Source organism: Oncorhynchus gorbuscha, linkage group LG11, assembly GCF_021184085.1.
Source record: "Oncorhynchus gorbuscha isolate QuinsamMale2020 ecotype Even-year linkage group LG11, OgorEven_v1.0, whole genome shotgun sequence".
Lineage (NCBI taxonomy): Eukaryota > Metazoa > Chordata > Actinopteri > Salmoniformes > Salmonidae > Oncorhynchus > Oncorhynchus gorbuscha.
Genome location: NC_060183.1, coordinates 32,878,410 through 33,000,305, shown reverse-complemented (window position 1 = coordinate 33,000,305; position 121,896 = coordinate 32,878,410). Strand labels below are relative to the sequence as shown.

The window sequence follows — 121,896 nt, the reverse complement described above, 5'->3', positions numbered from 1 at the left end:
ACTGAAAAAGCGTGTGCGAGCAAGGAGGCCTTTACAACCCTGACTCAGTTACACCAGCTCTGTCAGGAGGAATGAGCCAAAATTCACCCAACTTATTGTGGGAAGGTTGTGGAACACTACCCGAAACTTTTGACCCAAGTTAAACAATTTAAAGGCAATGCTACCAAATACTAATTCAGTGTATGTAAACTTCTGACCCACTGGGAATGTGATGAAATAAATAAAAGCTGAAATAAATCAATAATTCTCTCTACTATTATTCTGACATTTCACATTCTTAAAATAAAGTGGTGATCCTAACTGACCTAGACAGGGATTTTTACTAGGATTAAATGTAAAGAATTGTGAAAAACTGAGTTTAAATGTATTTGGCTAGGTGTATGTAAACTTCGACTTCACCTGTATGTCCTAAAATATGTCAGATACCTCTAACACAAAATGTACATTATGAACCTAGAACTGGTCTAGATGCAGTGACAAATACCCAATATAAAACATGTAAACTTCAAAAAGTAAAAGAAATTGTGCAAAAAAGTATTTGACAAATACATAGTATATCACATTACCCCTTAAAAAACATAGCCCTCATAAAAAAAGTTATTCAACAGCCCTTTCCCCTGGTTCCAACTGTTGTCTTTCAGGATCCTTTTAAAAATGAAATACACAACCTTAACGAATAAAGACAATTTAAAATGCCAACAAAAACAATTGGCAGCAGTGGTCCCTTGTTGATAAAGAAGCAGCCGAAGTGGAAAGAAACAGCGTTTCAACTTTTTCTTTCAGTGACCCTGAATGGCTTGGCATGTAAACAAAGATAGGATCAGATGGAAGAGGAGGGGGTAGGGAATGGCTCTGGAGAACGAGAGAAAAACAGAGAAGGGACAAGACATTTGACTTTTGGCTCAAATTTCTACAGACACTGACATTGTGCAAACCGTTCAATCACAATCAGATAAAATACAAAACAATTATCAAAATCAAAAAGCACAAAACTGAATAAGATTGTGTATATACATATATTGAACAAAAATATAAACGCATCATGCAACAATTTCATTGATTGGACTGAGTTACAGTTTAAATGAGGAAATCATTCAATTTAAATTCATTACCTGTGTAATGATCATGCTGTTTAATCAGTTTCTTGATATGCCACATCTGTCAGGTGGATGGATTATCTTGGCAAAGGAGAAATGCTCAATAACAGGGTTGTAAACAAATGTGCACAACATTGCAGAGAAGTATGTTTTTGTGCATATGGAACATTTCTGGGTACTGAAAAATAGGACCATCATTTTACATGTTGCGTTTATATTTTTGTTCAGTGTACATATTAATCTTAATATGCATTATAACAGTATCATGCTTAAACCTGTCAGTTTTAAGTGTACCCTGTTGTTTTGTATAGTATCATTTGGCTGTATCTACCAACGATTTACATATATACACTAGACTTACAGGGGGTGCTGTTTTGAAACCACCTCACATCCATCTTGGCACTCCTCAATCGATGTAAAAAAAAATGTGGGAAGCTCTCGAAATGCATTTGTTTTTGACACATTAATGTATACTTTTAAATTATATTATGTGAGCTAAACATAAAATATATACACTACCGTTCAAAAATGTGGGGTCATTTAGATATGTCCTTGTTTTTGAAAGACCATTTTTTTGTCCATTAAAATAACATCAAATTGATCAGAAATACATTGTAGACATTGTTATGTTGTAAATAACTATTGTAGCTGGAAACGGTAGATTTTTTATTGAATATCTACATAGGCGCACAGAGGCCCATTTACAACAACCATCACTCCTTAGTTCCAATGGCACGTTGTGTTAGCTAATCCAAGTTTATCATTTTAAAAGTTTATCATTTTAAAAGGATAATCTATCATTAGAAAAACCCTTCTGCAATTATGTTAGCACAGCTGAAAACTGTTGTTCTGATTAAAGAAGACTTCTTTAGACTAGTTGAGTATCTGGAGCATCAGTATTTGTGGGTTCGATTACAGGCTCAAAATGGCCAGAAACAAATAACTTTCTTCTGAAACTCGCCAGTCTATTCTTGTTCTGAGAAATGAAGGCTATTCCATGTGAGAAATTGCCAAGAAACTGAAGATCTCGTACAGCGCTGTGTACTACTCCCTTCACAGAGCAGAGTAACCCATCTCTAACCAGAATAGAAAGAGGAGTGGGAGGCCCTGGTGCACAACTGAGCAAGAGGACACATTAGAGTGTCCTCAATTGGCAGCTTCATTAATTAGTAGCCGCAAAACACCAGTCTCAACGCCAGAGGCAACTCCGGGATGCTGGCCTTCTAGGCAGTCATAGTCATTTACAACATTAACAATGTCTACACTGTATTTCTGATCAATTTGATGTTATTTTAATGGTAAAAAATGTGGTTCTCTTTCGAAAACAAGGACATTTCTAAGTGACCCAAAACTTCTGAATGGTAGTGTATATTTTTAGAAAGTACTAATGTTACTGTCGACACTACAACAAAAAATAAATGCATGTAATTTTGTCCTCAACATTTAAATTAAATACTGTAGAATTCCATTCATTCCTATGGAGGACTTCTTTTCTGAGGAGTGCCAATATGGCCGACTGGTGGCTTCAAAGTATCTCATTGGCCAATACAAAGCATCAGCAATCCAGGGTTTATATACAGTGGTTCTTCCTTTAAAAGTTGTCATACTGCAGCACACCTTGCGGGCTGCCACAGAATTCTATGGCATGTTATTTAAGAGTCAGCCATTGTTGCCATTAACGCTAGTTAGTGCTAGTTTGACCACCAGATGGCATTTGACAGTATTTAATATTGATTGTACTAGATAATTTTTTGTTTTTGTTTGTAAGAACACAGTATGTGGGATTGATTTTAAGAAACTTTGCTTAATTTGATAAATATTATGGTGTTTTTATTCCAAGAAAAACAAAACCCTCAGGGTTTCCGTTAGGAAAATATAGTGCTGTACAAAGTGACGGTCGGAAGTAGGCTACTAAGAGCAAAATACTCCTAACATTTCCACACCTTAATTGGAGACTAACCAATACCCAAACGTAGATTCAGTGAAAATAAAAATCTCAATGATTTATCAAGACCAGTCCCCATGCTTGTCTCACAGCAGTGCGAAATGGTGCTGAAATAGTTGACCACACACGGGTAAGCTATTGCTTCAAATCCTATTATAACAATTGGATCACTTTGGGTGTTCCAGTAAGCAACAATTTGTTGCCTTCATTAGCCTACTTTACTCCAAAATTTCTGTATTTCAGTGAAATCTATTCCCATAATAATTTGTTATGGATGAATGATGAGCGATCGGCAAAGGCAATCAACAGCGCTCTAATTACAGCCAGAAGACAGTTGAAGAAACTTGAGAGGACTTATGGAAAGGCTCTGTAAGACATTGTAATTATTATTATATATATCGTTTTTTCTCCAAAACATTAACCATGTGATGTGTGTTCTCTTGTTTTGTACTGTTCTGTAGATTCGACCCAATGATTTGTCTGACAAACAAAAAACTTTGCATACTGCAGGCCCAGGCATGGATCCAAGCTGACGAGACATTCAATGACATCTTCAAGAGATATGCTGGACCCTATGTCAGAGAGGAATTTTTGGGACCACATTGTGTCTATTGTCCTGCTAATAGCCCCTTGTGAAAACAGGGCCGACAGAAAGGTTCCTTACCACCCCCCCCCCTTCCACTTGCCTCTTCCATTTATTCCCATAGCAATTCGTTATGGTTTGCATTGCAAATGAGGGCATAAACAGGGTCAAGACGCCAGCAGACTAAGTTGACCTTTATATAGTAAAATAAAGGTTAAATAACTTTTTTTTAAAGAACTACAACACTTAAAAGCACATTACTCAACACTAGTGAGACTCATGTCGCCTAAAGTATTTACGTAGGTCACCTGATTTAAACCTGATCGAACGTGTTGCAACTAAAATGTAGTTAAAATAAAGATCTGCATGTTTGCCTGGCATGGATTGTGACTCCATCTCGTTCCTCGCCATCTTCAATTCCACCAATGCCGCCTGACACCCCGCCAATGACGTGACTCTCCGCCAATAATACAATTGAGAGGTTTGGATAATTCCAAATTAATATCTAAGGGGCATTTTTCGTTAGGGCAAATCTGGTCTGTGAAAATAACTAAGGGGATTTTATATAATTATAATGCAGGGTTGACAATAATAATCGCTTTGTAAATAAGGATGCATTATGAAAGGAAAATTAAATGCGCAAGAGACGGTAGTATATATTTTTATTCATCACAATTTTCTTTAACCAATTTTGATCTTGAATGCAGGGCCGACAGACAAGTTCCTTACTTTAAAAAATAAATAAACTGAAATTGCAACCAACATTCTATGGCTTGTTTAAAAAATAACTATATTTTGGAGATGATTTTGTTTCAAATAACTGAAAGCGATTGTAATTTGAATAAAGAGAAAAAGGCCATTCTTGAACATGGGGTGAGACATTCTTACTCATTTATAAATAAAGCCAGTTTGTTACTTAGAATGATGTATTTCGGTTTTTAGAGGGAGAGATACCAAAAGCACAAGGTGCCTTTTTTGGGGGAAATTGTCAGTCCACATGTCAAGTGAAATTCCCCCATTGTATTTACCCAAGTTCCATCTTAACTCCAGGACCACAGACAGTTGTTGTTGTTTGATGCAGAACTCTATTGCCAGAGGAGAGACTCAAAGACTGAAAACGCCTCCATTAATTGCCACAGTTTAGACTACCGATAGATCAGCGTTCTAACTCCCCCGTGTGATAGTGTGGTGCAATGACAGAATGCCACCATTATACCACAAACGGTCGCGACATAAGCTTGTAACTTTTAAAGGAAGAACCACTATACATTATTGTTATGTTGGTTAAAAACTCTGGAGAAGAGATTTGGGAGATGAATGAATGAATGAATAAACACTGAAAAGTGTTTATTAACCGTGTTCTCAGCATTAAGGTTGTGGGGACATACAGTGCATTCATAAAGTATTCAGACCCCTTGACTTTTCCCACATTTTGTTATGTTACAGCCTTATTCTGAAATGGATCAACTAAAAAAATGTTCCTCATCAATCCCATAATGACAAAGCAAAAACAGGTTTTTAGACATTTTTGCAAATGTATTAAAAATAAAAAACAAATGCCTTATTTACATAAGTACTCAGACCCTTTGCTATGAGACTCGAAATTGAGCTCAGGTGCATCCTAATTCCATTGATCATTCTTGAGATGTTTCTACAACTTGATTGGACTCCACCTGTGGTACTTTCAATTGATTGAGCATGATTTGGAAAGGCACAAACCTGTCTATGTAAGGTCCCACAGTTGACAGTGCATGTCAGAGCAAAAACCTAGCTATGAGGTCAAAGGAATTGTCCGTAGAGCGCCGAGACCAAAACAAAATCATTCTTAAATGGAAGAAATTTGGAACCACCAAGATTCTTCCTAGAGCTGGCCGTTCGGCCAAACTGAGCAATCGGGGGAAAAGCGCCTTGGTCAGGGAAGTGACCAAGAACCCCATGGTCACTCTGAAAGTGAACTCCAGAGTTATTATGTGGAGATGGGAGAACCTTCCAGATGGATAACCATCTCTGCAGCACTCCACCAATCAGGCCTTTATGGCCAGACGGAAGCCACTGCTCAGTAAAAGGCACATGGCAGCTCGCTTGGAGTTTGCCAAAAGGCACCTAAAGAACTCTCAACCATGAGAAACAAGATGATCTGGTCTGATCAAACCAAGATTGAACTCTTTGGCCTGAATGCCAAGCGTCACGTCTGGAGGAAACCTGGCACCATCCTTATGGTGAATAATGGTGGTGGCAGCATCATGCTGTGGGGATGTTTTTCAGTGGCAGGGACTGGGAGACTAGTCAGGATCAAGGAAAAGATTAACAAGGCTGTAATAGCTGCAAAAGGTGCAACAACAAAGAACTGTGTAAAGGGTCTGAATACTTATGTAAATTTAATATTTCACGTCAGTAGGCATTAAGTGCTTTGAACGGCTGGTCATGGTTCACATCAACAGCATCATCCCGGTACCCTAGACCCACTCCAATTCGCATACTGCCCCAACAGATCCACAGATGACCCAATCTCTATTGCACTCCACACTGCCCTTTCACACCTGGACAAAATAAACACTTATATGAGAATGCTATTCATTGACTACAGCTCAGCGTTCAACACCACAGTGCCCACAAAGCTCATCACGAAGCTAAGGACCCTGGGACTAAACACCTCCCTCTGCAACTGGATCCTGGACTTCCTGATGGGCCGCCCCCCAGGTGGTAAGGGTAGGCAAAAACACGTCTGCCACACTAATCATCAACAACGAGGCCCCTCAGAGGTGCGTTCTTAGTCCCCTCCTGTACTCCCTGTTCACCCACGACTGCGTGGCCAAACACGACTCCAACACCATTCAGTTTGCAGATGACACAAAAGTGGTAAGCCTGATTACTGATAACGATGAGACAGCCTATAGGGAGGAGGTCAGAGACCTGGCAGTGTGGTGCCAGGACAACAACCTCAATCTGAACAAGACAAAGGAGGTGATCGTGGACTAAAGGAAAAGGTGGGCAGAACAGGTGCCCATTAACATTGATGGGGCTGTAGTGAAGCAGTTTAGAGTTTCAAGTTACTTGGTGTCCACATCACCAACAAACTATCATGGTCCAAACACACCAAGACAGTCGTGAAGAGGGCACAACAACACCTTTCCCTCTTAGGAGACTGAAAAGATTTGGCATGGGTCCCCCAGATCCTCAAAATTCTACAGCTGCACCATAAAGAGCATCCTAACTGGTTGCATCACCGTTGGGGCCAAGCTTCCTGCCATCTAGGACCTAAATACTAGGCGGAGTCAGAGGAAAGACCAAAGAATTGTCAAAGACTCCAGTCACCCAGGTCATAGACTGTTTTCTCTGCTACCGCATGGCAAGTGGTACCGAAGCACCAAGTCTAGAACCAAATGGCTCCTGAACAGCTTCAACCCCCAAGCCATAACATGACTATTTACATTGACAACCCCCCCATTTGTTTTTACACTGCTGCTACTCGCTGTTTATTATCTATGCATACTCACTTTACCCCTACCTACATGTACAAATGACATTGACACATTGACTCGGTACCCCCTGTATATAGCCTCGTTATTGTTATTTTATTGTGTTACTTTTTACAATTTTTTACTTTAGTTTATTTGGTTGAATAAAATAGTTTATTAACTCTTTCTTGAACTGCATTGTTGGTTAAGGGCCTGTAAGTAAGCATTTCACACCAAGGTTGTATTTGGCGCATGTGACAAATAAAGTTAGATTTCAGTTTTATTTGATACATTTGCTAACATTTCTAAAAACCTGTTTTTGCTTTGTTATTATGGGGTATTGTGTGTAGATTGAGGGGGTAAAAAAAAAACAATTTAATACATTTTAAAATAAGGCTGTAATGTAACAAAATGTGGAAAAAGTCAAGAGGTCTGAATACTTTCCGTATGCACTGTATATTGGGAGGTACCTCTAGGTGTTGGCGGTGGTCGAGTGGGTTTGACCATGTTGCTCTGTGAGAGTGCTTCCATTATCCAGCTGAGTGCACTGGAGCAATACTCCAACTGGGAAAGAATGGTTAAAAAAAAATGTAGTTTGAGAGTCAAGTTCAATTAAATATATTCCAGTGCAAGCTTGTTCTCTCACAGCTAAATGTAGCTACCATTAAATTATGAACACCCTTCCAAGACATTCTCGATACATTTTCAAGAATCTAACATGGTGCATGGTTGGGCATGGGGCTAGCAACATCATACCGTAAAACCTTTGTGCTACATGAACAAATGACAATCCTTCAACTGGATGCTAAGATCTCCCAGAGTCCCAGACTTGTCTGACCGCCATCAGTGAAAGCCTATGGGAAACTGGTTATGTGAAGATGGGAGCACTGAACACCAAAAACAAACTGCACATTGGCTTATGGAATGTTAAAACAATGTTTGAGTCCGGAAAGCTGGCACAGGTTACCAACGAAATAAGAAGATACAAGCTACAGATCCTGGGAGCGAGTAAAGCCAGGTGGACTTGCTCTGGTTCCACAATAACCAGCACTGGAGAAACAGCACTACACTCTGTCTGGGAGGACGGACAACATTGTGAAGGTGTCTCCATCATCCTACAGAAAGGGGTAGAGTAAACATCCCACAAACTATGTCAAAGATGAAGAAAAATGTCTGTTCTATAACACCCTCCAATCTGAAGTTTAGAAGGCACCTGTTCCAACACCTGCTCTTCGTCATCGGATACCTGAATGCAAAGGTTGGCACCGACAACGCAAACTACGAGAGAACAATGGGGAAGTACAGCTGTGGAGAGATGAATGACAACGGTGAGAGACTGGCAACATTCTGTGTCACAAATAACCTGGTGATTGGTGGCAGCTTGTTTCCCCACAAGAATATCCAAGCTGATAATGTACTCTCCTAATGGAAGAGAGAAGAACCAGATTGACCACCTGATGATCAATAGCAAGTGGATTATCTCGCTGAGGGACGTCAAGGTGCGGGAGGGACGTCTTGTGACTGCCGACATCAACTAAAGCTGAACTGTTCAAGACCACCGACAAAAGGAACAACAAAATTTGAAGTTGGCATGCTGAGGGATTAAACCGTCAAGAAAACCTTCATAATGCAAGTTCGCAACAAGTATCAAGCCCTTTCAAAGAACACAGGTGAAGAAGATGAGATGACTGAAGGAAATATAGTCAGATAGTGGGAGAAAGTGGTTAAAGCTTACAGTGAAAGCAGCAAGAAAACCATAGAACACAGAAGAAGGCAACGCAATGAATTGATCACCCCAGAAACATGGGAAATGATTGCGGAAAGAAGGGACCTGAAAAAGAAAACAACAGATGCTAAATCACAAAGGTCAAAACAGAAATTGGAGGAGCAGTAACTAGAGGAGCTGGCAAGTGCAGCTGAAAAAGCAGCAGCAAGCAGCTGGCAAGGAAAAGTATACAAAATCACTAACCTAATCTGTGGCAGAAAATTCAAGTCAAATATTCAAATCAAAGACATGCAAGGCAATCTCCTGAGTACAGAAAAATGAACATGAAGCAAGATTGACAGAACATTTCGGAGAGGTTCAATTAACACACCTGAAGCTGCTCCAGAAGACCTAGACATAAACACTGCCCCACCAACCAAAAAATAAAAAATCCCTACCATCAAGTCACTAAAGAATGGGAAAGTTCCAGGTCCCTATAACCTCAATGCAGAGCTATTCAAAATCGATCCAGTATTGGATGCAATCATCCGTCTTCCACTCTTCACTGACATCTGGATGAAAGCAAATATACCTTCAGATTGGACCAAGGGGGTCATCATACAGGTGCCTAAGAAGGGCAGGGTATCCGATTGCAACAACTGGAGGGGTGACACATCCGTTCCCAGCTAGATCTTTTGCAAGATTATCATACAATGGATGTCTTGAGCTATAGAGAAAGTGTTTAGGAATGAACAAGCAGGTTTCAGGGGAGGAAGGAGATATACAGATGGAAACTCTACTCAACTTTATTGACTTCTAGAAGGCTGTTGACAGCATTCACTGCGAATGCCTATGAAAGATCTTAAGAATTTATTGAATCCCTACCCATGTTGTTAACATCATAAAACAGTTCTACAAGCAACTTTCATCCATTACATTACATTTACATTTAAGTCATTTAGCAGACGCTCTTATCCAGAGCGACTTACAAATTGGTGCATTCACCTTATGACATCCAGTGGAACAGCCACTTTACAATAGTGCATCTACATATTTTAAGGGGGGTGAGAAGGATTACTTTATCCTATCCTAGGTATTCCTTAAAGAGGTGGGGTTTCAGGTGTCTCCGGAAGGTGGTGATTGATTCCGCTGTCCTGGCGTCGTGAGGGAGTTTGTTCCACCATTGGGGAGCCAGAGTTAACAGTTTTGACTGGGCTGAGCGGGAACTGTACTTCCTCAGTGGTAGGGAGGCGAGCAGGCCAGAGGTGGATGAACGCAGTGCCCTTATTTGGGTGTAGGGCCTGATCAGAGCCTGGAGGTACTGAGGTGCCGTTCCCCTCACAGCTCCGTAGGCAAGCACCATGGTCTTGTAGCGGATGCGAGCTTCAACTGGAAGCCAGTGGAGAGAGTGGAGGAGCGGGGTGACGTGAGAGAACTTGGGAAGGTTGAACACCAGACGGGCTGCGGCGTTCTGGATGAGTTGTAGGGGTTTAATGGCACAGGCAGGGAGCCCAGCCAACAGCGAGTTGCAGTAATCCAGACGGGAGATGACAAGTGCCTGGATTAGGACCTGTGCCGCTTCCTGTGTGAGGCAGGGTCTGCGGATGTTGTAGAGCATGAACCTACAGGAACGGGCCACCGCCTTGATGTTAGTTGAGAACGACAGGGTGTTGTCCAGGATCACGCCAAGGTTCTTAGCGCTCTGGGAGGAGGACACAATGGAGTTGTCAACCGTGATGGCGAGATCATGGAACGGGCAGTCCTTCCCCGGGAGGAAGAGCAGCTCCGTCTTGCCGAAGTTCAGCTTGAGGTGGTGATCCGTCATCCACACTGATATGTCTGCCAGACATGCAGAGATGCGATTCGCCACCTGGTCATCAGAAGGGGGAAATGAGAAACATGAGCTTTGCTGTGAAGTCTGGAGTTTGTCAAGGTTGTGTGATGTCAGACTTACTCTTCAATCGGGCAATAGACAGGTTCATGTGGCGAACAACAGAAGATCAGGCAAGAGGAATATGATGGACCTTGTACTCTTCTCTAGAAGACCTTGACTTCACCGATGACCTTACTCTTTTTATCACACACACACACACACACACACACACACACACACACACACACACACACACACACACACACACACACACACACACACACACACACACACACACACACACACACACACACACACACACACACACACACACACACACACACACACACACACACACCAACATCTACAAGATACAACTGACAGAGTCCAGTCCTTTGGCCAGCAAGTCAGCCAGCCTGGTTATCAACTACAGCAAGACAAAGGTCATGCCCATCAACATCAACACAGCAAAAGCAGCCAAAATCAAGGAACAGGAGCATTAACCCACAGTTTTACTTACCTTGGGAGGATCATATAAACTTCAGTAAGTGATAAATACAGCTGCTAGAATCTTGACTAGAACCAAAAAATGTGATCATACTACTCCAGTGCTTGCCTCTCTACACTGGCTTCCTTTTAAGGCTAGGGTTGATTTCAAGGTTTTACTGATAACCTACAAAGCATTACATGGGTTTGCTCTGATTTGGTGCTGCCATACATACCTACACGTACAATACGGTCAGAAGATGCAGGCCTCCTTATTGTCCCCATTTTTAAGCAAACAGCTAGAGGCAGGGATTTCTTCTATAGTGCTAATTTTTTTTGGAATGGTCTACCTGTCCATGTGAGAGACACAGACTCGGTATCAACCTTTAAGTCTTTACTGAAGTCGCTTCAGTGGGTACTGTGATTGATTGTAGTCTGGGCAATGGGTGCAAAGGTGAACGGCAAAGTACTGGAGCGACGAACCGCCCTTGCTGTCTCTGCCTGGCCGGCTCCCCTCTCTCCACTGGGATTCTCTGCCTTTGACCCTATTATGGGGGCTGTGTCTGGCTTACTAGTGCTCTTCCATGCCGTCCCTAGGAGGGGTGCGTCACTTGAGTGGGTTGAGTCACAGATCTTCCTGTCCGGTTTTGCGCCCCCACCAGGCTTGTGTGATGGAGGACATCTTTGTGGGCTATACTCAGCCTTGTCTCAAGGTAGTAAGTTGGTGGTCTGTTGATATCCCTCTAGTGTTGTGTAGGATGTGCTTTGGCAAAGTGGGTGGGGATATATCGTGCCCGGTTGGCCCTGTCCGGGGGTATCATCGGACAGGGCAACAGTTTCCCCTGACCTGGGTTTTATGCTGGGTTTCTGTATAGCACTTTGACATCTGCTGATGTAAAAAGGGCTTTATAAATACCATTGATTGATTAACCATATGCCATGATGGAAGCACCAGCAAAGACATCTGCACCAGAATCAATAAAGCAAGAGCAATCTTTATGAAGTTCCACGAATTCTGGAAATTGGGACAATATAGCACAAATACAAACTATACCAGAGCTGTGTACTGCCAACTCTCCTTTATGGTTCAGAATGCTGGAAAATGACAGAAGACCCGAAAAAACGATCTACCTTCCACACCACTTGTCTCTGGAGAATCATGGACATCTTCTGGCCAAACACAATATCAAAGACCGACCTCCTTAGACAAACTAAGCAGGAAGCCATCGATGCCATGTTCAAGAGACGCTGCTGGAGCTGGATTGGACACGTCCTGAGAAAGAGTACAGACTCTATCCCAAGAATAGCTGTCTATTGGCTTTCAGAGGGCAGATGTAAGAGGGGGAGGCCCAAGACAACGTGGCGTAGAACAATGGAGACCAAGCTCCAACAAAATCAGCACAGCTGGGGCACGGTGGAGAAGATGGCCAGAGACAGACAGAAATGGAGTTCCTTTGTTGATGCCCTGAGCCATTTAATTGCATTGTCAGGAAAGGACCTGCAAGTAAGCATTTTGTTGGACGGTGTATCATCTGTATCCTGTACATTCGATTAATAAAACTTGAAAACACACACCTCAATTTGATATAACGAATGACTCAATTGGCATCACAAGCAACAATCACATGCCAAGGGAGCTGGAGCAACCCTGCCCCTTCTCAATCTTCGTCTGCTGGTGGAAACACTCAAGCACACACACAAACATGTTGGGACTGTGAGACATACAGTATGTACAAAATCTAAATCACACACACAAACACATAAATAGAATGTCGGAACAAAATGTAAGCCTGACCTCCGATTCCAGAGCCCTCAGTCTGCGATCATGATCCCTTGTCTCAGCCATCTGTTTCAGCACACTGTCCACCCTGTCACACAGTAAACACATAGTTAGGTCCAAAATTATTGGCACCCTTGATAAAGATAAGCAAAAAAGACTAAGATAAAGAACACAAATACAGAGATATATTGCCTGCAAAACATTTACACTAATACAATTACTCAGAGAAAGAGATTTTGTTTAACAAAAAAATATTTGTTTTGCTCTAAAATATAGGGGTCAAAATGATTGGAACCCCTGTTATCAATACAGATCTTAATTTGATCACTTTGGTTGCTGTGAATTTTCCTGCACAGCGGGAAATGTAAACTTGTAATGTATTTGAGATTTAAAAAGGCTTCTAAAGTTGAATGTCTGTAGAAATTGGATTTGATTTGTCCTAATGAAAAACATATCCACCACTACAAAAATGTTCATTAATTATAATCCACATTTGCTGTTTCTGAAGGATTATTTTCCTTCTGTAGCAAACTGTCTTAAATTAGGATTCTACATCTGTACCTCACCTTGCAAGGCCCACATCAAGGCCAGCATGCCAGGCACACTGGACCCACTCCAAATTGCCTACCACTCCAACAGATCCACGGAAGATGCCATTTCCATAACACATCAGGACAAGAGGAATACCTATGTGAGAACGCTGTTCATTGACTACAGTTCAGCATTCAACACAATTTTCCCCTCCAAGCTCGACACCAAGCTCAGAGCCCTGGGTCTGGACTCCACCCTCTGCAACTGGACTTCCTGACAGGCAGACCACAGGCTGTGAGGATTGGCAACAACACCTCCACACTGACTGTTAACACAGGGGCCCTCAAGGGGTGTGTCCTCAACCCTCTGCTGTACTCCCTATTCACCCACAACTGCGTGGCTTTGTATGGCACCAAATCCATCATCAAGTTTGCTGATGACACCATGGTTAACCTGCAATGATGAGTCAGCCTATAAGGAGGAGGTCAAATAATTGGCATTGTGGTGCCAGGACAACAAACTCTCCGTCACCATCAACAAAACAAAGGAGTTGATTGTTGACTTCAGCAAGCAGACAAGGCAACATGCTCCGATTCACATCGCTGAACTGCTGAACACTTGAACTGGACTGAACACCTGCTCTGATTCTCCACACCTTAGCACACATGCACTCGCACACACACACATTCATGCTACACACACATCACAACTGCTGCTACCAGACTTTTATTACGATTGCTAAATAGTGCACAATTTAAACCCCTACTTCCCCAAAACAAGTGTAAATATTGGACTACAAATCAAATATTATACCACCCTAAAAATGTTTATTCTACTGAGTCATGAACTTTGTTTTTATTCTTATATTTTATTATTTATTATTGTTGTGGCATTGTCGAGAAGGAACCTGCAAATAAGCATTTAGTTGGATGATGTATACCATGTATATCCCGCACATGCGAGTAATAAAACTTGAAACTTGGATAATGTCACTGAGCCTTTTTCTAAAATGTTTTATGAGATTGGAGAACACATTGGAAGGGATCTTAGACCATTCCTCCATACAGAAACTTTACAGATCTTTGATATCCTTCATCTGCACTTATCGACTGCCCTCTTCAATTCAAAACAATGATTTTTAATGGGGTTCAAGACCGGAGCATGAGAGGGTCATTTGCAAAATGTTGATTTTGTGGTAAGTTAACAATTTCTTTGTGGATTTTGATGTGTGCATTGGGGTTATTGTCTTACTGGAAGATCTACTTGCGGCCAAGTTTCAGCCTCAGTATTTGTATTATCTATTTTATACAGTCTTTTTTGCTCATCTTTATCAAGGGTGCCAATAATTTTGGACCTGATCGTACAACATCACATAATAAAAATATTACAGTAGAGTACATATTGTATATTAAAGTATATAAAATATATTATTTGGACAAAAATATAAAAATATTTAAATGTATACAATACATGTATATGTAGGCTACTGTAACATGTAAGTATAAATATATTCATAATATCAATAAATATAAACATTATCTAGAAAAGGCTGTAGTTAAATTGGTAGAGATAAATGCTGAAAGAGAGATGGATCCTAACTGGAGGGCGGGTGTAAAGGTTTACTCACTTGACTGACATCCGTTTGAGCCTCTCTGAGTCACTCCCTCTCTGGATCTTGCTCTGGTCTGTCAGGAAGTTTTCCTTCTGAATAGCCTCCCATGTCATTAACCTGTTAGCTGCTTTCCCCGTCAGCTCCAATACTAACAGAGGTGGAAAATGTATTAGTCGTGCTGATGCTTAGCGTGAGGTAGGAAGCACAGGAAGCTGCTGAGAAGAGAATGGCTCATAATAATGGCTGGAACAGAGCGAATGAAAGGGCATCAAACACATGGTTTGATGTATTTGATACCATTCCATTGATTCTTCTTCAGCCATTTCCACGAGTCCGTCCTCCCCATTTAAGGTGCCACCAACCTCCTGTAGTAGGAAACCAGTAGTTAGCATGTTAACCTCACTGTCAGACAGAGGTTGTGTCCCAATAATCTCTCCTTTCATATCTAAGGTTTATTTTGGGACTGGAATGGGTAGATATGCCACTGACATGGCCTCTCATCTGAAGACATGGCCTCCCGAAGTGTGCACTTGTTCACTTACCTTCACGGATTTTAAAGGAAATTACTGGCATATGGAAACTCCTTCTAGTCTTTGCCTAAATACTGTTGAAGTAATATGGCTACAGGTTCATCTGCCTCACCTAAATCATATTATTGTGGAAAGCTGCTATAGACCACCAAGCGCTAACAGTCATTATCTGGATAATGTGTGAAATACTTGATAATGTATGTGATATCAACAGAGAGGTATATTTTCTGGGTGATTTAAATATTGTCTGGCTTTCATCAAGCTGCCCACTCAAGAAGAAGCTTCAAACTGTAACCAGTGCCTGAAACCTTGTTCAGGTTATCAGTCAACCTACCAGGGCAGTTACAAACAGCACATCAACATGTATTGATCACAACTTTACTAATGTTGCAGAAATAAGCTTGCAAGCAGTATTCAGATCCATCAGATGTAGTGGTCACAGTATAGTAACCATATCTAGGAAAACTAAAGTTCCAAAGGCTGGGCCTAATATAGTGTATAAGAGGTCATTACAATACATGTTCTAGTGATTCCTATGTGTTTTTTACCTTTATTTAACTAGGCAAGTCAGTTAAGAACACATTCCTATTTTCAATGACGGCCTAGGCACAGTGGGTTAACTGCCTACTCAGGGCAGAACGACCGATTTGTACCTTGTCAGCTCGGAGATTTGAACTTGCAACTTTTCGGTTAGTAGTCCAACACTCTAACCACTAGGCTACCCTGCCGCATGTTGTTGATGTAAAGAATATTTGCTGGTCCGTGGTGTGTAATGAGGAGCAAACAGATGCTGCACTTGACACATTTATGAAATTGCTTATTCCAGTTACTATTAAGCATGCACCCATTAAGAAAAGTACTGTAAAAACTGTTAAATCCCTGTGGATTGATGAGGAATTGAAAAATGTTATGTTTGAAGAAAAAAAAGGTCTGGCTGCCCAACTTATTGGTGAATGTACTGCAAATTAAGAAATCATATGACCAAACTGAATAAAATGAAGAAGAAACTATACTATGAAACAAAGGTTCAATGAATGATTGTAAAAATCTTTGGAGCACCTTAAATTCAATTTTGGAAAAAAAAGGCAAACTCAGCTCCACCATTCATTGAATCAGAATTCATCACAAAACAGACTGATATTGCCAACTACTTTCAATAATTTTTTTCTTCAGAAAGATTAGCAAACTTAGGCATGACATGCCAGCAACAAACGCTGATACTACACATCCAAGTATATCTGACCAAATTATGAAAGACAAGCAGAGGTGAAAAAATATTGTTGTATATGAACAATGACAAGCCACCGGGATCTGACAAGTTGGATGGAAAATTACTGAGGATAATAGCGGACAATATTGCCACTCCTCTTTGCCATATTTTCAATTTAAGCCTACGAGAAGTTGTGTGCCTCCAGGCCTAGAGGAAAGCAAAAGTCATACCGACCAATCAGCCTGTTACCAACCCGTTGTAAACTTTTGGGAAAAATGGTATTTGACCAGATACAATGCTATTTTACAGTAAACAGACTTTGATGATAAAAAGATTGTGGGGGTCTGTTTTGTTAGATTTCAGTGCGGCTTTTGACATAATGCTGCCGGAAAAACGTATGTGTTATGGCTTTACACCCCCTGCTATACTGTGGATAAAGAGTTACTTGTCTAACAGAACACAGAGGGTGTTCTTTAATGGAAGCCTCTCAAACATAATCCAGGTAGAAGCAAGAATTCCCTAGGGTAGTTTTTTAGGCCCCTTACTTTTTAAAAATCTGGATTTGAGTAGTAAAGCCAGTGTGGCTATGTATGCGGATGATTCAACACTATACACGTCAGCTACTACAGCAACTGAAATGACTGCAACACTTAACAAAGAGCTGCAGTAGCAAGGAATAAGTTCATCCTAAATATTTCCAAAACTTAAAGCTTTGTATTTGGGACAAATCGTTCACTAAACCCTAACTACATCTCATAATGAATAATGTGTAAATTGAGCAAGTTGACTAAACTGCTTGGAATAACCCTGGATTGGAAACTGTTATGGTCAAAACATATTGATACAACAGTAGGTAAGATGGGGAGAAGTCTGTCCATAATAAAGCGCTACTCTACCTTCTTAACAGCACTAAAAACAAGACAGGTCCTACAGGCCCTAGTTTTGTCACACCTGAATTACTGTTCAGTCGTGTGGTCAAGTGCCACAAAAAAGGACTTAGGAAAATTGCAATTGGCTCAGAATGGGGCAGCACGGCTGGCCCTTGGATGTCTACAGAGAACTAACATTAATAATATGCATGCCAATCTCTCCTGGCTCAAAGTGGAGGAGAGAGTGACTTCATCACTGCTTGTATTTATGAGAGGTGTTGACATGTTGAATGCACCAAACTGTCTATTTGAACTACTGGCGCACAGCTCAGATACCCATGCATACCCCTCAAGACATGCCACAAGAGGTCTCTTCACAGTCCAAGTCCACAACAGACTATGGGACTACATGGAACTCTATTCCACATCAAGCAACTGATTCAAGCAAAAAAAAAAGATTTAAAAAACAGATGAAAATTACACCTTATGGAACAGAGGGGACTGTGAAGCAACACAAACATAGGCACACACACACACACACACACACACACACACACACACACACACACACACACACACACACACACACACACACACACACACACACACACACACACACACACACACACACACACACACACACACACACACACACACACACACACACACACACACACACACACACACACTTTAAGGATTCAAGGACTGACCGTCCATGATATCAAAATTATAATTTTAACCATGTTTTAAAGCTATACAGTGTTTGTTTACATTTACGTTGTTCATAAACATTGGCGTTAAAACAAACATATTTTTTGTTCTGATGGGTTACGACTGTTAAACTAAGCTCATGGGGCATTTATAAGTTATCTTCTTCAAGAATCAATGTATCATATCGTAAATGTTTAAGTCCAAAAATGGATATAGCAATTGCTAATTGCCCCTTTAAGCAATAGAGTTCTTATAATGATTGTAAGGATATAAAAATTCCTTTACAATGAATACCTGGGTTAAATTCTCACCAAAATGGAGGATCTTGACCGAGGGTACCTTGCGGATGTATCTCTTGATAAATAGGTGAACGTGGGAGAGGATAATGAAGGGGGGAGCAAGGGAGGGCCGGGAGTGGTACTCCACAATCAGGTTGTAGCGCTGGAACTTCCAGTAGGTGTCGCTTTGGCCTTGCACCTTGGAGAATGTGTAACTGTGTGAAGAGGGGATGAAGAGAAAGGATTCATAATTAACATAATGTGGTACACAATTAACAAAAGACGAGGCATTCTATTTAGCTGAAAATTATAGTAAAAATGTCAGTAAAAATTATATTGACAGAATAGATTTATAGGAGACTGAAGATTCAGGGAGGTGAGGGAGGGAGAGAGAAGTAAAGGAGATAAGAAAGATAGAGAAAGGAGGAAAAGAGAGTGTCCATCCTTTACCTGAACATGGCGATGAGTAGGTTGATGAGCAGGATGTTGGTGACCAGTAGGTAGATGACTAGTAAGACAATCACTAGCCAGTTAGCATAATGGCTCCTGCAGGGCTCCGCGCCTCCCTCGATCAGCGTCACATTGTCAGTGCACTCCGTGTCCCACTCCTTCCTCACTACAGACAGACAGACACAATATGGAGAACATGAGTAACAGAGGTTTGTAGATTTTTCCACACTGATCTTGTCAAAAAGTTTGGCAGCTTTGAGTTGGAAAGCATCACATAATTTGTGCGGGTCTTACAAACACACACACACACACACACACACACACACACACACACACACACACACACACACACACACACACACACACACACACACACACACACACACACACACACACACACACACACACACACACACACACACACACACAATACCATCTATTTCCTCCACTGGGACCTGTCCAAATATGTGCAGGTACGGCCTGTAGAACACGCGCCGGAAGATCCAGGCGGGGCGAGGGTCATAGGAGTACAGCAGTGCTTGATTGGCCACCCCATATGCCATAAGCCACACACCAAGGAAGAAGAGGAAGAAGAAGATATCCTTCATCTATAGGAGAGCACAACATTTAACATGGATTACAGTGGAGGCTCCTCAGAGGAGGAAGGGGAGGACCATCCTCCTCAGTGAAATGTTAAGATAAAACTATACTAAATATAATAACGTCACCAAATAATTGATTAAAACAACTTCAATAGCACTCTCTGGGGTAGCACCATGGTATAGCAGCAGGACAGCTAGCTTCTGTCCTCCTCTGGGTACACTGACTTCAATACAAAATTTAGGAGGCTCGTAGGCCTCACCCCCTTCCATAGACCTACATGGTAATTATGAACACTTCCGGAGGACGACCTCCAACCAATCAAAGCTTTTGCAGTATGAACTGACATGTTGCCCATCCAATCATAGGATTAGTCTCAGAGAATGAACCTAGTGTGTTGTATTGGGGTTGTGCTGAAGAGCATTATGGGGGCGTAATATGTGTTGAGAAGCTTGGTGAGTTGGTGACAGGATAGAGATTGAAAAGTGATAGCATTTTGGGGGTATTATTCAATTCAAATTAGTTTCTTCAAATTACTGGAGAAGGAGGACGTAGATTATAAATAGTTTCCTTGTTTTAGAACTTTATTTTTGTGTCCAGTTAGTGCAATTTAAGTGAAAAAAAATGCCTTGCTAACTTCAGTAGCAGTAGCTACCAGCTTGAGTGTGCAGTTTTCGCTGCCAACACTACCGCAAATTTTGTTGACATTTTGTTGAAGAACCCCTTTCATTCTCTGGGGTGCACGGAAAAGGTGCGAATTAAAACCGAGGGTCGACCTCTGCCTGAGATCAGTTTCATGAAGAAGGGTGAAAAGGTGAGGGAGTTCATTACCAATTTGTATCAAAAGTATAGTTGGTTAACAGGGAGCCTTTAACCAAGCTGCCTGCATTGCTGGCCTTGCCTGCTTTTTAGAAAGTCTTGGGCGAAAGGGGGGTCAGTGACCCGAAGAACATCAATCATTCAGCTAAACAGAAAAACAAAAGGAGGGAGCATATAAATGCTGACATCAGATTCATGCTTCTGGGAAAAAGCTGCATCGAACATGACAATGGTCTCCGTATTCAAACTGCGTAATAAAACAAGAAAGTAAGAAGAAACAGGGATGTTCTCAAGAGGCTTATCAACACCACTGCATTTCTGGGCATGCAAGATTGGCTTTTAGAGGACACGACGAGGACAGTTCCAATAACAAGGACAACTACAAGGAGCTTGCAGAGGTAATAGCAGGTTATGATGTGTTACTTGCTGAACATATGGAACTTTCGACCGTCTTTTCCGGGATCTCGAAATCAATTAAAAACTACTTGATAGCTTCCATCCCATCATCCATTAAACGTTTGATTAAAGAGAAAGGTTGACTCAGCGCATTTCTTCGCACAGGCTCAAGTAGGCTTTCCACTTTCCTCCGGTATTTATTTAGCAAAGATGATAACACATAATCACCCTGGACTGACAACAGCAAAAACTCATTACATACAGTTGAAGTCGGAAGTTTACATACACCTTAGTCAAATTCATTTAAACTCAGTATTTCACAAATCCTGACATTTAATCAGAGTAATAATTCCCTGTCAGTTAGGATTACCACTTTATTTTAAGAATGTGAAATGTCAGAATAATAGTAGAGAGAATGATTTATTTCAGCTTTTATTTATTTCATCACATTCCCAGTGGGTCAGAAGTTTACATACACTCAGTTAGTATTTGGTAGCATTGCTTTAAATAGTTTAGCTTGGGTCAAACGTTTTGGGTAGCCTTCCACAAGCTTCCCATAATAAGTTGGGTGAATTATGGCCCATTCCTCCTGACAGAGCTAATGTGTAACGGAGTCAGGTTTGTAGGCCTCCTTGCTCGCACACGCTTTTTCAGTTTTGCCCACAAATTTTCTATAGGATTGAGATCCGGGCTTTGTCATGGTCACTCCAATACCTTTACTTTGGGGTCCTTAAGCCATTTTGCCACAACTTTGGAAGTATGCTTCTGGTCATTGTCCATTTGGAAGACCCATTTGCAACCAAGCGTTAACTGATGTCTGGAGATGATTCTTTAATATATCCACATAATTTTCCTACCCCATGATGCCATTTATTTTGTGAAGCGCATCAGTCCCTCCTGCAGCAAAGCACCCCCACAACACGAGGCTGCCAACGCCCTGTGCTTCATGTTTGGGATGGTGTTCTTCGCCTTGCAAGCTCCCCACTTTTTCCTCCAAACATAACGATAGTCATTATGACCAAACAGTTATATTATTGTTTCATCAGACCAGAGGACATTGCTTCAAAAAGTACGATCTTTGTTCCCATGTGCAGTTGCAAACCGTAGTCTGGCTTTTTTATGGCGGTTTTGGAGCAGTGACTACTTCCTTGCTGAGCGGCCTTTCAGGGCTCGTTTTACTGTGGATATAGATACTTTTGTACCTGTTTCCTCCAGCATCTTCACAAGGTTTTTTACTTTTGTTCTGGGATTGCTTTGCACTTTCCCACAAAGGATGTTCATCTCTAGGAGTGTGTCTCCTCACCTGTGAGTATTGTTTTTGGTTATGGTGTTTGTGTTTGTTTGCTGGTGGGAAAAGGGGGAACCAAGACAAGTCGCCCATGGGCATACACGACCCGTAGGTAAACTTTGTTAAAAACACTAGTTAGAACTGGGCAGATCACCCACTGTATTTTTGGTTAGTTAGTTAGCTGTTGTTGAAAGGCTAGTCTAGCTTAGGGGTGTTTTGGATGCTTATTGTTTCTTTCCTTGGGTCCAGCTCAGCTCCTTTTCCTGCCCCCCCCCCCCCCCCCATTACCGTGCGTTTTCTAATAAACCATGTGTTTGACGGTAATTTAGTTGTCTGTGGTTATTTCGTTCTCACTTGTACTTTGTCACTATTATAAATTGCATGAGTTATGTTACGGGTCTCGTTACCATCCCCCCTAGACTGTCGGGCCAAAAGGGATTCGTAACAAATGAGTGGCTCAAGAAGAAGCACATTAAGGTCCTGGAGTCGCCTAGCCAGTCTCCAGACCTTATTTCCATAGAAAACTGTGGAGGGAGCTGAAGGTTCAAGTTGCCAAACGTCTGCCTCGAAACCTTAATGACTTGGAGAAGATCTGCAAAGACGAGTGGGACAAAATCCCTCCTGAGATGTGTGCAAACCTGGTGGCCGACTTCAAGAAACGTCTGACCTCTGTGATTGCCAATAAGTGTTTTGCTCCCAAGTACTAAGTCATGTTTTGCCGAGGGGTCAAATACTTATTTCCCTCATTAAAATGCAAATCAATTTGTAACATTTTTCACGTGCATTTTGTTTGACATTTTTGTTGTTGTTATTCTGTCTCTCACTGTTCAAATAAACCTACCATTAAAATTATAGACTGATCATTTCTTTGTCAGTGGGCAAATGTACAACATCAGCAGGGGATCAAATACTTTTCCCCCCCTCACTGTAACTGTATGTAAACTCCGACTTCAACTGTAAATGTTACAGCAGCCTTGGCTACACCTAAACATTAGAGATCTGACATGCTGTATGGGATGAAAACAAGACCATTTTTCAGTCTGATCAACTGTAGCCTCCTAATAAGAACAGCTGCATATGGTCTATGTGCACTGTCCATTTGGTCAGGGTAACTAATTGGTAATGTTATAGTCCATTTTTTTCAGCAGAAAATGTGAATTTTATCAAATTTGGTGCATATTAGGCTGCCTATGTTTTCAATCCAAAATGATTAACTGTAATTACTCTATCAACATAATAGTGATACATTTTTTATAAGGTCTACAGTTGCAAACATGCATAAAGAAAGCACAGCCCTGTGAGTTCTATTGTCTATCAGTTGTCTGGGTAGAGGAAATCCCCCTCCTAATCTAGTCTAAATATAATTAATATAAACAAGTATAAGGTTGCTGCAGTTTGACAAGCTTTTTTCCACCCACAGGGCCAGAAGTTTTTTTCAGTTTTTTTTAAAACAATGTGACCTGATTAGGTAAAACTTTTTACAACTGATTAATCATTGTCATACATTATAGGGTCCAGAGATTTCCGGATTAGGTTAATAGATGTTCAGAAGGGCACGCAGTAGGTAAACGTTTTGCGACAGAGAATCTAAATCTGTGTTCCTATTGGACACGTTGGTATGATGGTCCCACAGTGTTAAATGAGAAAAGGGCTACGTTTCTACCCAACAAGGGTCTTTGCTAAGACCAGTAAACACTTAGGGAGCATCATACCAGTGTGCAGATTTATATTTTTTTTATTATTATCCTCTCAGATCAAACAGCTGAGATAGGATTTTATGGATGTGCTTATCTTCACACCTCAAACCACTAATTGGACACGTTACCTTTCCATTCCAAAGCATTTTTTTTTCAAATAACTAAACACAACCCAGCCATAGTCATGTCTCATTTTGTTGCTTCAGTAAGTCTCACCATCTTGCCGACGATGATGATCTTTGGCCCCAGTTGTTTGTGAATGGCGAAGATGTGGATGAGATGAAGTGTGAAGACCATGTAGTCCACACACAGGACTGCTCGGCCAAACTCATAGGACCACTGGAACATTCTGACCCACAAATGCACACACATACACACAAATACACACATAAAGACAGACAGTGACACACACAAACAAACATATACGTTAAGTATGCACATGCACACAAACGCACACACAGTAGAGCAAATGTAAGTATATTAGGGTCTTTCTATAAATAATGGGGCCAATGTGTGACATTGGGATCAACATTTCTGAATAATTTGAAAAATAAAAAGGATTTTCATGCAGTTCCACATGTGTACTTAGAGGAATAAAAGTGAATATATGCAAATTGACCCATAACTCCACCTATACAACAGCATAGGCCTAGGACTATACATCAGTTAAAGCTGGGTTCATAAGTCAAGTCAAAAGTCAAAATCAAAGACTTTCAGGAACTTTTTCAAGCACTTAATTGTAATTTTCAAGGATCTCAATGTTATACATTTGTATAATTTATATACTTGTACATATAGGGCCTAAAATAGAACCCCTCCCCCCAAAAATCAGGCAAAAAGTGTTTTTTTTAAAGTTGGCCATTACCACTTTAAGAATCTTTGTTTTTTCAGTGGAGGGGCTTGCCAATGTATTGATTTATTATTACATTCTAAAATATGTAAGAATAATGTGGACATTGCCTGACTAAATAGCTGCATGCATGACGATTTTTCTGTAGCCTATGTGGCAGGCGCAGGCATACATAATAAAGCCATGAATATCGGTAGCATTAAATCGCACCATTTGAATCTCACCTTCACTGTTTATATAATGATAAAGTGAAGAAAGACCAGGTTACTTTTTCAGCGGAAGGATTTATATTGGAAAGCAAAGTTGAAGCCAACATTAGATGTTGTCGACCTCATAAGAACAGCATGTGGTTTTAAGCAACAGAGTAGCATGACACCCTTCAATTGAAGCGGCGGGAATCAAATTAAAGTGGCCAAATCACAGATAATTATAAGGGAGCAGCAGAATTTATAAACCGCCTACAATAATTACACAGTCTTTTCACACAGGTAGGCCTATTCCAGCACTTGCATTTCTAAGCTCCAAATTCAAGTTGGCAACTTCAAGCACCTTGTATTGTTTAAAATTGCATGCCCCTTGTATTGTTTAAATGTGTCATGTTATTTCATTACCAGATGATACTGTGAATAAGGCCACTAGGCATTCAAATGTGTTGTAATTACATCCAAAATCATTTGTAGGAATAGCATTGGGTGTTGCGCAATATTCTATCTACACAATTGTGTACACTAGACTTGGTGTCCAAGCCGAGGCACAAAAACATATGAAAACATGACCACAATACCTTGATGCTTTCTTTCTCTGTTAAATCTAATGAGACCTTGCTGTAAATCAAGTAGACAACAACAGATGACCAACATCAATTCACTAGGGATATTAGATCCAACAAATGAGACACCAAAATATTCCCTTTTCCAGCACTCGGGCTGTTGCATTGCATGCTCTATCACAACATCTGTTCTTCACTTGACTGTCATTTAGAAAATTATTTGCTGGATCAGATGATGTGTGAAAATGAGAGCATTCCGTATTATTCTGTACATAAACCGGACACTCCATTTACAATAGTATATGCTATGTTTAGTATGGTATGTATTAATTTGTGGAGGTTCATCACCCATTTCGTATATCTTACGAATTACAATTCATATTATATGTAACAAATTTGCTAAAAGTTCAATATGTTACGAATTTGCCTAGTGTATTATGTGTTACGAAATCTAGCTAGTTAGCTAAGGTTAGCTACGCTAGGGGTTAGGATTAAGGTCAGGGTTAAGTTTAAGAGGTTAAAGGGTTACGGTTAGGGTTTCGGGAAGGGTTAGCTAACATGCTAAGTAGTTGCATGGTAGCCAAAAGGTAGTAAGTATTTGCAAAGTTGTCCGTGAGGAGATTTGAATTTTCAACCTTTGGTTTGCTAGACGTTCACGTTATACGCCTACCCATCCACCTTACTTCCCTTTTTGCCTTAACTTCTTATGGCTGCAGGGGCAGTATTGAGTAGCTTGGATGAAATTTGCCCAGAGGTGCCCAGAGTAAATGGCCTGCTCCTCAGTCTCAGTTGCTAATATATGCATATGCATATTATTATTAGTATTGGATTGAAAACACTCTGAAGTTTCTAAAACTGTTTGAATTATGTCTGTGAGTATAACCGAACTCCTATGGCAGGCAAAAACCTGAGTAGAAAGGCCCTATTGAATTCACAGTGGGATATGGATGAAGTTGTACTTCCTAGGGCTTCCACTAGATGTCAACCGTCTTTAGAAACTTGAATGAGGCTTCTACTGTGTTGTGGGCCTGAGTAAGAGCTGAACGAGTCAGATTACTGGCAGAGAGCCATTTCCTGGTCACGAGCATTCCAAATGATATCGACCTGCATTCCATTGCTTCTCTAGACAAAGGAATTCTTGAAGATGTATAATAACAACACCCTAAAGATTGATTCTATACTTAGTTTGAAACGTTTCTTCGACCTGTAATATAACTTTTTAAAGTTTTTGTCCGAAGTTATGCGGGACCTGCACGAGCGTTTGGATATCTGTACCTAACGCGCTAACAAAAAATAGCTACTTGGACATAAATAATGGACATTATCTAACAAATCAAGCATTTATTGTGGAACTAGGATTCCTAGGAGTGCATTCTGATGAAGATCATCAAAAGGTAAGGGAATATTTATAATGTGATTTCTGGTTTCTGTTGACTCCAACATGGCGGAAAATTTTATTTATTTTCTGAGCGCCGTCTCAGATTATTGCATGGTTTGCTTTTTCCGTAAAGTTTTTTTGAAATCTGACACAGTGGTTGCATTAAGGAGAGGTATATATATAATTCCATGTGTATAACTTGTATTATCATCTACATTTATGATGAGTATTTCTGTTGAATCGATGTGTCTATGATGTTTTGGAACTAGTGAGCGCCAATGTAAACTCAGATCTTTTTATATAAATATGAACTTTATCAAACAAAACATACATGTATTGTGTAAAATAAAGTCCTATGAGTGTCATCTGATGAAGGTCAAAGGTTAGTGATTTATTTTATCTCTATTTGTGCTTTTTGTGACTCCTCTCTTTGGCTGGAAAAATGGCTGAGTTTTTCTTTGGCTTGGTGGTGACCTAACATAATCGTTTGTGGTGCTTTCGCTGTGAAGCCTATTTGAAATCGGACATTGTGGTGGGATTAACAACAAGATTACATTTAAAACGTTATAAGATACATGTATGTTTGAGGAATGTTAATTATGAGTTTTCTGTTGTTTTGAATTTGGCACCCTGCACTTTCACTGGCTGTTGTCCTATCATCCCGTTAACGGGATTGCAGCCCTAAGAAGTTGTTTCAGTAACTGTCTTATGTAACCATAACAAACTTAATTAACATATCCTACTAATTTGAGTGTCTCGTTTACTATGTTATGTCTAGTCTATGGCACCAGGCTGGACAGATGGTTACTTGTAGGGTGGTTGGTTGGGGTAGATGGGTGGGTGTGTAACACAAACCCAAAAGGATGCAAGTTTGAATCTCAACGCAGATAACTTTAGCATTTTAGCTAATTATGTCATTTTAACTAATTACTACTTTTTAGCTACTCTGCAACTACTTAGCATGTTAGCTAACCCTAACTTTAACTGTATTAACTAACCCTTCCCCCTAACCTTAATTCTTTAATCTAAATTCTAACCTTAGCCAGCTAGCTAGAATTCGTAACATATCATATGCTCTGCAAAATCATATCATATTTTATGTTTGGCAAATTCGTAACATATTGTACGTTTTGCTAATTCATAACGAATTGGAATTCTTAATATAACATACGAAAAGGGTGGAGATCCACAAATGAATACATACGATATGAAATGTAACATATATCATACTAAACGGAGTGTCTCGGATTTACATACAGAATCATATGAAATGCTCTGAGACCAGGTTGACCAGGCTGTCTTATGTAATCATACCAAATGTAATATATCAGCTGGATCCAACATGGATTATTCATAATTATTGAAGAACCATGATAATGACAGTATCTATTTAGGTTTTCAGTATCAAGGTTTGTTGACTCTTTCTGTTAGAAGCATTCGATTTTGCAATCACATTTTTTATTATGGACTTGCCCATTAAAACTGTTTTTACCCAGTAACATAAGGAGACACAAAATGTTACGTAGTTGCACTGCATTTCTGAGATCTCTTATACAAAAAAACTGTCTGACAGATAGATCCAGGATTCTTACAGGGTTAAGTACAATGTGTTTTTAATTAATGCTTAATAAATATATGATATAACGACAACTTACACTGCCATAAAAAAATCTGATTATTATCTTCACTGGTACCATAGTTTATAAAAAGACCCATTACTGTCACACCCTGATCTGTTTCACCTGTCTTTGGGCTTGTCTCCACTCCCCTCAAGGTGTCACCCATCTTCCCCATTATCTCCAGTGTAATTATAACTGTGTTCTCCGTTTTACTGTTGCCAGTTCGTTTTGTTCTTCAAGCCTACCAGCGTTTTTCCCTTGCACCCGTCTGTTTCTAGTTTTCCCGGTTTTGACCATTCTGCCTGCCCTGACCCTGCCTGCCGTTCTATACCTTTTGGACTCTGATCTGGATTACCGACATCTGCCTTCCCTGAACCTGTAGTTTTGCCTGCCCCTGTTAAAGTAATACACTTTTGTTACTTTGACACTTTCTGCATCTGGGTCTTCCCTAAAACTTGATAGTACAAACTGGCCATGACTGACCCAGCAGACTTGGACCAGCTTTGCATCACAATCTCCTCCCAAGGAGCCACGAGCAGTTGCTTCGTGGTCTGATGGAAGGGTTCCAGACCTTAGCCGAACGCTATGACCGAGCGTTGAACACATTTCTGGAGCAATTCTGCGGGTTGTTTGTTAGTCAGCCTACCACAACGGCAACCTCCCAGTCCCTCAGTAACCTGGGAGATGGCAGTACCGCTCCCCGGCCACCCCGGTTTCCCAGGAACCACGCTTACTAACCCTGGACCGATTCGTCGGGCACCTGTCGGCATTTCTCGCTCATTATTCCCTCATTATCGAGCTGCAGCCCAACTCATTCCTCTCTGACTGCTCTAAGATAGCGTACCTCATCATGCTAATGTCCGGGAGGGCTCTCACCTGGGCAATGGCAGTATGGAAACAACAGTCGGCCGAATGCTTCAGTCTGGAGGAGTTTATGGAGGAGGTAAGGAAAGTTTTCGATGCTCCATTGCCCGGGAGATAGGCTGCAGGGAAGTTAATCCAGCTTCGGCAAGATTCCCGCAGTGTGACAGACTTTGCGGTGGATTTCTGCACGTTGCCAGCTGAGAGTGCCTGGAACCTGGAAGCGCTGCTTGACATGTTCCTGCACAGAGTTTTGGAAGAAGTAAAGGACGAGCTTGCAGCCCAGAAACTACCGACGGATCTCGACTCCCTCATCGCCTTGACCATTCAGCTCGATGGGCGACTATGGGAACAAAGGAAGGAGAGGAGATTTGATTTCACTCACCCGCCCAAGGATTATACCTCGCCTCCGAGGCATCCTAGAAGTCCCCGACGGCTCCGTTGCCGAGAGAACCTGAGGCCATCCGAGCTCCACCGAGAGTCTCCGAAGTCTGCTGATTCAACTTGGCAGAGCTAGGCTGTCTCCAGACGAATGGCTATACAGGCTTCACACTAAGAGTTGCCTGTATTGCGGGACTACTGGTCCTTTCGTCTCTACCTGTCCACTAAAAGACTAGGCTCACCAGTATGAGCGAGTACTCTGGTGGGCCATACGGAGAACATTTCCTCTCCCCTTACTCACACCCCTTTTCATGCCATTTTGCTGTGTGGTAATCAATCAAAATATCTCTTGGTACTCAGACTCTGGGGCCGATGAGAGCTTTATGGACGCTACCCTGGCATCCATAAACCACTCAGCCCCTCTCCATTCCCATGGACGTTAGAGCGCTGGAAGGGCATCCTCTATAGACCTCCAGTGTTCAGTAAGGCACAGGCCATTTCGCTTCCACCACACTGACCCTATGACTGTGGGATTGACCTTCTCGCAGACACCACTCCGCCCCGGGGACAACTGTACTCTCTGTCGGGTCCAGAGACCAAAGCTATGGAGACCTACATTGAGGACTCCCTAGCTGCAGGGTTCATCCATCCTTCTGCCTCCCTCGCCTGCGCAGGGTTTGCATGTGTGGAGAAGGTGGACAAAACCCTGAGCCCATGCAACGACTACCAGGGCCTCAATGATATCACTATGAAGAACCGCTACATTCTTCCACTCATCTTCTCCGCCTTCGAGCCGCTCCAGGGGGCCACTGTGTTCTCCAAGCTGGACCTTTTGGAAAGCTTTAGCACCTGATGCGGATACGGGATGGGCACGAGTGGAAGACTTCCTTCAACATGGTCAGCGGTCACAACGAGTATCTGTTCATGCCATTTGGCGTTACCATCGCCCCAACTGTGTTCCAGGCTCTGGTTAATGATGTTCTCCGCGACATGTTGAACCGGTTCGTCTTCGTCTACCTCGACGACATCCTCGTCTTCTCCCGCTCAGCCCAAGAACACGTGCTCTACATGTTATTTTTGTGAAAGCAGAGAAGTGCGAATTCCATCGCTCCACCATCCACTTCCTGCATCGCTGCAGGGAGTGGACAGATGGATCCCGGGAAGGTGAGAGCGGTGGTGGATTGACCCCAGCCCACGTCCAGGGTGCAGCTGCAACGTTTCCTGGGATTTGCCAACTTTTATCGCCGCATTATCCAGCTCTCCCTTCTCTGCACTCACCTCTCCCAAGGTTCCTTTCAAGTGGTCCCCAGCTGCTGCCCGGGCATTCCGGGATCTCAAACACCGTTTCATCACAGCTCCCATCTTGGTTCAACCTGACCGCCTTCTCCCATCACCTCAACGCCACGGAGAGGAGCTACGATGTGGGAAATCGTGAGCTTCTCGCAGTGAAGACGGCATTGAAGGAGTGGAGGCACTGGCTGGAGGGGGCAGAACACCCGTTCGTTGTGTGGACCGTCCACAAGAACCTGGAATATCTCCACACCGCCAAGCATATTAATTCCAGGAAAGCTACGTGGGCCCTGATTTTCACCCGGTTCAACATCTCCCTCTCCTATCTCCCGGGATCCAAGAATGTCAAACCGGAAGCGCTTGTCAAGTCGGATGCGCTTGACATCCGAACCCCGGTGGGGCCCAGATAAACGGATGTTTGTTCATGACGCGGTCCACTACTTTGTCCTGGAGTGGGCCCCCTCCTACATGCTTGCCTGCCACATGGGTGCCCATTGGACCCTGGCCTTTGTGCGACAACGCTTTTGGTGGCCTACCATGGTTCCTGATATGCACGATCTGTGCGCAGAGCAAGACTCCTCAAAAAGCTCCGGCTGGTCTCCTTCAACCTATGCCTGTCCCTCAGCATCCCTGGTCTCACATTAAAAATATATATATATATATATATATTTCTTCATTTAACCAGGTAGGCTAGTTGAGAACAAGTTCTCATTTACAACTGCGACCTGGCCAAGATAAAGCATAGCAGTGTGAACAGACAACAACACAGAGTTACACATGGAGTAAACAATAAACAAGTCAATAACACAGTAGAAAAAAAGAGTCTATATACATTGTGTGCAAAAGGCATGAGGAGGTAGGCAATAAATAGGCGTGGAGTGAATAATTAGGAGTGAATCATTACAGTTTAGCAGATTAACACTGGAGTGAAAAATGATCTGATGGTCATGTGCAGGTAGAGATACTGGTGTGCAAAAGAGCAGAAAAGCAAATAAATAAAAACAGTATGGGGATGGGGTAGGTAAATTGGGTGGGCTATTTACTGATGGACTATGTACAGCTGCAGCGATCGGTTGGCTGCTCAGATAGCAGATGTTTAAAGTTGGTGAGGTAGATAAAAGTCTCCAACTTCAGTGATTTTTGCAATTCGTTCCAGTCACAGGCAGCAGAGAACTGGAAGGAAAGGCGGCCAAATGAGGTGTTGGCTTTAGGGATGATCAGTGAGATACACCTGCTGGAGCGCGTGCTATGGGTGGGTGTTGCCATCGTGACCAGTGAACTGAGATAAGGCAGAGCTTTATCTAGCATGGACTTGTAGATGACCTGGAGCCAGTGGGTCTGGTGACGAATATGTAGCGAGGGCCAGCCGGACTAGAGCATACAGGTCGCAGTGGTGGGTGGTATAAGGTGCTTTACTAACAAAATGAATGGCACTGTGATAAACTGCATCCAGTTTGCTGAGTAGAGTATTGGAAGCTATTTTGTAGATAACATCGCCAAAGTCGAGGATCGGTAGGATAGTCAGTTTTACTATGGGTAAGTTTGGCGGCGTGAGTGGAGGCTTTGTTGCGAAATAGAAAGCTGACTCTAGATTTGATTTTAGATTGGAGATGTTTGATATGAGTCTGGAAGGAGAGTTTACAGTCTAGCCAGACACCCATGTACTTATAGATGTCCACATATTCTTGGTCGGAACCATCCAGGGTGGTGATGCTAGTCGGGCGTGCGGGTGCAGGCAGCGAAAGGTTGAAAAGCATGCATTTGGTTTTACACGCGTTTAAGAACAGTGTCTATGTCTGCAAAGTAGTTGGTGAACCAGGCAAGGCAGTCATTAGAAAAAACGAGGTTCCTGAGTCTGCCGATAAGAATATAGTGATTGACAGAGTCGAAAGCCTTGGCCAGGTCGATGAAGACGGCTGCACAGTACTGTCTTTTATCAATGGCGATTATGATATCGTTTAGTACCTTGAGCGTGGCTGAGGTGCACCCGTGACCAGCTCAGAAACCGGATTGCACAGCGGAGAAGGTACGGTGGTATTCAAGATGGTCGGTGATCTGTTTGTTAACTTGGCTTTCGAAGACCTTAGATAGGCAGGGCAGGATGGATATAGGTCTGTAACAGTTTGGGTCCAGGGTGTCTCCCCCTTTGAAGAGGGGGATGGCCGCGGCAGCTTTCCAATCCTTGGGGATCTCAGATGATACGAAAGAGGTTGAACAGGCTGGTAATAGTGATTGCGACAATGGCGGCGGATAGTTTCAGAAATAGAGGGTCCAGATTGTCAAGCCCAGCTGACTTGTATGGGTCCAGGTTTTGCAGCTCTTTCAGAACATCTGCTATCTGGATTTGGGTAAAGGTGGTGACCGTGTTACCTAGCCTCAGTGCAGTGGGCAGCTGGGAGGAGGAGCTCTTGTTCTCCATGGACTTGACAGTGTCCCAGAACTGTTTGGAGTTAGAGCTACAGGTTGCAAATTTCTGCTTGAAAAAGCTGGCCTTTGCTTTCCTGGCTGACTGCGTGTATTGGTTCCTGACTTCCCTGAACAGTTGAATATCGCGAGGGATATTTGATGCTATTGCAGTCCACCACAGGATGTTTTTGTGCTGGTTGAGGGCAGTCAGGTCTGGAGTGAACAAAGGGCTATATCTGTTCTTAGTTCTGCATTTTTTGAACGGAGCATGCTTATCTAAGATTGTGAGGTAGTTACTTTTAAAGAATGACCAGGCATCCTCAACTGACGGGATGAGGTCAATATCCTTCCAGGATCCCCGGGCCCGGTCAATTAGAAAGGCCTGCTCGCAGAAGTGTTTTAGGGAGCGTTTGACAGTAATGAGGGGTGGTCGTTTGACCGCGGGCCGTAGCGCATACAGGCAATGATCGCTGAGATCCTGATTGAAGACAGCGGATGTGTATTTGGAGGGCAAGTTGGTCAGGATGATGTCTATTAGGGTGCCCATGTTTACAGATTTAGGGTTGTACCTGGTGGGTTCCTTGATGATTTGTGTGAGATTGAGGGCATCTCGCTTAGATTGTAAGACTGCCGGGTGTTAAGCATATCCCAGTTTTAAGTCTCCTAAAAGAACAAAGCTGGATGGGGGGCGATCAATTCACAGATGGTGTCCGGGGCACAGCTTAGAGCTGAGGGATGTCGGTAGCAGGTGGCAACAGTGACAGACTTATTTCTGGGGAGATTCATTTTTTAAATGAGAAGTTTGAACTGTTTGGGTATGGACCTGGAAAGTATGACATTACTTTGCAGGCTATCTCTGCAGTAGATTGCAACTCCTCCCCCTTTGGCAGTTCTTTCTTGACGGAAAATGTTATAGTTCGGTATGGAAATCTCAGAATTTTTGGTGGCCTTCCTATGCCAGGATTCAGACACGGCAAGGACATCAGGGTTGGCAGAGTGTGCTAAAGCAGTGAGTAAAACAAACTTAGGGAGGAGGATTCTGATGTTGACATGCATGAAACCAAGGCTTTTTCAATCACAGAAGTCAACAGTTGAGGGTGCCTGGGGACTTGCAGGGCCTGCGTTTACCTTCACATCACCCGAGGAACAGAGGAGGAGTAGGATGAGGGTGCGGCTAAAGGATATCAAAACTGGTCGCCTAGAGCGCCGGCGGACAAGGAATAAAAGTAGCAGATTTCTGGGCATGGTAGAATATATTCAGGGCATAATGTGCAGACAGGGGTATGGTGGGGTGCGGGTACAGTGGAGGTAAGCCCAGGCACTGGTTGATGATAAGAGAGGTTGTATCTCTGGACATGCTGGTTATAATGGGTGAGGTCACCGCATGTGTGGGAGGTGGGACAAAGGAGGTATCAGAGGTATGAGGAGTGGAACTAGGAGCTCCATTGTAAACTAAAACAATGATAACTAACCTGAACAACAGTATACAAGGCATATTGATATTTGAGAGACATGCAGCGAGGCATAAAGTAATCGCAGGTGTTGATCGGGAGAGCTAGCTAAAACAACAGGTGAGACAACAACAGCTAATCAGCTAACACAACAGCAGCAGGTAAAATGGTGATGACTAGGCAGGGGGGGTCAGATTAACTACACACAGAGCCTGAGTTCGCGGCTGGGACTGACAGATAAAAAATAAAAACAGAATGGAGTACCGTGATTAATGGACAGTCCAGCGGGCATCAGCTATGTAGCCAAGTGATCATAGAATCCAGGGGGCAGCAATAGATGGAACAGGGAAGCCTAGCACGCGGGCGACACAGCGTTTAAAGTTAGTAGCCCGGGGCTAGTAGGAACGTCTGCTCCGACGGAGGCCGGTTGAAGACACAACGGATGGGGTATTCGTCGGGAGACCAGTCGTGGTGGTGCGGAGGGGCGCCGTTTCGATAGAGAATCCATGCCAGATGGCAAAAGAGGTATTGTAGAATTTAGTTAGCCGGGAGATGTGCCTGGTTCATGGCTAACTGGTGCTAGCTTCGTGGCAGTGGCGTTAGCCACTATAGCCAATCGGTAGCAGTGGTGATCCGGTGCCAAGGTCCAGAGTTTACAGCAAGGATCCGGTGGAGTATTGGGCTCCAGCCATGTATGAGTGGGGTTCGGGTGAGCAGCTGAGTAGGCCAGGAGGTGGGCCTCAATGACTAAATAGCTTGTAGCTAACTAGCTGGTTAGCTTCTGGAGGTTCTTGAATGTGTTCTAAAATTTTAAATAATAGCGATTCCGTATCACATTGTGTGAGGCAGGTTACCGGAAGGTATAATCAAATAAAAAATTGAAAAGAGATTGAAAATAAAATTTAAATATATATACAAAAAATACAAAAGTACACGAGAGGACGAACAAAACACGTCTTTACTGCTACGCCATCACAGGTCTCCCCCATCTGATGCAACACCACCATTCTGACAGTAGTGGTCCGGTTTTCCGAAGCCGCCCACTTCATTCCTCTCCCTAAGCTACCCTTTGCCAAAGAGATGTCCCAGCTCATGGTGCAGCACATCTTCCGGATCCATGGCCTCCCAGTGGACGTGGTCTCCGACCGGGGTCCTTCGCTCTCCTCCTGGTTCTGGAAGGCGTTCTACACAATCATTGGGTCGTCAGCCAGCCTGTCCTCCGGGTTCCACCCCCAGTCCAACGAACAGTCGGAGCGAGCCAACCAAGACCTGGAGACGACTCTTCGCGGCCTGGTCTCCTCCATCCCCACCACCTGGAGCCAGCAACTAGTGTTGGTCGAATGCGCTCGCAACACCCTTCTTTGCTCTGCCATGGGTCTCTCGCCCTTTGAGTGTTCCCTGGGTTATCAGGCCCCACTCTTCCCTGAGCATACCTTCGGCCCAGATGATGTTTGTTGTCGTACCTGGTAGAGAAACCAGTCGGCCCTTCTCAATACCGGGTATCGACAAGCGGAATGCCACTGGACGCTAGCTCCTCGGTATCGTCTCGGGCAAAAGGTATGGCTGTCCCCCTGGTATCTGCCACTTATGGTGGCAAAATTGCAAGATTATGTTATAATGCTTTTATTGCATCAAATGGTTGTTTTATTCAACAGAATAGAGTATTCTGTTAACTGTTGTGTGTGTGTGTTCTACTGAGGATGGGCCTCTGGGAGATAACACTGACAGGAGATTTATGATGTTTTTTTGGGTGATAAAACCTAAAGTGCATTCCAGAGCATGAGTTAATGTTTCTGTTCTATACCGTGCCAGGGAGAGATGGTTCCAGTTTGGAGTCGGAGGGCCAGACACTGGTCTATACAATGTCTGCTATGTATTATAGGCATCTTTCATACACATCTTAACCTTGTGATGCATTCTATACATCTGTTGTTCGTCATGTAGGTTGAAAGGGGTGTATCTTGGCTATAAAAGACGTTTGTACTTTTGTCTTGGCGCTCTCAACGGATCATCGGAAACTGTGATTCGTCGACAAGCCATTGCAAAGCTCTCACTATTAAAGATTTAGTTTAAGTATAACTCTGACTTGTGTGATAAGTTTGTCTCTCCTCATTTGATAGTAGAGAAATTAACCACCACACCCTCCAGGTGGAGTCCCACAAATCTGCCTTTTCCCCATCATTTCATTTGCCCCTCTGCTGTTCATCTTCTGTTGCCCCGTACCCTCCGTAAATATCCCACTTTTCATGTGCCTAGAATCAAACCCATGTCTCACAGCCCTTTGTCTCCTGTTTCCAGGCTCACCCCTCTCCCCCATCACATTGATGGACAACCGGTGTACACTGAGGTGTCTCCTGAAGGTTCGACCTCTGGGCAGGGGACTCCAGTACTTGGTTGACCGGGCGGGTTATGGCCCGGAGGAGAGGTGCTGGTTAGCCGCGAGGGACACCCAGGCCTCATCGCTGATGACCAGGTATGCACCCAGGTGTGTCGCCCATCTTCCCAATTATCCCCAGTGTATTTATACAGGTGTTCTGTTTGTCTGTTGCGAGTTCGTTTTGTTCGTTAAGCCTACCATTGTTTTCCCCCTTGATCCTATCTGTTTCTAGTTCCTGTCTTCTAGTTTTCCCGGTTTTGAACATTCTGCCTGCCCTGACCCTGAGCCTGCCTGCCGTTCTGTACCTTGTCACATTACACTGGATTATTGACTTCTGCCTGCCCTGACCCTGAGACTGCCTGTCGTTCTGTACCTTTTGGACTCTGATCTGGATACTGACCTTTGCCTGCACTTGACCTGTCGTTTTGCCTGTCCCCTGTTCTAGTAATACACTTCTGTTACTTCGACACTGTCTGCATCTTTGATACGTTGCTATAATATTAATTATACATCATATGCTTACATGTAAATCACACATGATAGTGCTGATAAAGAAATTAAGTCAAAGGCTAAAACGGGTCTTGCCACCTCATTATTAACATAAGAAAACAGTTTGACCCCTGGGTCGTATTCATTAGGCACCAAATGGAAGAAACCGACCTGAACAATCTGAACTTGTCAAATAAGTTAAGTGTTCCTATGGTGTGAACAAATTAATATGACCCTGTTCAGACAAAAAGAGTGGGGCTTAATTCCAAATACATCGAGGCACTCCTGTAGAGCAGAAAATAATGGATAGGTGTAAGCAATATGGTGGAAATTCCACTTAGCCTATCAAAGGAGAAGGTGAAGCAATTATTATATTGCTTTAACCTAACCATTTCTCTAATATCTGCAGGAGTGTCTAGGGAGTGTTAGCTTGATTTGGAATTCAGCATTCATAGCATACTGAACCATGTGGGAGTATAATTTGGTCCCAAGGACAAAATAACCCTCTATTGTCCATCAATGTCCATATGAAGAAACGTTCCTGTTTTAGGGTAAGGAGTGCTGATTAAGGATCAGGTCCACTCTGTCCATATAATCTTAATCATTATGGTCTGAAAGGCAAAATTGATACTATAATCAGCAATACTTGTGAATACAGGCCTGTTTATGTGCAATATATATATAATATTTTGAAAAGAAGGTCGACGACATCCGATCCTCGTTTGCTAAGTCAAACGACACCGCTGGTTCTGCTCACAGTGCCCTACCCTGTGCTCTGACCTCTTTCTCCCCTCTCTCTCCAGATGAAATCTCGCGTCTTGTGACGGCCGGCCGCCCAACAACCTGCCCGCTTGACCCTATCCCCTCCTCTCTTCTCCAGACCATTTCCGGAGACCTTCTCCCTTACCTCACCTCGCTCATCAACTTATCCCTGACCGCTGGCTACGTCCCTTCCGTCTTCAAGAGAGCGAGAGTTGCACCCCTTCTGAAAAAACCTACACTCGATCCCTCCGATGTCAACAACTACAGACCAGTATCCCTTCTTTCTTTTCTCTCCAAAACTCTTGAACGTGCAGTCCTTGGTCAGCTCTCCCGCTATCTCTCTCAGAATGACCTTCTTGATCCAAATCAGTCAGGTTTCAAGACTAGTCATTCAACTGAGACTGCTCTTCTCTGTATCACGGAGGCGCTCCGCACCGCTAAAGCTAACTCTCTCTCCTCTGCTCTCATCCTTCTAGACCTATCGGCTGCCTTCGATACTGTGAACCATCAGATACTCCTCTCCACCCTCTCCGAGTTGGGCATCTCCGGCGTGGCCCACGCTTGGATTGCGTCCTACCTGACAGGTCGCTCCTACCAGGTGGCGTGGCGAGAATCTGTCTCCTCACCATGCGCTCTCACCACTGGTGTCCCCCAGGGCTCTGTTCTAGGCCCTCTCCTATTCTCGCTATACACCGAGTCACTTGGCTCTGTCATAACCTCACATGGTCTCTCCTATCATTGCTATGCAGACGACACACAATTAAACTTCTCCTTTCCCCCTTCTGATGACCAGGTGGCGAATCGCATCTCTGCATGTCTGGCAGGCATATCAGTGTGGATGACGGATCACCACCTCAAGCTGAACTTCGGCAAGACGGAGCTGCTCTTCCTCCCGGGAAGGACTGCCCGTTCCATGATCTCGCCATCACGGTTGACAACTCCATTGTGTCCTCCTCCCAGAGCGCTAAGAACCTTGGCGTGATCCTGGACAACACCCTGTCGTTCTCAACTAACATCAAGGCGGTGGCCCGTTCCTGTAGGTTCATGCTCTACAACATCCGCAGAGTACGACCCTGCCTCACACAGGAAGCGGCACAGGTCCTAATCCAGGCACTTGTCATCTCCCGTCTGGATTACTGCAACTCGCTGTTGGCTGGGCTCCCTGCCTGTGCCATTAAACCCCTACAACTCATCCAGAACGCCGCAGCCCGTCTGGTGTTCAACCTTCCCAAGTTCTCTCACGTCACCCCGCTCCTCCGCTCTCTCCACTGGCTTCCAGTTGAAGCTCGCATCCGCTACAAGACCATGGTGCTTGCCTACGGAGCTGTGAGGGGAACGGCACCTCAGTACCTCCAGGCTCTGATCAGGCCCTACACCTAAACAAGGGCACTGCGTTCATCCACCTCTGGCCTGCTCGCCTCCCTACCACTGAGGAAGTACAGTTCCCGCTCAGCCCAGTCAAAACTGTTCGCTGCTCTGGCCCCCCAATGGTGGAACAAACTCCCTCACGACGCCAGGACAGCGGAGTCAATCACCACCTTCCGGAGACACCTGAAACCCCACCTCTTTAAGGAATACCTAGGATAGGATAAAGTAATCCTTCTCACCCCCCTTAAAATATGTAGATGCACTATTGTAAAGTGGCTGTTCCACTGGATGTCATAAGGTGAATGCACCAATTTGTAAGTCGCTCTGGATAAGAGCGTCTGCTAAATGACTTAAATGTAAATGTAATTATGAATAAGAGAGGAATAATTGTGTGGCTCCCTTTGTATTTTTCCCCCGATGATCATAGAATGATACCATGACAGATAACAACAAACTGACAACTCCCAGTTGATGTTGTTAGACATGGGCCCTGTTTGTATACCTTAAACATGAATGTTCCTTTGTCTTTTCCTTTAGGGAACCTGACCTATAAGATGATAAGTTCAAATATGGTGTCCATCCCATTGCTTCTACCAAACTTACTGCATGAGATCAGCGATTTGCTCAAGGAAAGATGGGTGTAGTTTTTAAGTATTCAAACAGGGCCTATACAGTTGAAGTCGGAAGTTTCCATACACCTTAGCCAAATACATTTGAACTCAGTTTTTCACAATTCCTGACATTTAATCCTAGTAAATATTTCCTGTTTTAGGTAATTTAGGATTACCACTTTATTTTACGAATGTGAAATAATAGTCGAGAGAATGATTTATTTCAGCTTTTATTTATTTCATCACATTCCCAGTGGGTCAAAAGTTTACATACACTCAATTAGGATTTGGTAGCATTGCCTTTAAATTGGGTCAAATGTTTTGGGTAGCCTTCCACAAGCTTCCCACAATAAGTTGGGGGAATTGTGTCCCATTCCTCCTGACAGAGCTGGTGTAACTGAGTCAGGTTTGTAGGCCTCTTTGCACACGCTTTTTCAGTTCTGCCCACACATTTTCTATAGGATTGAGGTCAGGGCTTTGTGATGGCCACTCCAATACCTTGATTTTGCTGTCCTGAAGCCATTTTGCCACAACTTTGGAAGTATGCTTGGGGTCATTGTCCATTTGGAAGACCCATTTGCGACCAAGCTTTAACTGATGTCTTGAGATGTTTCTTCAATATATCCACGTAATTTTCAAATCCTCATGAAGCCATCTATTTTGTGAAGCGCATCAGTCCCTCCTGCAGTAAAGCACCACCACAACATGATGCTGCTACCCCCATGCTTCACGGTTGGGATGGTGTTCTTTGGCTTGCAAGCCTCCCTCTTTTTCCTCCAAACATAGCGATGGTCATTATGGCCAAACAGTTCTATTTTTGTTTCATCAAAACAGTGGAAATTTCTCCAAAAAGTACGATCTCTGTCCCCATGTGCAGTTGCAAACCGTAGTCTGAATTTTGTATGGCGGTTCTGGAGCAGTGGCATTTTCCTTGCTGAGCGGTCTTTCAGGTTATGTCTATAAAGGACTCGTTTTACTGTGGATATAGATACTTTTGTACCGGTTTCCTCCAGCATCTTCATAAGGTTTTTGCTGTTGTTCTGGGATTGCTTTGCACTTTTACCACCAAAGTACGTTCATCTCTAGGAGACAGAACCCATCTCCTTCCTGAGCGGTATGATGGCTGCGTTGTCCCATGATGTTTATTCTAGCGTACTATTGTTTGTACAGAGGAGTGGGGTACCTTCAGGCGTTTGGAAATTGCTCCCAAGGATGAACCAGACTTGTGGAGGTCTACAATTTTTTTCTGAGGTCCTGGCTGATTTATTTTGATTTTCCCATGATGTCAAGCAAAGAGGCACTGAGTTTGAAAGTAGGCCTTGAAATACAACCACAGGTACACCGCAAATAGACCCAAATGATGTCAATTAGCCTATCATAAGCTTCTAAAGCCATGACATCATTTTCTGGAATTTTCCAAGCTGTTTAAAGGCACAGTCAACTTACTGTATGTAAACTTCTGACCCACTGGAATTTGTGGAGTGGTTGAAAAACTAGTTTTAATGACTCCAACCTAAGTGTATGTAAACTTCTGACTTCAACTGTATCTCTGGACCATGCAGTTATGACATAAGAGGCTACTGTGAAATCTTGTTGCCCACCTGCAGGTGAGGCCTATGATGAAGAGTATGATGGCGGTGAGGTCACACTTGTTCCAAACGTCCTGGATGTACTTCCTCATCCTCTGACGCCACATCATGCTGCCCACTAAGAACGTCTGGGATAAGAGAAGACATGGGTCAATTAAACACTTACCTTCAGTCAGAACATATGCTACTGTAAGTAAGTCCCAGTCATCCAGGGCGAGTTTAGATAGCTAATTGAAAAACAGAAAGGAAAACTCTGCACAGTGCTGCGCATGATCCCAGGTGATATTTATTAACAAAGTTTCGTCCTTTAGGTCTTCATCATGCATCTATATCCCAGGTGGGGGTGGAAGGTCCTATATATAGGGGCAGTACTCAGTGACATCACCTCCTGAAAAAGGAGGTAAAAAAAATTATAACATAGTTTCACAATATTAACATTCAATGTATCAAAATATATGATCATACACAGGGAATGTGATCAATATTCACAGTAATATGCATACAATATTAAATTAGGATTTTTTTTAAACACAATTTAGACATATAAAAACTGTTTCAAGTCAAACTCAATGGACCACGTCATCGAATAGGCCATCATCACGACCACTGCCCTCCCTGTGTCCCCACAAGAAATGCAGAAATGGACTACGTACGAAGACGGCAACACCCGAAATTCCCGCCCCACACACGGAGCAAGACACAGTAATAAACCTGTCCAACAGGTCTACGTCTGATACATGTTCATCTGCCCTAGGTAAGGGACTATCATTTGTCCCAACATCACAGGCCAAGGACTTTGAAACACTCATAGACTTTCACAAGTTTTTTTTTTACAGTTTGAGATTGACTGAGTTTTTTGGTAATGGGGTTGCTCCCTATGCACCTGCCAATGTTAATCTATTCAACAATATTAGTAGCCAGACAGGAAATAGAGCTAATGTTTTTCCAATTGATAACCTGAAAGACAATGAACCTGACTCTTGCCCTGAGGACATGACAAGGGAAAATACACATTTTAAGAGGAAAAACACATTTTTACCACCTAAAATAAATCCCTCTAATGAAACATATTGCCGCCTAGTTGAGAAAGATGTACATAATCTCCTGGATAAGAAAAAAAAAAATCTCTTTTGGAACTGAAAAATGACTCCAGTATCATTATAAGACCTGCCGACAAAGGAGGTGCAAATTGTGATACTAAATGCAGCAGACTATGAAAAGGAAATTCTGAAACAACTTAGTGATTATGAATTTGACAAAAGACTCCCAAAGGACCCTACTAATCAATTCAAGTCTCTGATTCATGATAAATTGTCAAAATGTTTGAATGAATTACAAAGATCAAATATGAGTTTATGAAAGTTTATGAAAGTTGACTGCCCAACCACACCTGTCATATACACTTTACCCAAAATTCACAAGCGCATGACGCCACCTATACCAGGCAGGCCCATTGTGAGTAGTAATAGATCTCCGACAGAGAATATCTCTACCTTTGTAGACCATTTTGTGAAACCCTGGGAGATCTCCCTCCCCACGTATACTAGAGACTCAATTGATTTTATATATATATATATATATATATATACACACTTTTTTACATCTGTGGACCATATACCTGAAAATTCTATTCTGTGTACTTATGATACCAGTCTATATACTAACATCCCCCAACAGGGCGGCCTAGAGGCCCTCAAGTTCTACCTCAATGAACGTCCCCCTAATGCTCTGACCAGCACCAATTGTACTGTGGACTTGGCTGAACTGGCACTAACCTCCAACTATTTTCTCTTCAGAGGAGACTTTTTCCTCCAGGCAAAAGGATAGCGATGGGGAGCACTATGGCTCCTAATTATGCGAACCTATGTCTAGGAATGTATGAAAAACAGGTGGTGCCGAATCCAGACCTTAACCCTTTTCTCTCCAATATTCTCCTAATTTAGAGATATTTGGATGACATTTTCATGATCTATACAGGCACCCAGGAAGAACTTTTGGATTTCCATGCTTATCTAAACTCTATGAATGAACACCTTCACTTCACCCTTAACTATGACCAATCACAAATCAGTTTTCTTGATGTGATGGTTATTAAGGACGAACCCTCCCTCTATAGGAAACCTACGGACAGAAATACCCTCTTTAGAGGTAACAGCTTTCATCCACGTCCACTTTTTAAAAGTCTCCCTATAAGTCAATTCAGTTGTATCAGAATAATATGCAGCTCTAATGCTTCTTATCAGAAACAGACCACGGACCTCACACAAAGATTTAACGAAAGGGGGTACAAAGACAATTGGGGAAAACATGCCAATGTCGGTTTCGAAGGTTTAACACAGTTGGAAAGCCTTAAAGAAAAAGCAGACCATGTCCCATCATGCTTTACCCAATACTCACCATTGGGGAAGACATTTAAGGACATTATCAGGAAACACTGGTACATTATTGATACTGACCCACAATAGAAACCCATTTTTAAATATCTCCCACTTCTGGTTTTTAAAAGACCCCCAAATGTGAGAGATATTGTGGTTAAATCTGATTACCCACCAGAGAAAAGGGAAACTTTTTTGGACAAGACTCCGGAGGGTAATTACAAATGTGCTCAATGCAGCTTTACGTACAAATGCAACTCATTTACACCCCCCACCCACCCACACACAGGACAAAGATTTAAGATCATGGGGCCTGATTACCTGCATTTCCACCAATATTATTTACATGTTGAAATGTCCTTTTGGTCTGTCTTACATAGGTAAAACCATTTTTATTGTTTCAATATGTCTAAATTGTGGGGGTTTTCATCCTAATTGAATATTGCCTGTATATTACTGTAAATATTGATCACATTCCCTGTGTATGATCATATATTTTGATACACTGAATATTAATATTGTGAAACTATGTTATTCATTTTTTTTTTTTTTTACCTCCTGTTTCCAGAGGCGATGTCACTGCCCCTACATATAGAACCTTCCACCCCCACCTGGGATTTGGATGCATGATGAAGACCCAAGGGTCGAAACGTTGTTAAATAAATTTCACCTGGGAGCATGAGCAGCAGTGTACGGTGTTTTCCTTTCTGTTTTTCATGAGTTTGCCTAGAACTCCAGCACCTGCGGAAAGTAACCTGGATGTGCGTATGTTCTTCAGCTTTAGATAGCTAATTGCTAATCGATATAGCTAGTTAGCTAAATGAAGTCTTACAAGAATTAAAAGCGCCATAAAGAGTTAATAATGTATAAACATTACATATGTAGACACTGTACACATTACACTACATAAGTTAGGGGTTTTTGCCTTTGGCGCCAACTGCAGGCTATTTTCTTATGTAGGGGCAATATGAATGAAGTATATCCTGGTCCTAGGGACCCAATCCTGGTCCTGGTGACTGAAAGGGGTGCACCTTTTAGTTTTTGCCCTAGCACTAAGACACCTGATTCAACTATAGGCTTGATGATGAGTTGATTTGTTGAAACAAGTGTGATATTGCTGCAAGGGCAAAAACAAAAGCGTGCTCCCCTTTGGGTCTCCCAAGACCAGGATTGAGAAACACTTCCTTCAATCATCTTTCTCTTCCCACCTCTCGGATCTCCTCACAGACGATGGTGAACACCCAGAAGTACAACACACACTCGGCGAAAGCGGGGCCTCGCGGGGGTGGCGGCTTAAAGTCCACCAATAGCACGTAGGCAAACAGCAGAAGGAACAGGAAGTACATCAGAACGTTGCCTAAAAAGGAAGTGACAGGTGCGAACCAAAACTGCCGCCATCGGGATACCACAAAAGGCCGTTTAGGTGGGGTGTCAGGCGTGCCTGAAGAAACAGAGAAAGATGTGCAGTAGTTCGTGTTTATATGTACACTAATTTACATAAAGTAATAATGTACACATACATTTATATCCTGTACTGTACCATTACAAAACCAATAGACCTGTTTCTGGCATATAACAGACTCTTTAAGACTAGAATTATGGATAAACTTGAAACATTCATGAAGCACAAAATCGATAATAGCATGATGCAGAATTTTGAAACCTGCTAGACAACATTCTGAACTGAAGTATGCTGATGAAATGTGGCAATTAAGAACCTATGACTTGATTAGTTTGTATGGCTTGGTAGATTTGCAATGTATGGAGCTCTATCTTCAACTAAAAAGAAGTGAGGGACATTGGAGAAAATAGGGAAATGGAGATATGAGGGAACGTAATATTTTACTCACCTTTTAGATGATATCTGGGACTATTAGGACCCTGTGTATGATGTTCACTGAAGTAAAAATATAATATTGCAATGAGGCATTACATTGATGTCCATTCACATACTCAGTGTTTTCCACAAGCACATGGAGTAGCCAGCCAAATAGAAAAATGTGCCCATTTGATTTTTGCAGAACAAGTTGTATTTTGCTATCCTTTGGTACATTCTAATGCCTTGATTCCGTCCGAAACTCACAGCGAAAATATTGAATACTTTTATTGAATTTGTTGTGGTACTGTTTTTAAATTAATGAAACTATATTAATACAGTGTATTGGTAGATTTGGATAAAAAAACAGCTGTGGTGGAAGCATCATGTTATTGAGTATGCTTGTCACCGACAGGGACTGGGGAGTTTGTTAGGATAAAATAAATATGAAAGGAGCAAAGCCTAGGTAAATGTTAGAGGACAATGTTCTGAAAACCTAACTCTCAGAAGGGTTTTATTTTTCTTCGGTACAATTACACAAGTTGTTATGTAAAATACACACCAGAATGGCTTTCCAAGAGGTGTTGGGTGTTCCTGAGGGGTGTGGTCTCAGTCTACACATGTTGTATTAAGCGCATGTGAATCTTAATGAAAATGATTCACAGCTGTACTGGATGCCAAAGGTGCTTTCACCAAATGTTAACTCAGAGGGGTGGAGAATTATTGATATTTCAGGGGGGCGGGGTTCTATAACTTTCTTTCAGGTTGTGTAGATTTGTAGAGAAAAAAAATCTATTTTAGATTTAATTTTAAGGCAGCAAAATGTTTTTAAAAATTAAAGGGGTGTAGACTTTCTATAGGCACTGTATATCAAAAATACAAACTACATAATAATAATAATATATGCCATTTAGCAGACGCTTTTATCCAAAGCGACTTACAGTCATGTGTGCATACATTCTACGTATGGGTGGTCCCGGGGATTGAACCCACTACCCTGGCGTTACAAGCGCCATGCTCTACCAACTGAGCTACAGTTGTCCTGATGCGATACCATGGACATATAACTGCGTTGTATGATTTATGAATGGCAAGGATGAGATCGACTTTATTCAGTCAGTTCGACAACTTTTAGAAGAAATGAGTCAAGCTTGCTGTTCGTCAATCAAAGCAGTGTAAAGACCATATGTGCCACCCCTCCATGGCTGCATATGAAACACGCCAGGGTTCAATGTTAACTTTTTTATCAATTGGCCGGTCGGGCCAGTAGGTCAAAATCTACTGTCCCAAACAGAATTTCTACTGTCCCAGACATGGTGTAGTTCTTTAATGGATTCACAGGCCCAGCATGTCTTTACTGTCCCCAGGCCATTGTTGATGGCAGACACTGCACACAAAACAAAATAAATTAATGTGCCAGAAAACATTAGCCTAAGTGGATTTCGACTCATCGTTACCACATTATATGGGACATACAAATTCACTTAAATTATATGTGACGTGCAAATTCATGCTCTCTCCCTCCATGTAAAGAAACCACAGACTGCAACCACAGCACACACAACAGGTTACCAGGTACCGGGAGGTGGGACAGACAGCATACAGGCACAGACATCAATTCTGCGTCTATTCCATGTTGGTTCAAAGTTGATGGGAACAAAGTTGATTAAAGCAGTGTGTGCCCAGTGAGAGCAGACTGTCAAACCAGTAGTGTTACCCTGTAATCGCTCACTTTGTGACTGACAGGCACCTGTCCTATCAATAGATCGCAATTTTTTTATTTATTTAACTAGGCAAGTCAGTTAAGAACAAATTCTTATTTACAATGACTGCCTACCCCGCCCAAACCCGCACAACGCTGGGCCAATTGTGCACCGCCCTATGGGACTCCCAATAACGGCCGGATGTGACACAGCCTGGATTCGACCCAGCGACTGTAGTGACACCTCTTGCACTACGATGCAGTGCCTTAAACTGCTGCACCACTCGGGAGCTATTAGACGCATATTGTTCATTCTAGCGGGAGAGGGCTCCGCAAAACTTTTTCTGACTAGTGAATTGAAAAGTAGCCTAATTAATTTAAGTGGAAAAAGTAGCCGGCTGAAAATTTGTTTAATCAGCTGTATAGCCGACAACCGGCACTAGTGGAAAACACTGCATATTACCAAATATTATAGTAGCTATATTTACATGCAAACACATAACAGGTGCACACAACACAGACAAGTACGCAAACGTGGTGAGACATACAGTATGTACACAATTTAACACACACACAATGTAAATGCGTTTTTAGAGGGAGAGTTACATGTGCTTGATGTCAGAGAAGGAGAAAATTGTTTCTCCATAAAGGCTGTCATTGTCTCTACCCTGTGCAACCTCGTCAGGCTTCCCCGGCTCCTCCAATTCCCTGTGAAAGACAAAGTTTAAAGTATAAATAACATTGAAACTAAGGTACTGAGGGCCAAATCCTAACCTTTGACATCAATGCATGATTTACGTAATCAGCGACTTAATCCCACACATTGCTAGTGATAAGAGGGAGAAGCAGAAAGAAAAGCACACAGAAAGAAAGAGTTTTCCATACACAAATTGATATTCACTTTTAATCAAGGACTAGGCTTAATCTGGGTCAGAAAAACAGACACTCCCAGACAGAGGTGGATGTGGAGGAGGTACTAAAGGTACCTGAAGGAGATGAGCTGGGTGTACATCAGAACGGGACAGAAGAAGGTGAGGAGGAGTTTCCACACCTCCGTGCTCCTCTTCATATCCCCCCACCAGATCTGAGACAGGAGAGACTGGGGGGGAGGCACATAGAGATGTCGAGGTTTGCAATTTATTCAATCTATTGTAGCCAATGATGTCATGTTATGCTCCTGTATACAACTTCAAATGTACATGGTTACATTCTATGCACTGGAGCATCCAAGACGCAGTGAAATATGATTACAGACGGTGAAAAGAATACACTAGTTGAAATGTTTTGTTTAATTAGAAGGAAGAATAGGCCAGCCAGCCAGACACAGACAGACCTGTACTCCATCGTGGCTGAAGAAGAGGCGGGCGTCGGCGGCCATGCCCATCTTTAGACAGGTGGTCCCTCCCCATACGGGAGACTTCCTGATCAGCAGGGTGAAGGAGCGACTCTCACTGCTCTGGTAACACTTACTGAATACATCTACAGAGACGGATTTAAAGGTCTATATTATTTTAGCGATGCAGATCCGGTTTTGGACATGTGTGAAATCCCCTCCATGATATAGGCTACATGTGTCCAGGCCCATCATGAAACAAGAGATGAGAACCTCTGTGAATATCGGTGAACCAAAATATCGGTTTGTTTTCCATTTCATATGTTCAAAATCCAATCCCATCTTTACCTTAGGCCTAGTATAACGAAGGCTGGTTCAACAGCAATTTTATGATGTCATTACATTTGACATTTGTTGTTTTAAAATGTTATTAAAACCGAACATGATTCAAAAAAATCAAAATCCCCAAAACACTTTTGGAGAAGTGTGTATGCGATCTGTAAGATGGTTCCAATGTTTATAAAATATTATATTTGGGAGCAAGTTGCCTTGTCTGAATTATATGCCCATAGTTAACAATTATGGTGAGTAGAGATTTCTCTTTTCTCTTTATATTGGATCTTTATCCAGCTCCTGTGAAAAGTTAGGATATATACGTAAAACCCTCCATAGTCTAAGTTGCCTTGTCTGAGTTATACGCCCACAGCGAATATTTATGGTGTCTGTAACTGTATTTAGCCTATTTAAAACAAGTTTTTATTTTGTTTTTATTAGAATTTGATTCAAATTATACATAGTCTTTTTAGGCCTTATTAAATTCACTCGGCTATTACTCTTGCTCATTGACTACGTTTGGTTTGGCATGTCCACAGACTGCAATTTACAGTTGGCCTAGCCCATATATCAGTGCGAATGCTATAGCATATGTTTAACAATGTATTTCCAAATTGAAGCAATGCAATTACAACGTGGACTGCAAACATGTTCAATATGTTTTGTAAATATGGGGCAGGCTATTTAACGAACTAGGCTATAACAGACTAACTTTCGAATTAGAGTTGATGACAACGCAATACATGAAAGACCGTAAATACAAACTTGAAGCAACCACATTATTTAGCCATGGAGCAGGTTCTGATTGGCCAGTGAGGGGCCAAGCCACGACACACCCACAAATAGTTTATTCATCAAAACCCAGCATTTTCACACAACCTTCAGCAACTGCGTCCAGAATTATGATTGTGAAAAAGCAACAATATTTCTGGCATAGCCCCGAACCTACAGTAAAGCGCTACCAACAGCGCTTAGATTTACCATTGCGTTAGGGTTGTTAAAATAGAGCACCTGGTCTCCAGCAGGGAGTCGCATGTGAGATGAGAGCGAGGAGTGTTACCACTTCACCAGGCTCTGCACTGTTTTCCACTTTTCAACCTTTATAATATTATGAAATGATGAAATAACACCTTCTCCATTATCACTTTTCATGTTTCTATTTAAAAAAAAGGTATCCTCTCGTCTCACCGTGAGCCAGGTTCTCAAACCTCTGCGCTAGCTCCTTCATGGCCAGCTTGGTCTCCGTCTCGCTCTCCAGCTTGGACAGCTCCCGTAGGATCTTACAGCCGCTCAGAGCACTGAGGACCGACTCGCCTGCCATCTCCCAGAAGAAGACGGCCATGTCTTTGCGGTTCTGCAGCACAGCCCAGACGAAGAGACTAGCCCAAGGAAAGAGACAGCGCCTGTCCTGGTACAAACAGTCACCCCGCAACAGCTTACTCACACGCTGAGAGAAAGGGTGATGGGGATGGCGAGAGGGGGAGAGAGAGAGAAAAAGAGAGATGATTGGGGTGAGTTCCAATAAAGAAGTTAAGTATCTTGGACCAAATATGCAATTTAATTGACACGTATCAAAGTACAAAGCCCACAAAGAGTGAATACAAGGAGAAAATTGAGGGAAATTAAGAAAAATAAACTATGCAAAAGGAAAGAAAGACAAAGGAAAATCTATGTTATTGAGAGTACCCTGAGAGCCTTTCTCTGGGAGGAGATGTTCTCCAGTTCCAGTGGTGAGTGGTAAAATGGCTGACACACATCCCCCATCAAGTCCTCCAGGACTCTCGACACCTGAGAAGAAAGGGAAAGGACATGGTGGTGGAGAAGATAGAGGGTTGAATCATTGGCATTAATATGGAGTTGGCCCCCCCTTTGCTGCTATAACAGCCTCCACTCTTCTGGGAAGGATTTCCACTAGATGTTGGAATATTGATGCAGGGACTGGTTTCCATTCAGCCAAGAGCATTAGTGAGGCATGGGCATTGATGTTGGGTGATTAGCCCTGGTTCACAGTCAGCGTTCCAATTCATACCAAAGGTGTTTGATGGGGTTGAGGTCAGGGCTCTGTGCAGGCCAGTCAACTTCTTCCACACAGATCTCGACAAACCATTTCTGTATGGACCTAGCTTTGTGCACAAGGGCATTGTCATGCTGAAACAGGAAAGGGCCTTCCCCAAACTGTCGCCACAAAGTTGGAGGCACATAATCGAATGTCAATGTATGCTGCAGCGTTAAGATTTCCCTTCACTGAAACTAAGGGGCCTAGCCCGAACCATGAAAAACAGCCCCAGACCATTATTCTTCCTCCACCAAACTTTACATTTGGCACTATGCATTGGGGCAGGTTGTGTTGTCCTGGCATTCGCCAAAACCAGATGTCTGTCAGACTCCCAGATGTTGAAACGTGATTCATCACTCCAGAGCATGCGTTTCCACTGCTCCTGAGTCCAATAGAGTCGAGCTTTACATCACTACAGCAGACGCTTGGCATTACACATGGTGATCTTAGGCATGAGTGTGGCTGCTTGGCCATGGAAACCCATTTCATTAAACTCTAGGTGAGTTTGGAACTTGGTAGTGAATGTTGCAACCGAGGACAGACAATTTTTACGTGCAGCACGCGTCAGCACTCGGCGGTCCCATTCTGTGAGCTTGTGTGGCCTTCCACTTCGTTGCTGAGGCGTTGTTGCTACTAGATGTTTCCACTTCACAATAACAGCACTTAGTTTACCGGGGCATCTCTAGTAGGGCTGAAATGTGACACTATGACTCGTTGGCATCTTGAAAGTCACTGAGCTCCTCAGTAAGGCCATTCTACTGCCAATGTTTGTCTATGGAGATTTCATGGCTGTATGCTCAATTTTATACACCTGTCATCAACAGGTGTGGCTGAAACAGCCGAATCCACTCATTTGAAGGGATGTCCACATACTTTTGTATACAGAGCATTCGGAAATAATTATTTTTGGTTATAGCCTTAATCTAAAATGTTTCTCATCAATCTGCATGCAATACCCCATAATGACAAAGTGAAACTAGGATTTTAGACATTTTTTGCAAATTCATGAAATAAAATAACAGAAATACCTTATTTAAGTATTCAGACCCTTTGCTATGAGACTCAAAATTGAACTCCTGTGCATCCCGTTTCCATTGATCATCCTTGAGATGTTTCTACAACTTGATTGGAGTCCAACTGTGGTAAATTAAATTGATTGGACATGATTTGGAAGGGCACACTCCTGTCTATATAAGGTCCCACAGTTGACAGTGCACGTTAGAGAAAAAACCAAGCCATGAGGTTGAAGGAATTCTCCATAGAGCTCTGAGAGAGGATTGTGTCGAGGCACAGATCTGAGGAAGGGTACCAAAAAAATGTCTGCAGCATTGAAGGTCCCCAAGAACACAGTGGCCTACATCATTCTTAAATGAAAGAAGTTTGGAACCACCAATACTTTTCCTAGACTTGGCCGCCCAGCCAAACTGAGAAATCGGGGGAGAAGGCCCTTGGTTAAGGAGGTTAACAACAACCTGATAGTAACTCTGGTAAAGCTCCAGAGGTCCTCTGTGGAGATGGGAGAAACTTCCAGAAGGACAACCATCTCTGCAGCACTCCACCAATCAGGCCTTTATGGAAGAGTGGCCAGACGGAAGCCACTCCTAAAAGGCACATGACAGCCTGCTTGGAGTTTGCCAAAAGGCACCTAAAAACTAACAGAACATGAGAAACAAGATTCTCTGGTCTGATGAAACCAAGATGGAACTCTTTGGCCTGAATGCCAAGCGTCACGTCTGGAGGAAACCTGGCACCATCCCTACCGGTGAAGCATGGTGGTAGCAGCATCATGCTGTGGGGATGTTTTTCAGCGGAAGGGCCTAGGAGACAAGGTACAGAGCAAAGTACAGAGAGATCCTTGATGAAAACCTGCTCCAGAGCGCTCAGGACCTCAGACTGGGGGCGAAGGTTCACCTTCCAACAGGACAACGACTGGCACACAGCCAACACAACACAGGAGTGGCTTCGGGACAAGTCTCTGAATTTACTTGAGGAGCACAGCCAGAGCCCGTACTTGAACCCGATCGAACATCTCTAGAGAGACCTGAAAATAGCTGTGCAGCGACGCTCCCCATCCAACCTGACAGAGCTTGAGAGGATCTGTAGAGAAGAACGGGAGAAACTCCAACCAATAAAGGTGTGTCAAGCTTGAAGCGACATACCCAAGAAGAATCGAGGCTGTAATCGCTGCTAAAGGTGCTTCAGCAAAGTACTGACTAAAGGGTCTGAATACTTATGTCCATTTTTTAAATAAACTTGAAAAAATATCTTAATCTGTTTTTGCTTTTTCATTATGGGGTATTGTGTGTAGATTGATGAGGGGGAAAAAACTATTGAATCCATTTTAGAATAAGGCTGTAACAAAATGTGTAAAAAGTCAATACTTTCTGAATGCACTGTATATGTAGTGTACTTGAAATGAGTACATTTTATAAAAATGTACTAAAAACATATCTTACCTCAAATAAACTGAACTTATTCGCAGGCCGCCGCCCCCCTGGCGGCCCACCATACCCTTTGGTAGGAGAGACATCCGGCAGTATGGCCTGCGAGCCTGTCATACTCTGGCGCTCCCCTAGGCGGCGCTGCAGCAGGACGTAGGCTAGAGAGCTGTCGGCCACCGAGCGGTAGAGGCTCTCCAGCCGCCCATAGGTCAGGTAGTCTAGGATGTTGAGTCCGTTCTCGGTGAAGAGGCGCACGAATTGTGGCTTGTCGTTGACCAACGCGTCCGTCATGGAGTCCTCCAAGTCCTGGTACTGCAGGGGGTTAGGGAGGTTGAGAGGTCAAAGGTGAGAGGTAACAGAACAAAAATGTGTGTTTCTTATTGTACAATTTCAGGTAGTCTCTCCCTTGTTTTCTTACACGTGATACCAATGGGCGGCAGGTAGCCTAGTGGATAGAGCATTGGGCCAGTAATCGAAAACTTGCTAGTTCGAATCACCAAGGTAAAGAATGTGTTGATGTACCTTTGAGCAAGGCCCTGAACCCTGTTTGCTCCAGGGTTGCCGTTGATAATGGTAGGCCCTGGCTGTGACCCCACTTTCCGAGGGTGTCTCAGGGGGATTTGGGATATGCCACAAAAACATTTAATACACGCTTGTGCATGTGTGAAATAGGAAAAAATGTCAACACTCTCCTATATTGACTAATGAGCACTGCAGTCTACCTTACTGTGCATGAGATGATCATGACCTCTACACTGCCTCCCCCCTCCCCCTCACATAGAAGAGCCTTAATTCATCCGGCATGTACTCTACAAGATGTCGAAAGAGTTCCACAGGGATGCTGCTCATGTTGACTCCAATGCTTCCCACAGTTGTGTCAAGTTGGCTGGATATCCTTTGGGTGGTAGACCATTCTTGATACACACAGGAAACTGGTAAACATGAAAAACCCAGCAGCGTTGCAGTTCTTGACAAAACCCAATGTGACTGGCACCTACTATCAAACCCTGTTCAAAGACACAAATCTTTTCTCTTGCCAATTCATCCTCTGAATGGCAAACATACACAATCCATGTCTCAATTGTCTTCCCTTCATCTATACTAACGGAAGTGGATTTAACAAGTGACAATAAGGGATCACAGCTTTCACCTGGATTTACCTGGTCAGTCTATGTCATGGAAAGAGTAGGTGCTCTTAATGTTTTGTATAGTCAGTGTATGTACAAACCTACAATGAAATGGCACATAAACTTGAATCTGATGGAACAGGTCTTTGACAGCTGCTGTATAGATGGAACAGGCTGGGTCTCCCAAAGCCTTTGTGGCTAAAGTAGTGTATTATTTCTCTCGACAATCCAGACTCACACGCCACTTGTAAAACAGTGCTCGCGCACAGAAGATCAGCATTCACACATCAATTTTAAAGTTGTTAATCTCTCGTGGCTGTGTGGCTGGAAGAGATAAATTATCTACTACTAAATTCTCTGTGGATAATTTTTTTACATTTTTTAAGTGAAAGTATTGAGAAACCCTGTCCCGATTTGATCCCCTCCATTTCCCAATCCTCCTAGACTTCTGATAGGCTTGGTGGAATTTTCACAATAGTGCATTGGGCCTAAACCAGGGATCAACAACTAGATTCAGCCATTCAATAATTATTTTCTTGAGCAGATGGTCAGGGGGCCAGAATATAATTATAAATAATTTGTAGATGGCAAATTGACCACAAGAAGCCCAAACAGATATAATGTTTGACTACAACATAATAATATCAAACTTTGCTTACATTTGTGTACAATCACGTTTCTCTCCATTATGTGTGGAATACTTTTCTTAAATGAATATCACTTGGAGCTGATTTCCTGGTGTTTTGAGTCTATTATGTCCCCCCAAAAAACTTTGGGAATTCAGACCGCGTGCAGCCAGTTGGGGAATCCTGGCCTAGGGTCTAGGGGTTGATTGGGAACATGAGTGTCTCACCCTCCAGTGGATGTCTCCATTGAAGAGCTCACTCTTGGCGATGTCCACTCTGTTCCAGGTAACCGCCAGCTTCAGCTCCTCAGTGTAGGGGCTGGCTTCACTTGACACACGCTGCTTACTCGCTGACACACACACGTGCAAAGAGACACGCATAGACACAGAGAGACAGACAGACACACACACACAAACACACATCTTGACTTGAGGATACTGTACACATACAGTACCAGTCAAAAGTTTGGAAACACCTACTCATTCAAAGGTTTTTCTTAATTTGTAGTATTTTCTACATTGTAGAATAATAGTGAAGACATCAAAACTATGAAATAGCACAAATAGAATCATGTTAAACAAATATAAAAAATAGATTTGAGATTTGAGATTCTTCAAAGTAGCCACCCTTTGCCTTAATGACAGCTTTGCAGACTCTAGGCATTCTCTCAACCAGCTTCAAGAGGTAGTCACCTGGAATGCATTTCAACTAACAGGTGTGCCTTGTTAGAAGTTATATAGTGGAATTTCTTTCCTTCTTAATGTGTTTGAGCCAATCAGTTGTGTTGTGACAAGGTTGGGGTGGTATACAGAAGATGGTATTTTACCAAATAAGGCTAAGCCCATATTATGGCAAGAACAGCTCAAATAACAAAGAGAAACGACAGTCCATCATTACCATATTATAGAGCACCCTACCATGGATGATGATACTGTGTCATGTGCAGATGGGTTCAAGGCAAAGCTGGAAGATTTCACCACCTCATGGCAGTGCCTGAATGTAGGTATAATGGCGGGATGTACCATTTCTCCGTTGGCATTCACAATGGCAATGGAGGTTATCATCAGATCCTCAAAATGGGTTGCTGGTGGACAGCGAGTGGACTCTGGTTTCCGCCTCCCTCCACTCAGAGCCTACATGGACGACATTACAACATTGACCACCACTGTCCCATGCACCAGGAGACTGCTCAGAAAACTCGAGGAGAACATCAGCTGGGCCCGTATGAAGATTAAACCATCCAAGTCATGCAGCATCTCGATTGTGAAGGGAGTATTCTCTGACCTGAAAATTTTCATCGGAGATGACCAAATCCCAACAGTGTCTGAGCAGCCGGTAAAAAGCCTTGGAAGGTGGTATGATGCAAGCCTGAAGGACAAAGACCAGGTGCAACAGCTGCGCAAAGACATCAGTAGTAGCCTACACTCCATCGACAACACCCAGCTACCTGGAAAGTTAAAGGCCTGGTGTCTGCAGTTTGGTCTCCTACCCCGGGTGTTGTGGCCCTTAGCACTGTATGAGGTTCCAATCTCTACAGTGGAGAAGATGGAAAGAGGAGTCACAGGCTACTTAAAGAAGTGGCTCGGAGTTCCACGATGCCTTACCACCATAGGCCTCTATGGAGATGGTGTCCTCAAGCTGCCCCTCACCAGTCTAACAGAGGAATTCAAGTGTGCAAAAACCAGGCTCCTGATGACACTGAATAAATCTCGAGACCCAGTGGTGAGCAACAACGCGCCGACCTTGGCAACTGGGTGCAAATGGAGGCCAGGAAAAGCAGTCCAGGAGGCAACAGCAGCCCTCAGACATGCTGACATTGTGGGTCATGTTCAGCAAGGGAGAGGAGGCCTTGGGCTAACTAGCCGTGCTGCTTGGAGTAAGGCCACTGCACCAGAGCGGCGGAAGATGGTAGTGCAGGAAGTACGCCATCAGGAGGAGGCTGCAAGGTGGGCCAAGGCAGTCTCTCTTGCCAAACAGGGACAGTGGACTCGATGGGACAGTGTGGAGAAGAGGAAGATCAGCTGGAAGGATCTGTGGGCCATGGAAGCGAGGCGTTTGAGCTTTTCCATCAGAGCAACATATGACGTCCTTCCAACACCAGTTAATCTTCACCAATAGTATGGTGAAGATCCGGACTGTGCCCTCTGTTCCATGCCAGCCAACCTCAGGCACATTCTCACAGGGTGTAAAACAAGCCTCACCCAAGGACGCTACACTTGGCGTCACAACCAAGTCCTTAAAAACCTTGCGTCCGCCCTGGAGGACAAGCAAGCTGCCACCAACTCCCTACCACCCACAGCAGCATCACACTCCTTACGGACAAACTTTGTCCGCGAAGGGGCTAAACCACTGAAGAGCGGCCCTACACCATTAGAGCGAGACCAGCTGCGCTTGGCCCGCGACTGGAAAATGCTAGCTGACATTGGCCGGCAACTTGTGTTTCCTCCGGAGATCGCAACCACCACCCTAAGACCTGACATGGTGCTCTGGTCCCGTTCACTCAATAAGGTCTTCATCATTGAGCTCACAGTACCCTGGGAAAACTCAGTAGATGAGGCTTATGAGCGAAAACATCTGCGCTATGCTGATCTAGCTGCCGAAGCACGGCATCATGGCTGGAACACAGAAGTCCGACCAGTAGAGGTGGGCTGCAGAGGTTTTGTGGCAACATCTACAACCAGACTGCTTAGAGACCTGGGAATTAAGGGCCAGAGCTAGCGTTCGGCAATCAAAGCTGTATCAGAGGCGGCAGAAGGCAGCAGTCAGTGGCTCTGGATGAAGAGGAAAGACCCCAGCTGGGCCCCGAAGTGAGAGGGCCATGAGGTATGCAGTCAACAATGCTTGACTCAGGGAGGAGGACACCCCTGCCATGCATAGTCCCATGGGATGTTGGCTATCAACAACAAGGCAACTCCTATGGCTAATTGGGAATGGGACGCAAGCGTAGGATTGATCACTCTGTTGCTGGCCGCCTTTGGGGAGGGTGTATAGTGTGAAAGGCCAAAACACCCTAGGAACCAAAAGGTACACTACTGACGATGCGCTCCCCAAATTTCACCACACTCACTGTTCATTAACTCTTGGAAGTGCTTGCACAAAGGATAGTAACATCTCATCCTGTGTTCTTGGAATCAGATGGGTTCAAGGCAAAGCTGGAAGATTTTTTAAAGATTTTTACTTCTAACTTTTGAGGAGATATTTGCTCACACAGATGTTGTGTTTGACATAGTACAGCAGCAAGCCATGGATGTAGCCTAATGTAAAATAATAGAGAATCTAACAAGCAGAATGGAGGAGCAAAAGTCTGATGTAGCATTCAGTGCCATATATGAGAAGACGGCAAGCGTGAAAGAGGATCCAGACATCATGCACAGGAGGAAGCGTTGGCAGGGCACTCAGGATCTAAGGCACCTACAAAGCACTGTATGACTCAATTCATGATAACATGAAGTCTCAGCTAGCACAGAGGTACAAAAGCCTGAACTGCATGTGATTCCTGGAGTTGTTAGATGGTAGTAAATTTGATTAATTCAAGAGAAAATTCCCAGATGATGCTCTGACAAGCCTATTGCAGACTATTGGAAAAGAAATGTAATCAGGAAAGACTGAAAACAAGTGTTTTATTGTGATGAGGAGATTCAAGGGAACATTGCAAAGCTGTCTGACACAATCCTGCACTATAAGAGCAGTGGACTTGATGAAGCGATGCCTGAGCTGTGCAGGCTGCCTAGTTGCTACTATGGGGGCAACATCTGCTGGGGTGGAGCGAAGCTTCTCCTACCTCAAGAGGCTGCAACTCTCAGAACACTATGGGACAAGAGACACTGAGGAACCTTGTAATTGTATCCATAGAGAGGAGAATTCTTAAATCACTGCAGAAAGATCCTTACTGGTATGAGGCCATCGACCAGTTTGCCAACCAGACTATGAGAAGAATGTACTTCAACTTTAAAGTAAGGCTTTAACATGTTTTCCCCATTATAAAAAGGTTTTAATTAGTTTAATTGTTTATGAAATTATGTTTCATGAACATTTGGTTTTCAACAGTAACTCCCCCACGCTCCATGGACAGCCGGGGCTGTTTAGTTCTTCAGAGGGCATGGGGCTGTTTAGTTCTTCAGAGGGCACGGGCTGTTTAGTTCTTCAGAGGGCACAGGGCTGTTTAGTTCTTCAGAGGGCACAGGGCTGTTTAGTTCTTCAGAGGGCATAGGGCTGTTTAGTTCTTCAGAGGGCATAGGGCTGTTTAGTTCTCTGAAGAACTGAACAGTCTATGCCCCTCTGAAGAACTGAACCCACTAGTCCTCTGCTGTCTGTTATTCCCCATATGCCCTTTTATCCACTGGCACATTGAATGTTTCCTCTCCAAGCACTGTGAGTACACCTATACATTTTCTTCATTACTATGTAGAGGCAATCCCATACACAAACACAATCACATTATCACACAAGTGTGATTTACTCCATGCTTGGACTAACTCATTCTTAGCTCTTTTGTCTAACTGTGTCTTATTGCTTTTTTGTCTTCCCAGCCAAATCCTGTCCTGCCCTTAGTGGAGGAGTTGGGCTCTTCTACAGCACCATCCATCCATCCATCCATCCATGATGAAACTTTTTTGCCACTGAAGCCTCTGAACACCTCTACTCACGCCAAACACCCTCATTCAATCACTGCTGCCCTTCCCAACACTGTAGCCTTCTCATTCCCTTCCCCATAATATTTTACTATAAATTTCTTTATTAAACGTTTAGGTTAAAATCATTGGTCTTTGATGATTTTTCAAATGTGTTTTATCATTTGGTCCGCGCCTATACCATTGGTCTTCCATCCTCCTCATTTTTCAAGTCACCAGCCTACACTGCTGTCAGCCCTGTGCCGAGCTAATCTTGTGCCTTAGATCCTCACCAAGGAGAGAGTCATGACAGTTCAAATACAAATAGAGATCACTTCCTGTTTCGGTCGCATGGAGTGAGCCCGGAAAGCTCAGAGAAACTACACTGTCGGCGCAATGGTGGGCACCGAATCGGGTTCGCAAGCTGCAGTGAGAGAAAATGAGTTGAATGAATCCGAACGCCCTATCCCCATCTGTTCTATCATACAGGAAGAGATAGGCACAGCAATAGACAAGCTCCAACCAAGTCTGGAAACAATTAGGACATCAGTTGCTGAATGAAACGAGAAGACCGCCATAGCTGAAGAAGCCATGCCTAAAGTGGATGGCAGGGTGACTGAACTTGACAAGCTTGAAGTTTTGGAAATGCAGTCGTAAATGTAATCTTCGTGTCACAGGATTTGATAACGGAATTGAACAGGGAAATCCAACAGCTTACATGACAGCATTCTTCACAGAACTGTTCCAGGCTGAGGAACTGTCCGGTGAACCAGCAGTGGAGAACACACATCGGAATTGGATCGAAACCATCTTGGCATGCTGACCCCGCGTGATGATCGTGAGGATGCAGCGTTGTCAGGTCAAACACGCAATCATACAGTTGTCAAGGAAGAAATGAGATATTAACTTTTGTGGGATGAAGGCAAAGATGTTTCCCAACATGACTGCTGATATGACCAAAAAGAGAGCCTTGACAACAATATCAGGGTGTACCTACGTGAGGCAGAGATCCAGCACGGGCTAATTCACCCTGCCAGACTGATCATCACCTCCCAAGGAGCTACCAAAACCTTTCTGAACCCCCAAGACGAAGAGGCCTAATTACAACAACTCCATCAAACCAACTCTGCGCAGCAAGTAAAGACAATTCTTGCCGCTAATGACAAGACGACACAGGAGGATGGACAAGGTTCGCTTGTGGGTACGATACGGTATTTTGATAGGCTACTTAATTTACCTAGCAGATTAAAAGAGACAACCAAAAATGTGATGACAGATAATAGGATTCATAGACATACTGTATGTTATTTACTAATTTAAATCTTGGACTGATTGTTGGGCCTATGGTGAAGCCTTGTAGGCGACACCCTAACCAAATCCAACCATGAATTATACTTAGCCTACTAAACAGGCATGAATCATAAGTAATTTGCCCAACCAACAGTAATTTAAAGGTCTTTTCCGTTTTTTATAACATGATATATGCTCATTTGATGACTGGGGAAGAAAACAAAGGGAGTGGCATATAAGGGCAGGTAATCAAGGTGATGGAGTCCATGTGAGTCCATGTCATTATGTGCAAATGCACTTAACACTGGTGACAGGTGTGCGCAATAAATGAGCAGCCTGGTGACCTAGAGGCCGGAGAGGGAGTACACGTGACACACAAACTTTCTTTAGGCAATTTTTTTTACCAATAGGTCTATCCCATAATTTGTAGTAGGACAACAAACAGAATAGATTTTATTGATAGTAGGCTATTGTAGCATTTCCTACTCATTATAGTTATTTTTTGATATCACAAAACATGTACAGTGCATTCGGAAAGTATTCAGATCCCTAGACTTTTTCCACATTTTGTTACATTACAGTCTTATTCTAAAATTGATGAAATATTTTTACACACAATACCCCATTATGACTAAGCAAAAACTGTTCTTTAGAATTTTTGCAAATGTATTAAATATAAAAAACTGAAATATCACATTTACATAAATGTTCAGACCCTTTACTCAGTACGTTGTTGACGCACCTTTGGCAGCGATTACAGCCTCTGAAAACAAGACTCCCTAAATTTTATCAGCATATCGATTGCGCAACCAGGGCTGGTAAAACCTTGGATCATTGCTATTCCAACTTCTGCGATGCATATAAGGCCCTGCCCCGCCCTCCTTTCGGAAAAGCTGACCACGACTCCATTTTGTTGCTCCCTGCCTACAGACAAAAGCTAAATAAAGAAGCTCTGTTCAATGCTGGTCTGACCAATCTGATTCCACACTCCAAGACTGCTTCCATCACGTGGACTGGGATATGTTTCGTATTGCGTCAAACAACAAACACTGACGAATACGCTGATTCGGTGAGCGAGTTCATGAGAACGTCGTTGAAGATGTCGTTCCCATAGCAACGATTAAAACATTCCCAAACCAGAAACCGTGGATTGATGGCAGCATTCGCGTGAAACTGAAAGCGCGAACCACTGCTTTTAATCAGGGCAAGGTGACCGGAAACATGACCGAACACAAACAGTGTAGCTATTCCCTCCGCAAGGCAATCAAACAAGCTAAGCGTCAGTATAGAGACAAAGTAGAATCTCAATTCAACGGCTCAGACACAAGAGGTATGTGGCAGGGTCTACAGTCAATCACAGATTACAAAAAGAAAACCAGCCCAGTCACGGACCAGGATGCCTTGCTCCCAGGAAAACTAAATAACTTTTTTGCCCGCTTTGAGGACAATACAGTGCCACTGACACGGCCCGCAACCAAAACATGCGGACTCTCCTTCACTGCAGCCGAGGTGAGTAAAACATTTAAACGTGTTAACCCTCGCAAGGCTGCAGGCCCAGACGGCATCCCCAGCAGCGCCCTCAGAGCATTCGCAGACCAACTGGCTGGTGTGTTTACGGACATATTCAATCAATCCCTATCCCAGTCTGCTGTTCCCACATGCTTCAAGAGGGCCACCATTGTTCCTGTTCCCAAGAAAGCTAAGGTAACTGAGCTGAACGACTACCGCCCCGTAGCACTCACTTCCGTCATCATGAAGTGCTTTGAGAGACTAGTCAAGGACCACCTCCACCCTACCTACCGGGCACCTCCACCCTACCTGTCACCCTAGACCCACTCCAATTTGCTTACCGCCCAAATAGGTCCACAGACGATGCAATCTCAACCACACTGCACACTGCCCTAACCCATCTGGACAAGAGGAATACCTATAGGAGAATGCTGTTCATGGACTACAGCTCAGCATTTAACACCATAGTACCCTCCAAACTCGTCATCAAGCTCGAGACCCTGGGTCTCGACCCCGCCCTGAGCAACTGGGTACTGGACTTCCTGACGGGCTGCCCCCAGGTGGTGAGGGTAGGTAACAACATCTCCACCCTGCTGATCCTCAACACTGGGGCCCCACAAGGGTGCGTTCTGAGCCCTCTCCTGTACTCCCTGTTCACCCACGACTGCGTGGCCATGCACGCCTCCAACTAAATCATCAAGTTTGCGGACGACACAACAGTGGTAAGCTTGATTACCAACAACGATGAGATGGCCTACAGGTAGGAGGTGAGGGCCCTCGGAGTGTGGTGTCAGGAAAATAACCTCACACTCAACGTCAACAAAACTAGGGAGATGATTGTAGACTTCAGGAAACAGCAGAGGGAACACCCCCTATCCACATTGATGGAACAGTAGTGGAGAGGGTAGTACGTTTTAAGTTCCTCGGCGTACACATCACAGACAAACTGAATTGGTCCACCCACACAGACAGCATCGTGAAGAAGGCGCAGCAGCGCCTCTTCAACCTCAGGAGGCTGAAGAAATTCGGCTTGTCGCCAAAAGCACTCACAAACTTCTACAGATGCACAATCGAGAGCATCCTGTCAGTATCAGCGCCTGGTACGGCAACTGCTCCGCCCACAACCGTAAGGCTCTCCAGAGGGTAGTGAGGTCTGCACAACGCATCACCGGAGGAAAACTACCTGCCCTCCAGGACACCTACACCACCCGATGTCACAGGAAGGCCATAAAGATCATCAAGGACAACAACCACCCGAGTCACTGCCTGTTCACCCCGCTATCGTCCAGAAGGCGAGGTCAGTACAGGTGCATCAAAGCTGGGTCCGGGAGACTGAAAAACAGCTTCTATCTCAAGGCCATCAGACTGTTAAACAGCCACCACTAACATTGAGTGGCTGCTGCTGCCAACACACTGACTCAACTCTAGCCATTTTAATAATGGGAATTGATGTAAAATATATCACTAGCCACTTTAAACAATGCTACTTAATATAATGTTTACATATCCTACATTATCTCATATGTATACATATATACTGTACTCTATATCATCTACAGCATCTTTATGTAATACATGTATCACTAGCCACTTTAACTATGCCACTTTGTTTACATACTCATCTCATATGTATATACTGTACTCGATACCATCTACTGCATCTTGCCTATGCCGCTCTGTACCATCACTCATTCATATATCTTTATGTACATATTCTTTATCCCTTTACACTTATGTGTATAAGGTAGTAGTTTTGAAATTGTTAGCTAGATTACTCGTTGGTTATTACTGCATTCTTGGAACTAGAAGCACAAGCATTTCGCTACACTCGCATTAACATCTGCTAACCATGTGTATGTGACAAATAAAATTTGATTTGATTTGATATTTGGAGAGTTTCTCCCATTCTTTACTGCAGATCCTCTCAAGCTCTGTTAGGTTGGATGGGGAGTGTCTCTGTACAGCTATTTTTAGGTCTCTCTAGAGATGTTCGATCGGGTTCAAGTACGGGCTCTGGCTGTGCTCCTCAAGTAAATTCAGAGACTCAAAGATTAAAAAAAGGTTGTTCGATCATGTTCAAGTCCGGGCCACTCAAGGACATTCAGAGACCTGTCCCGAAGCCACTCCTGCGTTGTCTTGGCTGTGTGCTTAGGGTCATTGTTCTGTTGGAAGGTGAACCTTCGCCCCAGTCTGAGGTCCTGAGCGCTCTGGAGCAAGTTTTCATCAAGGATCTCTCTGTACTTTGCTCCGTTCATCTTTCCCTCGAGTGCTGCAGAGATGGTTGTCCTTCTGGAAGTTTCTCCCATCCCAACAGAGGAACTCTAGAGCTCTGTCAGAGTGACCATCAGGTTCTTGGTCACCTCCCTGACAAAGGCCAGTCTCCCCTGGGCAGTCAGCTCTAGGAAGAGTCTTGGTGGTTAAAAACTTCTTCCATTTAAGAATGATGGAGGCCACTGTCTTCTTGGGGACCTTCAATGCTGCAGATATTTTTTCCCCCAGATCTGTGCCTCAACACAATCCTGTCTCGGAGCTCAACGGGCAATTCCTTCGACCTCATGGCTTGGTTGTTGCTCTGACATGCACTGTCAACTGTGGAACCTTATATAGACACATGTGAGACTTTCCAAATCATGTCCAATCAATTGAATTTACCACAGGTGGACTCCAATCAAGTTGTAGAAACATCTCAAGGATGATCAATGGAAGCAGGATGCACCTGAGCTCAATTGAGTCTCACAGCAAAGGTTCTGAATACTTGTGAAAAATTGTACATTTGCACAAAAAAAATGAAAAACCTGTTTTCGCTTTGTCATTGTGGGGTATTGTGTGTAGATCGCTGAGGATTTGTATTCATTCAATCAATTTTAGAATAAGGGTGTAACGTAAACACTTTTGGAAAAAGTCAAGGGCTCTGAGTACTGTCCAAAGGCACTGTATCTGGAGCCCTGTAGTTCGGTTTATAGGAGATGAGTGTGCAAATATACTACTGAAGGGGATTGACAACCCATAACCCACCAAGCATCTGGGTGTTGCTGTTTGTACCATTGGAATTCAATACTTCTAATAATTTGTTTGGGTGGTGAGGGGAATAGGGAGAGGAGTGGGAAGGGGATATACATCATTATCATGGAAGAACAATTGTCAAAAAGATAACTGTAAAATGCAGAGACATTACTTTCTCATTTGCCTATTCTAGCTTGTTTTACTCTTGGAAGTCATGGAAATCGCTGTTTTTTTTCTGTTCGTTTTACACAGGGGACTGTGTATTTGTCTCCATCTTTGTTTTTATCTATTTTGTACATGTTCATTGCTTTGTGTTGTTGTTGGTTGTCTTTATGGAAAGACTAAATAAAATGTTTGAAAGAAAAAATAATATACAAATAGAGGACTGGTTCCGGACAACTGTGTGATCACGATCAACATTCACAAGGCCTCACAGCCAGATGGATTACCAGGACATGTACACCGAGCATGCGCTGACTAACTGGCAAGTGTCTTCACTGACATTTTCAGCCTCTCCCTGTCCAAGTCTGTAAAACCAACATGTTTCAAGCAGACCACCATAGTCCTTGTGCCCAACAACACTAAGGTAACCTGCCTAAATGACTACCAACCCGTAGCACTCACGTCTGTAGCCATGAAGTGCATTGAAAGGCTGGTCATGGCTCACAACACCATTATCCCAGAAACCCTAGACCCACTCAAATTTGCATACCGCCCCAACAGATCCACAGATGATGGAATCTCTATTGCACTCCACACTGCCCTTTCACACCTGGACAAAAGGAACACCTATGTGAGAATATTATTCATTGACTACAGCTCAGCATTCCAACACCATAGTACCCACAAAACTCATCACTAAGCTACGGACCCTGGGATTAAACACCTCCCTCTGCAACTGGACCCTGGACTTCCTAACAGGCCGCCCCCAGGTGGTAAGGGTTGGAAACAACACATCCGCCACGGTGATCCTCAACACGGGGGCCCCTCAGGGGTGCGGGCTCAGTCCCCTCCTGTAGACCCTGTTCACTCATAACTGCATGGCCAGGCACGACTCCGACACCATCATTAAATTTGCCGATGACACAACAGTGGTAGACCTGATCACCGACAACGATGAGACAGCCTATAGTGAGCAGGTCAGAGACTTGACCATGTGGTGCAAAAACAACAACCTCTCCCTCAACGTGATCAAGACAAAGGAGATTATATTGGACTACAGGAGAAGGAGGACCGAGCATGACCCCAATCTCATCGAGGGGCTGTAGTAGAGCAGGTCCACATCACCAACAAACTAACATGGTCCAAGCACACCAAGACAGTCGTGAAGAGGGCACAACAACACCTATTCCCCCTCAGGAGACTGAAAAGATTTGGTATGGGTCCTCAGGTCCTCAAAATATTCTACAGCTGCACCATCAAGAGCATCCTGATGGGATGCATCACTGCCTGGTATGGCAACTGCTTGGCTTCCGGCCGCAAGGCACTACAGAGGGTAGTGTGTACGGCCCAGTACATCACCGGGGCCAAGCTTCCTGCCATCCCGGACCTCTATACCAGACAGTGTCAGAGGAATGCTCTAAAAATACTCTCTGTTATTATCTATGCATAGTCACTTTAATAATTCTACCTATATGTACATATTACCTCTATTACCTTGACTAACCGGTGCCCCCGCACATTGACTCTGTACCGGTACCCCCTGTATATAGCCTCGCTATTGGTATTTTACTGCTGCACTTTAATAATTTGTTTCTATTATTTCATACTTTTTTGTATTTTTCTTCAAACTGGATTGTTGGTTAAGGGCTTGGAAGCATTTCACTGTAAGGTCTACACCTGTTTTATTCGGCTCATGTGACAAATAACATTTGATTTAATATGGAATTATGTCCTGCATCAGCTTATACAGTATGGATCAGCGGTGTGAACTGTGGATAGATATGGGCTGAAATCAAATTATTCCACTCATGCAATGATTGCATTCGCAAAACAGGGGTGATACGGTGTATCATACCTCTAACCAAGGCTTTGAGCAAGACCGTGTCAAAGTCATCTGGTCCCTCCTGCTCTCCGTGGTAGACAGTGATCAGATCCCTGTTCAGGTAGATGCTCAGAACCTGTGAACATGGGATAGGAGGAGAGATGCTGAGGTGTCGGTGAAAATAGTATATGATGACCAGTTTGGCAAACACTGTTCAAGGGCAATATTTGAGAGGCTCTTTATTGTGGTCAGGCTTTTCAATGTCAATTGAAATAATTATGTTGAAAACCTATCCAACCCTTTCACCTGTTAGTGGAAATGAGGGAAAGGAATAGAAGAGAGGTAGCCGTGAAAGACAATGCTTATAGCTGAGAAAATTACCCTGTGCAGCAAAAGACTGCCCCACATTCTCCCCTGCTCTTACCCGTTCTACCAGTTTGTCCATCTCTGTTTCGGATGGAAAGTGCTTCCTAACCATCTCGGCCACTCTGTCTTTAAGGTCCACACTAGGTCCCGCCTCCCCCTCCCCCTCGGTGGAGGACAGGACAGGGGGCGCAGACGATAGGCTCTCCAGGACGTCACTGACGAGGTCGGCCACACCACCCGACCCCGCCAGCACCAGCCAGGGCATGGAGTTCCTCAGAGAGAGATCCAACCGCTGGGAAGGAGAGAGAGGGAAGAAGGGAGGGAGGACGGAGGAGGGAAGTGGGAGAAGGGAGGGTGATATACAAGCCTTGCAATATACACCGATAGCAATGAGCAACTAATAGATTGATCATCAAAAGGGGTTTGTAAATAAAACTACTCAGACTATAAGAAAATAAGTCATGTGATTGTACCTCTAGCATGGTTGTCTCTCCTGATATCAGCATGCACAGGACGGGGATGTCAATGCTTCCACTGCCTGACAGACAGATGTTCAGAAATTATTACAACTTCCAACAAAAACAAATGAGTAACAGCTTGAAATTTCTCAAAAGTTTCTGTTAAGCTATACATGACTATTTGTGGCAGGTAAACTAAGAAAGCACTAGTGTATTACAGGGATCCTACACAGATAAGAGAAACATAATGTTAAGAATGGCAAAGTTTTAGCGCAATGCATTTTGATAATGTATGTCATTGCACTCAAAGAATGAATCGTCTAAGATGACCTTTTCAACTCTGTGTGCTTGGCATTTACATTTTGATAAGCTCATTGAAAAGACATGATGTGACATGTAATGGCGAGCCCGGCATGCTCTCCTACACTTGGCAGAAGAACTAGACTATGCCATGGCTGAGGTCCAACAGATGCCATAGTTGTAAAATCGTATTATCATGCATGCAGTGCTGTACTATCACCACAGGATGGCAGTGTGCACTCTCACGATGTCAACCTGAAAATGTAATAGCTACTCTAAGCATTACAGTACACAACTAGGTGATGTCAGAGGTCATAGACTATAATAACAGCATTGAATGGTTATAATGCCATTGATTATTTTATTTTTTAAAGTTACTATATAAATATATACATATCCTTTTCAATACATTTTTTGGGGGGGACCTTTTTAGTTATTTATTTTAATTCACCTTTATTTAACCAGGTAAGCCAGTTGAGAACAAGTTCTCATTTACAACTGCGACCTGGACAAGATAATGCAAAGCAGTGCGACACAAACAACGACACAGAGTTACACACGGAATGAACAAACATACAGTCAATAACACAATAGAAAAAGTCTATATACAGTGTGTGCAAATGAGGTAAGATAAGGGAGGTAAGGCAATAAATAGGCCATAGTGGCAAAATAAATACAATTTAGCAATTAAACACTGGAGTGATAGATGTGCAGAAGTTAGTGAGGGAGATATGAGTCTCCAGCTTCAGTGATTTTTGCAATTCGTTCCAGGCATTGGCAGCAGAGAACTGGAAGGAAAAGCGGCCAAAAGTCTAATTGGCTTTGGGGATGACCAGTGAAATATACCTGCTGGAGCGCGTGCTACGGGTGGGTGCTGCTATGGTGACCAGTGAGCTGAGATAAGGTGGAGCTTTACCTAGCAAAGACTTACAGATGACCTGGAGCCAGTGGGTTTGGCGACGAATATGAAGCGAGGGCAAGCCACCGAGAGCCAGCCAACGAGAGCATACAGGTCGCAATGGTGGGTAGTATATGGGGCTTTGGTGACAAAATGGATGGCACTATGATAGACTGCATCCAATTTGCTGAGTAAAGTGTTGGAGGCTATTTTGTAAATGACATCGCCGAAGTCAAGGATCGGTAGGATAGTCAGTTTTACGAGGGTATGTTTGGCAGCATGAGTGAAAGATGCTTTGTTGTGAAATAGGAAGCCGATACTAGATTTAATTTTGGATTGGAGATGCTTAATGTTAGTCTGGAAGGAGAGTTTACAGTCTAACCAGACACCTAGGTATTTGTCGTTGTCCACATATTCTAAGTCAGAACCGTCCAGAGTAGTGATGCTGGACGGGCGGGCGGATGCGGGCAGCGATCGGTTGAAGAGCATGCATTTAGTTTTACTTGCATTTAAGAGCAGTTGGAGGCCACGGAAGGAGAGTTGTATGGCATTGAAGCTCGTCTGGAGGTTAGTTAACACAGTGTCCAAAGAAGGGCCAGAAGTATATAGAACCCCTGTGGTAACGCAAGATTAATAATCCTCTAGAATTCAAATCAATACTAGTATAAGTAATATGGTAATAGCTTGGTGTTGCCACCTGACAGCCTGGCTTTAACCTATCCAGTTCTACCAGAACCACGAGAGCAGGGCAACAGAGACAAAAGGAGGCCCTTTCAATGAGGTGATCACTGATTTAACATGATTGTCCAGTCATGCTGATGAGTGATTACTTCAAGAAAGGAGGAAAGGATGAATTTTGGATAGGATGAAGCCACGCAGTCAGGTGTTTAGCCTGAATTACATAGACTAAATTGACGTATTTGAATCCAACGTCTCTCACCCCAGATGCCTGTGCGCTGATGGGAAATATAGTCCTCCAGCCGGGCCCTGAAGCCTGCCTCGCCCGCTCTGCGGCCTACACTCCCATCATCCACCAGAAGAAAGGCCTGGTAGTTGTTGTCCAGGCAACATGAGTCACGGGACGTGTTCTGGAAGTAGTACCTAGCAGGGAAGCTACCCTGAAAGAGGGGGAAACAAGACATGGTCAGAACATGAGGGCTTTTCATACTACTGTGACTGGAACGAATTGCAAAAAATTGCTGAAGTTTGAGACTTTTATCTCCCTCACTAACTTTAAACATCAGCTATCTGAGCAGCTAACCGATCGCTGCAGCTGTACACAGCCCATCTGTAAATAGTCCATCCAATCTACCTATCTCATCCCCATATTGTTCTTATTGACTTTTTTGCTCTTTTGCCCAACAGTACTTCTACTTGCACATCATCATCTGCACATCTATCACTCCAGTCTTAATTTGCTGAATTTTAATTACTTGGCCTATATACTATGGCCTATTTATTGCCTTACCTCCTCATGCCATTTGCACACACTGTATATAGACTTTTTTCCTATTGTGTTATTGACTGTACGTTTGTTTATTCCATGTGTAACTCTGTGTCGTTGTTTGTGTCGCACTGCTTTGCTTTATCTTGGCCAGTTCGCAGTTGTAAATTAGAACTTGTTCTCAACTGGCCTACCTGGTTAAATAAAGATTAAATAAAAAAATAAAACTGAGCAGAGCCAAGCCAAGATATCCACCATCATTTTCACCATAGTTTCTTAAACTATGTTGAAAAAGACAATGTGAAAAGGAAATATCTGAGTTAGCAGTTTGGTTTGACACGATAGCGTGCATTACCTGCGGATTGACCAGCTGCTGGCGGTTGTGGACCAGGCCCCAGGGAGCGATGCCCAGAGCCACCACCTTGTTCAGGGAGACAGATGAGGCAGCGGTGGCATGGTCCCTTACCGCTTCCCCTACACACCTCCCTACACCCTCACGCAGGCCTCCAGTCAGTATCCATGCTCCTGTAGTAGGTGTGTGTGAGAGAGAGAAAGAAAGAGAGGGGAGAATATCATGGGGTGTTATTAAATGATCAAGTATATTTCCAGTTCAAAGTGGTAAGATGGTATTACATTGACAAGTAATGATGGTTACTTGGAGCAAATATGATTCAAGAGAAATAGCTAATAAAGTTAGCAGACGATTCTGTCATTGTCAGTTGCTTTCTAGGAAAACAACTGAGTAGGCCTAATGTTGTAGATTTTTGTTAAGGGATTTTTATGAATAATGACTAAATTATGTATGCATTTAAATCAGAACTATAACTAAACAGAATACTACTATGTTACTGTATGGATGTATGAATCTTATTATAATCATAATACTGAATGTAATGTGTGTAGTTTTCGTCCAGAATTAGAAGGACTGTCTGTTCCTTGTTAGAAACGAATGGAGCTATCGTCAGACTGGCTGGAATACTGTGTTCCTTACAGAACATCCTGTCTCTACCCAGGGTGGGAAGAGACTTTGGGCTTGTAGTAAATTGTTTAACAGGTGGCAGACAATGTGGGAAGGCTTGGCTATTTCGCCATTATATCGGAGAGAATGAGGAGCAGCATTCAAAATGCTATGACGAAATGTGATATAAACCAATGTACGTTGTATTATGATCAGTACTCTCGAGAATAAACGCTATCGATTGATTTTGAGACTGGTCTCTGTCCATTTTATGCAAATAAGTATCTTACAAATTCTTAGAAATGCAGTGTTTTAATTGAGTTGGTTGATGAACAAATAGGAATATAATTCCTTTAACAATTTTGTAGAACTGTGAGGCCACTTTTATAGAGTCCAAATGTTACAAAAAACAAAAGTCATGGCAACTCACTCACTCATTATCACTGGTTCTTTAGTCATAATTTTCAATATTTAATTCAGGATTATTGATTGTCTAAATACATCTGTCCTCTCCTCGTACTTCTCCTTACTGAGCCAATTACTCTCTCTTTCCTCCCACTCTTAAGTTCAAAGTTATTTGTGCTTGCATCAGCAGTAGCTTTTAACCGAGAAAATGGTGGGTGTCATTGTGAAGCTGGAGAGGGGGAGTGGTAGTAGTGGGAGAAGAGCTTCTCAATGAATTGCTAAAATCCAGAGCGTCTCATATAAAGGGCTCCTGAATGCCGCAGCAGTCTAGGGCACTGCATCTCGGAGGTTGAGGTGTCACTACAGACACCCTGGTTTGAATCTAGGCTGTGTCACAACTGGCCTGTGATTGGGAGTCCCATAGAGCGGCGCACAAATCCCCAGCGTCATCCGGGTTTGGTGTAGGCCATCATTATAAATAAGAATTTGTTCTTAACTGACTTGCCTAGTTAAATAAAGGTTAAATGTAAATATATATATATATATATATATATATTTTAAAGGAACGTTATATATTGCATAACATAGGAGTTTCAGCAAAGGTGAATTGAAAAATAATTATAAACCCACTTACTAATAAGCTAGATGGAGCAGAATACCTAGAGATATGAACCCCTTGGGGGGAGACAATTCATGTGATTATTTGTCTTCAAAGACCCCTCTCCTTCTTATGATAATGACAGGTTTGAGAGCAAGGTTTTCCAAATATTCAGTCATCCGGGGCGGCAGAATAGCCTAGTGGTTGGAGCGTTGGACTAGTAACCGAAAGGTTGCAAGTTCGAATCCCCGAGCTGACAAGGTACAAATCTGTCGTTCTGCCCCTGAACAGGCAGTTAACCCTAGGCTGTCATTGAAAATAAGAATTTGTTCTTAACTGACTTGCCTAGTAAAATAAAAGGTCAAATTAAATTTTAAAATCCTAGTATATTCAAAGGGTCACAGGAAAATTCAAAAAGGATCAGAAAGGTGGGTCACATCTTTGGTAACCACTGGGTCAGAGTGTAGAGGGCGGAACAGCTGAGAACAGTAGTGGATTTCCCTATCACCCCCCGGGGTATGGGACTAATTTGGAGTACAATGACCATTTCCTCTCTCCTGAAGTGACAAGGCCACCTGCACCAGCTACTTGTCGTTCTCCAGAAGTCCCTCTGAGGCCTAAGAGTTCAAAACAATAAATATGCTCACACTCACTGTGGTATTGCACGGCGAGAGAGTTGTATAGCGGTTTTGTGCAAGGCAGAGATCATACAGTAGTGTGAGAATTGTCTTCAGTTCTTAGTGTTTTTCCTGTTACTATAAGTACGCACTTACAGAAAAAAACTGTTGCAGTTCCTCAATCTGTAACCTTTTTTTGTGGCTAAGTTTTCAAATCAGCAAATGTTGTGACTTAGTAAAACCTAGAGTTTCAGTATTTGCCTAAAATCCCATTGTATTGTCCTGGATGGTCACAATATATTACAGTTAGTGGATTTCATAAAAATAAAAATAGTGAGACATTAAAAAAAGTTATCCTTTTTAGATAAACCTATACTAAATATATTCACGTCACCAAATAATTGATTAAAACACACTTTTTGCAATGAAGGTCTAAAGCAGCCTCAACAGCACTCTGTAGGGAAGCACCATGATCTACCTGGAGGACAGCTAGTTTCCGTCCTCCTCTGGGTACATTGATCTAGCAGGCTCATGGTTCTCACCCCCTTCCATAGACTTACAGAGTAATTATGACAACATCCGGAGGACATCCTCCAACCTATCAGAGCTCTTGCAGCATGAACTGACATGTTGTCCACCCAATCAAAGGATCAGAGAATGAATCTAGTACTGAAAGCATAAACTACAGCTAGCTAGCGCTGCATTTACATTACATTTAAGTCATTTAGCAGAAGCTCTTATCCAGAGCGACTTACAAATTGGTGCATTCACCTTATGACATCCAGTGGAACAGCCACTTTACAATAGTGCATCTAAATCTTTTAAAGGGGGGGGGGGGGTGAGAAGGATTACTTTATCCTATCCTAGGTATTCATTAAAGAGGTGGGGTTTCAGGTGTCTCCGGAAGGTGGTGATTGACTCCGCTGTCCTGGCGTCGTGAGGGAGTTTGTTCCACCATTGGGGGGGCCAGAGCAGCGAACAGTTTTGACTGGGCTGAGCGGGAACTGTACTTCCTCAGTGGTAGGGAGGGGAGCAGGCCAGAGGTGGATGAACGCAGTGCCCTTGTTTGGGTGTAGGGCCTGATCAGAGCCTGGAGGTACTGAGGTGCCGTTCCCCTCACAGCTCCGTAGGCAAGCACCATGGTCTTGTAGCGGATGCGAGCTTCAATTGGAAGCCAGTGGAGAGAGCGGAGGAGCGGGGTGACGTGAGAGAACTTGGGAAGGTTGAACACCAGACGGGCTGCGGCGTTCTGGATGAGTTGTAGGGGTTTAATGGCACAGGCAGGGAGCCCAACCAACAGCGAGTTGCAGTAATCCAGACGGGAGATGACAAGTGCCTGGATTAGGACCTGCGCCGCTTCCTGTGTGAGGCAGGGTCGTACTCTGCGGATGTTGTAGAGCATGAACCTACAGGAACGGGCCACCGCCTTGATGTTAGTTGAGAACGACAGGGTGTTGTCCAGGATCACGCCAAGGTTCTTAGCGCTCTGGGAGGAGGACACAATGGAGTTGTCAACCGTGATGGCGAGATCATGGAACGGGCAGTCCTTCCCCGGGAGGAAGAGCAGCTCCGTCTTGCCGAGGTTCAGCTTGAGGTGGTGATCCGTCATCCACACTGATATGTCTGCCAGACATGCAGAGATGCGATTCGCCACCTGGTCATCAGAAGGGGGAAAGGAGAAGATTAATTGTGTGTCGTCTGCATAGCAATGATAGGAGAGACCATGTGAGGTTATGACAGAGCCAAGTGACTTGGTGTATAGCGAGAATAGGAGAGGGCCTAGAACAGAGCCCTGGGGGACACCAGTGGTGAGAGCGCGTGGTGAGGAGACAGATTCTCGCCACGCCACCTGGTAGGAGCGACCTGTCAGGTAGGACGCAATCCAAACGTGGGCCGCGCCGGAGATGCCCAGCTCGGAGAGGGTGGAGAGGAGGATCTGATGGTTCACAGTATCGAAGGCAGCCGATAGGTCTAGAAGGATGAGAGCAGAGGAGAGAGAGTTAGCTTTAGCGGTGCGGAGCGCCTCCGTGATACAGAGAAGAGCAGTCTCAGTTGAATGACTAGTCTTGAAACCTGACTGATTTGGATCAAGAAGGTCATTCTGAGAGAGATAGCGGGAGAGCTGGCCAAGGACGGCACGTTCAAGAGTTTTGGAGAGAAAAGAAAGGGATACTGGTCTGTAGTTGTTCACATCGGAGGGATCGAGTGTAGGTTTTTTCAGAAGGGGTGCAACTCTCGCTCTCTTGAAGGCGGAAGGGACGTAGCCAGCGGTCAGAGATGAGTTGATGAGCGAGGTGAGGTAAGGGAGAAGGTCTCCGGAAATGGTCTGGAGAAGAGAGGATAGGGTCAAGCGGGCAGGTTGTTGGGCGGCCGGCCGTCACAAGACGCGAGATTTCATCTGGAGAGAGAGGGGAGAAAGAGGTCAGAGCACAGGGTAGGGCAGTGTGAGCAGAACCAGCGGTGTCGTTTGACTTAGCAAACGAGGATCGGATGTCGTCGACCTTCTTTTCAAAATGGTTAAGGAAGTCATCTGCAGAGAGGGAGGAGGGGGGGGAGGATTCAGGAGGGAGGAGAAGGTGGCAAAGAGCTTCCTATGGTTAGAGGCAGATGCTTGGAATTTAGAGTGGTAGAAAGTGGCTTTAGCAGCAGAGACAGAGGAGGAAAATGTAGAGAGGAGGGAGTGAAAGGATGCCAGGTCCGCAGGGAGGCGAGTTTTCCTCCATTTCCGCTCGGCTGCCCGGAGCCCTGATCTGTGAGCTCGCAATGAGTCGTCGAGCCACGGAGCGGGAGGGGAGGACCGAGCCGGCCTGGAGGATAGGGGACATAGAGAGTCAAAGGATGCAGAAAGGGAGGAGAGGAGGGTTGAGGAGGCAGAATCAGGAGATAGGTTGGAGAAGGTTTGAGCAGAGGGAAGAGATGATAGGATGGAAGAGGAGAGAGTAGCGGGGGAGAGAGAGCGAAGGTTGGGACGGCGCGATACCATCCGAGTAGGGGCAGTGTGGGAAGTGTTGGATGAGAGCGAGAGGGAAAAGGATACAAGGTAGTGGTCGGAGACTTGGAGGGGAGTTGCAATTAGGTTAGTGGAAGAACAGCATCTAGTAAAGATGAGGTCGAGCGTATTGCCTGCCTTGTGAGTAGGGGGGAAGGTGAGAGGGTGAGGTCAAAAGAGGAGAGGAGTGGAAAGAAGGAGGCAGAGAGGAATGAGTCAAAGGTAGACGTGGGGAGGTTAAAGTCGCCCAGAACTGTGAGAGGTGAGCCGTCCTCAGGAAAGGAGCTTATCAAGGCATCAAGCTCATTGATGAACTCTCCGAGGGAACCTGGAGGGCGATAAATGATAAGGATGTTAAGCTTGAAAGGGCTGGTAACTGTGACAGCATGGAATTCAAAGGAGGCGATAGACAGATGGGTAAGGGGAGAAAGAGAGAATGACCACTTGGGAGAGATGAGGATCCCGGTGCCACCACCCCGCTGACCAGAAGCTCTCGGGGTGTGCGAGAACACGTGGGCGGACGAAGAGAGAGCAGTAGGAGTAGCAGTGTTATCTGTGGTGATCCATGTTTCCGTCAGTGCCAAGAAGTCGAGGGACTGGAGGGAGGCATAGGCTGAGATGAACTCTGCCTTGTTGGCCGCAGATCGGCAGTTCCAGAGGCTACCGGAGACCTGGAACTCCACGTGGGTCGTGCGCGCTGGGACCACCAGATTAGGGTGGTCGCGGCAACGCGGTGTGGAGCGTTTGTATGGTCTGTGCAGAGAGGAGAGAACAGGGATAGACAGACACATAGTTGACAGGCTACAGAAGAGGCTACGCTAATGCAAAGGAGATTGGAGTGACAAGTGGACTACACGTCTCGAATGTTCAGAAAGTTAAGCTTACGTAGCAAGAATCTTATTGACTAAAATGATTAAAATTATACAGTACTGCTGAAGTAGGCTAGCTGGCAGTGGCTGCGTTGTTGACTTTGTAGGCTAGCTGGCAGTGGCTGCGTTGTTGACACTACACTAATCAAGTCATTCCGTTGAGTGTAATAGTTTCTACAGTGCTGCTATTCGGGGGCTAGCTGGCTAGCTAGCAGTGTTGATTACGTTACGTTGCGTTAAAAGAACGACAATAGCTGGCTAGCTAACCTAGAAAATCGCTCTAGATGCATAAAATGTGGTGAGTAGTTGACTCAAAGAGAGAGAAAGACAACACTTGAACAGTTTTGAACAAATAATTTTCTTCAAAAATTAATGACAAGAAAGAGCTATATTTCGTTGTATTTTTTTCCACGGCTTAATTTAACTAGGAAAGTCAGTTAAAAACAAATTCTTATTTACAATGACAGCCTACCGGGGAACAGTGGGTTAACTCTCTTATTCAGGGGCAGAACGACATATTTTTACCTTGTCAGCTCGGGGATTCAATCCAGCAACCTTTTGGTTACTGGCCCAACACTCTAGGCAACCTGCCACCCCATCTAGCTAGCTAGTTCTTACCTACCTAAAAAGAGAGGGGTGCTATGTTAGCTAGCTAGCTAAGGCTATCCAACACTGGAACTCTTCCAAGTCAATGTAAGCTTCTGGTTTTATTAATTTAATGCCACCAGGGCCCTCCGGTGTAACTACTAAACTGCTTGCTGACTGTACTGCATGATTGTAGCGGCTATGACGTTAACTAATATGGTGACAACAATGTAGGCTATGTGTAGAGGTTAGCGGTTATGATATGAAGGTTTGGCTTGGGAAGGTTTTTTCGCCTGGTCAGAGACAGCTAATGTGTTGTGCACTTATGTCCACAAGTGAAGGGAAAATGTGAGAGGAGGAGATCGCGTAGATGTGAGAAGGAATTATACAACGATAAAAATAATCATTCTGTTTGTATTTTGCTGCTATGAAAGTGAACTGTGTTTGATCAGGGCTGTATTCATTCTGCCGATTCTGTTGAAAAATGGGGATAAACGGAAGCAAATGGATCGAAACGGGTATAAACATACCTGAATTTGTCCAACATAAACTCTCGTTTGCAACTGTTGTTTAACACCCTAGATCAACTACATGCAGGCAAGAGTGTGGAAGGCGGTATTGAATGTGTCAATGTCTGTTATTTTGATGACTAAAAATGTTCTCTCGATCTGTGCACCTACGCTGTAAACTTTCAGTTACAGGCTAGGTTGTAGCAACCTCATGATGGGTTAGGGAAAATTTGAGTATCATGTCGTAGCTTAAACGTGTCAATGTTACATTGACATGACTGAATGGAATATGAATGACATGATGTAATAGAAATAATAAAAATAATATAAGGTATGCTAATAAAAAAATAATAACTGACCTCCGCTAGGGTATAGCAAAAATCTCACCTACTCATTATGATTTACAAAAGCGGATATGCACAAAGGTGGTGGCCTCCATGGACTTAATACGTTTTCTGTATTGTAGCTTTCTCACCGTTACCCTCTTTTTATATCTGTATTTAGCACAGTATACATGATCCCAATTGAACAATGTTGTGCGCCATAGTTTAAAAACTCTGTAGATTGTTTTAGCACTATGACATCATTCCTGTATTCTGCCATCTTTATGCACATGCGTGTTCAGAAAGTGCCATTGAGTAAGGAGAGGAGGCGGTTCCATCCGTACCTGTACTCTGGGAGGCTTTGACCAATCCCTGCCTCAGGACCTCCCGTACCCACGTCTTGACCTTTGCTCTACCCTCCCCGCTCACCACTGACACCACCAGGTTGGGCGGAGGTAGCCCCCAGTGGGCCGTCATCAGGGTGTAGACGATGGAAGGAGGGGTGTCCCACGAGAGACGCAGGAACTAGGGGAGAGAGAGAAAGAATAGTACATGCCAATAGTAGACAGTCTATACAATAATATAGTATAAAGTATATAGTATACTCTCTTCGTCTCCTTCCCTTCATCTGCACTAATGTAAAAGATCTGTGTCTCTGCTCTATCATTACTACCAGAAAGCTATAGTAATGATGATTAATCAAGTCAAGAACTAAATGAATGTTGACAGGAGAAAGAAAGCAGTATGAAAGATGGAAGCAGCAGAGAGAGAAACAGTCAGACAAGCACATACATAGTGAGAGAAAGCAAATAGATCTATAGTGGTTCCTCCTTTAAAAGTTGCGTCATACTGCGGCACACCCTGGGGCTGCTGCAGCATTCTGTGGCATGTTATCTATTTGTCAGCCATTTTTTCTGTTAATAAATCCTCTTAGAGCTACTCCCTACTTTTTTCAATTTCCGCCTGAAGACATACCCAAATCTAACAGCCTGTAGCTTAGGCACAGAACCAAGGATATGCATATTCTTGGTACCATTTGAAAGAAAACACTCTGAAGTTTGTGTAAATGTGAATTGAATGTAGGAGAATATATCTGGTTTAGATAATACAATGTTGTATCATCATCTTCAAAATGAACAAGATAAAACAAGCATTCAGATAGGATGATGGGGACAATTTCAGTGAAAAACATTAGAGGGCAACAGTACTTGTGCAAAGTTTCAGAATGATAACTTCCAAAATGAGTGTGCTACAATGACATGAAGTGACCCAGGTGTCCCACACAAGTAGCCCAAATGTACCCAAGTGGCCAAATTGGTGAAGTTATACATTTTGAATGGAACAACTATATACAAAATACCAAAATGGTATTCTAACACCCCCCCCCCACCCCCCCAAAAAATAGCGAAAAAACATGAGGAAAAAATATATACATTTACAAAATAACACTTTCAATATTTGGAAGACCCTCAGTCCTCGACACAATATTATGCTGCTGATGCCAGGTGCCATAGCACATCCATGCCTGCAGAAATTCATTTGCACAGATGAACACCACTTGTGACAGGAGCTACAACTTCAGTGGGGGATGGACACCTTGGCACTGGGGGCTCCCATTCGGAGTCAGTGTCACTGTGAAAGAAAATGTTTAGTTCGAATAGTTTCACATATGAGCCCTGTATCAACAGGTATAATAAACAGATATATATAGAGTACAGGGAACATAAGGTTGAATATATTATTATAGACCTGCTAGATCTACGGTCTCATTTATATTATGACATTTCAGCTAGATCTGTCTCTATTATATTATGACAGACTAGGTAGATCTACTGTCTTTATTATATTACAACAGACCAGCTGTATCTACTGTCTCCATTTCACTTTGGCAATTGTTGTGGTCCTGCCCTCTGCTCAACAGCTTCAAATAGGCTATTTCATTTCACAAATAATATTTTATACTATTAATTTCAAACAACGGCATTAGCATGAGAAGAACTTACCAGTCCAAAACGATGTCCTCTCCATTCAAAAAATATTCCTCCATTTGGGAATCGCTAAATAAATCGTCCTCGGTCAATTTCTTCTAAAATTGTGTGTACATCTGTATATCTAGACTTAGATTTCCCTGACTTAGTCGCCATACTGATTGATATATAAACAGCTGAAGATGCGCTTTACCAAAACAACGCTGTGCGCAACATGCGTTGCTCCTTCCGGTATGAAACTTCATTGTCGAATGACCCTCTTTAAGCCGGAGTTTACTACATGGGTTGGTCTTCCAACACATAAACATTAGATATTGCTGTTTGCATCAGCTCATTGGCTATCTACCCAGCTAGATTTCAAGACGATCAGTGGTCATTGGGTTAAAATACAGTCAATCAACGAAACAGCGGGCAAATCATTGGTGCACAATGATGTCATTACTTGTTGTCTTCAAATTGGTTTCTTACAGTCAATACGTCCCGCAAAATGACCCATCAGGTTTGGTTGTGTTACAAACAAAGCAGTTGATTGCAATGAAACCAAACATGACTGGTAAAGTCACGTTCTGTTTGTGTATTTACCTCGAGTGTGTCATCGAAAATGGAATGAGACGGAATTCACGACACAAGCAGTTCACAAAATGTTTCGTGTTAGGTTATAAAAATGGATTTGATCAAACAAGGAGCATTGGGATTGCAAACAGAGGAAGATCGTCAAAGGTAAACTATTTATTTTATTGCAGTTTGTGATTTTGTTACACCTGTGCTGGTTGAAATCGTTGTTTTTTTATGGGGCTCTATCCTCAGATAATCGCATCGCATTCTTTCGCAGTAAATCCTTTTTTAAATCTGACAACGCAGTTGGATTAGCAAGATTCTAGGCTTTCAATGCATGTGAGACACTTGTATTTTCATGAATGTTTAATATGACTATTTTTGAAGCGATCACCGTATTTTGTTGAATTTCATCCCGCTACTGGGTTCCGTGCGCAGAGAGGTTAATGCAACTTATTGCTAGTATGACCACCAGAGGACATCTTTGAGAACCATTTGATAGTCTTCTGCATTGGCATTATCAGAGAATTTAAAACCTTTTTGTAATAGCATAGTATATTGGATTAATAAGACATTTGGCTTAATTTGATTAATATTATGATGTTTCTATTCAGAGAAAAACAAAAAAACTAAACCCTCATGGAATGGAAAATATGGCGCTGTACAATGTGACAGTCAGGAGAAGGCTACAGGATTGAAGCATTCTAAATTGTTTGCCTTCATTAGACAACTTTGTTCCAATATTTCTGTAAATCAGTGATATTTATTCCATAGTAATTCGTTATGGATCCATAACTAAATCAACATCTACAATTTGAAAGAGTATTTTTATCATGATATTATTAACAAAATGTGTTTATTATGCTTGTGTACAGTCTACAATACATACTGTAGTAAACATGGGAACGTGCCTAATTCCTTACATAAGGGAGAGCAGGCCATTTCTGTACTACAGAATGCGGGGCGCATGGAAGACCAGGATTCAAATCCCCGATGGGGAGGAAGGAGTAAGCTGTCCATGTAAATAAGAATTTGTTTCTAACTGATTCCATATGTATTATTTCATAGTTGTGATGTCTTCACTATTATTCTACAATGTAGAAAATAGTAAAAAATAAATAAATATCCTGGAATTAGTAGGTGGGTCCAAACTTTTAACTGGTACTTGCTTAATTCATTTGATTAATATTATATTTTTTTCTATTCCAAGAAAAACTAAAAACCCTCTGGGTTTCCATTAGGATGGAACGGAAAATATGGCGGCAGTACAGTACTGGGCTATTTAGCTAAAGAATCCCCGCAGGGCACGTGCGTGACAGGGGTTCAATTCCCCGACAGGGACGAAGGAGTAGGCTGTGTCCTTGTAAATACGAATTAATTTGCCTAGTTAAATAAAGTTTGCACTAAGAGCATAACATTTCTGCACCCAAATTTTCAAATGATTGTCTGACCAACACACAAACAGAGATTAAGTGAAAGTTTAAAAAAAATGATTTATCAAGACCAGTCCCCATGCTTGCCTCAGAGCAGCGTGAAACAGTGCTAAAACAGTTGCAGGCTTTTGCTTCTAACTTCAATTTTCTCTTGAAATAAATAAGACCTACACCATTTTTAACAGAACATTACTCAACACTAGTGAGACTCATTTCGCCTATGGTAGGCCTAAAACATATTTTTTTCAATGACGTAACTCTCCGCCGATAATTACATTTAGAGGATTGGAGGACTCTAAACTAATATCTAAGCGGCATTTCCATTAGATAAGAGACTTTTATCATTCTAAAGGAATTAATAATACATCGCTTTGTTTAAAAAGTAACGATATTTTGAAGATTTTGTTTTTATTTAACCTAGAATGAGTGAGAAAAAGGCAATTCTTGAACGTGGGGTGAGACATTCTCACTCATTTGTAAATAAAGCCAGTTTGTTATTTAGAATTATTTTTCAGCAGGCATCACTAGCTTATATTCAGTCAACACATATTTTAAGAATATCATGGAATATTTGACAAATTAATTTCTTATGGATCCATAACTAAATAAACATCAGCATTTTGAAAGAGTATTTTTAATCTATATTCTTCAGTTACACATCCTTAGAATAGCAGAACAGCATAACAAGAACAGCATAACAAGAACAGCATAACGGTCTGGGCAGCCCATGCTGTGCCTGGTGAGCAGTTGGTCAAGTTCTGTTGTCAGAAGAGAAATGGAAATGTCAGGGTGAACCGATGACCTGACTCTGCCTGTCGGAGGTGGAGCTCCAGAGCTCACAAGTGTGCATGACATGGAATGTGAGTCCATCTCGTTCCTCGCCCATGAGCACCTTCATCAGATGAGCAGAATGGTACCGCCCTGAGCCCCCATAGAAATGGTAGATCAATTGAGAATGAAAAGTGACTCCAACACACAAATGAGGCGTACACATTTTAAGAATCTAGCTTAATCTTAGGGCTAGGTGTCCCGTCAGCGGGACACCTGTCGACAATTTCTGGTGAAATTGGAGGGCGTGTAATTCAAATAAATAATCTTAAAGATTATGGATATTAAACATCTAGGTACATACAATTGTCTTTTATCGGTTAACTTCTTGAGTGTAGGGGTTTTTGGCAACAACAAAAAACATACCCATTTGAAACGGCCTATTTCTCAGGCCCAGAAAATAGAATATGCATAAAATAGGATAGGATAGAAAACACTCTAAAGTTTCCAAAACTGTCAAAATATTGCTTGTGAGTATAACAGAACTGCTATTGCAGGCCAAAACCTGAGGAAAATCCAACAAGGAGGTGCTGAAAGCGCTCTGTTCCAATGGATGCCTTGCCTCCATTTAAAGGGATATCAACCAGATTAATTTTCCTATGGCTTCCTCAAGCTGTGAAGTCTTTAGACATAGTTTCAGGCTTTTATTTTGAAAAATGAGCGACAAAGAACCCATCGCGTCAGTGGATGGCTGTGTGCCAGCAGAGTTTTTCATGCGCAACAGCCATTTTCTCTCTTTCGCCTATGGAAGAAGCTACATTCTGGTTGACATATTATTGATTAAATACTGTAAAAACAACCTGAGGATTGATTATAAGAAACATTTAACGTCTTTCGACGCACTTTACGGATACTATTTGGAATTTTTGTCTGCGATGTCGTGACCGCTCGAGCCTGTGGATTTCTGAACATAACGTGCCAAACAAATGGAGGTATTTTGGATATAAAAATAATCTTTATGGAACAAAATGAACATTTATTGTGTAACTGGGAGTCTCGTGAGTGCAAACATCCGAAGATCATCAAAGGTAAGCGATTTAATTTATTGCTTTTCATGACCAATCTACTTGGCTGCTAGCTGTTTGTAATATTTTGTCGACTGAGAGAGATGTTCTTACATAAACGCTTGTTATGCTTTCGCCGAAAAGCTTTATTGAAATCTGACACGCCAGGTGGATTATCAACAAGCTAAGCTGTGTTTTGCTATATTGCACGTGTGATTTCATGAAAATTATTATAAATTAATATATTTTTAAATTTAATTTGAATTTGACGCTCTGCAATTGAGCGGATGTTGATGAAAAGGATCCCGCTAAAGGGATGGGTGCATCCAGAAGTTAAAAACTTAAATTCTTGTTAATCTTACTGCATTGTCCGATTTACAATAGGCTTTACAGCGAAAGCGTGCCATGCGATTGTTTGAGGACAGTGTCCCAGATCAACATATTTTTCAACCAGCACAGGCTTCATAAAATCACAAATAGCGATTAAATAATCACTTACTTTTTGAAAATCTTCCTCTGATTTGCAATCCAAAGGGTACCAGCTACAACATGCATGGTCGTTTTGTGAGATAAAATGCTTCTTTATTTCCCAAAAAGTCAGTTTAGTTGGCGCAATTCATTTGAGTTCTACATGCAGACAAAGGAATCTATAAAGCTACCACTAAACTTTGTTAAAACAAGCCAAACTACGTTTCTAATTCATCCTCAGGCACCCTAAAATGTGATTAAACTATAATATTTCATACGGAAAGAAGTATGTTCAAAAGAAAAGTAAGATTAGAAACTGTGCGTCGTCTTAATCGCGCACCCACAGACTGATTTCCAACTGTGACTCCCAGCACCAAAACTCAAAATTCTTCCTCATTTTGGAAGAAACAAGCCTGAAACCTTGAACAAAGACTGTTGACATCTAGTGGAAGCCATAGGAATTGCAATCTGGGAGATGGAATTGCATAGGACCCATAGCTTTCCATTGTAAGAGCACGGGATCTCCAAAAAAAACAACTTCTGGTTGGTTTTTCTTTGGATTTTCTCCTGCCATATAAATTGTGTTATAGTCTCATATATGATTTTAACTTTGCTTTCTATCCAATGGTACCAATTATATGCATATCCTGGCTTCTGGGCCTGAGTAACAGGCAGTTTACTTTGGGCACGTCAGTCAGGCGGAAATTCTGAAAAAAGGACCCTAGCCTCAACCGCTTTCTTGGCAACCATGCGTTTTTTCCAGCCCTTTGTCCACTCATCTCCACGGATGGTTATCAGCATGGTTGTAAGCTCTCCAAAAACACATTCACGTATTAACTTCTCTAGGGTAGGGGGCAGCATTCGGAATTTTGGATGAAAAGCATGCCCAAATTAAACGGCCTGCTACTCGGGCCCAGAAGATATGATATGCATATAACTGGTAGATGTGGATAGAAAACACTAACGTTTCCAAAACTGTTAAAATAGTGTCTGTGAGTATAACAGAACTGATTTGGCAGTTTACAGTATCCATTGACTTAGGACTCAAATTGCAGTTCCTATGCCTTCCACTAGATGTAAACAGTCATTAGAAATGGTTTCAGGCTTGTATTCTGATAAATGAGGGAGTAAGACCAGTCTGAATGAGTGGACCCTTGTCGTGTCACAGAGAGAGTGCCTTTGTTGTGCGACCGAGAGAGTGCCTTTCTTGTTTACCTTTTATATTGACGACGTTATTATCCGGTTGAAATATTATAGATCATTTAGGCTAAAAACAACCTGAGGATTGAATATAAACATTGTTTGACATGTTTCTATGAACTTTACGGATACAATTTGGATTTTTTTTTGTCTGCCTGTTTTGACTGTGTTTGAGCCTGTGGATTACTGAAGAAAACGTGCAAACAAAAGAGGTTTTTGGATATAAAGAGACTTCATCGAACAAAAGGAACATTTATTGAGTAAATGAATGTATTCTGAGTGCAACCATATGAAGATGATCAAAAGGTAAGGGATTCATTTTCTCTATTTCTGACTTGTGTAACTCTTCTACTTGGCTGGTTACTGTTTGTAATGATTTGTCTGCAGGGCTATTACCAAATAACCGTAAGGTATGCTTTCACCGTAAAGCATTTTTTAAATCTGACACACGTGGTTGGATTCACAAGAAGTTAATCTTTAAACCTATGTAAAATATGTTTTGTTTTCTGAATTTTTATAATGAGTATTTCTGTATTTGAATTTGGCACTCTGTAATCTCACTGGCTGTTGGCCAGATGGGACGCTAGCGTCCCACATACCCTAGAGAGGTTTGAAGTAGACAATTATCAATTTTATTACACAGTATGCCTACACATTGATTGGCTATATACCTTCTTTTTTATATAAAATGCTCTGAAACCAAAATACCTTTAGTTTTGGTGATCCTCTCAGCACCGGCTCATTTTCAAGTCCTCTGGTGTTTACAGTCCTAACTCTGGAACGGATAGCACCATAGAAAGAAGCTGGCTTGATGAAAACGATGAAGAAATCAGAGATATGCTGGACCCTGTCAGAGAGGTGTTTCTGGGTACACATCGCTTATTTCTATGTAGCAATATTTTGTTACGTTTAAGGCCTATTTACATGTATATTTCTATTATTGTACCTAAATGTATTTTTTCTCCTCCAAATGCAGACAATGAGCCAAAACACACTGCCGCAAGGTTTTGCATTGCAAATGAGGGCATAAACTGGGTCAAGACACCAGCAGAGTAAGTAGACCTTTATGTAGTAAAATAAAGGTTAAATACAAATAAGTAAAAGACCTACAAAACCTTCGGTAGGCTAAGGTATGTTTTTATTTTAAAGCGCTGTACTGCAGCACCAGCTGTGCCACCAGAGACTCTGGGTTTGCGCCCAGGCTCTGTCGCAACCGGGAGGTCCGTGGGGCGACGCACAATTGGCCCAGCGTCGTCCGGGTTAGGGAGGGCATGGCCGGTAGGGATATCCTTGTCTCATCGCGCACCAGTGACTCCTGTGGTGGGCCGGGCGCAGTGCACGCTAACCAAGGTTGCCAGGTGCACGGCGTTTCCTCCGACACATTGGTGCGGCTGGCTTCCGGGTTGGATGCGCGCTGTGTTAAGAAGCAGTGCGGCTTGGTTGGGTTGTGTATCGGAGGACGCATGACTTTCAACCTTCGTCTCTCCCGAGCCCGTACGGTAGTTCTAGCGATGAGACAAGATAGTAGCTACTAAAACCAATTGGATACCACGAAATTGGGGAGAAAAAGGGGTCAAATATAAAAAATAATAATAATCTATACATGTTGGTCTCCTGATTTAAACATGATCGAACTTGTTTGGCATCAACTGAAAACATTCATCCGTAACTCCGACAAGCAAAGATGAACTAGTCAAGGCCATCAAGATGTTTTGGCAAGAGAAATTGACGACAGAACAATGCAACAAATACATTCATCTCAGCAAGGTTTTAACTGTGGTCGTGGAGCTGGGTGGAAGTGCGACTAAAATGTAGTTTATATAAACATCCCAATTTGAATGCATTTTTCTCATTATTTTATTAACGAAAGCATAAAGATGTTGATGAAGAAATACTGTACTGCTGTTTTGAGTTAGAAATGTAACACTTTAGAGTGCTTAAGCAACGAATACATTGCAAGTTGAGGGATTTTCACAACAGTGGCCGGGTTATAAAAAGTCTATTGTCCTGCTAATAGGAAACATTTGCATGATGGGCTACACCTGCTACAGTTGTGAAAAACAAGTTTGAAAACCTGTTTTCCAGTTGTCCATACTACTGTAAATAAAAACATAACATCTTGTTTACATTCTTTATTGTGTCATACATAATTTGTATCTAACTTTCCAATTACTTTTAGAGTTTGGGATTTACAAATGTGCGCTTTTCAATATTAGTTACATTGTTTTAGTTAGAACGTGCAAACTTTTTTTCTTTAAACTATTGTATTATGTAGTATGCTACATTTCTGACCAGTTGCAATTGTAAGTAGGGCTAATAAAATAAATCCTACTTCTATTTGGGCAGCAGGGAGAGCGTTGGACTAGTAACCGAAAGGTTGCAAGTTCGAATCCCCGAGCTGACAAAGGTACAAATCTGTCGTTCTGCCCCTGAACAGGCAGTTAACCCACTGTTCCTAGGCCGTCATTGAAAATAAGAATTTGTTCTTAGTATCTGACTTGCCTAGTAAAATAAAGGTAAAATTTAAAAATAAATTTAATTAGGCTGTTAAGCTTAATAGCCTACCTCATCCAGTTAAGTAATTTTATATAGGTCTAGGCTCTGAAGAAATAGACTCCAATTAAGCCCTCTTGTTGTTTGTAAAGTCAAATTAAAATGAATATTATTGTTGAAATGAATTGCTTGACTGGTGTAGGTTCTCTCCATCTGTTGGTGTGCAACACTTGCATAACAAGTTAGCTATATTTTCAGCACCAACCTCTGTATTGATTGCCGCCAGTTGTTTTTTAAATTGAACTTTTATTTAACTAGGCAAGTCAGGTAAGAAAAAAATCTTATTTACAAATGGCGGCCTACTCCGGCCAAACCCGGATGACGCTGGGCCAATTGTGCGCCGCCCTATGGCACTCCCAATCATGGTCGGATGTGATACAGCCTGAATTCGAACAAGGGACTGTAGTAAAGCCTCTTGCACCGAGATGCAGTGCCTTAGACTGCTGCACCACTCGGGAGCCATGACCAATAAAAAATAAATACATTTTTCTTTATTTCAGAACACTAACTGTGTAGGTAGATACGTGTAGGTATATTGCCTTGCAAAAGTATTCATCCCCCTTGCCGTTTTTCCTATTTTGTTGAATTACACCCTTATTTGTATTTTTTCATGTAATAGACATACACAAAATAGTCCAAATAGGTGAAGTGAAATGAAAATAATTACTTCTTTCAAAAAATGATTAAAAAATTCAAACGGAAAAGTGGTGTGTGCATATGTATTCACCCCCTTTGCTATGAAACCCCTAAATAAGATCTGGTGCAACCAATTACCTTCAGAAGTCACATAATTAGTACAATAAATTCCAGCTGTGTGCAATCCAAGTGTCACATGATCTCAGTATATATACACCTGTTATGAAATGCCCCAGAGTCTGCAACACCACTCAACAAGGGGCACCATGAAGAACAAGGAGCGCTCCAAACAGGTCAGGGATAAAGTTGTAAAGAAGTACAGATCAGGGTTGGGTTATTTAAAAAATATCTGAAACTTTGATCATTCCCAATCTTCTTCTGGATCATCCAAATGCTCTCTAGCAAACTTCAGACGGGCCTGGACATGTACTGGCTTAAGCAGGGGGACACGTCTGGCACTGCAGGATTTTTGAGTCCCTGGCGGCGTAGTGTGTTACTGATGGTAGGCTTTGTTACTCTGGTCCCAGCTCTCTGCAGGTCATTCACTAGGTCCCCCCGTGTGGTTCTGGGATTTTTGCTCACCGTTCTTGTGATCATTTTGACCCCACGGGGTGAGATCTTGCGTTGAGCCCCAGATCGAGGAAGATTATCAGTGGTATTGTATATCTTCCATTTCCTAATAATTGCTCCCACAGTTGATTTATTCAAACCAAGCTGCTTACCTATTGCAGATTCAGTCTTCCCAACCTGGTGCAGGTATACAATTTTGTTTCTGGTGTCCTTTGACAGCTCTTTGGTAACAAGTTCAAACAGGTGCCATCAATACAGGTAACAAGTGGAGGACAGATGAGCCTCTTAAAGAAGAAGTTACAGGTCTGTGAGAGCCAGAAATCTTGCTTGTTTGTAGGTGACCAAATACTTATTTTCCACCATAATTTGCAAATAAATTCATTAAAAATCCAACAATGTGATTTTCTGGATTTTTTTTCTAATTTTGTCATAGTTGAAGTGTACCTATGATGATATTACAGGCCTCTCATCTTTTTAAGTGGGAGAACTTGCACAATTGGTGTAAGTTTTTTTAAATATTTTTTGCCCCACTGTATATATGAACTACAAATCAGCCTTTACTTAAACCAAGGTTTCTAGTCTTTTGCATAGTTACAATGTGTAATCATTGATGTCCCAGGAGCAGGAGTGGTAAACACTGTTGAAGTGTATAATTGTAATACATGCATGCAGGCACAGCATCATTCAAAGAATGGAGTTTGATACACCTGGTATTGGATATGACTGAAAAAAAACATCCTAAATAGCGATTTTCATAAATGTACTTTATAACAAAAAAATATGCACAATCGTTTGTCTCTACATTAACTAACATATTCCTCTCAATTGTACATTTTTTGCTTGACTCGTTATGACGTTATAATTACTTAAATTTGCTTCCACCATAGTGCTTTGTCAGCCATCTTTGAAAGTCACCAGAGATGGGTAGCTCGCGTCAAATTCGTCATTAGAACCACTCGGAATGATTGGTCATATAAAAACCTTGGGACCCAAATACATGAGTGTTTTCACTCCCCCTTGCGGTGGTCTGGAGCAATGCAGCCGTGACGCTGGGTACCTCTAAGTCCAGCAGTGTAAGCTTGCAACTTTTAAAGGAGGAAACACTGTAGAGAGAGGGAGAAGCATACAGAAAGACAGACACCTACTTTGCTGTGTCTCTTGCTGGCACCGGCGAACTCCAGCTCTCCGAAGGCGTCGGTGGGGTACTCGGAGGAGTGCTGGGAGCTGTCCCAGTGGCTGACGATGGCTGTGCTGAAATAGTCCCCCAGAGCCACTGACTCATGGGTGTCCCGCGTACCCCCACACTGACACAGCCTGCCATTACTAAGGGAAAGGAAAAGGGACAATCAGCAGCAGCATAGGAAAATATTAATTATTACTTTGATAATTTACATTATAAGAATAACATATTCATCATTACTATATTCAAGCTTTACACAGCTATTGGCCTCCTGAGCTTGCATTATTTTGAGCAATAGGTGAAAAATTTGAAATGTTAATAAAACAAATGTAGAGAATGTGGGAAACTGGGAATGTGATTAGACTTTACCTGAAAGAATCCTCTACGAAAGTTGTGCACACTCGTTTCTTGATAATTTTGGGTATCCAGCTCTGAAATAATAATTAGAAGGTTAGTTTATAACCATCAAGATTGCTGATATTTGATTGATTCAAGAAGCAAAATACACATTGGTGCGTTATTGCAGGAGTTCGGTTTCCACCCTGAGACTTTCAGGGTACCTCACTAAATTAAGAGTAGGCCTAACTGTTAGGCCTCCTGTAATATTAAATCCAAACTATGACACTTTTTTTATATTTCAACCCTGTCAAACTGTGCTCATGCATTACATGTGAAAAATATTGATCTTGCTGCTGTTTTCTGTTTGATAGTTTTTCTCCAGCTTTTTCTGGGACACCTTGAAACCTCACCGATGCCCCCAAAGGTTGAAGGTAATAGGTGCTTTGAAATAAGTACCATGTAGTGTTGGAAAACTACCAGTAATTTAACAAAGTTACCTGAAGTTTCTGTAATTAACAATTAATCTATGGAAAATGTAGTCATTTATACTTCAATAATATTTAAAAAATGTATTAATATATTCCTTTTTTTCTTCAAATGTACATCTGTGTCACTATTGTCCATGTCATGAGTTTCTAGTGGATAGCCATATTATTCAAGAGAAAATAGCTAATGAAAAAAGCATTAATCAACAATGGCATAATTGTCAAGTAATCTGCCACCGGTTTGCCACCCATTTGCCATATTGTTACTCCTACATAGCAAATAGGCCAGTCTTACCTAGTGTTGATCTTCAGTGTAACATTTCTTGTGTTGATTCAAGTATTAAAATCCACACCCACTATTATCATATTTCCCAGCATGCTCTATGTTGATTTTTAGAATTGTTTGTTTTAATATCTATGTCTTTGCATGTACATTGATTGATTCATTAATCTTGTGCTACTCAAATATAAATAACATACAGTTTGTTAAACTAATCCAACATGTTACTTGGATTTATTGCACCCATTACTGTTTTAGGTCAGGGGTGGGCAGATTTTTGGCTCGAGAGCCAAAACGGGATTTTGAAATTCTACAGAGGGTTGCATTTTTTGGGAGACCCAATTATTTATTTATTTTTAGCAGTTTGCAGGTGCCTCTTGATTGGCGTAGCGCTTTAAGGCACTGCATTGCAGTGCTTGAGGCGTCATTACAGACCGGGTTTGATCCCTGGGAGACCTATGAGGCAGCGCACAATTGGCCCAGCGTCATCTGGGTTAGGAAAGGGTTTGGCAGGCCGGGCGCAAGTACGCTGACACGATTGCCAGGTGTTTCCTCCGACACATTGCTGCAGCTGGCTTCTGGGTTAAGCGGGCATTGTGTCTAGAAGCAGAGCGGGTTGGCTGGGCCATGTTTCGGAGGACGCAAGGCTCTCGACCTTCACCTTTCCTGCGTCCATACGAGAGTTGCTGCGATGGGACAAGACTGTAACTACCAATTGGATACCACGAAATTGGGGACAAAAAAGGACAAAAAATATATATATATTTTCTCTCGCGGGCCGGCTTGAAGTGCCCGACGGGCCGTACTTTGTCCCCTCTTGGTTTAGGTAGTCTCATATTGTGGGTGAATAAAAATTCTTTAAAAAAATTCAGTCCACTCTTGCTGAATTCCAAGCCTGCATAATGTGACTTGCAGTCCTACTGTTACCTGTAAAACCATGAGTTCAGGCCACTGTATTAGGGTAAAGCTAGGCCCTTTATAAAAATATGTATGGTATTGTGTTAAAGAATAACGTAAACTCGTACATTGCCTTGGTCCGTACAATTGCTCTTATTTTAGCGCCCCAAAAACGTAATAATTCCAGATCAACTGTAATATCAATACCATTGTAGAGCACAATTTCTCCCCTTTCCAACAAAATAAATGACATGACCTAAACGCTGCCCGTTTCTGCATAAGTCAAGCAGGCAATGAGCCCCGTCGGGTCTTTTTAAAAATGGAGTGTGGGGAAGTGAAACTAATGCGAGATAGTGAGAAGGAGAGATGTCGTGTGGGAAAATTGCTTTTTTTCCCCACTCAATCTGTCCAACTTATCACAATATCGCCTCTAAAATGTTAATGAAACAATATAAAGAGTTGATATAATGTCATTACATACCTATTTGAAGGTTTGTGTTTGAATTTTAATAGTTTTTTAGGGCAGTGCTCAAGTCATCTTGGTCCTTCTGTAGCTCAGTTGGTAGAGCATGACGCTTGTAACGCCAGGGTAGTGGGTTCGATTCCCGGGACCACCCATACGTAGTATGTATGCACACATGACTGTAAGTCGCTTTGGATAAAAGCGTTTGCTAAATGGCATATATTATTATCTTTGAAGTAAACAGCGGCTTTGAGAATGATGATCGCATGCAATGATGACGCAAAAAAATGACTTGGTATCCATCTTACCCCAGTCACTGTCCATTTCTTGTTTTTAAAGGATGATAGAAGTGCTACACCTGGTGGAGAGAGATTGTAAGACAATAGTTGCTTTATGCGTGCTGTACGTTACGACATGACACGCCATGATGTAACGGAGGGTCTGCTTTTTCAACTTTTCTCCAATACTAGAGCCATCACCATGTCGATCAACGCATGAATAGAAACCTAGTTCACACCCCCGATTTTGAAGTCAACACAGTCCCATTAGTTTTCTTTGTAGCCTCGCTTGAATATTGCAGTGGCGCACATTTGTACGGAATGGGGTGAGTTTACTTTATACATTTAATTATATTATCTTAGGATCTCACTTGGTGAAGGCCACAAGGACTGAAATGGAAAATGTGTATTTTTCTCAACGCTCTGCTGATGAGTATTTTTCTCAGCTCATACAGGAGTAATACAGGCCTAGTGCACTAATTTCGTGCGGATAACTTTTATTTATATATATTTTTTTAAATTGTGATTTATCAGGGGGTACTTCAACCCGCTATGCTCGAAAGGCAAGGCACTCTAGGAAATGCGCAAATAAGGCTTTACGCTAAAGCAGTGTGTTAATTTAACACTGAAAAGTGTGCACCCCTATACACTGGACCGGTGTTAAATCAGACCAGTGGTAGATGTAACACTCTGTGTGGATTTAACACAGGGGACTTTGCTGTGTATTTAAAAACTCATGGTCATGCAGCATACTTTTGGCGATGCTTGGGAAACAGTGTATGCAAAATCACAATGCGTAAAAACTCACTCAGATTTACAATTGACCAATTGTAAAATAATGTGATACCAGGAAGAATAGCCAACATTTATTTTACAAACGAATAATACCATAAGTATGTTGTTATCCCACATTCTACAGTAGTGCATAGCTAGGCAACTCGAAAGACAAGTTTCAAAATGTTGATGAAGCCGTGTTGAAAGCGTGTTGCAGCCGCGCCACACACGGTACTCTCAGCCCTTTTTAATCGTAGTCTAGCCCCCACATAATAAATAGCCCCACATGCAGTAAATCAATACTGTATAGTACAGTCAACTTTAGGATACAACGGAATACAATTTCTCAAAAGTTTTGGAAGCATTCCCACCTGATCTTTCTCGGTCTTTGACATTTCGCCGCCGTCTTTTCCTTCCGTATCGCTCATCTCAAATACCTATCGTTTTATTCCCGAAAAACTATTAACAGATAAATTATCCATTTGACTAAACCTTTTCTAAATTACTGGCCATGCGGTGAGCGTTCAGAATTGAGTATGAAAATCCAGTTTCGTTGTGGTTACATTCGGCGACACGTCTGCTAGGTAGGTGTGGTTAGAATCAAGAAAGGGTATGTAGAAGGAAATCTGAAAAAAGTTTATTGCGAAAATGGGGTAAGACCAATGCAGCATATGGATAACAAGTCAAGTCTAGACAGACATTTAAGGCATGGCATGACTTAATAATGCGAATAGTAACGTTGAATATGCGCCAAACTATCCACCTTTAATATTTCATAATAACACAAACAAAAATATAAATGCAACATATAAAGTGTTGGTCCCATGTTTATTGAGCTGAAATCAAATATCCTAGAAATGTTCCATATGCACAAAAAGCTTATTTCTCTAAAATGTTGTGCACACTTTTTTTACATTCCTGTTGGTGAGCATTTCTCTGTTGCCAAGACAATCCATCCACTTGACAGGTGTGGCATATCAAGAAGCTGATTAAACAGCATGAGCATTACACAGGTGCACCTTGTGCTGGGGACAATTTTATTTAACCTTTATTTAACCAGGTAGGCCAGTTGAGAACAAGTTCTCATTTACAATTGCGACCTGGACAAGATAAAGCAAAGCAGTGCGACACAAACAACAACCCAGAGTTACACATAAACAAACGTACAGTCAATAACACAATAGAAAAATCTATATACAGTGTGTGCAAATGTAGAAGAGTAGGGAGGTAAGGCAATAAATAGGCCATAGAGCCAAAATAATTACAGTTTAACATTAATTAAAGCACAATAAAAGGCCACTCTAAAATGTGCTGTTTTGTCACATAACACATGTTTGATCACATGCTTTTTCAAACCGTATGTTGCAAAATGTAAGATCCCATTGATTTCGCTGTGGTTTCAGTGCTTTCTTCGATCCCATGCTGCTTTCAAACATCGACCTCGACTGGAGTTTGTACTAAAAGTTTCACCTGACATTCAGAGAGACTTTCTGCACTGTTGTTCAAATAAGTTGTTTTATTTGGTATAGTATAAGCTTCTATCTTAAGCATCCTAAATAATGCATAGATTTTTAAAAAAATTGTCAACTGGAAGGCAAGAAAAGTAAGCATAATGTAAAATGCAAACCTGGTATTCTGGCAGAGGTCCCTAATGTGCACTGTGAACAGATAATGAAGCGCAAAGTAATGAACCGTTTTTCAGTATAATTTGATGAAAGCGCCAACGCCTTCAGAAAGCCTCGGTTTCCCATCACTAGCAGAGTGATGTGTAATTCTTATTGGAATTTAGCCAGAATGTGTTTATCCAACAATTGAAACTATCAATCACACACAAATTGCGTTCAGAATGACTGCCTTCTCCTCCCCTTCATCTACACTGATTGAGTGGATTTAACAAGTGACATGTGCAAATATTATAGGTACAGAACATTCTCACACATATCTTTTCAAACGTATCAGATTATGCAAACTCCTGAAGTTAAAGTTGAAACACTGCAGTCAACACTAATGCTCAGGCACTATTTAAAAGAAAGAAGAAAATATACAGTAAAAAAGCTTATTCAGATTCAGAAGGGTTCTTTGTAGAACCCTTCTTGCCTTCCAAGGTATCCTTCTTGCCTTCCAAGGTATCCTTCTTGCCTTCCAAGGTATCCTTCTTGCCTTCCAAGGTATCCTTCTTGCCTTCCAAGGTATCCTTCTTGCCTTCCAAGGTATCCTTCTTGCCTTCCAAGGTATCCTTCTTGCCTTCCAAGGTATCCTTCTTGCCTTCCAAGGTATCCTTCTTGCCTTCCAAGGTATCCTTCTTGCCTTCCAAACAATCAAAGAATGAAAAAGGTTTTAGGTAGAACTCTTTGCCTTCTCTTCCAAAAAGGGTTCTTCAGATGAAAACGTTTCTTAGTATAACCCTATCCCGCTCATTTGTTTTAAGTGTAGCTCTGCCCGTGTTAAGTCTGAGGGTTATGGTCATAGATGCAGTCTATAAGGGATCAATAAATCACCTGTGTGTTGATCTGAGAGCTGAGGCTACAGTCAGAGGCACAGTCACAAGCAGCAGTACAGCCATCTCAATAATGTCTATAAGGAAGACGATATGATTATTACATAGAAATTTCGATAACATTGCATTATATACTGTAATATTACACTGCATACTATATTGCACCTTTCGGGATATGATTATCCATGCTATCACTGGAATAACATGGAATACATTTTTTATATTTTCATACATTTATAATTTCTCATCGGAGGTTATATAAAACAAATATTAAAAAAAAGTTTTTTAGTACTGATACACCCTCATATTTATACATACAAATGCAACAGACTTTGAATGAATTAATACAAGTGGATAGATACATGAATAAAAACTCACCACTAAGAAACTGAAAATCTTGTTATGCCTTTTTAGGTAAACCATTAATCCTGAAATTATTTTTGTTATATTCTTCTCCTTCTCTCTTCTTTTATAAGCTGGAGAGATGGGATGATGGGAGGTGTGTCCAAGGGTTACTATACTCACAAGCCAAATTCTCCTCCTATAATTAATCAATACTTTTGACAGTCTTATTGTACATTTAGTAATAGCTACCCTTTAAATATAAACACTTCTTATAAAGTAGCCAATTCAACATCATAAATGTTTATATCAGATATTATTTTGTTTATGTGTTTGTGCTATAATCACTCCTCATCTCGTACACTTCCCTCCCTTTCCTACTCCTCCTCTCCCCCCGCCCCGTTCGCAGTGGATCGAATGTTCCCAAAAACATTGTTTAATTTCTTCACCTGCAGGAAACCCAATGGCTCAAAATAACTCAGTCTCCTCTCACTCTTTCTTTATAATTTCATTTTTCATGCCATATTTCCCTTGAGTCAAATTTTACATTACCATGTTTATTACTGAAATATCCTTCAAACACATCTCACCAGAAAACTCCCTCATGACCAGTTTCCCAAGATTTCCCCCTCAATACATCCCAAAGGAGAGAATTTATAATAATTATAAAGAGATTCATTTCAGTTTCAGAATTATTTTCATGTCATAGTATAACCCAGTCTCGCAGGAAATAATATTTTTGGAGGTTATCGTTTAATCTCTCCAATTACACAGGGAGGCAATATTGTAATTTAGTGTTTCTCACAATACCCCAATCCCTCCCCCATTTCCCTCTCCCACTCTCTATCACTCACCGCTTCCCTCCTGATGTCATGGTTCCACCTGTCACCAGTGGGTGGCAGAGACCGTCCTAGAGACAATAATGATACTCAGGTGTGTCCTCATTATGATTTCCCTTTTAAAAGGAGTGTGTGTTCTGGTTTCATTTGCAGAAGCTTGAATTGTTTGCTGTGTGCGGCTGTTGACTGAGTGAGTTTTTGAGACTAAGTATTTGGTGGTTTCCCAATGTTACTGTGATCCTTTGTTTACTGTTTCTCAGTAAAGTATTATGTTTATCCTTAACCACTGATTCCTTGTCTGGTCTCTTCTCTGCACCTGGGTCCAACTTCACCATGTCACAGCAAGCTTTTGCCAAAACATGGACCCAGCAGAGATCACCCAGATCAAGGAGTACTGCTGGGGCGACAGCAAGAACAACTCTCACAAATATGAGACCCTCTGGGCACTTACCTACTCCCTCCAACCACAGTCCAACTTAAACCCAGGAGCTGCCAAGTCTCATCGCCCAGTGCTACAGGTGTCGCTGTAGTTCCTCCATGGAACCTAAGATCTCAGCCCCCGAGCGATATGACGGCCACCCGGGAGGATGCAAGGGGTTCCTCACTCAATGTTCTCTGGTGTTCGAGCTACAGTCCTCCTCGTTCTACACAGATTGGGCCATGATCACCTACATCTCTCATTTCTCTACTCTCAAGCAAGGCCCTGCCTGGCGTGGGCAACGGCTGTGTGGGAACAGCTGCCACCATCCTGCAGCTCCACATTAGCCTTCACTGCCGAGCTGCAACGAGTCTTCGACCACCCAGTGTTATGGGATTTTGATGAATAATGACTAAATTATGTATATATTTAGCTTAATTATAACTAAACAGAATACTACTGTTACTGTATGAATCTTATTATAATCATAGTACTGGATATAATGTGTGTAATTTGAACAAGGACTGTCTGTTCCTTGTTAGAAACTAATGGAGTTATCGTCAGACCGGCTGGAATATTGTGTTCCTTTACAGGACATCCTGTCTCTACCCAGGGAGGGGATAGACCTTGGGCTAGTAGTAGATTATTTAACAGGTGGTAGACAATGTGGGGAAGGCTTGTGAACTATACTGCCACTGTATCGGAGTGGAGGAAGGACAGTCTATAACCTGATGTATATTGTACTCTCGAGAATAAACGCTGTTGATTGATTTTTGAGACTGGTCTCTGTCCATTTTATGCAAATAAGTATCTTACAAATTCTTAGAAATGGGCAGTGTTTTAATTGAATTGGTTGATGAACATATAGGAAAGAAATTCTTTTAACACCCAGTCGGCAGACGAGAAGCAGCCAGTTAACTGTTCTACATCCGCCAAGGGGTCAGACCAGTGGCTGAGTTCTGCACCCTCGCCTTGAGAGTGGGTGTAATACAGAGGTCCTGGTCACCACTTTCCACCAGTGTTTGTCTAACTCCATGGATGAACTGGGAGAGGACCTTGAGTCCCTGATTTAATGCTGGCAGTCAGGATTGACAACCGCCTCAGAACGCGTGAGCTCCTTTTTGACGTTGCTGCCTCTACTGCGGAGGTCTCGGCCATCTCCGAGCTACAGCATTTACTTTTGTTTTTTGTTATTAATAAATAATTGCTTAATTTATATCTTCCACTAAGGACTTTCATGAATAAAAATAATATTGAATGGACTTTAAATTAAAAACACTTCCTTAAAACGTCAATAGCTTTCACCCCATATGACTTCCAAGTATACTACCAAACGTTATTGGCTCATAGACCTTCTCTGTACACTCTATGGCAATAACCCTTGTATTTTTTTTTTTTTAAATGAAATAGCTCAAATGTAAAAAACAAATACTTCAACCCTATATCACTTGCGTGAATACAAATGGCTATTTTTTTTGCTTTGGCTTTTCAATGAATTTAACCTCTTAAACGTGAATCAAATGTATTTAAAGCCCTTCTTTCATCAGCTAATATCTCAAAGTGCTGTACAGAAACCCAGCCTAAAACCCCAAACAGCAAGCAATGCAGGTGTAGAAGCAAGGTGGCTAGGAAAAACTCCCTAGAAAGTCCAGAACCTAGGAAGAAACCTAGAGAGGAACCAGGCTATGAGGGGTGGCCAGTCCTTTTATGGCTGTGTCGGGTGGAGATTATAACAGAATATGGCCAAGATGTTCAAATGTGCATAGATGACCAGCAGGGTCAAATAATAAATGTTGAGGGTGCAACAGGTCAGCAACTCAGGAGTAAATGTCAGTTGGCTTTTCATAGCCGATCATTCAGAGTATCTTTACCGCTCCTACTGTCTCTAGAGAGTTGAAAACAGCAGGTCTGGGACAGGTAGCACGTCAGGGGTTCCATAGCCGCAGGCAGAACAGTTGAAACTGGAGCAGCAGCACGGCCGGGTGAATTGGGGACAGCGAGGAGTTATCAGGCAAGGTAGTCCTGAGGCATGGTCCTAGGGCTCAGGTCCTTCGAGAGAAAGAAAGAATTAGAGAGAGCATACTTAAATTCACACAGGACACCAGATAAGACAGGAGAAATACTCCATATATAACAGACTGATGCTGGCCCCCCGACACATAAACTACTGCAGCATAAATACTGGAGGCTGAGACAGGAGGGGTTGGGAGACACTGTGGCCCCGTCCGACGATATCCCCGGACATGGCAAAACAGGCAGGATATAACCACATCCATTTTTCTAAAGCACAGCCCCCACACCACTAGAGGGATATCTTCAACCACCAATTTATCATCCTGAGACAAGGCCGAGCATAGCCCACAAAGATCTCCGCCATGGCACAACCCAAGTCCCCTTCTTAGGAGACCTGTGTGGTACTGGTACCGATTTCGACTGTCATACTCCTGGCTGAACCCTATGTCAAAGCCACTGATAAAGCATCGTAGCGCAGCAGGAGAATGGTTTTATCACTTTAGCACATTCAGATTTATACCCAGTCGTTTAAAATAATTCAATTTAAATGAAAACTTTCTTTCTTTTGGTCATAGACGGACAACATTAATATGCGATGAAAGGAGAGTTCCTAAGGAGTTCAGGAAGCCAAGCTAGAGCTCTCTCTCTCTATTACATTTTGGATTACATTTAGTTACATTTAACTGTAAAAAAAATACATGCTTAAAACTTCAACAGCTTCCACCCCATACCACGTGCATGAATACAATCAACTGTTATTGGTTCAGGGACCTTGTCTGTACAATCTACGGCAATTATTTTTGTATTTTTTGACTTTGTCTATTTTTAATGAATTTTTATTGACTTTCAGGAAAAATTCATCCTTAAATCTTCAATAGCTTCAACCCAATATGACTTCCATGAATACAACCAACTGTTATTGGTTGAGGGACCCCTTCCCTCCAATTACTTTTGAAACTTTTTTTATAAATGGTAATTGTATTTACATGACAAATACTTCCTTAACTTTAATTACTTCCATATGAATAAAACAATTACAGAGTCCAACTTTTGCTACACTGGCCATTTTAGAGCTCTGTGTCATCATTTGGCTATCTACAGTTACTCCCTCCCTTTATCCGCACTTTATTGAATTAAATGAGAGAGCTCCGGAGGGCCAGTGAGGGCTGGGGTTCCAGGTGGCGCCACTGTATCCATTTATCCTATGGAGTCAGATATTTCATTTAATGGGCTAATTGCATAGTCTTATTACGAGGTGTATATATCAAATATTACCCACTACACGGCTGCCAGGAGACGCCACTCAGTCTAGCCAGCTCTCTGCCCCAGGGAAAGGTCCAGGGAGGAATGGGGCCACCCCAGGGACCCTGCTCTGCACCCCAGAAGGACAGTCACTCACCCAGTCAACCGGTCCCAATCACCCAGCCTGCTTTGCACCCCTGAAGGACAGCATTCTGCCCCAGCTCTAAGCTTCAGCCAGCCCTCCACACAGTAGAAAACAACAAATGACACATCAATCCGTTCGTTTCAATTTAAGCTATTATATCAAATACTTGCTACAAAAGGAATGCTCAATATATGGGTCATTGAACAATCAGCCTTGTGCAGACTCTGCTACAAGGAAACAGAATCAATAGAACATATTTTCTGGTACTGTCAATCGGTGTCTCGGTTTTGGAGTCAGGTCCAGGAATGGTTGTTATGTCATAATATCAAGGTTCAGAAGTACCTGCAAACTGTATTGTTAGGGGATCTGAGAAACCACGATCAGTCAATGGGAAATAACATTATAAAATGGCATCATACTGGGAAAGATGGGTTCATCTCTGGACGTCGGTGTCAAGACTCCCGCCGAAGTCGGCTCCTCTCCTTGTTCGGGCGGCGTTCGGCGTCACCGGCTTTCTAGCCATCGCCGCTCCATTTTTCATATTTCCATTTGTTTTGTCTTGTTCCATACACACCTGGTTTTCATTCCCTAATCACACTGCATGTATTTAGTCCTCTGTTCCCCTCCATGTCTTTGTGTGAAATTGTATTTATGTTATGTGGGTATTGTTACGTGCCATACTTTTTGTCTATTGTTCCGTGTTTGGGCACATTGATGTACTTTTGTGCTTTCGTTGGACAGGAATAAAAAGTGCGCCTGTTCACTACACTCTGCTCTCCTGCACCTGACTTCGCCTCCAGTACACACCCATAACAGTCGGTGGATTGGAATTAAAATCAGAATGAATGGTGAATTGGTTGCTATGGGATAAAAAATCCAGTACTTGAGGAAAGAGGAAATTAGGAATATAATGAATCTCTAGTTATTTAACTGTACCTAGCAGTATAAGTATTGTTTGTCCATTTAGTCCATTTAGGGGGAAACAATTAAATTGATAGAACCTACAATTTATCTGCAATATTAAAGCTGATTTAACCCCTATAAAAAAAGACTACAGTAGGGGAGAGCCGGGACGAAAGTAACACAGGGCTAATGTAACACGGCCATTTTCTCAGATAAAACAGAAGCTAGAATGAAAACAGCGAAGTCAGCAAAGTAACACAATGTTAACTGATGACCTGGAAGAAAATTAAATAATTTTTAAGCACAGGCCATTGTCTCCTCTAATTCATATTGTTTTATAATCTTAGCAAAATATGTGACAATGTCTGAAAATGATATGACATCATTAGAATTATGCCTTAATCAACTGACTTGATGGATCAGGTTGTCGCATAAGATTTTATTGACAGATTAGTTAGTGCTTAAACATATATATCTTTATGAATCTGGAGGTAAATGACCTTGTGTCAAGCCATGGAAATGTGATAAGCATGATGAGTTTGCCGTTCGTGAAGAGAATATAAATGTTTATTCTATCAAGACACGAGGAGTGTGCATGACAAGGACAGCTAGAGTTGACCTGATTGGTAGATCTAAGCATGAATAGTAATAGAAAATTGTGAAAAACATCAGACTAAATGCCAATTGAAATGAAATTAGAAAAATATGGTTGTGATCCATTTTAGTCCGATGAATATTGTAAGGCAAAATGTTGTGTTTGAGTGATGTTGACACATAGTTCATTTACAATTAGAACCTATAGCATGAATTATTCAAATCGACACAAACATGAAATGATGGCTGATTGTACATGTGTTGAAAGTGAAAAGCATTACAAACCAGTAACATGGAAATAAGACAGATATTGTGCATTTCTTGACAGCTGTTACTTTCGTCCAAGGCTGTATTATTCCCACCCCGCCGGCAGGTACAAAAGTAACAGTTAGTTCTGTTCTGTCTATTTAATTTGAGCTCATTTACCCTACACTGTAAAACTAGAAAGTCTCAGAACACCATGATTGTGAAATGAAATCATGTAAAGTAGTGCACTTTAAGCTGAGATCTGGTGTTTGGATGGTGATTGAATGTAACTCAATGTAATTGTATTAATACACAGAATGTTTTTTTAAACAGAAGTTAAGTACTCTGAAACACCCAAAGTGGTTCTTCAACCTGAATATTGGTGTTTTTGAGAGTGTTGTAAAAACACTTGGGGTTTCAGTGCATGAAAGGGGTCAAAACACAAAAATGTTTTTTTTTCTCACACAATCAATGGTTTAGAAATGCAAATAGCCTAAATATTGATTGATGATAAGGTCCTTCTCTGCTTTATTTAGACAGTTTAGGAAGGGTAGTAAGATGGTACATTTCGTTGAAATTTGACCAGACCTGAACCCAATAGAAAATATTTGGAGGGAGCTGAAAGTCCGTATTGCCCAGCGACAGCCCTGAAACCTGAAGGATCTGGAGGTCTGTATGGAGGAGTGGGCCAAATCCCTGTTGCAGTGTGTGCAAACCTGGTCAAGAACTACAGGAAACGTACAATCTCTGTAATTGCAAACAAAGGTTTCTGTACCAAATATTAACTTCTGCTTATCTGATGTATCAAATACTACAAGACCATGGTGCTTGCCTACGGAGCTGTGAGGGGAACGGCACCTCAGTACCTCCAGGCTCTGATCAGGCCCTACACCCAAACAAGGGCACTGCGTTCATCCACCTCCGGCCTGCTCGCCTCCCTACCACTGAGGAAGTACAGCTCCCGCTCAGCCCAGTCAAAACTGTTCGCTGCTCTGGCCCCCCAATGGTGGAACAAACTCCCTCACGACGCCAGGACAGCGGAGTCAATCACCACCTTCCGGAGACACCTGAAACCCCACCTCTTTAAGGAATACCTAGGATAGGATAAGTATTCCCTCCCCCCTTTAAGATTTAGATGCACTATTGTAAAGTGACTGTTCCACTGGATGTCATAAGGTGAATGCACCAATTTGTAAGTCGCTCTGGATAAGAGCGTCTGCTAAATGACTTAAATGTAATGTAAATGTACTTATGTCATGCAATAAAATGGCAAATTCATTACTTAAAAATCATACAATGTGATTTTTCTGGATTTTTGTTTTAGATTCCGTTGAAGTGTACCTATGAAATTGAAGTGTACCAAAAATTACAGTATCAAATACTTGTTCTCCCCACTGTATGTATGGAGAATGAGCAATGCAGCAATAATACCTATACACTCATAATCCGCTACAGAGCCACCGATTGCCTACCTTCGGTGGGCCACTGTGGACAAAGAGCACAAAAATTATCCTGGAGCAGCCTCAAAGATCACTTTGAAAAAATAATTGAATGTCCCCAAGAAGAGCTGGTGGAAACTTTTAACATTTTGGTCCAGAAGTTCAGGCACCATCTCTATAACATTTGTACCTATTTTGTACTGAAATTTTCAAGGGGTTTGTTTAAAAGAGGAACCTGGAACTACTTCAAAGCCAGTCATGGCAAAGGTGCCCCAGATGGTGTGGGTGGCACATTGAAGAGGAGGGCTGACAGGCTTGTCAGCCAAGGAGTTGATATCCCCACAGCATTGTCCCTGTACCAAACTCTGAGTCAGGGACAATCGAAGGTGAAATTGTTTTACATTCAGGAGCAAACTGTGGAGGATGCAGTGAAAAAAAATGCTAGCTGACCTTCCAGCTGTACTGTCCACAATGAGGCTCCACCAGGTGGTCACTTTCACCTGGGAAAATTCTCTACCGCGACGTAAGCTGCATGTATTCTGCAACAAGGAATCTGAAGTGTGATTGTCAAAAAACAAAGTGCTCCAGCTTTAATCCCACAGATGACCTCACAGAAGATCCCATACAGCACACCAGAAGGAGTGCAGTGGCACAGTACAGAGGTTGTGGGGAAATGGTGTGCACTGGTGCACGACCACACAATTTACTCAGGGATCATCCAAGAGGTGAATAAGACCCAACGTCAGGTGAAATGTATGCATAGAGTGGGGGTAAACTGTTTTTTTTCTGGCTGTTGAGGGACAATTTCCTTTGGTATCCCTTGAGGATGTGCTGACCCTCATCCCTCTCCCAGAGAACGTTACCTCACACCACATGGCCATCGCAAGTGAGGTATGGGATACTCTGGCCAGTCACTAAAATTGAATGTGATTTCATAAAGTTACATATTGGTCCCGAATCCTGACTAGAACTACGGAGAATGTCACAGTATGATTGATATGGGTTTTGTGAAGGATGCATGTGTATTTGCCTTACTGTACTTATAAAATAATTTGGTATTCCAATTGCTGTATGGCTCACACTCTATTTGAGATGTGAAAGCATGCACCTTCAATTTTTTTTGAATGCATAGATATACGGTTTCGGTCAATTAAATGTTTAGGTTGATAACACAAGTTCTCCAGCTGTTTTTAAAATCATAGAGAACAAATGTCAAATGTCATTTCAGCTGTAGCATCAATATTTAGTGCTACCACTAGAGGGAGACTTTCAGAGTGTTGCTACTGCTGGTGCGTGCTGTTCTTCTTCACATTGAGAGGAAGCAACAAGAAGCAAGCTAAGCCTTTTGGCTGACCCATATGTAGTTTAAGGCTGGGTAGAAAATAAATTGGCTACTGTTAAATCACTGAAGGTAGCTCCAAGTGGGCTTGTGATCATTTTCGGTGTTTCTTCTGCCCAGAGGGAGCAGGCACCTCACGTCACAAGAATTGTTGCTTTTGTCTGGTGCCTTTGAAACGAGTGACTACTGGGGTAGTGTTAAGTTTTGAGGAGGAGCAACTGAAATTAAGATTCTCTGTGTCTATGTGACGCCTGCAGTTTGATGAGACACAATGAAACTGAGCATGGTGAAACAGAGATAACACTGTCTTGTCCTTTTTTGAGTTTTGAGTCTTTACCTGACAAAGTCATGCTAGGATATGTCCATGAGAGCTTTTGTGCCAAACAAACTAAGGTGTCAAGTTTATGGTGATGTATCAGCAGTGTGTAGGAGGGAGATTCTGAGATGTGAGAATTGTGCAGGAGGGCATGGGACAAAGGAATGTCTACATAGGCAGCTTGTGAGTTTCAAGTTTGGGGAAGCTAATTTTCACCTAAAAATTTACCTTTATAATAAAGCATTCCATGGATCATCGCATTTGTAGTTTTATGTCAGATGGCCTACTATTCATACAGCGATGAGTAGATGGGATAGTCATAATTTAGGCTAATAATATAACTGTCACATCTGCTCCTGCAACGCCCTCTACCCCCTCCACCACACCCCGTTGCTACCTCATCGCCAATACGACTGCGCCATTGGTCTCCAGCCTGGAGCTCCTCTCCCCAGTAGCTGGTTGTTTAACCTCTCTCGTCCCAAGCAAGAGGCTATGGAGAGGTACATTCAAGATTCTCTAGCTGCAGGTCTTATCAAGCCATCTTCCTCCCTGGTGGGTGCTGGGTTTTTCTTTGTGAAGAAGGATGGGTCACTGAGGCTGTGCATAGACTTCTGTGGGCTGAATAATATCACTGTTTAGAACAAGTACCCCTTGCCACTCATCAGCTCTGCTTTTGCCCCCCTCCATGGTGCCACGGTGTTTACCAAACTCAACCTCCGGAATGTCTACCACCTTGTCCGCATAAGAGAGGAGGACGTGTGGAAGACTACGTTCAACACTTGGTCACTGAGTATTTGGTCATGCCTTTTGGTCTTCCTAACGCCCCTGCTGTTTTCCAGAACCTAGTCAATGACGTGCTGAGGGATGTGATTGGATGCTTCATTTTTTGTCTATTTAGATGACATCCTGATTTTTTTTCCAAGGACCCTGAGGCTCACCAGCAACACGTCCTTCAACGGCTGTTGGAGAATAAGCTTTTGAATAAAGCTGAAAAATGTGAGTTCCATACTGCCAAAGTGTCTTTCCTGGGTTATTTTTGCACAGGGACAGTTGTGTTTGGACCCCGCCAAGGTCATGGCAGTCACAGAGTGCCCTGCACCCTCCAACCTGAAGCAGCTACAGCATTTCCTGAAGTTTGCACATTTTTACAGACGTTTCATCCGCAACTACAGCCGTCTGGCAGCACCTCTCACTACTCTCACCTCCACCTCCGTTTCGCTTCCTCTGACCTGCACTCCATCTTCCCCGTGTTTCAATAAATACCTTTGGTTACTTCATCTCAGTTTCCTCGTCTAAGTCTGCTCTTAGGTTCCCTTGTTCCACTCCGTGTAACAATAACTCTATCACTGTTTGCAAAAGAGACCATTCAATGCATGGCTGAGCACGTTTAGCATAGAGTAGGCTTAGCTATATGCTAAATCAGATTTCTTTGCATGGGAAAAATGTGGCCTTTTTATAAACATATTTCATGCAATTCTTCTACACATATAATGACTTGAGACATTAGCAGAATTTTTTTTTGTTACTATGACAAATTGTGGTAACTTGGAGGAAATGCCCCCTTAAGGGAAATGTCTATTTCCCGACAGAAAAAAAGCTACATTTTGTAAGATTTAGATATATGCATGCTGGCTATCCTTAGGCAAACACATTTTCAAGGGAAATAGAAAGCAGAATTATTATTTTTGATATTCAATAAAAATAAATGTTAAAGGTGACTTTTTAAAAACCGATTACACTTTTTCTTTCTTACCAAGTAGATTATTTATCTTTAGGCTCCCCTACTGGTAGACGTAAAACAAGTTTAAAGATCTGACTTCATGCCTGGGCGGGTATGGAAGCAAGCATACCCAAAACCAACTATTTCTTAATAAAAATAAATACATGTCGTGCAGAGGCCATGGTCTAGCAATAACGCATCTGGCTTAGACATGTCACCCCTTTCCCCACCGAAGAGCGGGGTTAAATTCCCCACTTTGACCCTTCAATCTGTTTCTCCCACCTATCTGTATCCCCTCTGTCTTTTCAGAATTGTCTCAAAGTGTCAAAATACCCCCAAACATATATTTTACGCAAGTCGTTTCAACGATTTGTTCATTTCATTTTTTACCAAAATAATGTAAGAATAAATCCAACTTAATATGTTTTTTCAAAATGTATCTTTCACGAGGATAACCAAAGGGAAAGAACATTTAGTGATTGACTTCATTGGAAGTCAAGACCTAATTTCCCATCTTGCCACGTGACTGTTTTTAGAGGATTGTGGGTCATCAACATTTTTTGACTTCATGATTCTTTCACACCATTTTTGAAGAAAGAAGCATATATATTATATATTGGTATTAAGCTTGTTGTGCCATTAAGTGTAATCGATCATGATGAATGGATATCAAAACCGTCAGGCAAAATTATGTTCAATGACAACAGCATTCATGGTTGTCAATGAAATTATTTTTGGGGTAGTTACTTAAAATGTTGAGATGAGACAGACTACATTTTTAGTTGAGCAAGACTAGTGGTATCCAGGGAAAGTGTTCCATTTTTGGGGCTGACAGTAAGTGGTGTTTAATCCTGAGAGACATTTAACCCCAACCCATTCTACAAAGTAGCCTACTCTGTTGACACTGACAAACAGCTCAATAAAAACGACATTGTCCATAAGTTAGCAAAAAGGGGGGACACAAATACTGTAGAATTTGACATCCATCTAAACTGGAGGATTACGTTATTGTCCAAAAACAAACTTTCAAGTGGCACTGACCCAACAGTGATAAAGAGTGAATATGTGCAGTGCACAATCACTGGGGATATCTCGATGCCAATAAGACCGGCTATAGGCTACTGTTGTTCGCTCAATTAAGTTTAACAGATTCATGATTTAATTGTCTTCGCTTTACAGTGATATGCCTGGCTGGGCCTCTCTCCTTTTCACTGACAGTAGCAACTGAACAAGCGAGCGCTGTACAAATTGTGTGGGCTGCCTTTCCTTCCGACTTGTAGGCAATGCGATTTGTTAAATAAGCTAATGATCCTCTGTAGCCAAATCAGGCTTTAGTAGCCTATTTGGAAGGATTTTTTTCTAGACAGGAATAGGCTCCCAGTGGGCATACGATGTGATAAAGATGTCTTTTACAGGTTGAAATCTCGTCAGGATGCCTTATAACCAGATTAAGACGTGTTTTAAAGAAATATGTTTTATTTTGGTTGATATCTGTTTTTAGTTGAAATCTGATTAAACTACAAACCAGTTATATCTAAATGCTACTCATATCAATCTATATAAGCATGGGCAAAGTGTTTGTGGGCCATGCACCCACTGCATACAAGACACTAGAACCATTACAATTATTACAGTTGGAGTAATGTTCTTTTTAAGCAAGGTTTGAATGATTCAGTTTAGCACATTTGGCAAACAGCGGGCAGAGCACACCAAAGCAGGTTAGGGTCTCGTGGCATACTGTACCCAGTCAGGCCCGATTAACCTTTTCAGGACTAGGGCCATTTTAGGTTTTTATTCGGCAGGTGTGGAAATACAATAATACAATTTTAAAATGTGTGATATACTTCACCCTCAAGTCATGGAATTTGCTAGGTCATTAAAAGCAAACATTTGTGAGAGTCTCTGCAGTCCTATAGCTGTCAGAGATGGTCCCTAATTTAGAGAATCACCGATGCTATAAATGCTTGTGCTTTTATACAGGCTATGGCAGTGTTTTACATAGTTGCAGTCCAACCAATTGAAAAATGCACATTCACCAGCATTAAATATAAACATACACAATAATACAGAATACCCTTACAAAAACGCATTACTGTTCAAATGCAGTAAAACTGCAGTACAAATAAATGTTTTTTAAATGAATGAAATCTGGTAGCTTGCTGTGTGTGTTGGCTTCTAATGGTAATATTGTATTTGTGTTAGCTAATTGCACTGTTTATTGTGCTGCACATTTTCTTCTGTTCTACTGAATGCTGTGTTGAAGTTCTATTATTGTTAAGATGGTGTATTGGAGGCGAAGTCAAGTGCAGGAGAGCAGATACAATGAACAGGCGCACTTTTATTATAGTTCCAAAAACGAGAGCACGACATGAAACAAACACGCTCAAAAAAACGGACCATAAATGTAGAGCGCGTAAACTAACACTACCTAACATGAAAACAATTACAAACAAAACATGATGGGGAAACAGAGGGTTAAATACAAGTAGCTTAATTGGAGAAATGAAAACCAGGTGTGTATGGAAACAAGACAAGACAAATAGATATACGAAAAATGGAGCGGCGATGGCTAGAAAGCCGGTGACGTTGATCGCCCGAACAAGGAAAGGGGCTGACTTCGGCAGAAGTCGTGACAATTATGAATAACTAAACAATTTTCATAATGTAATAAATAACACTGTCTTTTACTTCAATATCATACTAAAATCCACCAGGATTTACAAAACCCTATTTTCATCACATTTATTTCTATGAATAATTAGTTTTCAAAAATTCCACCTGATTTTGACACTGAATATATTACTATTGTCAAATCAAAGTTTATATGTCACGTGCGCCAAAATGCTTACTTACAGGCTCTAACCAATTGTGTGTGTGTGTGTGTGTGTGTGTGTGTGTGTGTGTGTGTGTGTGTGTGTGTGTGTGTGTGTGTGTGTGTGTGTGTGTGTGTGTGTGTGTGTGTGTGTGTGTGTGTGTGTGTGTGTGTGTGTGTGTGTGTAATAAGAAGTAATAAGAAATAATAAGACAACAGTAAAAATACATTTAAAAATAAGAGTAGCAAGGCTATATACAGACACCGGTTAGTCAGGCTTATTGAGGTAGTATGTACATGTGGGTATGGTTAAGGTGACTATGCATATATGATGAGCTTTTAAACAATTAACATAATGTTATTTTAAATAAGAAGGTAGGCATATCAGTTCTAGCTAAAACTTGGAATGGAATCTGTGCATAGCGCAGTAATAGATCTTTACATGCAGGCAGCCTGCTTGCTCTGTGGTTATTTCAAAAGCAGTTTGGAGTCAGGTTTGTAGGCCTCCTTGCTCGGACAAGCATTTTTCAGTTCTGCCCAAAAATATTCTATAGGATTGAGGTCAGAGCTTTGATGGCCACTCCAATACCTTGACTTTGTTGTCCTTAAGCCATTTTGAGACAACTTTGGAAGTATGCTTGGGGTCATTGTCCATTTGGAAGACTCATTTTTGACTAAGCTTTAACTTCCTGCTTTAACTGACTGATGCCTAGAGATGTTGCTTCAATATATCCACAAATTTCCTACCTCATGATGCCATTTATTTTGTGATGTGCACCAGTTCCTCCTGCTGCAAAGCACCCACACAACATGATGCTGCCACCCTCTTGCTTCACGGTTGGGATGGTGTTCTTCGGATTGCAAGCCTCCCTTTTCCCTCCAAACATAACAATGGTCATTATGGCCAAACAGTTCTATTTTTGTTTCATCAGACCAGAGGACATTTCTCCAAAAAGTACGATCTTTGTCCCCATGTTGCAAACATTTCAACTGTGTGGTGGTTAACTAACCCCACAAGACCAAGCCACACAACAACCTAGTATGTGATGGAGCTAGCTAATGCATCTGAAATGGGATCATATACACTGCTCAAAAAAATAAAGGGAACACTAAAATAACACATCTTAGATCTGAATGAATGAAATATTCTTATTAAATACTTTTTCTTTACATAGTTGAATGTGCTGACAACAAATTCACACACAAATTATCAATGGAAATCATATTTGTCAACCCACGGAGGTCTGGATTTGGAGTCACACTCAAAATTAAAGTGGAAAACCACACAACAGGCTGATCCAACTTTTATGTAATATCCTTAAAACAAGTCGCTCTGGATAAGAGCGTCTGCTAAATGACTTAAATGTAAATGTAAATGTAAGTCAAAACGAGGCTCAGTAGTGTGTGTGTGGCCTCCACGTGCCTGTATGACCTCCCTACAACGCCTGGACATGAGGTGGCGGATGGTCTCCTCCGGGATCTCCTCCCAGACCTGGACTAAAGCATCCACCAACTCCTGGACAGTCTGTGGTGCAACGTGGCATTGGTGGATGGAGCGAGACATGATGTCCCAGATGTGCTCAATTCGATTCAGGTCTGGGGAACGGGCAGGCCAGTCCATAGCATCAATGCATTCCTCTTGCAGGAACTGCTGACCCACTCCAGCCCCATGCATTGTCTTGCATTATAGGAGGAACCCAGGGCCAGCATATGGTCTCACAAGGGGTCTGAGGATCTCATCTCGGTACCTAATGGCAGTCAGGCTACCTCTGGCGAGCACATGGATGGCTGTGCGGCCCCCCCAAAAATGCCACCCCACACCAGGACTGACCCACCGCCAAACCGGTCATGCTGGAGGATGTTGCAGGCAGCAGAACGTTCTCCACGGCGTCTCCAGACTCTGTCACGTGCTCAGTGTGAACCTGCTTTCATCTGTGAAGAGCACAGGGCTCCAGTGGCGAATTTTCCAATCTTGGTGTTCTCTGGCAAATGCCAAACGTCCTGCATGGTGTTGGGCTGTAAGCACAACCCCCACCTGTGGACGTCGGGCCCTCATACCACCCTCATGGAGTCTGTTTCTGACCATTTGAGCAGACACATGCACATTTGTGGCCTGCTGGAGGTCATTTTGCAGGGCTCTGGCAGTGCTCCTCCTTGCACAAATGTGGAGGTAGCGGTCCTGCTGCTGGGTTGTTGCCCTCCTACGGCCTCCTCCACGTCTCCTGATGTACTGGCCTGTCTCCTGGTAGCACCTCCACTCTCTGGACACAACGCTGACAGACACAGCAAACCTTCTTGCCACAGCTCGCATTGATGTGCCATCATGGATGAGCTGCACTACCTGAGCCACTTGTGTGGGTTGTTGACTCCGTCTCATGCTACCACTAGAGTGAAAGCACCGCCAGCTTTCAAAAGTGACCAAAACATCAGCCAGGAAGCATAGGAACTGAGAAGTGGTCTGTGGTCACCACCTGTAGAACCACTCCTTTATTGGGAGTGGCTTGCTAATTGCCTATAATATCCACCTGTTGTCTATTCCATTTGCTCAACAGCATGTGAAATTTATTGTCAATCAGTGTTGCTTCCTAAGTGGACAGTTTGATTTCACAGAAGTGTGATTGACTTGGAGTTACATTGTGTTGTTTAAGTGTTCCCTTTATTTTTTTGAGCAGTGTATTCTCTGAAGCAACAGTAAATACCAGTGAAGATCATTTGGACAAACTAGGTCTCCAAACATAAGTGGGAGATTGCGAAGTAAACACCAGGACTGGATAGCATAACCCTAAGTCATTAGTCCTTTCCTAACTTCACAGCAGGAGGCTTGTTGTTTTGCTCCATGTAACCATAGTTAAAGCTCTTTATTCTCCTGTCTATTTCATTTGATGTTGTGTACTTGATAGACAAGTGCGGTATTAGCAGTTTCATTTCATATTGTGCCACTCCAAGATATCATGCATAATATTGACAGACAATTTTTCACATGTATTGAAGTACTGCAAGGAGTTTAGATTGCAAGAACGTTTAACACCCATCACATAGGGAAGACTGGGATTTGTCTTTTTTTTTTGCATTGTTCTGCATGAAGTGCTGGAGTTCACATTACTATCTTGGGTGAATCTTAATCTAATTCAGTCTGAGTCCTCTTTCTCAGCAAGGCAAAAGCGGCAACAATATGTGGCACTGAATATTCAACAAAACCAAATACACAGTGAAGACCAAGGTTGTCACCTGTAACTTGGACAATAGTCCCATACACTGGTTGATCATACAAGGGGACCATAATTCCATCCCTCTCAAGTACTTGAATATCCTGCACAATTGGATCAAGTATTTTAGAAAAGCCATATGTTTTAACGTCTTGGGCATGAAATAAAGCAACCAAATGAATATTAAGCAGAAATTAGCTGAACTTTGGAGAAATTCTGTAAGGTGAAATAGATTGCTCATAATTTATGTATTCCCCGTTTTGATCCAAGAGGATTTGCTGTTTCAAAATCATCATAGAAAAGCTGTATCTGAATTGCATGCTTCTGTTTTGAAAATAGATCATGGCTCTTGAACAGATCTCCATCACATAAGTCATAACGTTTTCTTGAACTGGAATCAGGTCTGCATCTCCTTTAGGTTGTTTGTAAATAAACTAATGTTTTCAAAATTGTTATGTTAACAAATTTATCAGTGACAACAATTTGATCATAGCCTCCAGTAGTCCGATTGCGTTGTATCAAATCTTGTACCAAGAACGTATTCACTGGGTCTACCCTTCCCCACTTTTCTGTAAAATACTGCCTTCTCTTACTTTCAGAATTTAATACACCAAAAGGATTTTACATTTTTTCTCTCTCTCTCTCTCTGTGTGTCAACCCACAGCTCGTAACTTGACACCTACCATGCAGCCAGAGGGCCCGAGGACAAGAGACAGAAGGCCAGAGGAAGAGATATATAATTCCATTCATGTAAATACATGCTGCTTTTTAAAACCCTTTATTTTTTTCCTTCAAAATGTTACGACCCACATTTAAACATATTACAATGACTATTTAAAAAAAGTCCTTGAGTATTTTCCTCTGTGTAAACCCATAGCTTGTGACCTAACACCTTGCCTCACACACACGCATACACACACACACACACAACCTTGCGGAGAGACAGAGCCTGATATTTAATTGAAGGTAAATACAATTATCTTTTTAAATCCTTTTATTTTTGTCTAAAATGTTAATACATAAATTGCCTTACATGTTACAATTATTAAAAAGTGTACTATGCATTATGAAACTATACTTCATGTTTATTTTAAATTATTATTAGTCTATAAATCCCCATCTACAAGCTGTAAGCACGTCATGTCTCTTCCACTCTGGATCTCCAGGGCCTTCCAGGTTTCGTATATGTTTTCTATTCCTTCTTGCCTTTAAACCCAAATTATGTCTTGAGGACAGAAGAGCCCATCGTTGTAAATGTTCACAATGGTGAAAAAAATGTTGTACTTGTTTCATCATATCAAGCACTTTAAAATAATCTCCCCTCCTAAAGCTAAAGACAGGTACAAAATAGTTGATCTCAGTTCGTATGTATTTTCCAAAGCATGCACAAACAGATTTGGTTGCATTTGAGCTATTGAATTCGGCACAACCTAAAATTGTCACTTTGGAGTCTGGACTATATACCACTGAAGAAATTCTTATGGCTTTCAAATCATCTCACCCACAGACTTCCTCTTCCAATGTGTACCCAGGCAGAAATGTTCCACTCAGGGCCTGTTTGATCTAACATGGAGCAAGTCTTATCTTAAGCCACTCTCTCAAGCGAAACACAGGAGAAAATGGCTTAAGATGGTTGTCATTGTGTCAAAGACATGAAGTACACCTAGAGTTGGTCTAGGATACAGGTCTTCTGTAGTTTATCTGTGTTAGAGATGGCACAGGACAGGTAAGATGAATTATACTCAGGCAGATCTACCCTGGAAATTACTTTTTCATATACAAGCTCCATAAGCAGCAGATCCATAAGTTCAGTACCAAATTTCCCAACTGTTTCACATTTTATTTCAGTTTAAGGTCACTACACATAATAGCCAGGACATTTTTATTGCAAACATTTGCTTTACCCAAAAGCACTCACTCGATAGCGTGAGAACATCCAGACAGGATGTCCATAAAAGGGCATAGACATGACACAAAAAATAGATGATCACTTATGGACACATGCCATATACTGTATTATTTTGTATAGTATGACCATCTGTAGAGCATTTACTGATGGAACATCTAAATAAAGTGTGACCGAAAAGGCGAGCACAGCCAAGAAACACTGGCTGAGATCTGTCAGGGAGTTGCATAAAAGGCTTGCAGTGAGGCAAGCACTGCTCAAGCCTATTAACATGTTCTGACATGAACTGTCCCCCGGCACTCAGTCAGATAGGGAAGGTTAAATAAAAAAATGAATAAAAATTAAATAATTATCTTGTTGTGAGTTCATTTTTCCTGTAATAATGATTAACAATGAGCTAAAGCTATGATATGGTCATTATTTGAACTGGCTAGCCAGATAAGCTAGAAACGAACCAAAACATTGTTTAAAAAGTTGTTTTTACAGTAGTTGCTTGGATTGCTAGATTGACATATACTAAATTAATAAAACCGATGGGTTTATTGATATTAAAATACTGCAGTTATGCTATTTTAGACCACCAGGCTGTCGTTTTTGTGTTAATACATTTATACTAATGACAAGTTTAGAATAGAATGTTCATGATGTCTTTACGACAACGCTCTACAGACATGTCAATAGACCTACTGTATACCAGCCTTTACAGTGAGCTTTAGGGCACTATTCATTCCGCATTGCAGATGTTCAGCTTTGCAGCGTGATTGAAATTGAAATGAAAAATTAGTGGTGGCATTAGTGGTGGCTGCATTCATGGTAAAAGCTGCATATGACGGCTCAACCAGAAATTACCTTAAAATGTCTAATCGCAGAATCTGTTACGCTTCAGCTTGCAGACTGAATAGAACCCTAAGTCTCAGCAGAGGAACACGTTTTCTCTCTTCCAGATTCACCCAGAGATTCGCCCTCAAAGAGCAGATGACGGCGTGGATAAAGAATCATGCGGAGATCCCCCAGAGTCTAACACTTTAAGCATGACATAACACTGACATTGCTTGACATTTCTTTTACTGTTTTGAACTATGCATTCACAGATTTCTTTCAAGTGAATTATAGTACACTATTTAGGTGTGTCTGATGTCTGTCTTTCAATGGAATTAAAGAGGGTGAACGGCTCCATATGCACAGTTTAGTGTCAAAGGTAGGTGCACCTGATGACACCGTAGTACCCAAGCTAAGGTCTATTCAACGCTGATCTGATCAATCGGAATACATGCTTCAGGATTGTTTTGATCACGCGGACTGGGATATGTTCCGGGTTGCCTTTAAGAATTGATAGTATACATTTTTTTAATTGAAGTATACATTGACGTATACACTGACACGGTGACTGAGTTTATCAGGAAGCGATAAAAATATGAAGTATACAAGCAGTGGACACTATTTCTGTTCCTTTTATGTCCCATAATGCAATCCTTCAGAAAATGAGCGTGGCTTCAAAGTTCTCAGATTTGAAGAAAATGGCGGAAAATTTGCAGCCGAAGTCTGACGAGAGCGGATACAAATTCATTGCTTTAACTAATTATGACAACTGTTTAGCAATGTAATAAAGTAATGACTTCTCAAATAAGTTACGTTACACATTATGTTGGCTGACATTTTGTTGGCTACGCTATCCTTACGAACAGCATAGCATTACAGCATTATGTACCAGTATGTTAGCTAGTTATCTAACATTAACTGACTACTAATATATTGAACTTACCAGGCAACTACTTAACTATCTAACTTACTACCCAACGTTTATTGACTTGATTATTCACATCATTCTTAGCTAAGTGGTATAGTCATTTTGCATTTCAATGGACATAGCCAGAATTAACTATCTACTCTGATTTCAGAGCACTCATCTGTGTGCCGGAGCACAGAATAATTTATGAATTTACGAACGCTCAACACCTGTTGAATATGGCCGGTGTCAGAAAACGTTGGCAAAAAAAAGCCTCAATAAAAGGTTGCCAGCAGCACAGTTACAGTCACCAACACTCTGAATAACAGGAAAACAGCCTAACCAGCTCTGCTATGGCGAGTAAAATGATCAGTGAGCTGTTCTCTCGTTTGTAGCTAGCCAAAGTTAGCCAGTTAGCTTGGGTGCTTGACTGCTGTTGAATGCTCGGCTCAACCCTACTCCTCGGCCAGAGCGTCCAGTGTGCGCTCCGAGAACGAAACGCTCTAAATTCAGGAGTGCCAGAGTGCACTCTGGACATTCGGAAATCCAGAGCGTTGTAAAATTGTCCATTAGTAAATTCAATCTGACAATCCAGATTTGAATTTACAAACGCACCCGAAATCAATGTCTCTCTAGTCATTTGTTATGCTAGCAAGAGCATCAACTTCCGTTCGACAGGCGAAGCACTAGTGCGCTCAACTGAAACAATACCGTTAATTTACAGTATACTAAATTGAACTTAAAGTGTGTGTGTGTATATATGTAGTATACAGTATGTTAGTATGGGTATTCGAACACAGCTCTTGTTTAGGTGCTGTGGTCTTCCGGCCGGGTACGGCGCAACCGGGTGATGTAGTTCATGTCTCAGAAGTCGGAATTGTATTATTTATTTTTGATATTCATACATTATTGTTGCTCCATCTAACTTTCATTGATTTAACACTTCGTTTCATTTGAATCACAGTTTCTATTAAATAATTAATGTGAATATAATAACTTAAATTACATTCCCTAAACTGGAAAAGTTAACTGCAGGTACAGTACGTCGCCATTTAGTAGTTGTTTTCCCTTCAATACACCTAATTGGTTTCTAATAGATAAATATACTTCCCAATATCACTGTAATTGACTTGTAAAATGATATGTACATTCATTGGAACCCTAATAAAGCTATACTGCACCAGCACATGCTAATTCAAAGTTTTAAATGGTGCACTTTTTAAAAAGGTGTTTTCCGGTCATTAATATACAAGCTTGAAATGTGGGGCATACAATATTTTATAAGGGTCCCTTTGTGTGCAGCTATGTTATATGTCAATCTATTCATGGCCTTGCAATATGATGCAAACACAAAAGCCTACCTGAGAGTATAAATGTAAGTTCATATACTTATTTGTATAGTTTTTATATAGGCTACGTTGACAGATACACTCAGCATAAAAAGAAATGTCCCTTTTTCAGGACCCTGTCTTTCAAAGATAATTAGTAAAAATCAAAATAACTTCACAGATCTACATTGTAAAGTGTTTAAACACTGTTTCCCATGCTAGTTCAATGAACCATAAGCAGTTCATGAATATGCACCTGTGGAACGATCGTTAAGGGTCCCTGCTCATCTGCATGAACGTGCATTAGGCATGCTGCAAGGAGGCATGAGGACTGAAGATGTGGCCAGGGCAATAAATTGCAATGTCTGTACTGTAAGACGCCTAAGACTGCACTACAGGGAGACAGGAAGGACAGCTGATCATACTCGCAGTGGCAGATCACGTAACAAGACCTGCACAGGATCGGTACATCTGAACATCACACCTGTGGTACAGGATTGCAACAACTGCCCGAGTTACACCAGGAACGCACAATCCTTCCATCAGTGCTCAGACTGTCCACAATAGGCTGAGGGAAGCTGGATTGAGGGCTTGTAGTCCATGAGGAGGAGATGCACTGCAGTACTTAATGCAGCTGGTGGCCACACCAGATACCGACTGTTGTTACTTTTGATTTTGACCCCTCCTTTGTTCAGGGACACATTATTCCATTTCTGTTAGTCACATGTCTGTGGAACTTGTTCAGTTTACAGTGGGGCAAAAAAGTATTTAGTCAGCCACCAATTGTGCAAGTTCTCCCACTTAAAACGATGAGAGAAACATCATGCTTTGGGGCTGTTTTTCTACAAAGGGACCAGGACGACTGATCCGTGTAAAGGAAAGAATGAATGGGGCCATGTATCGGGAGATTTTGAGTGAAAACCTCCTTCCATCAGCAAGGGCATTGAAGATGAAACGTGGCTGGGTCTTTCAGCACGACAATGATCCCAAACACACCGCCCAGGCAACGAAGGAGTGGCTTCGTAAGAAGCATTTCAAGGTCCTGGAGTGGCCTAGCCAGTCTCCAGATCTCAACCCCATAGAAAATCTTTGGAGGGAGTTGAAAGTCCGGGTTTCCCAGCAACAGCCCCAAAACATCACTGCTCTAGAGGAGATCTGCATGGAGGAATGGGCCAAAATACCAGCAACAGTGTGTGAAAACCTTGTGAAGACTTACAGAAAACATTTGACCTATGTCATTGCCAAGAAAGGGTATATAACAAAGTATTGAGATAAACTTTTGTTATTGACC

At 42.3% G+C, this 121,896-nt stretch overlaps 1 protein-coding gene and 1 long non-coding RNA gene across 2 annotated transcripts; one reads left to right on the top strand and one right to left on the bottom strand.

The window, feature by feature from the left end:
• Positions 1–268: 268 nt before the first annotated feature.
• Positions 269–96,173, bottom strand: LOC124048535 (transient receptor potential cation channel subfamily M member 4-like). The gene is made up of 27 exons (XM_046369414.1): positions 95,946–96,173; positions 92,428–92,489; positions 92,024–92,201; positions 79,988–80,168; positions 72,146–72,315; positions 71,287–71,464; positions 69,164–69,228; positions 68,749–68,982; positions 68,358–68,460; positions 56,156–56,277; positions 54,191–54,487; positions 51,365–51,466; positions 50,867–51,125; positions 49,346–49,491; positions 48,999–49,111; positions 48,619–48,720; positions 46,345–46,391; positions 45,703–45,935; positions 42,132–42,247; positions 24,135–24,267; positions 19,552–19,726; positions 19,119–19,284; positions 18,702–18,883; positions 15,086–15,218; positions 12,943–13,015; positions 7,554–7,647; positions 269–852 (listed from the first exon to the last, which is right to left on the bottom strand). Exons 1-27 carry the CDS (start codon positions 96,000–96,002, stop codon positions 821–823), a joined length of 3,753 nt encoding a protein of 1,250 aa, XP_046225370.1. The 5' UTR covers positions 96,003–96,173; the 3' UTR covers positions 269–820.
• A 3,168-nt stretch (positions 96,174–99,341) lies between these two features.
• Positions 99,342–100,447, top strand: LOC124048536. Its single transcript, XR_006841248.1, has 2 exons — positions 99,342–99,442; positions 99,595–100,447. It is a non-coding gene; the product is annotated as an uncharacterized LOC124048536 (long non-coding RNA).
• Positions 100,448–121,896: the final 21,449 nt, after the last annotated feature.

What these genes read in the sequence shown, in the direction of transcription:
- LOC124048535 (XM_046369414.1), bottom strand. Translation starts at nt 96,002, where the DNA reads ATGAGCGATACGGAAGGAAAAGACGGCGGCGAAATGTCAAAGACCGAG. An exon ending in GCTCAAAGCCTTGGTTAGAG is followed by an intron (nt 56,278 to 68,357) that starts GTATGATACACC and finishes TGTGTGTGTCAG; the next exon opens with CGAGTAAGCAGCGTGTGTCA. An exon ending in CCCAGTGGAGGAAATAGATG is followed by an intron (nt 19,285 to 19,551) that starts GTATTGTGTGTG and finishes GTCTGTCTGTAG; the next exon opens with TGAGGAAGGAGTGGGACACG.